This window comes from Dasypus novemcinctus, chromosome 6 (assembly GCF_030445035.2).
Source record: "Dasypus novemcinctus isolate mDasNov1 chromosome 6, mDasNov1.1.hap2, whole genome shotgun sequence".
NCBI lineage: Eukaryota > Metazoa > Chordata > Mammalia > Cingulata > Dasypodidae > Dasypus > Dasypus novemcinctus.
The window spans coordinates 65,149,224-65,293,402 of record NC_080678.1 but is presented as its reverse complement, the minus strand read 5'-3'; positions in this window follow the sequence as shown (position 1 = coordinate 65,293,402).

Below are 144,179 nucleotides of genomic sequence, written 5' to 3'. Positions count from 1 at the left end.
GAAAGGCGATATCACCACTGACCCCACAGAAATAAAGACTATCATAAGAGGATATTTTGAAAAACTATATTCCAACAAAAATGACAATCTAGAGGAAATGGACAAATTCCTAGAAACACATAAACAGCCCATATTGACAAAAGAAGAAATTGATGATCTTAACAAACCAATCACAAGCAGAGAGATAGAATCAGTTATTAAAAATCTCCCAACTAAGAAGAGCCCAGGGCCAGATGGCTTCACAGGTGAATTCTATAAAACATTCCGGAAAGAACTGACACCAATCCTGCTGAAACTATTCCAAACCATCAAAACAGAAAGAACATTACCCAACTCCTTCTATGATGCCAACATTACCCTAGTACCAAAGCCAAACAAAGACATCACAAGAAAGGAAAATTACAGACCAATTTCTCTAATGAACCTAGACGCAAAAATACTTAACAAAATACTTGCTAATCGTATTCAACAACACATTAAACGAATTATACACCACGACCAAGTGGGATTCATCCCAGGTATGCAAGGATGGTTCAACATAAGAAAATCAATCAACGTAATACACCATATAAACAGATTGAAGGAAAAAAATCACATGATTATATCTATTGATGCAGAAAAAGCATTTGACAAAATACAGCACCCTTTCTTGATAAAAACACTCCAAATGATTGGAATACAAGGAAATTTTTTGAACATGATAAAGAGTATATATGAAAAACCTAAAGCCAATATTGTTTACAATGGAGAAATCCTAGACTCCTTCCCTCTAAACTCAGGAACAAGACAAGGATGCCCACTGTCGCCGCTCCTATTTAACATTGTCTTAGAAGTACTTGCTCGAGCACTGAGGCAAGAACCAGAAATAAAAGGCATTCAAATTGGAAAGGAAGAAGTCAAAATTTCATTATTTGCAGATGACATGATCCTATACATAGAAAACCCTGAGAGATCTACAACGAAGATTCTAGAACTCATAAATGAGTTTAGTAAAGTCGCAGGTTATAAGATCAATGCGCAAAAATCAGTAGCATTTCTGTACACCAATAATGAGCAAGATCAGGAGGAAATCAAGAAACAAATACCATTCACAATAGTAAATAAAAAAATCAAATACTTAGGAATAAATTTAACTAAAGAGGTAAAGAACTTATACACTGAGAACTATACAAGATTGTTCAAGGAAATCAAAGAAGACCTAAATAAATGGAAGACTATTCCTTGTTCATGGATAGGAAGACTGAACATTATTAAGATGTCTATCCTACCAAAATTGATCTACACATTCAATGCAATCCCAATAAAAATCAATGCAGCCTTCTTTAAGGAACTAGAAAAACTAACTATGAAATTTATTTGGAAAGGAAAGAGACCCCGAATAGCCAAAGACATACTGAAAAAGAAAAACGAAATTGGAGGAATCACACTACCTGACTTCAAAACATACTATAAAGCTACGGTGGTGAAAACAGCATGGTATTGGCATAAGGAGAGACATATAGACCAATGGAATCGAATTGAAAGCTCTGATATAGAACCTCACATATACAACCACATAATATTCGATAAAGCCACCAAACCCTCTCAACTGGGAGAGAGTGGCCTATTCAACAAATGGTGTCTGGAGAACTGGATAGCCATATGTAGAAGAATGAAAGAGGATTACCATCTCACACCTTATACAAAGATCAACTCAAGATGGATCAAAGACCTAAATATAAGAGCCAAGACCATAAAAACCTTAGAAAGCAGTGTAGGGAAACATCTACAGGACCTTGTAATAGGTAATGGATTTATGAATATCTCACCATGAGAAGCAAAAGAACTAATAGATAAATGGGACTTCCTCAAAATTAAAGCCTTCTGCACCTCAAAGGAGTTTGTCAAGAAAGTAAAAAGGGAGCCCACACAGTGGGAGAAAATATTTGGCAATCATATATCTGATAAGAAACTTATAACTTGCATATATAAAGAACTCCTACATCTTGAAAATAAAAAGATAAACAATCCATTTAAAAAATGGGAAAAAGACTTAAACAGACACTTCTCCGAAGAAGAAATACAAATGGCAAGAAAGCACATGAAAAAATGTTCCAAATCTCTAGCTATCAGGGAAATGCAAATCAAAACCACAATGAGATACCATCTGACACCCATAAGATTGGCAGCTATGAAAAAAACAGAAGAATACAAGTGCTGGAGAGGATGTGAAGGAAGGGGAACACTCATCCACTGCTGGTGGGAATGCAGAAGGATCCAACCATTCTGGAGAACAGTATGGCGGTTTCTCAAAAAACTAGCCATAGATTTGCCATATGACCCAGCAATACCACTGCTGGGAATATACCCAGCAGAACTGAAAACAAGAACACAAACCAATATATGTACACCAATGTTCATAGCAGCATTGTTCACTATTGCCAAAAGTTGGAATCAATCCAAATGCCCATCAACAGACGAGTGGATCAATAAAATGTGGTATATACACACAATGGAATACTACTCGGCTGTAAGAACAAACACACTACAAACACATGTGATAACATGGATGAATCTTGAGAACCTTATGTTGAGTGAAGCAACCCAGACATTGAAGGACAAATACTACATGACCTCAATGATATGAAATAAACAAGCTGCCCTAGATAGCAAGAGACTGAACGATAGGCTTGCAGGAAATCGGAGGGTGGAGGAAGGATATGAGCCGATGTCTGCAGGGGTGGAATTTAAGACGAGATGGTGGTAAGTATGAACACAAAGAAGAGATAAAAGGGGGGCAAGGGGTTGCCTTTGCTTGGGGCTTTGCGGGTTTGAGGGTGGCTGGGGAGGGACGGGTGGGTAACGTTGCCCAAAAGTGGGGGGAGGGAGGGGTAGCATACGAACCAGGAGAGGGTCAGGTGTTGGTGGAGAGTAAAATGCCAAGAAAATCATATCAAAATATAATAAAGAGGGTTACCTGTTTAGAATGCTCGGAGGGGAGGGTCTGATGCAGGACGGGCTCCTGGGGAATGTCTAAATGCTCATTCTGCCAGAGTGGGTGACACCATGGGGTAGAAACCCAAGTAGTGAGAGTGGGGGTGGACCCACATCCTGGGGAGGACTAATGCCATCCAATAGAGGGAACTGTATCCCTCGAGAGAAAGGGTGGCTCCCAGGGCATTGGGGCAGTTGAGCAAGTTAGGTCCTGAACACTATTCCATCTATCTCTGGAAGTGGCTCCTCAGGAAACGGAGGTTGGCTATCACTGAGGGCACCAAGGTGGAAGGGAAAATGGACGTTAAATGTGTGGAACCAAAGTAAATGGGGGGTAAGAGAGGAGTTTCTTGAGAGTACACAAGGATGGATATAAAACATGTAATATTACACCATAACATATAGGAGATGACAGACTGATAATGTAAACCATAATGTAAAACATAGGATAACTAAAAATGTAAAGAACTGTGTATCCTAAAGTATGCACCATAATGTAAACACATATGTCACCTTGTTAGAAAGCTAATGTCTCAGACTCTGTACATCACTTTAAGTAAATATGATATGAATAGGGCGTAAGAGTATCACTGTGGAAGGGAAAAGGTTTTCTGGTGGATGTGTGGGAGTGCTGTATATTATATATATACATTGCTGTGGTCTAGGACTCCTGTGAAGAAAAGCTGAATAATTAGGGGGGGGGGGGGGGAAGAAAAAAATAGGATGTGGAATTTTTTCAAGTCAACATTCTTTATCTAAGTTCTTTATCTAACTTTATCCAAGTTCTTTATCTATCCTTTAAACTCATCGCTATATGCCATTCCCTAGTAAGGGACCATGACATTATATTGGGCTTCAAATTTCAGGGAGTTCTGGATCACAGAGTGTTTCAACAATGGCAATGGAGGGATACTGGTATGGGATACCAATGACAGGTGATATATGACTGACAGGGAGCTGTACAGAACATATGTCCAGGGTGCATGGTAATGTTTGGATATACTCATAGTGGCAACAATTAAAAACCACAGTAGGGGGGGTACTGGGTTCCTGGCCAGTGGTGCTCTGTCGTGGTCCCTAGGGGAGCAGCGACAGTCTCCCAGGTACAGTGGTGGGGACCGGGAGGGAGTGAGGGTTCAACAGTGAGCCCCTGATACTAATGACTATGCTTGTGAGCTGATAAACCCAAAATAATAACAAGGCCTAGAGCAACTTTGTGCCTGGGAATTTCCTTCTGTCAGCCTTCATGTTACTCAAATGTGGCCAGTCTCGAAGCCAAACTCAGCATGTAAATGCAATGCCTTCCCCCCAGCGTGGGACATGACACCCGGGGATGAGCCTCCCTGGCAACGAGGGACCACTATCAACTACCAACTGATGATGCAACTGGAAAATGACCTTATACGGAAGGTTCAATGCGGATCAGCAGAATATCCATGTCTACATAAAATACCATGACTTTAAAATGCTGTTTGACCTAAAGTAAGGGGGAAATGGAAAGGAGAAATGAGTTTATATGGCTACGAGTTTCTAAAAAAGAGTCTGGAGGCTGGCAGAAGGTTTGCCCTCATGCACAACTGAGCAGAGTCAGAGAGACAGATAAAGCAGATACAACCCCCAGATATTGGTTCCTTTGAGGGCTAAAGAGACCCATGGGAGTTATGGTCATGGCCGATGGGGTTAACTACCAGGGCAGATGGCCCCTCTTTGGAAATGGTGTTTATGTGTGATGAATCTGGACTCAGATGGGATCTCCCTTCATAAGACTTTCATGCTAATGTGCTGGAGGTGCAGTTAATGTTGGGGTTTAAGATATATTTAGGGGATTTGAATCTCTGGACTGACAATGTGATAGCCAGATCCTGAGCCTCAACAGACTCCAGCACCTACAATCTGATTTATTGGACTTACCACACTCAGCTAAGATGGAGGTGAAGAAGGACAACCACCACACCATGGAGCCTAGAGTGATTACAACTGAAAATGGGAGGATTGCACCCAGCATCCAGGTGGAATCTGAGCCTCCTCTTGACATAAAGGTGCAATGGACACAACCAATCCAGTGTCCACATAGAAGAGGTGGCATTGGATTGGGAAAAGTGGACATAATGGACAAAGGGTATGGGGAAAGGCAGGAAGAGATGAGAGGTGGAGGCGTCTTCGGGACATGGAGCTGCCCTGGATGGTGCTTCAGAGGTAATCACCGGACATTGTAAATCCTCACAGGGCCTACATGATGGAATAGAGGAGAGTATGGGCCATGATGTGAACCAATGTATATGAGGTGCAGAGGTGCCCAAAGATGTACTTACCAAATCCAATGGATGTGTCATGATGATGGGAACGAGTGTTGTTGGGGGGGGGGAGAGGGGGGGTGGGGGGGTGGGGTTGAATGGGACCTCACATATATATTTTTAATGTAATATTATTACAAAGTCAATAAAAAATAAAAAAATTAAAAAAAAAAAAAAAAGATATGCTTTCATACCCATTAGACTGGCCACTATTAAAAAGTGGGAAAACTGTAGATGTTGGAGAGGTTGTGGAGCGATGTATTCACTTTTGGCGGGAATGTAGAATGGTACAGCCTCTGTGGAGGACTATTTGACAGTTCCTAACCCCTCAATACCATTACTAGTTATACACCCAGAAGAACTGAGAGAGATCAGAGACAGAAACAGACATCTGCACACTGATATTCATAGCAGCATTATTCACAGTTGCCAAAAGGTGGAAACAACCCAGGTGTCAATCCACTAACGATGTATACATATGATGGAATATTATGCAACAGTAAGAAGAAATGAAGTCATGAAGCATATGACAGCCTGGATGAACATGGAGGACATTATGTTGCATGAAACAAGCCATACACAAGAGGACAAATACTGTACAATTGCACTATTATAGACTAAATATATTGTGTAAACTTATGGAGTTAATAATTAGAATATAGGTCACCAGAAAAAAGAGGGTAGAGAATGGAAAGCTAAGGGTTAATCTGTGCAGAATTTGTAAAAAGGTTGTTTGTAAATCTTTGGAAATGAATAGAAATAGTTAAAGTATATCATAGTGTTTGTAACTAGCAGTATTATTTATGGGTATGACACTGAGAAAGTCTAAAGTCATGATATTACTAGAGGAAAGCTAAAAACTAAAACATGATACTGTATAAGATAGTAAAACCTCATGTAAAACACGAATATGGGTGATATGCATAGATAAGACTGTTTTTACAAAATATAAATACAAATATACTAGAGAGAAGGAAAAAGAATAGCAGCTATATAAGGCAGGGAACCATAGAGAGATGGAGAGGTGAATAGTGTTGGTTGTTTTTTGTTTATTATTATTATTATTGGAATAATGAAAGTGTTTTAAGAATGACTGAAGTGATGAATACACAAATATATTACACCAAATGCTATTGATTGAACACTTTGATGTATTTATGATTTATTATATGTATCAATAAAGTTGATTTGTTAAGGAAAAAAAACCCTGAAAATGTTTTTTTCACACATCAAAGTCAGAAGGAAGGGCAAGTTAGCATAATTGGTAGGCAAGATGTACATAAAAATGATATTTGAAACATTAGATTTTAAAAAATAAATATGTTTTTATGATATTAATGCAAAATGATGGTGATAACCTGATGTTTTGTACCACTGAGAAATGGAAACTTTAATGGAACACATTAAAGCACTTTAAAGCTAGTGGATATTACAAGTATGAGGTAACCCAAATGTGAGCGGCTGGTGCACATTCTAGAATGCAGATTATTGTTGATCTTAAGCATTCTCTTGTTTTGGATATAAGAAAGCAGATGTATGTGATATGACTATTGTTCCTAGATAATATCATATTGCTATGGATATTAAGCAGGCTGGCACTCTGCCTGCTGCTGACATAACAGAAAATATCTTGCAGCAGTGAACATCTGCAAATATGCTAACTAGCCTATTCCTCCAATAGTCAAACAATTTGCTGAAATTTTCTCCACTGAGAACCTAACAATCCAGCAGCACAAAATTCTGTCATTGATATCCTTGAAACATTTTACACTTATAAATTTAAAATAAAATTATTATTCCCATTTTAGAATGATCAAGAATGACAAATAGATCCAAAAATATCAAGAAGGCAAAATCACACAGATGGTGGCAGAGCCCAGGATTTACACCTGGGTTGGCCCAAAATCTGTACCTTTAAATGCTAACTATAACAGTAATGAGGCCACTATACCCTGAATGAGATGATAAGGGTCTAAGCAATCAGAAGTCAATAAAGGATTGAAAACAAGTCCATAGCTATTGTTCTCTTTTGATCTGTATTTTTTACACTCCAAATCAACCAGTCAATATAGCTAAACAAAAAAACAAAACTAAACTTGGCATCCAGTAGAATAAATTCTTCAGTTTTTCATCAAGGATTTCTTTCAAACAGACAAAATTATCTGAATTCTATAAGCACTTACAGAATTGCTGAGTACAGCTGAGAACTGAGCCAACATTCAGAAGAATTAGTTTTTAACTAGCAAGTTGACCAATATGGAAGCATTTATATCTTTGCCATAGAAAATGGTTACATTCATTTGGCTACACAGACTAGTACTGTTAACGGAAGTCTGATGTTGGAACGATATTCAACTGAACCTTTAAAGGTAACACTTTAAAGCAATTCAAGCTGTAAAAGTAATTTCTTCTGCTTAATTACTTTTCTAGAACTTTAAGGCACATAGGCATTCTCACTCTAAATACAATTACATGCATTTATCTTCAGCGGTTCTGTTAAAACTCCTTTAAATGTCTTTTCCCAGCATTTTTAGGTGATACTATCTATTTGAATAAATTATGTGTAAGCTCAGAAGCACACACAATTTTTATTTTGACACAAATGTACATACAGATGCCTTTTTTCTTTTTTTTTTTTTTTTTTTTGCCTTTTTGGTCTAATACCCTGGTCTTATACTTGAATTTGTTTACTTAGGTTTGTGTTAAATTTTAGTATTTGTAGAAATGAATAGCTTTTGAAAACCATATCCCTCATGGATATTTCATTTTTCTGTAATTGATTGTCTCAAATACTGCTTTTCCCCCAAATATGACATTTTTACAATTTTCTTTTTGTTTACTTAATTTCAAACTTACATGAAAGTATAAAGATTCCCTTACAAACTAACTGGAATCACCACTTTTAACATTTTTCTTATTTTCTTTATCATATATGCTATTTTATTAAGCACTAAAGAGTTAAGTTGCAGGCATCACACATACACAAACAAATAATACAGTGCACATTTTTAAGAAAACAGACTTTTCCATAAATAACCACAGTACTGCTATAAAATTTTTAAAAAATACACTGATACATGACTCCTTTAAAATTTATGACACCTTCAAATGCAGCAAATTTCCAAATACAGGTCAGGATAACGTGTTGTATCAATTGTCCTAAATTGGAGCTAGCTATTGCTCTGCCTTTCATTGTTTCAGAGTAATTTTGTAGAATGGCTTCAATCTCTATTTGTTGGATAATTTCTCCAGGTTAGACTCAGTTTATGCATTTTAAAAGGAACATTCCAGAATTGAAGCTGTCATTACCAGTATATCTTATCAAGAGGCATGTGGTGTTGGTTTGTTTTCATTACAGTTGATGTGCACTTTAGTCAGTTAAGTGGGAGACCTCCAGCTTTCTCTATTGTGTAGTTACTGTTTTGCCCTTTGTAATTAATAAGTAATTTGTACAGAGATGCTATGTGCCTCTGCAAATATACTATTATATACCAAATTTTAATCCTCTACTATTGATGATCTTCTCTTGAATGAATTATAAAAATGATGGCAAAACAGTAATTTTTAAGTCCATCAATTTCTTTTAGTATTATGAGTTGGCATTCTACTGTAAGGAAGAGCATTCTCTTCTTTTTTAAAATTATTTGTTTAATTTAACTTTAATCAGTATTAATTCATGATTGCAATTTTATCCAATGAGTTATCTACTAGTATCATGATAGATTTTAATACTTATTTTTTATCAGTTTTAGATGATGGGACTACTTCCAGTTTACTCTTTTTTTCTTTTTAAGATTTATTTGTTTATTTATTTCTCTCCCCTCCTGCCCCCAACCCAGTTGTCTGTTCTCTGTGTCTATTTGCTGCATCTTCTTTGTCCGCTTCTGTTGTCGTCAGCGGCATGGGAATCTGTGTTTCTTTTCATTGCATCATCCTGTTGTGTCAGCTCTCCATGTGTGCAGAGCCATTTCTGGGCAGGCTGCACTTTCTTTCGTGCTGGGCGGCTCTCCTTACAGGGTACACTCCTTGTGCGTGGGGCTCCCCTATGTGGAGACACCCCTGCGTGGCATGGCACTCCTTGCGCGCGTCAGCACTGCGCATGGGCCAGCTCCACACGGGTCAAGGAGGCCCGGGGTTTGAACCGCGGACCTCCCATGTGGTAGACGGACGCCCTAACCACTGGGCCAAGTCTGCCGCCCCCAGCTTACTCTTAGTGTTTGTCTGTCATGACCCAATCCACTCCTTTTTTTAAATTGTGGTGCAACAAGATGTTTCAGGCTCATCTCATACTTTCCTTGCCTTGTTCTGGAATTAGATACTTTTCTGTGACTCACTGGTTCATTTTAATGGGAAATTCTTCAAAGATCTGGATGCTAACTGTGCTTTTTTTGACTGTGGTGGTATTGTTCCAAAGGTATCAGAGAGAAGGAAGCTAGGAAAAAATAGTGTATGGAGATAGTTGTAAACATAGATATAAATAGAGTTAAAAGTAGAGCTCTGTGCCTATAAATATACATCTATAGCTGTATATGTTCTATTTATTTTGTTTTATTAATATAGTTAGAACTCCATAGAAATTCAGCACCACAAGGTTTTTCCTTGTCTTTGCTCCTTTTCATGTCTATAACTCCTTTCTCAACCATTAGAAAACTGGCTCCATTTTTTTCTCATAATTATAACTTACTTGCTCTATTTTGAAATATAGAGAAAACAGATTAAGAATTGCTAAACTATACCAAATAAAATTCCAAGTAGAGTTCAGTACTTGTTTATATTCTTTGGTATTTAAACTGAGTGTATATGTTTTAAGCACTGTATTCAAAATTAACATTTAAAAAAATAAAAACAGTAACTGCTGGTCAAATGCAACTTTATCACATTCGATATCACTTTACTAATCGAAGGTGAAACCTGCAAAACACAAATAAATTAATTAAAAAGGGGACTTTTCCAGAAAGAAGAATCTTTTATCCTTCCAATAGCATGCTAACAATGAGGCAGGACACACATGGAAAAGGAGACAAACCTTGTTTTACTGGTGGATAATGTGTCCATTTGAAGTTAAGTGGCTCTAGGGAATTATGTTTGCACAAAAATTAAGGTATGAGTTCACATCATCTGTGGTTCTCATATCTACTTGTGGAGATAAATGAAAATTTTCTGGGTTATGAACTTTGGCATCCATAAATCCTCCTAAAATCCACATTTTTCCTCATTATTTACATCAGGGAAGCTGTAGACACAACTGAGTGCTTGATAGGCCACCTTTTGGGCCCTCCGATGTACTTTACTATGACAAGCTTTTGAAATATCTCTTATTTTCCCATTCCAAACAACAAGTATTGTGATCTAGAGAGTGACCCATAATGGCTTCATCAGTGCCATTGTGTGCTTAGTCTTCTGACAGAAATCCCTGATAGAAAGCAGGTTTGTCTGTTATGCAATATTTCATCCCACATTCTCAGTAACTTGCAGTTTTCATGGTTAGTTATATAAGTGGCATGCTGTGCTTAAGCTAATGTGTTTTCTATCTGAAATGGCACAGCTGCGTTTTTCCTCCTGCATTAAGCACTGAGCAGGTGGTGTTTTCTAATCATTTATGTTCATTCTGTCTGCCATCATGAGTGAGAGATATCATAGATGCACTCAGTGGCTCTTGTAGTTAAATGGTGATGAATAGAACAGTGAGAATCTGCTTTGACCATGGAATTTAAATTGAAAACCATAGCAACAGAAATGTCTGAGGTGGGGCTAGGCCCTGTCCTCTGTCACCTAGAAGGAATGAAACATTGTTTAGCTATCATTTGTCTTGGCTCTGGCTATCATTGAGAAATGATGAATTAGAGCATAGAATCAGTAGTAGAAGTGGGATGATATTTTCTCTGGCTGAAAGAGCAAAGTTTCACAGCAGTAATTTATAAATACTTTATTTTTGTACATCAATTAGAATATAAGGAAGATGCAAATAATGATATTAATATGATACTATTCCATCACCTTGTGTCAGATAATGTGATTAGGGCTTTACACAGTAACACAGATAATAAGCTTTCTCATCTAATCATATCAGCTGAAAGTTGCTTTTTTATTTCCTGTTTCCAATGTCAAGGGCAAATTAGCAAAGTAAGATGATCCAGGTAACTGGCTTGTTCAGAGAGACCAAAGACAACATAATAAGAGGAAGACTTCAATTATGGGCTAGGACAGAAGCAAAAACAAACTGTAGAGGTAGTATGAAAGCTAAAGAATGGACAAATCCATACATGCAAAAGTGATTCAGAAAAGGTGAGGGCATGTGGCATAAGATGGACTAGGGAAAGCATTTTAGGATAAGAACTGTAGGGAGCAAGATAGCTGGGGTCACTGTACAAGGCAAAATTTAACAGACTAAAGAAGTGGGAAATCGGGGAGCAGGGTCAGGTTTCACTTATCTATTCTTTCATTTTTCATTCTTTCTGTAAAAGGCCATGTTTGTAGATGTTGCAAAGTCCTAAATTTACATATACCTATTTGTAACTCTACTGATGCCTTGTATTAAAATAAATTGGGGACGGCGGACTTGGCCCAGTGGTTAGGGCTTCTGTCTATCACATGGGAGGTCTGCGGTTCAAACCCCGGGCCTCCTTGACCTGTGTGGAGCTGGCCCATGCGCAGTGCTGATGCACGCAAGGAGTGCCTTGTCAGCAGGGGTGTCCCCGCGTAGGGAAGCCCCCTCACGCAAGGAGTGTGTCCCATAAGGAGAGCTGCCCAGCGTGAAAGAAAGTGCAGCCTGCCCAGGAATGGTGCCACACACACGGAGAGCTGACACAACAAGATGATGCAACAAAGGAAAACACGGATTCCCCTACCGCTGACAACAACAGGAGCGGACAGAAAAGATGCAGCAAAAAGACACAGAGAACAGGCAACCAGGGTGGGGGGGGTGGGGGGGAAGGAGAGAGAAATAAATAAATAAATCTTTTTAAAAAAATAAATTGGAATGGATTCTGCTAAAGAGAGGTAGCCTCTAAGTTTATATCTTCTGCCTATTTTTTCAGTTCTTACCAGGAATCCACAGAGCTACACTTTTCTGAAGGATCCAGAGTTCAATTATCCAGTTCAATTTTCCTATTTAAATGCCTTTTGCCTTAATCTTCTAGCCACAGGACATAAAAAGGAAAATGTTTAGAGTGGATGCATCTCATACTTCATCATATCAACAATGGGATGGTCAGTTTAAGATTTTGGATGAGAGATGATGTTGTGAAGCATGGTTTTTAAGAGCTAGATTTCAAAGTTAAACTACTGCTTAAGAGTAGAATAATATTAGACAAATCAAGACTCAAGTTTATCATATCTAAAAATGACCTAATATCACCTGCTTTGTGGAATTGTTGTAACGAAAGGAAGGGTTTCCTAGTAGAACTCATGGCATGATGTCTGGATGATGTATATATCTAACACATATTAGGTATTCTTATCTTATTGTTCTGAATGCTAGAGAATTGAAGAACATTTAGTAAATTAAAATATTTTTACAAAGAAAGCCTGAAGTTGTTTGGAAAGTTAAAGTTTTATATTCCAAATTGGCGTTATCATACATTTTTTTCAGTTTAAACCAAAATCAAAATGTAACTGTATATTTTTAGTTTTTTTTGTAAATTATATACTTCTACATTGTACTAATATATTTTGTGTATTGAAAGTAAAAACAAAAAGGATGAGCTACAAATAATTATGATCAAGGACCTATGAATAAAATCATTCTAGAAGTTTCCTTCTGTAAGGCAAATTCACTCCCAAAATGCTTTACTAGATTGAGTCAGCTTAGACTTTTGTTCCCTACCATTCCTGTGGCAGTATTGGTTAAATATTTATTGAACAGAAGCCTTTTAATTCTTGACTTCAGAGAACATAAACACCCTGAGAAGAGAACAGGGACATGTTATTAAGTATGTCTTGCTGAGTTTTCCTTATAAACTTAGCTCAGTTATTTCCAACTTTGAAAACTGCTCCTGACCTCCCTAACTGAACTGTGCTCTTTATATAATAATGGTTTAGTCATTATCATATAACATTTCCATTCATCTACTTCACTTCTAAACAGGAAGTTCCTTGAATGACAGTCGGTTTTCTTTTGTTTCCCACTACCTGGCACAGTGTTTGGTAGATAGTAGGTGGTTTAAAACTATATAATATTAAATATAATATACATGAACACAAAGACACAACCACCATGCTGTCCTGATTTTCAGAGGAAGGTCAAATCTCCCAAATCTTTGAATGTAAAATATCTAATCATTTCAATAACTCTAAATATCTACATTTATGTTTAGGAGGTGGGTACAATGTAAAAACCCTCTAAGGACAGCTAAAATTTCACATTCATTAAATCAACAAGGTAAAGCAGATGACCTTATTTCAGAATAGATTTTACAAGTTACAATTAACATATTCTCTAGAGCTGAACTGATAGATAAGTTATACAGAGTTTTCTATTTGTGAATGTAGGCATTTTACCTTCCAGTGCTTTCATAAATACATTTAATGCAAGATTGACCATGTTAGGGATGAGTCTCAGATTAGGCACACAACATGTTAACAATGGGAATAACACATTAAGGGAATTAGGTATCCACTAGAAAGCCATTCAGCAAGCATCAAGGGAGCAATTTATACAAGAGCAGCTTCTGAAATTCAAATGTTTTCCAGAAACCTGTAGAACATAGGAGACACAATATAAATGATTCGCTAGCCCATTATTTATTTTAATTTCTGACAGGATGTCCATTCATTTGTAGATGTAAGTTGATGGGTGACAAAATAGATATAAAAATGATAAGTAAAAAAAGTTCTTATAGTTCAGAGATCTGTGACTCATAAAAACACCAAATTATTAGGACATACCTCTTTTTATCTTATCTGTAAAATAAAATATATATTTCTCTGTACTTTTCCAAGTTCAGTGTATGTTCACTGTTACCAGATGAAAGCATTTAGAGATGTTAATGAAAAAAAACCCAATTTCCATAGCAATTTTTTGTCAATATAGAAAATATAAACATTGTAATATTAAAGTATTTTACATGAAAAATCAACCAGTTCCCATGATTATTTCTATGCATTTAGCATCTGTAAGAGATGCTTATAAGAGGATGGGATAATATGATGAAATAAATACATCTATTCTTTCAATGACATAAAAACTTCATTGAAAATACAAATCAGGTTACAAATATATACAGCTCAAATGTTGAAGGAACCTGGGTCATATGGGGAGAATTAAGAAATGCTTTCTTGGGAAGGAGATTAACTTAAGACGAATGAGAACATAGCACAGGTTGGAGGAAAGAAGGAGATTGAGAATAAAGTCAACAGCATTCGAAAAGACAGGAAAGCACAATGATTAATTTTGTTTGGAGGTTAACTAGTCTCACTGGCTTGCCTGAGCCCAGGGTGCACTTGAAGGATTAAGATAAAGTGATAACGATGAAATGTACCTGCTGAAGAAGGCTGGACTTCATGCTGTCAGTTTTTAAATGAGTAAAATAACGAACTTTCCTGAGATAATAACAGCTTTTATTGAATACATAATATCCTAATTACGTGTCTGTCATCTCATTTATTCCTCACATCAACTGTATGAGGTAGATGCTATTATTATCTCCATTCTGGAGAAGAAGAAACAGAGTCTAAGAGGATTTGAATAACTTGCCCTGGTTTACACAAATAGTGATATAGGGATCATTCAAACTTGTATAGTCTGGCTCTAGGATCTGTTCTAATAACCATTAAGCCATTCTGCCTCTCAGAAGAGTCATTCCAGTATGTTTGACTTTAAAAGGAATAGGTCATATCCCAATAAAATGAAATCTACTTAAAGCTAAAAGAAAACTATTTTCATGGAGACTCAACCTCAGGCAGGAGGGAAGAAACACCACTCCTAATGTTCCCAAATCGTCACTGCTGAATTTCTCTCCCTTTTGGCATAGTGGTAGAATATTCATTCATACTCAGAGCTAATGAATTGAAAATAAGCCTTCCCCAGTCCAAAGTAAGAATAAATGTAGGATACACAAATGATCTAAAAATTTCCTTCTAAGTAGCATCTATTCCTGTTCCAACATTCAGACATTTGTAAATTAAAGTTCACAGGAATGGTGAAATACTTCTGTAAGAGAAAGCCTGGATATGCTAAAGAATGAGAATAAGAGGTTCAAAGTGGAAGAGTATTCTGGAGGAGACCTTTTGGTTTTCCATGCTCTAAACTGTTGAACAAGTAAGAGCGTCCTGGCGTTTATATGTTTGGGAGATGGAGCACCTAATTGTCACCAATTCAGATCTTTAGATGTTTTATTTCAAAGGGGTGAGTATACTATTCATAAAAGTATGAGAGTCTATTGTGCTAGGTGAGATTTTTTTTTTCATTTAGAACTCTGCTTATTAATTTGGTCTGGTGTACCTGTCAAAATAAGACAAGTCACTTGCTCTAGTCCATTTTCATGGTGTTTTCATCACTTTATTCCTTAACCTCAGTTTTATCATTTAAAAATATTTACATACCAAAGTATGTGTTAGTTTTCTACTGCTGCTGTAACAAATTATCACAAACCCAACATTTTAAAGCTATACAAATTTATTATCTCACTGTCTGTAGGTCAGAGGTCTGAGTGGGTTCCATTGGATCCTCTGCTTAGAGTCTAACAATATAAACCAAGGTGCCAGCAGGCCTGGAGACAGAAAAAGGCAAGTATTAATAGATTTGGAATTTTGGGTGATAGGGCTAAAGCACTATTTGGAAGTAAATAGAGAATTTTACAGGTCAATATTAGAAATGAAGAACAATTAACATCAATAATTTCCCTTTTAAAAAAAGCTGGAAAAACTTTTGAAAATGTATGTCAAAGTAATCAGAAGGAAGAACATAATAAAGGTAAGTTTCTAAAATAAAAATAAAGTTAGCAAAGACATAAGTGATTTCTATTGACTAATCAATAAATGAGGAAATAATACACAATTTACCAGTATCTAGGAATGAAAAGAGGATATCACTAGAGATTACTGAAATAAATTGAACAAATTTGAATCAAAAACTTTCTTTAAAATATATAGTAAAACATACAAGATGAAACAGAAAATCCAAATAGCTCTATGTCTATTAAAACAATTGTATTCTTAATTAAAAATAAATAAAACCTTTCCACCAAGAAGTTCCTGGATCATATAGTTTTACTGGTGAATTTTATAAAATATATTTGGAAGAAATAATACCAAGCATACACAAAATAATTCAGGAGAAAGGGAAGAAAGAAAGCTAGCAAATTCCTGATAGTAAAATCTGACAAATACATTTAGAAAAATATACAGACCAATAGCTCTCATGCTAAAATCCTTAGGGGTAAAAAATATCCTTAACAAAAAGATAACAAATCAAGTCACCATATATAAAATGACAATATCTCAAAAAATGAGTGGGGTTTATCTCAGGCATGCGATGATAGCTTAAAATGTTAGCCAATTAATGAATTTCCCCATTTAACAGGATATGGGGGGAATTATATGACTATTCCAATAGACACAGAGAAGATATTTTTAAAAAATCGCTTCCATTCATGAGAAAAAAAAATTATCAGGAAAGTAGGAATAGAAGGGAATTTCCTCTTTCTGATAAAAAGCATCTTGGCAAAATTTTTATAAGAGAATGAAATTCAGACAAAGAGAGAGAAAGCCACAGAAGCAAGAAGCTGAAAGCAAGGAAACCCAGAAGAGAATAGAGAGACCAGCAGATGCCACCATGTTCCTTGCCATGTGACAGAGGAAACCAGGATTGCTGGGAGCCAGTCTTCAAGAAGAAAACATCATCTGATAATGCCTTGATTTGGACATTCTTTTTTAACTTCAAAATTGTAAACTTCTAAGTTAATAAATTCCCACTGTAAAAGCCAAACCATTTTATGGTATCTGTTTTCAGCAGCTTAGCAAAACACAGACCTAAGCATATACCTAATAAACTTAGAACATGGGCTTCGAAAATCCAAAGACTTTCCAAATTAACAAATAGTTATTTCATAGTAACTTTCTTCAGGACGAATTTGATGAGATAGTGCTAAATAGACCAGTCAGATTCTAAATTAAATCTGTCATAAGAAAACTGTTTTTCCTGGGTTGAAAATTGGAATCAATGATCTAGTTAAATGGCAAAATGATCAGCTAATAACTCTGAACATAGTAAATGAGCTTTTACTTCTCCCAGCATTATTCTGTCCAGCATTTCTATTTTCTATTAAAATAGATAATATAAAGAAAAATAATGAAAAGAATATCAGGCACTTGATAGTCTTTTAAATACCTAAAAAATATGATTTAATTTCTTAACTTAAATATTTATGTTGTGTTCTATTTTTATTTACTAGGTCAGTGATTTCCATTAACGTTCAGTATGATACTACTATTAAATAAATCCCAATACAAAAGGAAATGTTCATCAGCATCTCTCTCATAGGATTATTAATTTAAAATTGAAGTGTTCAATGAGAGTTTTGATCACTTTATTCATAAAAAATTCATCAGTAAAACACTGCCTACCAGTTGTTGGGTACATAAAAGAAGAGAGAAATATTTATTAATTACCAGGAAAATATATATTTGTAAGTCTTTACTAGAAATAAAATTAGAGAAAGGAAAGAAAGAGGAAAAGAAAAATTTACTTCATAGTAATTTTATATCTCTAAATGACCTTAAGGATCAGTTCGTGATTTTATAGAAGATTATTTTAATAGCCTGTAATAGTTTTTCTTTTGCTGCATAATACACTACAATGCATTGAGTGGCTTAAAACAACACCCATTTGTTATCTCAGTTTTGATGGTCAGGAGCCCAGGCAAAGCTTAAACTGTGTCTTTTGCTAAAGTTACCTCAAAGTTACAATCAAGGTATTGGCCAGTGCTGTGGTCTAATCTGAGATTCAGCAGCCTCTTCCGAGCTCCTTCATAATGTTAGCAGAATTTAGAGCCTTGCAGCTATAAGACTGAGACCCTCATTTCCTAGAGGCCAGCATTCTCCATAGGCAGTTCACAAGAAAACCAAACTATTGGTTTTCTTCCTTGAGCACAGAGAATATGGGTAGGTCAGGCCTACCCAAAATAATCTCTTTTTGATTAACCTAGTCAACTGATTAGGAACCTTAATTACATTTGCAAATCCTTTCATGTTTGCAATGTGACCTAATCACAAGTGATATCCATAATATTCACAGGTCCTGGCCATACACAAATGGAGAGGATTATACAGGGATATGCACCAGGGGGTAGGATTGGGACCATTTTAGAATTCTGCCTATTACAAGACTATTTTGTCATATACCAAATGGCAAGTCACCAGTCTTTGACTTTATGTCTTTTGGGGCATATTTGTCATGGAGGACCTTTCATATAAGCAAAGTATCTTGACTTTTGCTGATGTGCTAGTCTCCTGGGCAGATGCAGTCTTCAGATTATATGATACAAATTGTACTGTCTTTGACTTCTACCCTCAAATGCTGTCACTACTTCTTATAGTTCCCTTATTACCTCTCCTGATTTTCATGTCTTACCTTACTCTTGCACTCTTGCCTCTTGCCTACAGGAGCCTCCCTTAGCCTTCTCATCATCTCCTCTCTTAGAGTAAAATTCCAGAGATAAGGAAGTTGCAGATGATAGTTTGTGGTAGGTAGAGTTCATGAGCAACAAAAAAAATTCCCCAAATCTATTCTTTTTTTGCCTGCTTCCACTATATAGCATGGGGAAGCACATATTTATTTTCCCTATGGCTTGAGAAGCTAGAAAGATTCCTGCAATCCAAGTGTATTCAATGAAAATTCAAAGGAAATCTGCTAAAAGACTTTTTGGGAAAGTATCTTCTGTCCTTAATAAGCAGAAATGCTCCTTTCCCTCTAAATCCCACCTCAAACCCCTCTTCTGTCTTTCTGCCCTTGGTTGCAGTTCTGAGACCATAAATTGCTATAAAGAACTTGTGACAGTGGGATGAAAAGCAGGAGGAAACATATCCAACAAATCTAGCAGAGCATGTGAATGGAAAGGGACAAGATACTTTATGATACTGGTGGACAGGCACTCAAGCCAAATGTTTACACAGTCCTTTTAGTTCTAGCATCCAGCCTGGATGAGCAAAAGTTTAGATTCCTCTAACTAAGAATTGGGCACCTAATATGGTCCTTTCAGTTTTTATGTTTTTTCACATTGCACTCTATTTTCTGGAATGTGAGTTACTAAATAAAGTTCGTTCTGTGGATGGGAGATGGCAGTACAGTTCTACGTTTTACTGGGAACCACTCCTTACTTCCATCCTGCAAGCCCTGATTCCCTTGTCTGTTCCACAAAACTGTACTCCTTCTTGTTATGCAAGATTTCTCTCTTGAGGACCTGTCATTTTTCCATTCAGACTGAAATCAGATATGCCAATATAATTCTGACCCTTTAGATTAGAGTTTAAATTCGTTCCATTGGAATCATAGGTCCCAGAGGAATCATGAAATGTGATTATATATCTATTGATTTTCCCAATGACTTATGACAATTAATGAGGCTACTTTCTGATTAGAGTATAAGAATTTATTTTCTGACAATATCAACTAAAGGCAAATGTCAAATTTTCAAAATAATTGCCCCACAAAGATAAGTATTTATAACATTATACTCGAGTTTCCAAGGCAGACATTTAATTGATTAGGAAAATGCAAATCACATCTGCATTATAGGTAGATTGTTTTCTAAAATGAATCCCTGCATTGCCTGAGACTTGAATTAAATATCAAGAAGAAAATATAATACAAATATTTTAAAATATAATAGGTACTCATCAAGTATGCAAATATACATTTATTGGTGTAGATAGGTATTTTTAACTTACTATCTGATCAAAAGTGGAAGAAATTAAATATTAAGAAATAATGAGAAGACTGCCTGGTGATTTTAACTGAAGAGAGAACACAAATCAATTTTGTTATCTGGAAAATGGCAATACCAATAATAGAAAAGGAGCATCACAAAAGGGCATCGTGTTTTCTCATTTCAAGGAAATGGTTATACAGAAATTTATTGGCTCACTGTTTCAGAGGCTTAGAGGGCTTGCTTCCTCTCAGGGTTGGTATCTTTTAGCTGGCCAGCAATCATTGGGTACCTTGCTTTTCCATTACATTGCAATGGATATGGCAGAAGCATCTCTTTTCTTTTTTCTTCCATATTCCATTGACGTCCAGTTTCTGGCTACTCCCTGTAGCTTCTCTCCATGTCCCATTTCCTTTGCTTATAAGAACTTCAGCCATATTGGTTTAAAGGCCACCCTCATTCAGTTTGGGCACATCTGAACTACTAAATATTCAAAAGCCCTCTTTACAAATGAATTTATACCCACAAGACCAGGGATTGGAGCCAGAACATACCTTTTGCCAAGGACATGATTCAATCCCCAACACCAAATATTTATTTGAAAATCTGCACTTACGAATAACTTTTCTCCAAATATTTTCCAAATATCTTTAGACAACCTCTTTGGGTTTATATATAAAATGTTACTTCAGAACTATCATTTTTCTGGGAGAATACATCTTTGAAGTATTTCAGCCTATTTTAAGACTGCATTAAGCTGTGCTTTGGTACTAAAGGAAGGAAAGGGAAGAGAAGAGGAAAGAAAAGGGAAGGAAAAGGAAAGGAAATGGAAAAAAGACAAAAGGAGGGTAAAAGAAAAAACACAAATATGATTATACCATGTGCTGAGCTGGGTGTGGAGGTACTCGGAATGTCATTGATTACACCTGGTAATGTCAAATGAGACTGTTTTGGATGACAGTTTGGCAGTTTCTTCTAAAGTTGAATACAAGTACTATATGATCCAGCCATTCCACTCCAAATTATTTACCCAGAAGAAATGAAAGCAGAAATCTCTAAAAAACTCAAATGATCATAGCAGCTTTATGTGGAATATCCCAAAACTGGAAACAGTCCAATTCCCCATCAACAGTGAATACCTAAACAAACAAATGTATCATATGCATACATTGCAATAATGTTCACCAATGAAAAGTAATGATCTATTGATACAGGCAACAATGTGGATGAATCTCAAAATCACGCTGAGTGAAATAAGTCAGATAAAAAAGAATATATGCCATATGATCCACTTTAAATAAAATATAGAAAATGCAGACTAACTTATAGTGATAGAAATCAGATCAGTGACTGCATGAGAATGGGTAAAAGGGATAGGAAAGAGAGGTTATGATGGGGCATGTAGAAACTTTTGAAGGTGATGAGTATGGTCATTATCTTGATTGTGGTGATGGCTTTACATGTATAGTCTAGTCATGTTGCACATTTTGAATATGAAGAGTTTATAGGTCATTATATTTGTCAGGGTTCTCTGGGGAAACAATCAACAAGAGATATCTTTCAATAATATTCTGTAAGAGTCTATTCTGCAGCTGTAGGGATGCACAAGTCCAGGTTCTGCAGGCAGGCTGCAACCAGGGGCTGCAATGAAAGTCCAGTGAAGGTTCTTGATGAGTTCTGGAAGATGCTGGTTTCCAAAAGATAAGCTGGGAAATTCTCTCTCAATGCTAGAATCATTTCCCCTTTTAAGGGCTTCAATTGATTGGGTTAAGCATCACTCATTGCTGATGGCAATCTCCCTGACTGATGTAATTATAACCAGCTATCTATGATTTACCACTGTAGTAAAGCTCAATTGAGACTCACATCCATAAATGCCCTTGTATTATAGTTAGCCCAGTGCTTGTTTGACCAAACAACTGAGCACAACTACCTGACTGAGCTGACACAATAGTCTAACCATTACAGTCCACCCCTTGTCAACTCAGTAACCATACACATTACCTTAGACCATACTCAGTCTCTAAGTAAAAACAATAACAGACATGCATATATATATATATATATATATATATATATATATATATATATATTTCTGCCTAACATTGTTTAACTCTTCTGCATACAACTGGAAATGCATTAATTCCATATAGAATTGGGTGCAAGTCCTTGGGTAATATTCACTCACAAACTTGTCATCCTCAAACATTTGTAAGCTCCTACCCCACTCCTGGTACCAAATTCTGTATTAGTCAGCCAAAAGGGTGCTGTGTAAAATACCCAAAATTGGTTGGTTTTTATAAAGGGTATTTATTTGGGGTAGGAGCTTACAGATACCAGGCCTTAAGGTATAAATTACTTACTTCACCAAAGTCTATTTTGACGTGTTGGAGCATGATGGCTGCCAATGTCTGCAAGGGTTCAGGCTTCCTGGGTTCCTCCCTTCCAGGGTCTTGCTTCTCTCTCCTCTGTGAGCTTACTTCCTGGGGCTCCAATTTAGGGCTTCAGCATCAAACTCCAACATTAAAACTCCAACATCAAAAACCCTTAATTCTGTCCTTTGCCATGACTTTTATCTGTGAGTCCCCACCCACCAGGGACTCAGCATCCTACTGGCACAAGAGGTTTACATAATTACTTAATCAAGTAAACCTATGAATCCAATATAATCTAATATGCCCAGAGAAAAGATCAGTTTACAAACATAATCCAATATTTCTTTTTGGAATTCATCAATAATATCAAACTACTACAGTCATCATTTATACATCAAAAAGCTGTGAAAACTATATATTAAAGAAAATGAGCCAGTAGAATAGTCTCTTTCATGCAGTTATCCTGAAATTTTTTCTCCAAGCATTGTAGTTAAGCAATATAATATGACTATAGACTATAGCCAAATATAATTCCCTATTCTGCTTTTTTATATACAGTTTCTGTAGCATAATTTGTATGATACCCATTCACATAAGCTGAAGTTTGAAAGTAGCATATTAATTTTCCTATATTAAAATGTTTCCCCTATGTTATATTGCTTTAACTTAATTTTCAAAATAAATTAATTATCACATTTTCTTGAGTTATTTCTCTGGATCAAATTTAATCAACCCAGGGGAGCAGATGTAGCTCATGCAGTTGAGTGCCTGCTTCCTACATGGGAGAGCCTGTGTCTGGTTCCTGGTGCCTCCTAAAAACAGAACAAAAAAACCAACAATAAGCAAACAAATGAACAAACCAACTCAAGGGAGATGACCTGGCTCAGTGGTTGAGTGCCAGCTTCCCACATATGAGGTCCTGGTTCCTCATAAAAACAAAACAAAACAAAAATAATAATAATAAACCTGACAAAAATTTAACCAACCCAAATCATGTTTGAGTGTAATCATTCCCTTATGAAAATCAGATCTAAATATTTGTTATTTGCATTTAAAACAATTATTTTAATAAGGGCTCTTTCATAAGCACTTTGAAAATTAGTTCTCTAAAGATTTCTGTTTACATCAGTTTCTCTCCTGATGTAAACTTTAGATAAAGTTTATTATATAATGGTGTGATTTAAAGAGCAAAATACAAGTGACCCATATACCTTATCATTAAAAATATGCACTTATTTTGCTTTGGCCATAGTAAACACATGCTTAAATCCATAGAAAGGTGGTAAAATAAATATAATTCAATGAATTTACTGAATAAACTAATTGTTTAGCCATTGCTTTGGCTTCCAAATTAACTATTAATATTAAATAGAAATTTGATCATTATTTTAAATGGACAAATGCTTACTCTGAACTTTTCATAAGGTAGTTTTTTTTTTTTTTTTCCCATGCCCATGGGATGTTTCAGTGAACAATTTCAATTTCTATTTCTCTTCAAGAGGAACAGTTCATTTGGTTGGTTGGATCTTGATCTTTTTAAGGCATGTTTTATGAACATACAGAATTTGTGTCTCAATAGCATGGCACTTTTTTCTGGTTCCTCTGACCTATCTACTCTAGTTTATCAGATTATCTTTTGGAGTCTGTCACCAGGAAAGGACCTACTGATGGGGTGGAGGTCCTGTCTTCTTTCTGTGAGTTCCAGCTATTTTGCCTGAAAACAAGAGGTCCAGTCAGTCTCTAATGCAAGTTTTCCTCCAATTCACGGTACAAAAAATCTTGAAGGAAATAGAAGAGTCTTAGGCCGAAAATCTTTAGCAGGGTATGAGAAATCAAGTATAGCTATTAATATGGGCAAGATATGATATACTGGGATTAATAAAAAAGAGAGGGGGAGCTTGTACAATATATTAAAGAGGAAATTAAGCAGTGATCATTATTAAGTAAATATATTTATGATCAGAAGTTATATGGTTCCGCGAAGGCATGCTGAGACAAATTTATAGCTCTAAGTGCTTACTTACATTAAATAAGAAGAAAGATTTCCGATAAAAAGCCTAACTTCAAAACTGGAAGAACTAGCAAACAAAGAGCAAACTAAACCCAAAGTTAGCAGAAGGAAGGACATAACAGTAGAATCAATAAAACCAAAAATTTGTTCTTTGAAAAGATCAGTAAAACCAACAAACTTTTAGTTAGACTGTGCTTAGATCCCAGGTTAGTGAAGGCTCAGAGACAGATCAAGACTCAGACAGGAGTTTAATGGATGACCGGTATGGCAGGGGTCAGAAGTAAGACTTCAGCCCACCCTCCTGGGTTGGAGTCCTGCTTTTCAGCTGAGAGAACTGGGCAGTTTTCAGAAGGGGCTGCTAGATGTGACGCAAAAGTATAGGGGTGGGAAAGTGGGAAAGTTAGCTATTTCAGGGTGGGGCGTGCTGTTCTGGGAATTGCCGGGCAGTAGTGGGAAAGGAATGTTCAGTGGCCTCTTGGGAACCGTCATAAGCAAGGGCTGGAACCCAGAAGGGAACATCTGGTGTTTGAGTATGTTTGAACTCAGTGGGCAAGAGGTTACACTCTAACATTCCCAATTTTGGTTAGAAATATTTTTTTAAAAGTTTGAAAGGGTAATGTGAGGAGAGGGGGCACTGAGATTCTTCTGGCTACTTCCTGCTATTATGGATCCGTGCTGGATTCTGCGGCTGTCTCCCTTTCAGGGTTGAGATATTGTGGCCCCCGGTTCAGGGCTGGTACTGAATTCCCACAGCTACAGGTGGCATTCCTGATGGTTGTTTGGATAAACAGTTATCCATTCAGAAGATGTATGGACCTGCTGATACGCAGAGAATGAGAGTTAAGAGTGGGGTAAGGATGGGAAATAACCATGAGAGCCTCAGTGGATTATGAGTCCATTGTCCTCAGGAGTTTGAGGGGCTTTGGCAGATTTTGGAGGCTCAGTCAGCTAGGTTTTGTTATTTTTTTCCCGCTGCATCTCTATTCCAGATTGGTTGACATAAAACAGCACTCTTCTAAGAATAAGCAGAGTCTGCCTTTTTCTGTGGTTAAGAGGTCTAGGCCTCCTTGATTTTGTAAAGTGACTGCTGCCAGGGAGTCTGCATGATTTTGGACTTGTATAAGGCTTTTGGAAATTTCATCTAGACTCTTCTGGAGATCCTGAGGCAATGTAAGGGACAGAGTTAGTCCTACAGTTCCAGTGCCTATTCCAGTCATTATTCCCAGGGTGGCCAGGACAGGTAGTAGAATGACAGCCAGTTTGGGTCTAATATGTGTCTTGAGTGGGACTGGCAGGCAGTTTCTAGTTCAGTTTGTGGGAAGGCATAGATAGGCAACTGTGCCACAGAGGAAGAAAATTCCCTGCCCATGTAGACAGGTGGAAATATGTATGGAAAACAGGTATTGGAGTGAGTCTTTAGGTTCTTTTTCCCAGACAGAAATGATTCCTGTGAAGGTGGCACCAGCTAGTGGTTGTAGGGTTGTATAGGGATTGGCAGAGGGATTGTGGAAGATAAAGTGTTATAGGGATCTATGCAATATTCTGAGGAAGTATTGGATAATGAGGTAAGTTTAGGGCATTTGGTTTGATCGTCTGTTAGGTTGCCAAGGAAATAAGTCTCTGTGTAGTGCTGGACTTCCCTGACAGAATTGAGATGTTGTTGCATGTGCTTCAGTGGTGAGATGGACAGTTCCTGAAAAATGGGCTGGACTTAAGAATTTTGGAAGATCCTCTTTGGGGGACCCGAGATGCTATAGTCTACTCTTTTTGTTAGCTGGTTTTGTGGTGGGCTAATGGGAAGGGTGGTGTTGCATGGTGTTGGGGATAAAGATCCAACTGGATTGCTTCCCAGTCGTATGAGATAGGTGATACACAGAGGGCCTGGGTGAGAAGGGGAGTGTTGGCTGTCAGGGGTCCCATAATGGGAGTAATGATATGGGGAAATTTAGTGAGGTTTTTTATGTAGGCTGTGTAGAGTTTGGAGGCACGGTCAGCAGCAGCAGTAGGGTAGTTGCCTAAGAGGGTGTTGGCTCTTCTTCAAAGATACTTCCTAACTGTTTGGAGTATGTTAATGAAGTTGGGGTGTTAATCTAGTTTGTTAGAGGAGTAGGGAGTGCCGCATATGCAGAGGAATACAGGGAGAGGCATAATTAGCAGTTTTTGGCTAGAGAGGGGTTGGTATTATTCAGTAGACTGAATGTTAAATTTAGCATTTGGTCAAGGTGTTGAACAATAAGTAGGTTTTGTATAGGGGTAACTTGATTTATGGGGTGGGGAAGTAGGAGCTGTGTGACTATGTAACAGGAAAGTAAGGAGCAGAATGAGAAAAAGTGTTTTGATCATGATAAAGGAGTATTAGCAGGACAAAGGAGAAGAAATCGATTTGAGTAGGGGTTAAGGATATGAGGTTTTCTTGACGCCACAAATATTGAATAAAGCTTAGGAGTTAAAGTATTGTGAAAGACTGTGATGTGGATAAATGTAAGGATATAATTTTAACGACTTTCTGGTGGGGGTTCATCAAGGGGAGGAATTGGGGGGATCTCATCAGGGAGCTTTCCTATTCGTAATTTGAGGTTTGTATGGAGTTCTCAGGTGTACATAGGAGGCTGTGCTTCGTTTACTGGAGCCAATTCTTCTGAGATGGGGTTAAGGCGTGAGGATGGAGTAAGACCAGAGTCTGCTTCTATTGATCTGTGGGCAAGTTTTAACTTGGAAAGGTGAATTCAGGAGGGAAAACTTGGTAGTTTTGCTGCTGTTGGAGTTGTTAGGACAACTAGATATAGGTCTGACCATAAAGGCTGGAGTGGTTTGGGATGGAGGGTTTTTAAATAGACTTAGTCTCTGGGATTTAAATTAGTGGGGAAAGGTCCCAGGATGGTAGAGCATTGTGGGCTGTTTTTAGTAGTAAGTGTCATGTTTGATTTAGGGTATGGAGACAATCTGTTAGTGAGGAGGTGGTGGAGGGTAAGTTTCCCAGTACATTAGGGCATCCGTACATTATTTCAAATGGGCTCAGGAAGTGAGGGTGGCAAGGTATGGAATGGCGCTTTAGGAGGGTAATAAGTAGTAAGTTTATCCAGGTAGCATGATTTTGGACCACAATTTGGTGAGATGGGTTTTGATTAAATCGTTTATTCTTTTTGCCTTGCCAGAAGATTGAGATCTGTAAGGGATGTGTACTTTCCAGGTGATGTTGAGAGAAGTGAAGATACCTTGTATGATTTGGGAGGTGAAAGCAGTGCGGTTGTCTGATTGTATGGAGGTGGGGAGGCCTAATCGGGGGATGATTTCATTGGTTAGCATTTTAACAACTACATTTGCCTTTTCAGAGGTGCTAGGGAAGGCTTCTACCCAGCCCAAAAAGTTGTTTACAAAGACTAGAAAGTATTTGAGCTTCTTGACTGGGGGCATGTGTGTGAAGTTGAATTGTCAGTTTTATCCAGGAATTTGACCTCAGGCTTGGTGTGTTGGGAAAGGTGAAGATGGGAGGTGTTTTTGAGGTGGAGTTTTTTGACAACTAGAGTGGGGGGAGGAGATTGTGGAGAGGTTTTTGAAGAGATCAGGATGGTCCAGGAATTGGGAAAGTAATTGTGTTACTGGTTTGGGGCTAACATAGAAGTGGTTATGAATGGCAGCAAACCTGTTAAGACTTTCCTGTTTTGGTAGAATGCTCTTGTTTTCTATGAACTAACCTTCTTTGAGAGATGAAGTTTCCAGCCTGAGTGAGAGAATTTATTTCTTCTGAGGATTAAGTGGATGGGGATAGAGGCAAGGCTAAGAGTGATGAGGTGGCTTGAGTTCATGTGTAATTTAGCTTCTTTGTTGGCTTTGTTGAGATATGGGTGTGGATGATTTTTGATGCCCTTTGCAATGGAGAATAGCTGCCTGTAGCAGGAGGGATACTGCATGAGGTAGTTTTAGGATGAGATGACTGTTGATGATGGGGGACCCTGTAGTTGTGAGGTATCCTCTCTCTCTCCATATTGGGGCATGTGAGTGGATGATGTGGTAGGCGTATTTTGAGTCTGTGTATATGTTTATGGAGGTGCCTTTTGCTCTGGCTAGGGCCCTTGTTGAGACAATGAGTTTTGCTGGTTGTGAGGTTGTGCAGGGTGGGAGAGCATTTGATTCTATGATATTATTTAGGGTTATGGCTTTTGTTGTTTAATTTATATTGAGGCCAAATAGTGGTAGAGTGAAAAATGAGCTGCTTTGGTTTAGTTTCTCCTCTGGGGTAGAGAGTTTTGAGGTATAGAGGAGACAACCAAGGAGGGTTTTTTTTTTTTTTTTTGGAGGTAATGATTGGGAGCTTCCCATGTTTCATGAGGTCAGGGTGAGTTCAGAGACCTTTTCAGAAAGAGGGTGTAGAAGGAAAGAAGTAAGTGTCCTCAAAATCTTTTGCTTCCTGACCAGTTAAGGGCCAGTGACCAAACCTGGGACTAGGCGTCTCTGGAGCCAGGAGGGTCAGGTAAAGGCGGCAGTTCCCTGATACTATCAGGGTCTCTGGCTAGTGTTAGGATTTCTGGACAGAGGGACAGGATCCTCCAGAGAGGTTCTGAGATTCACCCAAAGACGAATTTCTGTCCATTGTTGGATGGAAAAGCTGCAGTGGCAAGGTGGAGGATCACTACAGATTTGATCTGTCTCAATGAAGCCTCCCAGGTTTTGGCACCAAATGTTAGATCCCAAGTTAATGAGGCTTGGAGACAGATCAAAATTCAGACAGGGGTTTAACAGATCACAGGCATGTTATTCTGGGAACTGCCCAGCCATGGCAGGAAAGGAATTTTCAGCGGCCTTGTGAGGATGATGGTAAGCAAGGGCTGGAACAGGTCTTCTGGTGTTTCAGGCCCCATACTCAGTGGGCAAGAGGTTACATTCTAACAGGCTGACAAAAAAGAGGGGGCATACAAATTACAAAAATCAGGAACTAGAAGTAGGGCATTACTACTGACCTGCTGAAATAAAAGACTATAAGAAAATACTATGGACAACTATATGCCAATAATTTAGATAACATAGATGAAATGGAAAAATTCTTAGAAACACACAAACTACCTACATTGTCTCTCAAGGAGAAATAGAAGGTCTCAACAAACCAATTACAAGTAAAGAGATTCAATTGGTCATCAGAAACCTCCCAACAAAGAAAAGCCCGGGACCAAGTAGATTCACAGGGGAATTCTACCAAACATTCCAAAAAAGGTTAAAACCAATTCTGTTCAAACTCTCCCAAAAAACTCAAGAGGAGGAAACACTCCCTAACTCTTTCTATGAGGCCATCATCACCCCTATACCAAAGCCAGAAAAAGATACTACAAGAAAAGAAAATCACAGAACAATATCTCTTATGAACAGAGATGCAAAAATCCTCGACAAAATAATAGCAAACTGAATCCAACAGCATATTAGAAGAAATATACATAATGATCAAATGGGATTTATCCTTGGTATGCATGTGCAGTTCAACATAAAGAAATCAATTAATGTAATACACCACATTAAGAGAATGAAGGAAGAAAAACATACACACGATCATCTCAATCAAAAGGCATTTGACAAAATTCATCACACTTTCTTGTTAGAACACTTAGAACTCTAGGAATAAAAGGAAGAATTTTCAATATGATGAAAGGAATATGTGAAAAGCCCATGGCTAACATCCTAGTTATTGGTGAAAAACTGAAAGCTTTTCCTCTAAAATCAGAAGCAAGACAAGGATGTCCACTGTCACCATTATTATTCAATATTGTACTGGAAGTTCTTACCAGAGCTGTTAGGGAAGAAAGAGAAATAAAAGACATCCAAATTTGAAAGGAAGAAGTGAAACTTTCCCTATCAGCAGGTGACATATTCCTACATACAGAAAATCCTGAAATATCTACAACAAAACTTCTAGAGCTAATAAATGAATTCAGCAAAGTGGCAGGGTACAAGATCAACACACAAATATCAATGGTGTTTCTATACACAAGCAATGAAGAATTAGAATTAGAAATTTTAAAAAATTCCATTCACAGTAGCTACTAAAAGAATGAACTGTCTAGGAATTAATCTAACCAAGGATGTAAAGGACTTGTACAAAGATAACTACAAATCATTGCTAAAAGTAATTAAAGACTTAAATAAATGGAAGGATATTCTGTGTTCATGGATTGGAAGACTAAATTTGATAAGATGTCAATACTTCACAAAGCAATTTATAGATTCAATGCAATCCTAATCAAAATTCCAAGAACCTTCTTTGCAGAAATGGAAATACCAATCATTAAATTTATATTGAAAGGTAAGGGGCCGTGAATCGCTAAATCCATCTTGAAAAAGAAGAATGCAGTTTTGGAGGGCTCACACTTTCCAATTTTAAAACATATTACAAAGCCACAGAAATCAAAACAGCATGGTACTAGCAAAAGAAACAGACATAAAGACCAATGGAGTAAAATTGAGAACTCCGGTCTCTAACTTTTATGGTCTCAACATTTACGGCCAACTGATTTTGGACAAGGTGGCAAAGACCAACCAATTGGGAAAGAATAGTCTCTTCAACAAATGATGCTGGGAACACTGGATCTTCATGAGCAAACTCCCCCCCCCCCAAAAAAAAAATAAAACCCCAATAAAACAAAATCACCATAATAAAATATCAAATCACAATGAATTAAAGACCTAAATATAAGAAGTAGAACTAGCAAACTCCTAGAAGACCTTGTGTTAGGCAATGGTTTCTTAGACTTTATATACAAAGCACAAGCATAAAAAAGAAAAAATAGATCAGTGGAACCTCATCAAAATCCATGGAACTATACTACACAAACAGTGAATCCTTAATTAAGTCATGGACTTTAATTAACACTACAATTTTAAAAATATGCTATTGTCAGTTATAACAAATGTTCCACACCAAAGCCAAGTGTTGGTGGTAGGGTGTTATATGGCAATCCTCTATTTTATGCACGATTTTTGTCAACCCACAATTTATTTAATTAAATTTTTAAAGTTTTCATTATTGGATATTGGAAGGCTGATGCAATTATACCCAGTAGGTTGCAACTTGTTCTAGATTTCCTTCTTTTCATATCTACCTTTTCTTCCTGAAGGCTCACCTGCTAGGCCCACCACTAGATACTTCACTACAGATCTTCAAATACACAAAAGCAATAGCTACCCAGAAGCAATAACTTCCCATAAACCACTCCAAAACCCCCAACTTTAGGATCCTGCTTCAGTAGCTTGAAGTGCATATCTCTGATTTCCCTGCAAACATCAACTTGGTCACTCAAGTCTGTGGGTTAACACTGGCTAGGGTCTCCTCTGATCCTCTAATTACCTCCTCTGGACTTTAACTTGCCCAACTTCTTCCACAGTTCTTTATGGGTTTTTTGAAACAACAATTATTTATTTTGTTTACAAATCTGAAATTCAGTCAGAGTTTAGTGAGATGACTCATGTCTAGTAGTGTCATTTGAGAAGGCAAATCATATAAATTTGGAACAACTAAAGGAAAATAATTGTGTGGAAAAGACTATGTAAACTGGAATTAAGAATGATTTCATATAGGTGAACACATTTTGAGAAACACACTATTGTGTGCCTGGTAGTATGCTGGTTATATTTATGTCTATCCTCATTTCATACAAATTATTTCAATCTACATATCAATATATTTTTTTAGAGATGAAAATTTTAAGGCTCAAAGAAATTAACTTTTTCAAAGTCCTACAACAAGTCAAGAGAAGAGCTAGAATTCAAATCCAGCCCCATCGGACAGCCTGTACTATGCACCAATATACATGTACATTCTTACATGATCTTTATCACATATTGGTACAATATCAATATATTATGGTCTTTGATCAAAATCTGAAATGTCATTAAGTAGTAACCATTCTCAAAATATATCAATAATGTTCATGGAGTAGAGATCAAGAGAATAAAATTCACTCTCTTTAAAGACTGGATAAATAGAATAAGACAGATCTCAATCCTATATAATTTTATCACTTTGGCTAACGTGCTATTCCAATCTCAGAGATATTTTTTAAATAGTTATATATACTTTTGTGATATAGTATAAATGTTGAATTTGTTTTCAACTACTCATTTTCTGGCTTGTTATATGTAAAGTATTAAGACAAAACCCTGCTTTCCTCTTTTTAAAACCCACATTTTCTTAATTTATGGTTTATTAAAAATTTTCATTCACAGTGAACAGCCAGAAAAGGGAAATGTGTATTGTTGTTGTTGTTTTTAAATACATCATTCATTAATTACAATGGGCTAATTTTCAAGGTTCTGGTGTTTGAGTCAAATAACTACAAGAGGAAGCCAAAATATAAAATCATCTGTAAAGAAAGCTTACTGCAAATGATAGCGAAGAATTTCCTGCCAAATAATTCATTTGGAATTGGAATCTCTGTGGCTTTTCTGCTAGTGTTGGAGTTACAACACTGACAAGGAGGTACTGTCTAACTTTAGCCTTTCTGTTCCATATCTTGGAATCAAATCTACTATGAAACAATGACATTTACAGCAAGGACTGCTAAGATTGGTGGAAAACTCTGTCTACTGCAGGCCAAGATAATTTCACATGATTTGTAATTGAAATTTAACAAAGGAATTTACTGTACAATTATTTTATTTCATTGGTATAAAACAACTATGTTTGTTTTTTTTATACAGCAGAAGTAAGTGTGGAAGTTTTAGGGCAGGTTGAAAACTCTTGTCCTCTTAGTCTAGTATTTCTGACGCCAAGGAAGTCTGGAGGTCCATGAGTTCATAAAACTTGATCCTTAACTTTGACCAGTTCTCCAAATGGCCACAAGGGGGCTCAGGGTGTATGAACCTGTCAGTCTATTCTTTTATCTGTGCCTATGACAAACAATATACAAATTAAAGTTTTGTTAGCTTTTATATTTACATGTATTGCCTCACAGGTGATATTTAGACATATAACAACATTCAGATAATGCTTAATGATTAAGATCATGTGTTCTGGAATAAGGAACTCATTATATAAATTCCTTCCTTTATTCTTGCATCCTCTTTGTGACTTCAAGTTTGTGAAACAAATGCTTTACAAACAAAACCCTAGCCCTAGGTCCATGTTCTATCACATGTGGATCCATATTTAGGTCTCTCGATGCCAAGATATTGGGGAGCACTGTAGCTTCAGTTGGACCTTCTACTCCATTTGATCAAGTCACAATCATGATCTTCACTCCTTGTTCATTTAATTTTTCATATTTTCTAAATTTTTATTCATATTTCGTTTTTTCAATTTATGTAATTTTCAAAGTGAAATATTATTCATTATAATGAAACTATTATCATTAGCCATTAATATTCTACTTATGTATTAAAACAAAGCAAAATGGACAATATTAATCACCATAAAAATTGTAAGACTCAGAATGTTCTGATACTTACTAAAAAATCTTTTGTAATTTGTTAATACAATGTGATTAACTGGTACTTCTTATATATTAATTTCATCTAGTTTTTATTTCAATTATAAATAATAACATTATCAACAAATTTAAAACTAACTCTTAAATGGAAAGGATCCCCTGTCAATGTTCAACACTTGGGATATTTGTATAGACTTTCAGGAAATAAGCCCTATATTTCCTTAAATCATATGTAATAGAACACTGAATTTTAAAAGAGAATAAAAGAGAATAAAGTCTTACATCCTCCATATTTAAATATAAGTTACTTTCACCCTAGTGAAACAACGTTAAAGCACACAACTAAATCTTATATCGATTAAAGAACAAATATTCAGCTTCACATCATGCAGCACTGGTTACTAAAAGTTCTAACTGGGTATAATGTTAGAAATTCCTAAATGGATTAGTTTTCAACACTCTAGAGCTCTCAAATTATATTTGCTCTACTTTAAATATCTCAGAGAATTGCTCTAAAAAAACCCTGTTTTTTACCTTAATTATTTGAAAATATTGTTGCTAATAAGCAATTTTGATCCTGCAGACATTCTCAGAAAAAAGAGTCAAGAAAATTTTTCCACCCTATCTCATGAAATTTGGATATTGTGTGCAATTCAAATGTATACTTTTGTAAATGTAAAATAAAGCCTTTTTATTCTGTCTTCCTCTCTCCCTCCCTTCCTTCAGTACAAATAACTGATAAAAATTCTAAAAATTTTAATGCTTAAAGTTTTATTAAAGTGAAAACTAATTTTGAAAATTAATGAGTTATATTCTAATTTCTGATTCATCTTTATTTTAGATCCTTACATTTGGTAAAGTATTCTCAAAGTGGAATTATACACATATCCATAACATTTATTTCAAAGTGCTTTATGTGTGTTTTCTAAAAATTTCTTTGTGTATGTTTGCTATCTCTCTTGACAGCTGCAATCAGGAGGCCCCCAAATGCATATGCTGGTTCTGCATCTGAAATATGGTTACTTTTTTGTTTGTTTTTCCCCCAGCAGCCCCTCAGCACATCAGCAATATGGTTGCCAGTATTGTTTAACTGATTTTTGAAATTAAATAACACAATTGAAAAGTCTGCAATATAGCCACTGAAACTGAGGTGTGTAAGAGAGTTCATAAAAATGATCTAATCGGAATAAAGTTTATTCTATTCCTTAAATACACTGCTGATATCCCTTTTTTTTTTTGGCTTCTGTAGGCCGTGAGTACACTTATAAGAAGTTTTCTTCTATAATAATAATATATACCAATATTATATTTATAATGATATATATTAACTTTATATAAGTTACTTATAAAGTCCCAGACATTGTCCTACAGTTTCATATATGAATTCACGTACTTCTTATTAAAAAACAAAAAACAAAAAAATACCAGACAGATTTTATTAGACCCATTTAACAGATAGGGACCTGAAGCTAAGAAAGTTTCTGTGTAAATGGCCAAAACCACACACCTAGAAAATGGCAAGTCAAAGACCAGAATCCCAGTTTTTGATACCAAAGAGAAGGGTGGATTATTCTAGGTAGAAAAGGAAGGTGCTAAATAAATTAAAACATTTCAAACAAAAGTGCAAGAACAAATATTATTATCCAAATTAAATTTTTAAAAAAATTACCTTTGCCTTAGTTCCCCTTTCCTCTCCAGCTGTCATTTGAATGAGAGTAGAAAATAGGTCTGCAGCACAGGAAACAAGAGGAGTAAAAGTCATGTTTCCTTGATACTTTAGGCAAGAAAAATTCTATGGATTATAAACCATCATAATGCATTTCCCTTTAACCACATCTGGGATAATTAAAGCACTAATATTTCCATAAATGAGGTGCCCAGGAATGCAGATGCAGATGCCCCAAATATCCATGTGGTTCTTCTAGCCTAGTAGTGTCCACACTGGAGACAGATACCAGTGTTGATGCTGTCCAACTGGAGTACTAGGGGAATTATAGAGGCTACTTATGGTCTTATGGGAACACCAGGCTCTCACTAGATGGATAAGGAGTTCTTGCTATTTCACTGCCCTTCTTACTCAGGGCTTGAATTATCATTCAGGAAGATCTTAATACATTAATACTTCTGCTCCACCATTTTACAGGAATGTTTGTACCTATGAAATTTACCTGGTTCTTCAACCATTCTCGGTATTATGAAGGCTCAGGCTAATCCTGAGGAAAGAAAGCAGAGTCTCTGCTGAGGTTAGCTGAGCATTACCTCTACCTATAGCTATACAAGTTACCAAAGCCCTGCCCATTATTTCTCAGTTCCACCCTCAATTTGGGTATATCTTTTACCTGGGTTGTTCTTATACTGAGCTTGATCCCAATATGGTAACCACATATCTATTTTACTACAGGTGATTCTGTAGAGCTATAAGAAAATTCAGAGTGTAGAATCTTCAATTATTTTACTGTCTTATTTTTGCAACTCTCCTGGGCTACATAAATAATGGTCTTGATTGAGGAGAACATTTTATTTAGCTCTATTAAAACCTTTGACTTTAAATGGTAGAAATCCCCTCAAATTAATTGATATAAAGCTAGTTTGCTGTTTGAAAGTTGATGTCATGGAATCCAAGTATAGGAAATTCAGGTGGATATGAGAATTAGGAAGCAACCATTGGAAATGGAAGGAGCTTTTCCCATTTCTTATATACTAGGGGAGATTTTTTCTCTTACCTCTACTTCATTTATCTTCCCTTTCTCGATCCCTATCTTCTGCTTATAAAGGCCCAGTAATTTTACCAGCCCTGAAACTAAATGGTTTTATGAATACAGCTTATTATTTGCTTCCTTTTTGGGAAATACCCATTTTGTTCTGATCAACTGTGGCAAGTGGTATTAAATCACACAATCCAAAAATATCACAGAGAAGAGGTCCATGAATTGAGTTCTCTTCCAAATTGCCATTAAAATTTTTATACTATAAAATAGCACTGTCCTCTATAGAGGCTTAGGGGGACTATGGAGATTACTTGAGGGCCAATTAGGATGTCAGCTAATACACAGCATTTAAGCTTTGTGACACAGCACTTTAGCCAAATACATTCACCCCTTTTATCTGATTTATAAGTCTTCCTCATAATATTTTATGTGAAAAACAGTGTTGGTATGGAAAATAATATAAATAAAACAAAATAATATTTCTGTTCTAAGGAAAAAGCAGTGATTCTTCCCATTTAAGATGATTCTCTTGTGTAACATGCATAACATTTTGATAGTTTAAAGTGAATTTGAAAATATTTTAATATAAATTTAATTTCAGAATTATAAAATATTAATTACTCAAGAATACAAAAGTTATTTTGCCTGCCACTGAAGTTTCCCTACAGAGACAGACACAAAAACAAATGGAAAATAATTTCCATTTACAGATGGCTAACAAGCAGGGCCATACTTCACTTTCAGTATTATAAAACCACATACGCGAAACAACCAGCAAGATGGCAGTGGAGTAAGGCGCTCCTAGAGTCGGCTCCTGCTACAGGGCAGTTAGTAAACACCCAGAGCTATTTGGAGCTAGCTGAAGCACTTGTTTGAGGGCTCCAAGAGACCAGAAGAGCATCCTGCAATGTCCTTGAAGGAATGGAAGGAGGAGACTGCACATCTGCAGAGAAGACTCATAAGTAGAGCCCTCCACACCATGGAGGCTGGTGCCTATCCTCCACAGGAGACACAAACCACCTTGGGAGCTGTTCCACAGCTGGAATCGAAAGCTCCACTTCCCAAAAACAGGGAAGGATGAGTTAGTTTGGCACCAACTTCAGCTACTGAGGAGTAAATTCAGTGGTCTAAAGTATAATACTGAGAACAGCTAAAGTTTGGGCCTGTTCAAGTCACAAAGAAGACAGAAGCCACCATCTTAATTCTGCGCCTGGCATGAGGGGAAGCACGGTGGACTGAAAATCACAGTGCTGGTAGGGACCGGCTTCTTTCCATCCAGGTCAGATTGTAGTTCTAGCCTAGGCCCCAGCCCCACCTCCAGCAGAGAGGAACCTGCAGGGACCTGCACCTGCCTCTAAGGGAAATTACCAGCCAACCCACAAAGGCCAGTGATTATCCTACTCTGGTGGCACAAGCCATCCCAGGAGCTATTCTGTGGTTAGAATCGGAAACTCCATTTCCCAAAAACAGGGGAGAAGGAGACAGTTGGTTGCCAATTTCAGCTACTGATTGGTAGACTCAGCTGGCTAAGATATAACCCTGGAAACAGCTGAGGTGTGAATCTGCCCAAGACAGAAAGAGGCTGGTGGCTGCCATTTTGGCTCCACCCCCAGCCTGAGGGGAAGTCAAGACCAAAAATCACAGTGACAGTAGGAACCAGTTTCTTTCACCCAGATAGGCCTGCAGCTCTAGACTAGGCTTGAGCCCTGCCTCTGGCTGGTAGGGCCTGCACCAGCCTATCCAGGTAACTGCAGGTATCTTTGGCTGGTGCAGACTGAAAATTGGAAGTCCACCAGGGCAACTGCGGTCATCTTGAGACTTCACTGCTTGGATCGCTGCCCACACCTGCAGCTCCATCCCCATCCCAAGTGGGGAAAAAGGGGAGTGAGGCTTCATCAATCTCTCTGGGCAACTACAGTCTAAGCCTGCATGACTTGGATTATTCCACACAGTTGTGAATCTGTCCCTACCCCTAGCAAAGGAGAAATTTGGGAGAAGCTTCATTGGTCCCAGGCACAATGAAGGCAGCTTGAGCCTCCACAGCTTATAGCACCAATTACAACCTTGGCTCCTACTACCCAACCAGCAAGGAAGAAAGGGCAGGAAGCCCTAAACCAAAGAGTAAAACCACACCCAGAATAAATACTTTAGTAATCCAGATGCCAAGACACCAGAAAAAAAAAAAGATAATTCACACCAAGAAACAACAGTAAGCTATGGCCCAGTTAAAGGAACAAGATAAGCCTCTGGATGACATAAAAGAGTTGAGAAAACTAATCATAGATGTTCAAACAAATCTCCTTAATAAATTCAATGAGATGGCTAAAGAAATTAAAGATATTAAGAAGACACTGGATGAGCGCAAAGAAGAATTTGAAAGCATACTTAGAAAAATAGCAGATCTTATGACAGCTGTGCTGTCAACTTTGGAAAAAGTATCCCAGTTGTACTGTGTTGAGTTGGCATTATACAGAAATTAACTATACTAGTCTAGAAATGTTAAATTTAAATTTTTCCCCTTTTTTACAAGGATAACACAGTGTATTAAATATGTAAAGTCTTATCTACGTGGGTTTGATTACAGAAACTAATAAAATATTCTCTAAATAATGGGGGGAAAAAAACCCCAAGTTTAACTGGATGCAGAAATGTATATACTCCAGTATCAGAGTAGAGAAAAGAAAAATTATTTCTTAACCCATGATTATATTACTCCTTTAAATAACTATTTATGTGTATAATGACTATATAACCACATACATAGTCATATATGTATACATATACACACACTAAAAATCAAGTAAGATTTATTGTAAAACTAATAAGCCCACCAGCAAACACTCTGATAAAAAGATTCAGAAGTGTAATTGGGAGAAATAAATTCAAGAAGCAGAGAAAATTAAGTGAAAACATAGATACCTTGAGCGCAATTTCACTACTGTCTTTTCCCTTTTGCCTTGAGTTATAAAATACTGTTAGTCATTTGGAACAACTACATATGACAACCTAGAGGCAAAACCATGTCTGCATCAGAGAGATTATGTTATTGATATTCCTATTGACCACAGAACCCAGAATAATGCTAGAGAGAAAGAAGTAACTAAATAAATAGTTGCTGAAAAAATGAATAAGTGTTAAAATGTGAAATTTAGTAATTCATATATAGCCCTTGTTGAATATGTTTTATCAAATGATTGAATAAGCTTCAAGAAGTGATTTCACTTTTCTTAATACTGCTTTACGTGGCACACTTAAAATACAAATATAGATAAATTCTAGATAGATGATATATAATAGAAGTAATTAATGTTTTTTATATATATATGTATGAAAAAACCTTTAGTATCATCTTTCAAGTGATTATAATACTTTAGAATGAGTAAGAAATCACATATCTCAGCCATGATATAGTGTTGATATTTAATATTATAGTAAAGAAAATATTTTATATTTAAGTCAGTTATGAAGGCAGTTATGATAACCTTTGTTGGGCAGAAAAATATATAGAAGAAATATTAATGTTAATGCAAACTATATTTAAATACATTAGTTGAAATACATATGTGAAAAATAGGTGGATAGATAGATAAAGATATTTAACATTCCTGCACTGCCCAAAGAAAGCATTAATGGCAAATGAAGGACAATTATAATCAGTGCATTTAAACTTAAAATCATGGGAAATTATTTTGAAACATAGTTTGGAGATCATTATAATTTAAAATAAGAAATAGGTGTGGAATGTAGGAAATGGAAAATACAAATATATAATTTTAAAAAAATCAACATAGTCCTACAACCCATTATAATAAGGGGTGGTAGATATGTCCTTAATATACATCTATATCCCTAATAATTGAGCTTTATGTAAGCACGTGGTCATTCAGAATTAAACTACACAACCCAATCCCGCTAAAGACGATGGGATAACAATAAGATGTAACAAGGTAGTGAATTGTAAAAATTCTTGTTAGTAACTTTAAAATATGGACTCTTACTTCTCCCTGACCTTATCCTGGCTCATAGAATGTAGATATGTTGGATTACCTTCTTGTCGATGCATACAATGGCATAGTTTGAGATTTGGCACAAGGAAATTGAGCAGTCCCTGGTAACCAACGGAACAGAGTCTCCATGGCAGTGCTGAAACATCTTTACAGTTTATTTTCAAACTAGAGAAAGAGATGAACTTTCATTTTGTATAATCAACCTTTTGAATCTCTATTACATGTAACTTAGACTACATAGGAGAAATACTGAATTTCATATCAGAAATGGGCTGATGCATGTATAAAAATATAAAATACATGCCATTGTCTTTGCAATTGACTGGCAGATAGAAAAGCTGGTGAAAGTGTTTTGCCATGGCAAAATTATAGTAAGTTGCAATTATAATACCTTTGAAAGTAGACTGCATGCTAACCAATATTTTAACTATGGGGAAAAAGATCTGTATTAGAAAATATTAGAAATTTGAAATTAGGAAATATCTTTCTTTCAATGATAATGAAAATACAGCATATAAGACTTTAGATTTAGCATAAATTGGGTTTGGAGTAAAATTAGTCTTAAATGCATGTATTTGAAAATAGAAGGAAGAAAATAATAAAAAGCAGAATTTCATAGATTTTTAAAGAATTTAACAAATAGAGAAAATCAACAATACCAAAATTGTTTCTTTGAAAGTAATGATCAAATTGATAAACCAAGACAAACAAAAATAAAATGAGATGGCACACAATATCATTATCAGAAATTAAAAAAGGATATAAATATCAAATATGAAAGCAATGAAAGGATATTATAGAAAACATTACATAAATAAATTTGAACATTTAGTTGAAATGGATAAATTTCTAGAAAAATATATATCGAAAATACAAATTAAAACCACACTGCTACACTACCGCAGCATACCCACTAGCATCATTAAAATTTTAAAAATGCATCACCATGGACTGTGGTTAACAGGACAAATATGAGAATGTTTTCTCCTGAACAGTAACAAATATATTGTACTAATATAGGGTGTTAATAATTGGGTGGGTTGGTGGAAAACATACTAAATATAAGATACAGGCTATAGTTAGTAGCAACAGTTTGACAATACTCTTGCATCGTTTGTAAGAAATTTTTCACAACAATGTAAGGTGGTGGTGGTGGGGAAACATGGGAGCCCTGTATGATGATATGCATGTTTGTTTTGTACATTCACAAACTTTACTATATACTTTTTGTGTATGTATGTTCATTTATGAATGATATACTTCAATAAAATTTCATTTTAAGAAATGAAAATAAAGAAAAATATTTACACCAGAAGACAGCAAAATCAAAATAATTCAATATTTATCTTTAAAAAATTAATTTGCAATTGAAAACTTATCTTGGTTGGAATCTATAAAAGTGGAGTCTGAAAGGGGAATTCCTGTGCAGGTGATTTACTGAAGGAGTATTTTCAGGAGAATTCTGAAATTCAGTAAAGAAAGATGATTTTGGGGAAAGCCAGACAAAGACACGGTTTAAATGGATTCCACAGTGTGATCCCACAGGGTTTTCTATATTGTCATTTGTGCAAAAGAATTTAGCATCGTAGGTAAGGAGGCTGCACTGTTGTTTTCCCATAGATCATTATCAATCTGTCATTGACCATGAGCTTCCATATGGCTGAATAACCTCCTAGGCATCTCTGGGCAGGCACCTTCTATCAGCCAAGGGACTCCTCCAAAGAAAGGTGCAGATAGCCATCAGCAGCCAATACATGCAACGGATGGAAGTTGGGTGCCCTAGCTCAGTAAAGGCTATCTGGATGAAGCAAAAAGAGCAGGCATTTTCACAAACTTCCAATAAATCAGCAACAAAACAAATGGCTATGAGTCTCCAAAAAAGAGTCAGGCAGTCATCAGAGGGCACCAGAGGGTGCCTCAGTAGGGTACCAGAGACAGCCAAATTAGATAGAAACCCAGGTACTGGTTCTCCTGAGAGCTATGGAGACCCATAGGTTCTATGGTCATGGCAGATGTTTCTGGAGTTCTGGGCCATGTCAGTTGGCCCTACTTTGGAATCTGTGTTTCCGAGTGTGATGGAGTTGGACTCAGATATGACCTTTCTACACACGCCTCTTCTGCTTACTTTTACTGGACCTGTGGTTTGGGTTGGGGTACACTCAGGAGACCTGAATCTCTGGACTGGTCATGTGACAGCTGGACCCTGAGCCTCAGCAGACTTGCAATTCCTACCCTCTGGTTTATTGGACTTATCCTGGTCAGTTAATAGGGAGGTGAAGAAGATCAACCACCACACCAGGGAGCCAAGAGTGGCCACAACTGCAAGCAGGAGAATTGCATCCATCATCCAAGTGGAATCTAAGCCCCCTCTTGATGTAGAGGGGGACTGGACTTAACCATCCCAGGGTCCACAGGATGGAGGAATAGAGTACAGATTAGAGTGGACTTACTGGTGTTCTGCTGGGGAACTATTGTGATTAGTAATTGAAGAAATTGTAATATTGATGTGGAGAAAGTGGCCACGGTAGCTGCTGATGGTAGGAAGAGGGAAGAAGAGATATGACGTGGACTCATTTTCAGGATTTGGAGTTGTCCTGGGTGGTGCTGGAGGGACAGATGATGAACATTGTGTGTCCTGCCATGGCCCACTAGGTGGAATGAGGGAGAGTGTAGACTACAATGTAGCCCACTATCCATGTGGTGCAGTAGTACTCCAAAATGTATTCACCAGGTGCAGTGAATGTGCCACGATGATGAAGAGGTTGTTGATGTGGGGGGAGTGGGGTAGGGAGGGTGGGGGTATATGGAGACCTTGTATTTTTTTAATGTAACATTAAAAGAAAATAAAGAAGAAAAAAATAAAATAAAAAACAAAAAACAAATAGAAAATATTTTTAAATTCAACTTACAATTGTGAAAAACAAATACCTAGGAATAAATCTAACAACGTATAGCAAGACTTGTACCCTGAAGATTATACAACATTGTTAGAAAACGTAAAGACATAAAAAAAATGGAGGTATGCTGTATTAATTAAAAGGAAGCTACATATTTTAAAGATGGTAATTCTCTCCAAAATGATCATTAGATAAATTTCAATGCAATTCATAAACTAAGCATTCATGAAAATTAATTTGTAACTAGCTGATTATAAGGTTTATATAACAGTGCAGAGGCTCAAGCCAAACTTGCAATAACAACAGTAACAAAAATAGAAGTGGATAATTTTACTTCCCATATATAAAGACAAAATGCAAAAATATAATAAGATAATGTGGTATTGCAAGGTTAGACAAAGAGTCCAGAAACATATATTCATATACTAATATATACCTGATTTATGACATATGATTCAGCAGTGCATTGGGAGAGGTGAGTTTTTAAAGTGAATACTACTGGTTCAATTGGATATCTATGGGGAAAATATACATTTGACTGTGACCTTTATCCCTTCTAACACACACAAAAGTCCAGTGCAAATGAAATATCACAGTAAATATGAACAATGAAAATAAGTTTATTTTAGAAAATTCTATAGAATATCTGAATATTCTTGGCATAGGGAAAAATTGCTTAAACAGGGCACAAATAGCACTAACCAGAATGGAAAGATTGATGCATTGAATCATCTTAAAATTAATATTTTTTCTTCCAAGTAATCCCAGTAAAAAACCAGCCACAGATAAGGGATATTTATAATACATACGTTCAAAAGAAACCATACCCAGAATATGTAAACAACAGCTACAAATAAGTCTAAAGATAGATGACTCTATTTAATAAGTAAACAAAATCCCTGAATAGGTATTTTTAAAAAATGGATACTCAACCATGTGGCTAAAAACCATGTGAAACTGGGCTCAAACTCATTGGTATCAGTAAACAAAATAATACTACACAATAACCAGAACTATTGTAGTTAAAAAGATAGATTCTACAAAGTATAGTCAGGGATGATAAGTGTCTAGAATTTTCATATGCAGATAGAGTATGTGTAAGTTGGTAAAACCACTTTGGAAAACCATTGACAAGGGTGATTGTGGTGGATTGAAGCTGTATGTACCCTAGCAAAACATGTTCTTTAAATTAATCCATTCCTGTGGGTGTAAACCCACTGAAAGTAGAGCCTTTTGATGAGGTTACTTCAGTTAAGAAGGTATGGTGCACCTCAGTCAGGATTGGTCTTAATCCTGTAGTGGAATCCTTTATAAGTGGAGTGAAATTCAGGCAGACAGAAAGCCACAGAGGGAACAGCCAGAGGCTGTATATCAATGGAATCCAGAAGAGAAGGGAGAGACCTGGAGACATAGCCATGTGCCTTGCCATGTGGCAAAATAAGAACCAAGGATCACCAGCAGCCAGCCCCAGAATGCCAATCTGCGGAGAAAGCTTTGCCTTGAAGATGCCTTAATTCGGACTTTCTTTTAGCCTTAAAACTTTAAGCAAATAAATTTCTCATTGCTTTGCCAACTATTGCATGGTATTTTCTTGAGCAACCTAGGAAACTAAAACAGTGATTGAAGCTGAATTATGAATTTTCCATGTAGAGGATTTGAAAATGATTTATATAGGTATTTTACCATCAAGGAAATGGAGTATAGTGACTTCACAGAAAAGGGGGGGAAAGGAATAACTTTACTTTGGAGAAACCTGACAAACACTACCTCAGCCGGGAGAGCAAGGTTAACATCAAGAATGATAAGTCATGTTAATGGCATGCACCTGTGAAACACTATAACGAAAATGGCACTTTACCTCTATGGTCTACCTCCTCAAACTCATAATCCCAGTCTAACAAGGAGAAAATAATTAGGCAAATCCCAATTGAGGGGCACTCTACAAAGTACCTGATCAGTACTCCATAAAACTGTCAGAATCATCAAAAAAATGGGAAAATCTGAGAGACTGTCACAGCCAAGAGGGGCCTAAGGAGAGAAGACAACCAAATGTAATGTGATGTCCTGGATGGGATCCTGATACAGAAAAAGGAATTATGTAAGATTGAGGAAATCAAAATAAAGTATGGAATTTAGCTAATAACAATGTATCAATATTGGCTCACTATGATGACATGTATACTATACTATTGTTAGGTAATAACAGGAAACTGAGTATGGGATATATGGAAACTACTTTTGCCACAACTTTTCTATAAATCTAAAATTATTATAAAATAAAACACCATTTTTAAAAAACTGAACATAAGCCTACATTGTCACCAGGAATTCCATTCCTGGTTGCATACCCAACAGAAATATGTAGAACTATGCCTCAAACGACATATGCAAGAATGTTCCACCAACACCATTCAAAATAATTCCAAATTGGTAATAAGCCAAAAGCTCATAATTGTGGTGTAGCAGATTGAATTATGTACCCCAACAAAATAATGTTCATAATCTGCATCCCTGTGTTTGTGAATCTGTTGTAAACGGGACTGTTTGAAGATGTTATTTTTAATTAAGGTGTGGCCAACTGAAGCAGAAGGGTCTTACTCTGATAACTGGAGACTTAATAAAGAGAACCCAGAAGTTACAAAAGGGAGAAAAGAGAGGACACCTCCACATGATGGGAAGCAGAAATACAAGCCAAAGAACCCCAAAGATTGCTGACTGTCAGCACTAGAAGGCCACAGATTTTTTGGGAGAAAGCAGGCTTTGCTGGTATCTTGATTTTGAAGTTCTTCAAGCCTTAGAGCCTTGAGCCAATAAATTCTTGCTGTTTAAGTCAACACATTGTGTGGTATTTGTCAAAGAGATTGGCAAATAATCATGCAGTATATTCAGAAAATGTAACAATATACAGCACTGAAAATGAACAAATGCTACAATGCAAGAACATGGATGACTGTTAAACAGGTGATATTGAACAAAATAAGGAAGATGCAAACACACACATATTCTGTATGTTTTCTTTATATAAAGACCAAAAACTGCTAGTGAACTAATCAGCCTCATGACTACCCTGGGGACAATGTCAAGGGAGCAGGAGGGTAAAAGCTGAGATGCTATTAATCCTCTACTTCTTCAATTGTGTTGCAGTTCCTTGGCTGTGATTGCTTTATGAATTACATTAAGTTGCACTCTTATGATTACTGTACTTTTCTGTATGTATGGTATATTTCAAATTATTTTTAAAAAGCAGTTTTAATTTACTTTTCCCTAACAGATAGTGATGTTGAACATCTTTTCATATGCTTATTTGTCACCCATATATCCTCTTCCGTGAACTGGCTCTTGATGTCTTTGTCCATATTCTAAATGGATTGTTTGCACTTTTATTGTTGACTTTTGAGAGTCCTTTATATATTTTCAGTGCTGGTTCTTGCATTTTGTACCTTGTCTTTTTATCCTCTTGATTATGTCCTAAATGATCAAAGATTTTTAATTGTGATAAGGCCAATTTTAAATATTTCCTTCTAGGAATTTTATTTTTGTTATCAGGTATAAGAACAGTTTTTCTAGCCCTAGATCTTAAAGTATTCTATTTTTTCAAAAAAGTATTATAGTTTACACTTTATAATTGTCTGTGACCAATTTTAAGTTAAATTTGTATGATGTATGAGACATTTGCCTATGAATATGCAATTGTTCCAGCACTCCTTGTTGGAAACAGTATATTTCCTCCTCTGAATTGCTTTTGCATCTCTGTCAAAAACCATTATCCATGCGGTGTGGCAGTGCTCCAAAATGTATTCACCAAATGCAATGAATGTTCCGTATAATGAAAGAGGTTGCTGATATGGGAGGAGTAGAGTGAAGGGGGTGGGGTTATATGGGAACCTCTTACATTTTTTAATGTAACATTTAAAAAAAAATAGAGAAAAAAAAAACTACTTGTGTGAGTGTATTCCCTTGATCTATATGTCTGTAAAACACTGATACACATTGTCATGATTCTGTAGCTACATGATAATTTTTGAGATTTGGTAGATTAATTCCTTCCATTTTATTCTTTTAAAAAAATTTGGCTATTCTAGTATTTTTGCCTTCAATATAACTTTATATTATTCTTTTCTGTATCTACAAAACTTCTTGCTGTGATTTTGGTAGGAATTGTGATAAGTCTATATATTAATTTGTGGAGATCTCACATTTTTAATATGTTGCCTTTTACAATCAATGAACTAAGTATGTCTTTCCTTTTAATGAGATCATCTTTTATTTCTCCCATCAGTTTTCTCTCATATCCAATGTACAACTACTGTCTGTGATTTATTTTAGATTTACACCTAAGTATTTTACCACATACCCATCAGCATAGTTAAAATTGAAAAAAATAATAATGACAACATCATATGCTGGTAAGGATGCATAGAAAGAGGATTGCTGGGCCATTGTTAACAGGATTGTGAAATAATGTAGTTACTCCAGAAATTTTTTGGCAGTTTCTTAAAAATAACTAAATATACAAATACCATATAACTTAGAAGTAGGGAATGACTAGAAGTGCCAGACAGACAAATTAATACAGTTGGAAAGTGCATCCACAGCATATGCTATTATATTCCCAGTTGTAGCCCAATAATCAATACCCAGTTTACACTGTGGAAATATTACTTTACAATTATGAAGAAATGAATGAATTTCATATGTCTTAGAGAAAGGCCACTTGTAATTGAACTAAGGAGTAACAATTACATTCTGCAATTATTATTTCATCAGAATGGGAAGGCGGTAAGTATTATTGTGCATTTCAGAAGTGAACAATGAGAAATTGAGAATGAAACTGAATTCAAAAAGCTTGACTATGAAGAGTAGGGAGGGAAATAAGTCATTTTACCCATTTATTTATTTTTTATTATTTTTGGGGGGAAGTTTATGCTGTACCTTTATTTATTTATTACATAAAAACAGTGAGGAAAGGGTTTGTGATAAAAATGTTTTATATGATTTCTGCTTTGTGTTAATTCATACCTTTTATCTAGTGTTAATGTGTTAATTAAATAATAACCTGTACTTTTAAAGCATAAAATTGTCAAGACAAAATAGCATTGCCTGCTACCATGTTTTTTCTGCTTAATGTCCATTCTCTCACTATTATTTAATAAAAAGGTAATGAGGGGACTTAGGGGCACAGAAATTATATAACGAAGTCGCAGCCAACCAGGAGTGTGTCAGTATAAATGTATTTTGTTGAATCTGGCACACCAAGGAGTCTCAAACAATGTCTGATAAAATAAAGGTAGAAAGAATAAATGAAAGTGAGAGAAAAAACAAGAAACAAACTAACCCATCTTTCTTAATATAAAGCCCAGACTTTTTTTTCCCCTATGTCACTCTTTGTATTATGATTTGTCTTCTTATAAGGGAGTTATCCTCCCCAAGTCTTTACTCACATATTTTAAAGTAAATGAAAACAAAAAAAAAAAACTAAACTAAAACAATACTTTTTATAAACTGTTTGCATCCACGATATGATAATATGTAGTATAGATGTTCTAACATTAATTTTTCTTATAAATGATTTCCTTGAGCATCTGTTAATCTGCAGGCTAAATCTCTCACAATAAGCTTCAATTAATACACACAAGACTGATACCCTAATCTTGTGTCCATCCCACAGCTGATGGACCAGAGTCTAGGTTTATAATAGGATAAACAGCTTTGTGAAAAGATAGAAGTTGGGATTACAACAGCTCAGCATTACTCATTAAATATTATAAGGAACATATGGTGCCTCTGATGACTAAAGACAGTAAGATAAGGGATAATCACTTTCATGCTCCTATGTATTATTTTATCCTCTTTCATCTCATATACTTCATAAAGTTACTTTTAGCAGTTTGGAGCTTATAGTCTTAAAATAAATTTTGTATAATTAAAACTAGGTCATTTCATTAAATTCTCATTACTTTCACATTTTCTATATTCATAGAGTCCTTTGAAATGATCTTGGTTCTGTAGACTGCCATCAAATATATTTTGATCAATTTTAAAAATTTCAAAACCATTAATGTTTAGATTCTCTCTTTCCTTTAATAACATTTCTGAGGCTCAGCTTTCAAATATTTTCTTTCTTTAGCATTTTCCAAATGGATGTTGACATCCCAAGTGTGAGCCTACGTTTATCTTGCTGAGCCTTGAATTAAATAAATTAAATGAGAAAAAGAGTCTAAATATCCTCAAATAGCAAAATAAATGGTTAAACACTCAATTTAGAGTGAGGTTAACCATTTGATAAGTATCCATATTTCCATACCCCAGCCATGCTCACGTTTTGTTTTTATTATTTCTCTTTAAAAGTCAGTGGACAAAATATTTAGAAAACATTGCTTCCACGCTGCGACTCACGGAAGAAGTAGCGCGGGTTTCATTGGAATCAGTAACCCTAAACATTCAGGTTCTCCTTCATCAAATCCAGCCATAGATGCTTTTCTTCAGTGATCCAAATGTTTTGATTTCAGCAGATAAACAATCCAATTCTCCTCTCTCCTGATGCACAGTGACTGATTCTCAGGTCCATTTCTTCCAGTTAAATCTTTATGTCACTGCAAATGGGCTGATAGGAAAACTCAGTATTGCAGAACATCATATTAATACTTGTATTTTTCAGTACACAGGGCTGAAAAATATAAACTTTTGCAAGACAGTAGTAAAGCTAAAATCTCTCCCTAGAGTAGAGGATATCCTACTTAGCACCATGACTTTATGTTTTAATGCTTTTTATATGAGAACAAGTTATTGGAGTTCGCCAGTTTCTATAATGTAAAACAAATTATTGCTTAATCTATTACCTTTAAAAGGATAAACAAGTGGGGCCCCACTGTACTTTGAAATACTTCAGGCCAAGTTTCATGTTTGTTACTTTTACTCAATAATATAAATACTAATTGGATATTAATAAATTTACAATTTCCTATGTCCTTGAATTAATGTTTAGTATAGATGTTCTAATATTAATTTTCCTTGTAGCATCAGTTAATCTGCAGGCCAAAGCTCTTACAAACTAAATGGTTATGTAGAACCCTTCATGTTTTCTTTTTTTAAAATTTGCTAGTATCAGTTCTACTACTCCAAGTGATCCTGCAGCCATTTCAGAAGGTGCCTGTTCCTTTATTTCCAAATATCTCCCTATTTTTCTACTGTATTCATGCAGTTGTACATGGTTGCAGGAAGACACAGAATAATACTGATTTGTCTCACTTTAAATTCATGATCACATGTGTTCTCAGTCTAGAAGGCATACTGTTTACCTAGTTCATTCATTCCCCTCCCCCCTTTCTTGGATGACTATCCCAAACTTTCTCCTTTTTCTTTTAAAATCTCAGTAACTTACTTCCTAATTCTCATTTTAACAGATGTACTTGTTTCCTACTTATTGCGAAAATTACAGCCATTAGAAGAAAATATTTACAGACTCTTATCACCATTTCCACCCATATACAACCATCTCTACCTATCAATTCTTCTTTCCTAACTCTTCTCAAAAATAAATATATATATATATATTTAAAATATTACTTCGAATGACAGCCTCGAGCCTTGTGCTACTTACTGACCCCATTGATACCATTCAAGGATATTACTCTAATAATTCTCTATCTTCCCATAACTCATATTTTCTTTTCTATTGAATTATCCCCAGCAGAATAGAAGTATACTTTCATTCCTTCCTTTGAAAATAAAAAGGCCAACTTTCCTCAATCCTATCTTTCCACTAGCTCCCAATCTTTCTTTACTCCCATTTCAGCAAAACACTTATGTCTTAGTATATCTTCACTGTTTTCAATTCTTCTTTTTCTTTTCTCTTAAATCCAAAGCAATTATGTTTCTGCCTTCAAGAATTCACTAACATTGCTTTTTCAAATCCTCCAATGTCCTCTTTGTTGTGCCAAATTGCTTTGAATATGTCACCAATGCTTTTCATAACTTGACCTACCAGAACATTCTAAATTCTCCCTCCATCATGATATTTTATTCTCTTGACTTCAAGTGCTTACAGCTATGCCAGTTAGGCATTTCACAACTAGAAGGGGAAGCTGTTTTCATGTAGTCATTTCATTTTTATGTCCTTATTACATACATTTGACCAGCAGATGGCAGTGAGACACCATTATTTAAGGGAATTATTTTCTGATTCCCCCAAACAAGGACATTTCATTTTAGCTGAAGCAAGAATCATATACCCTCTTGATATTCTACCTCATGGGTCAGTCCATCTCAGTCTGCTTTGATAGGTTCTACTCTTGTCTCCAACCAATTTATGTTTGAGTATTCTGGCACGCAGAATTCAGATCTATTATCTTTGTATTCTATCATGACTTTTAAAACTATATGCTAGAGACTCCCATAATTATCTGATATCCACATATATCCATATATCACTATTCTTACTGATTCTACTATCTTATTAACATACTACGTGGTACCAGCTCCTATCATCCTTCATTTGAATTTATACATTGTCTTCTGATTTCCCTGCTTCCCCTTTTGACCTCTATGTTTATTCTCAACCTGGAACCAGAGAGACTAAGCTACATTATTACCTTCTGTCAAAACCTTTCCTGGATCCCCATCTTACTTAAAATAGAATAGAAAATCCTTATCATGGTCTACTATGTCTTACATTTTCTAACTCCCATTCCATTTCAGACATTGCGAGCTTCCCTTGGAAAGAGGTCAAAGTCCTCACCTTCCTCTTTAAGTAATCTTGAAGCCTTGTGAAAGTAGGAAGTGAAGGTGAAGGCAGAATTTTAAACTGGCAGAATATTAAGGGTGTACCTCAACACAAAGAGCCCTTCAGCAAAGGCTGGAACACTGAATGTTCAAAGCATTACAGAAAATATCTGTCCAGTCATTAGCTAACCACTAGGCTAAATGAGAGGAAACTTAAGGGCCACATACTGAAGGGAATAAACCACAGAACTAGCCCTAGAATATCATTAAACAGCAGCAGCAACAACAAAAGAGCTACAATAGTAAACCCTGGGGAGGGGGACAAGAATAGGACCTGATTTCAAGAGTTGCCATATTGTATTATTTAAAATGTCCATTTTCAACAACAGCAAAAAATGACATGCAAAGAAACCAGAAAGGATAATCCATAATTAGGAAAAAAGACAATGAAAACTATCTCTGACGATAGCTGAATTTACTAGACAAAGATAGACAAAGACTTTAAGCTAGCTAGTATAATTACTTTCAAAGAACTAAAGTAAGTCATGTCTAAAGAATTAAAGGAAAGTTTTGGAATGATGTCTCATCAAACAGATAATAGAGAAAGAAGTTATAAAAAGAGCTAAATATATATTTTGGAATTGAAAAGTATAATAAAGAAATTAAAAACTCACTAGATGGCCTCAACAGAACTTTTGAGTATCAGAAGGAGAACTAGCTAACTTAAATGTAGGTCAATTGAGATTTTCCCGGTCTGAGTAACAGAAAGAAAGAGAATAAAGGGAAATCAACAAATTCTCAGAAAGTTATTAAAACACTCTCAGGTATACCAATCTATGCATAATGGGAGTCACAGAAGGGGATAAGAGAGAAAGAAGGACAGAAAGAATATTTTAAGAAATAATGGTCAAAAATTTCCAATATTTAATGGAGAAAGTGAGAAACAAATCCAGACTGGGAACAAAAACTGGCAATACATATATCTGAAAAAATATTTTTATCTAAATTGTATTTTTAAAATTACTGCAAATCAGTAATTAATAAGACAAAACCACAATGAAAACAAATAAAAGACTCAAAGAGGCACTTAAAGACGAAGATATCCAAACTGACAGGAAAAAGAAAACCATAAGCACGAAAATAAACCAACTAGACACAACAGAATGTGTCTAATTAAAACTTAATAATACTAAGTTTACGTAAGTAGTTGGAACAACTGCTCTCACCATAAGCAGCTGGAAGGTAAAATATTAGAACCACTCTAGAAACTAGACTATTTCTACTAAATTTAAACATACACCTACAATTTTACCCAAGACACTCTCTCCCTCCCTCCCTCCCTCTCTCCCTCTCTCTGTCTCTCTCTTGTGTGTGTATGTGTGTGTGTGTGTGTGTGTGTATATATATATATATATATATATATATATATATAAGTATTATCCCCATAAAATTCTTCTTCAAGAATACTTGTTCATGACAGCAATATGCAGAACAGTCAAAAAAACTCTACACAATCCAAATGCCCATCAGCAAGTTTGTATAAATAAATTGTGGAAATGTCATTGAATGGACTGTTTCTTGGGGGAAAAAAAAGAATGAGAGGAAGAAAGAAAAGAAACTACTAATACATCATACAAAAATATGGAAATTAACATAGTCATTACATTGCCAAAAGGAGTCTGACACAAAGAAGATATATTTTCTGATTGCTTCTGTATGAAGTTCAATAAGAGGTAAATAATCTATAATGATAGAGTAGTTGTTACCTCTGGAGAGAATTAAGTGGAAGATGTCACAAGAACATTTTGGGGCTGATGGACATTTTCTAAATTTTGATCTGGATAGTAGTCCTAGAAGTCAGAAGCTTACACCTGCTTCATCGAGGTGTATACTTAATATCTGTACATTTTTGCAAAAATACACAAATACATATATTTGTGAAGTGCTCTAAGATATTACTTCCAAAGCTATATGGACTTAATATTTTAAATAAATATATGAATTATTTGCTTCACATTTTCCACTGTATTAGGAAACATTTTTAAAAAGATAAAAATGAACTATACATTATCTCTGAATATTTGTTCATTTGGATCTGTTGAGATTGGTGCTAAAAATCCATTTCCTTTCCATTTCAACATTTTTACTACACATTCTCTGAAATATAGTGTGTTCACTTTTGTTCAAAATTTATTCCATTTTAATTTTATTAAGGTCTAAGCTTAAATGCCACTTTGTCATAGTCTTTTTGTTTTCCCCATTTTATTTTCCTTACACATCAGAAAAGCTCTATTTTTCCTTTAACATATTTGTCATGATGATAATTAAATAATTATGTGATATATGTGATTTTATAATTCAGGGCTCTTTTGTTTTTGAAAATGGGAAATGAATAACAATAATTTAAGAATAGAGGGGGAGGTAGATGTGGCTCAAGTGATTGGAGTTCCATCTGTCATATGGGAGGACCCAGGTTTGATTGCTGGGGCCTCCTGGTAAAGGTGTGCCCATGCACAGTGAGCCCCAGAGCAAGGTGATGACACAACCAAAAAGAGAGACAAAGGGGAGAGTCAAGGCAAGATGCAACAGAAACCAGGAAACGAGGTGGCACAAGTGATAGGGAACCTCTCTCCACATTGGAGGTCCACAGGATCGAATTCTGGTGAATTCTAGAGGTGAAAATGAGAAGAGAAGACAAAAAGAGAAATAGACACAGAAGACTACACAGCTAACAGACACAGATATCAAAAACAGCAGGGTGGGGGAGGGGGAAGAAAAAAATAGAGGGACTTCACTGGTTCATTGAATTACGTAATTGGAATGTCAAGAGAGTGGTACTAATTCAAGCAGTCTCTCTCACTCCCTTACTATCTTTCCATCTTTCCATCTTTTAGCTCTATTTTCCTTATTCTTTCCTACAGAAGAAAGATTTCTTTCATAAATTTTGAAGAATTTCCAGTTACAGTGCTCAAAATTCAGAGACTGAATCTCTAGATTACAGCAATTTGATGAGTCAATTCCAAATGGCTTCCACCCCCTTGTGACTTCCTTAAAGGCTTGGATTGCCCAGGCAAATTGTCAGAGTTTGGACTAATGTTCACTTAAACTGTGTGGAATATTGAAGAGAATATTTCCTAAATGAAAAGAAAAATAAATATATATTAAGTTCTGTTATTTGAAAAAGAGGGAAAAAATGTTATATAGGCAAATAAAACAGACATTCCTTACAGGGCAATTTAAGTACCAGGATGTCAAGGCCCATGGCTGTAACTTTTTTCAGCATGTATTGTTTTTTACAGATCAAATACTTAGCATGTGTTTGACAAAGACTTACTGTACAATATTTGCTAAATATTACAGGTGAATCCCACATGTATTTCATCTTATTCATGGTTAAATTGCTTTTCTCACTTTCATTTGTAACTCATTAATTGAGACTTCAGTGACATTTCCTTTTGCATCACACCCAGAGAAGTGCACCTATCTGTTTTTCACCAAAAAAAATAAAAATCAAGACGTATTCAGATTTTCCATCACTGTGCTTCTCAAGGTGTAAATGAGGTTTGCATCTCAGGTATAGAATGCCCTTCTCACATTCGACTTTTGTTCACCTTACCCATGCTTAAGGAATCAGTTAAAAATCTGCACCCTTCATTTAGCCTTTTCCAAATCCCTGACACAGCACCCCCTTCCTTTGCATGCCTATAGCACTTTGTATATGCCCCTGTTTCTATATATCTACTCTAGTGTATGTTATTGCATGCCTCCCAATTTCTCAGAGTAAGTTATTTTTTAACAATTCTTTTCAACCAAGAGTTCTTCACTATCTTCTATGTATCAGGCATTGTACAAAGAAAGAGTAATATATAGGTAGGAGATTTTTCACACAGAAGCTCTTAGGCTACAGGTTACTATAACTGCTATTATATCCTAAGTATATTGCTAGCAATTAGCTTTCATTTCAGGGAGTGAATGTTTTAAAGTCTGCCCAAAATTCTTAACTTCTTTATCAAACTGTTCTATTATATTTATTTCATTTCCTCCTTGAATAATTTTTGGTTTTCCAACAGTTTTTTATTTGATTAGAAGTCATAAAGGAAAGAGATCCCAGCAGCACTTATTCTCTCTGTAGATAAATCATCATTTTGAAAGTAAATAAATCCTTAGACTCATCATGTCACATCAGTGTTATTATTATACCTCTCTAACAAATACTCTCGCTAGAAATTTTTCTCTTCCAAACTGCTTTACACTATGACTGTCAAATTAATATTTAAATTTGGCTAAGGTCATTGCCATTATTCTGCGAAAAAAAAAAAAGTCCAGTCCCTCCTTTCTAGAATGCTGTACCTTTTATTCCCAACTCTTCAAAGGCTAGCTCTTTTCCCACCTATTGTGGGATTTTCCCTTAGAGGTGACACCAACAGGAACTTATTTTTCCTGAGATCCTGTTGCTTGAAGCCTCTCCTAGAAGAACTAGTTTGTACATTGCATATATTTTTCACATATTAAAGTTTTAATTATATATGTTATATATTTTTAACTAGGTCAAATGCATATTGATACCCATATTGTTATGCATTTCTCTCCCAGTATTGGTTGGGTAAAGCACCTTTCAAAAAGATGCACTGAAAAAAAATGATGTACAGAAGAAAAAGTTGGTGCTATCATTAACAAGGACATGAATATCCCAAGAAATATTTAGTATCTTTAAGATTTTAGAACACAGTCCCTGAGCATATGTAATTTCATTTCATCTCCCTTTCTTAGATTTTAGAATGATAAAAATGTGATTTTAATTTTGTACAAAATGATCCATACAAATTTATTATTAGAACAACGAAAAATGAAATTGCAGTCATAGTTCAATAAGCCCTTAAAACAATAAAATTACAAAATAAAGCAAGTTAAGTCATTGGAACTTCAAAATAGAAATAGGGTCTTTTTTAGGCAATTGAAATGAATATTTCATATTAAAGGGGAAGAAAAGACTACAGAGAATCCTTATTTTCACTTTACAATATGTACAATTATTTGAAATTATCTAATTTATTAGAGAGAATAAATATTAAATATTAAATTATTCCTTTAATTCTATTAAGAGGCCATGAGAAATTATATAATAATTCTTATCCTTATTCTTATTCTTATGCTCAAAGAATTAAAAAACAAAAAAAACACTATATGGAAGCAGGTTAGTACTAAGAAACGAGCTGTGGCAGATTTGGATCTGAATCTGGGTTCTACCTTCTATTACATGCACAGTTCTAGGCAAATCATATATTCTCTCTGATCCTTAAATTCCCTCACTTATACTGTAGATACAGCAATATTTATCCCAGAGGATTGTCATGAAAATTATATTAAATAGTATGTGTAAAGTACTTATCATGGTGTCTGACACATACTAATTGCCAGAAAATGAGAGCTATTATTTTCAGATACCTTGCAATTTTAAACCTCCTCCTAACGCTCTTGGTTTTGACGGGAAGATACTTCTCTATTGTTGGATTCATTTTATCAATGCTCGGATTAGGAAAACTGGGTAATTTGAGTAATGCTGAGGGGGTGTTTGAGTTTTGTGAGCATATTTAATCTTGATCATCAAAAGAAGACTATTAAAACACCATTGAAGATGTCATCACATGGTGATGTTAAGACATCCCCTGAAAAAGCCTCCCCAGAGATTTAGCAAATAAAAGAATAAATTCCCCTTGCTCAGAACTCTGGAGGATAGAACAGACTGGAGAGTGACTCCGTAAATGCTTAATAGAAGAAACAGAAAAATCCCAGTTAGAAGAGTTTTGTTTAGAACCACTGGTTAGTTCCTTTTTCCTGCCCCCCTCACTCAGCCCAGCATGGCTTGTGATTCACACAGTGGCAGCATGGCCCAGCTCCCTCCAACTGCAGACAGAGACTGCAGGCCTACTGATAGCAGCCAGTTAGAATGCCATGCAAATCCAGTCAAAGGGACCTAAGCCTGCTGACCTAAGTGAACACAAGTGGCTAGAGTGCCGCATACAAATGGGCCCCCAGGAGGAATAAGAAGAGATACCACCTGTAGCAGTTTGATATAATTGATGAATTCCAAAAAGAACTATTGGATTATGCTGATAATCTGATCTGTACCTGGGCATGATTGAGTTATGATTAGGGCATTGAGTCCCCACCCCTTGGTGGGTGGGAACTCACAGATAAGAGGCACAGGGGAAGAACAGAGTTAAGGACTTTTAATGTTGGAGTTTTGATTTTGGAGTTTGATACTGAAGACTTAAACTGGAACCCTGAGAATTCAGCACACAGAAGAAAGAGAAGCCAGCACCAAGAAGGAAGGAAACTTGAAGCCAGGGTAAGGCAAGCCCCAGTAGGAACCCAGGAAGCCTGAACCCTCACAGATGTCAGCAGCCATCTTGCTCCAACATGTGAAAATAGACTTTGGTGAGGGAAGTAACTTAGGCTTTATGGCCTGATATCTGTAAGTGCCTACCCCAAATAAATACCCTTTATAAAAACCAACCCATTTCTGGTATTTTGCATCAGCACCCCTTTGGCTGATTAATAAAGAAGTTGGTACCAAGAGTGGTGAAGTGCTTTTGCAATTACCAAAATGCTGGAATGGTTTTATAAATGCGTAAGGGGTATTGTTTGGAGGAATTGTGAAATGCTTGATGGAAAAGGTCTAGATTGCTTTCAAGAGACTGTTGATAGCAATATGGATGCTAAAGAGACTTTTTATGATGCCTTAGAAGTAAATGATGAAACTATTATTGGAAACTGGAGGAAAGGCAATCCATGTTTTAAAGTTGCAGAGAACTTAGCAAGATTAACTCCCGGTATTTTATTGAAGGCAGAATTTGAAAATGGTGAGCCTAGGCATTTAGCTGAATAAATTTCCAAAGTAAACCCAGAGAATGTGGCTTGGCTTCTGTTTGCAGCTTATAACAAAATGCTTGACAACAGAGATATGCTTAGGATGAAACTGCTTGACACAAAGAAAACAGAAACTAATTCTGGAAAATTCCAAGCCTCTGGAGATCAAGCTCCCCAATGAAAGTACCCCATTGGAGGACTTAACTAAACTTGGAACTTGTAAATCAGAATTGAAGATGCAGTTATGTCAGAAAGACTTGTGGAATATCTTACTATCTGATGGCTTGGACCCCTGCTTCCTGCATGCTAAATGAACAGTCTTTTTGAGAGAGCTGTATGAACAAAAGCACTGTCAGCCTGGAATAAAAGGGACATGGAAAGGAGAGATTGAAGGTAAAGAGCTTTAAGAGGAAAACCACGGAAGCTGAGATCTGGAATTAAGTCATCACCTTGGGCCAGGAGAGGAACCCCTCCCCCCCACCATGTGTACAGAGAGAGTGAATTTGCCCCAGCAGTTGAAGAGGGTGGATGTTCCCACCCAATATTCTGGGAGAATTTTGTTGCCCCAGGATACAGAGAGAATGGAGCACATTCCCCAAGGATTAGGGCATTTAAGGTCAGCACCCCACACTTCTGAGAGGAGTGGACCTGTCCCACAAAGGTTAAGGAAAGCCAGGTGGTCAGCTTGTTGCTCTGAGAGGATTGAGCCTGTATGCCAAAGGTTAGGAGGACTGTTGTCTACACATCACTGTACTAGGGGGGTTAAGACTCTAACCCAAAGATTGGATAAGGTGTGGCAATCACCCCAACACTCTTGAGGGAGAGGTCTCAAGCTTGGTTGACACCCAAATGCTTGGTGAGGGTGGAACCAAGAAAATGGTCATTGAGTAAGACCAGGGAAAGGGTGGGTCCCTATATGGCACCAAGGAGAAGAAAACATCTTCTTAAGAATGACTCTCAGACTTGAAATCAAATGGAGGATGCCTTCCAGGTTTACTGAACTGTAGAGGACCCCTGACGCATGTTTCCCTCCCAATTTCTCCTTATCGTAATGAAAATGTTTATCATATGTCTGTGCATTTGTGTATTGGAAACAGATAAATTGTTTTGTAAGTTTCAGAAGTCTATAGCAGAAAGGACTTTGCCCCAAGACAAATTATATTTCTTTAAATTGATTATTATATGGCTTAGTACTTGCATTGTAATTGATTTAAGGCTTTTTTGAATATTGTAATGACTTTTTGGAATTCAGAGGGTGGAGTGTAGCAGTTTGATATAATTGATGAATTCCAAAAAGAAATATTGGATTATGCTTGTAATCTGAGCTGTACTTGGGCATGATTGAGTTATGATTAGGGCATTGCATCCCCACCCCTTGGTGGGTGGGACTCACAGATAAAAGGCATGGTGAAGAACAGAGTTGGAGATTTCTGATGTTAGAGTTTGATGCTGAAGGCCTGGGAAGTCAGCACACAGAGGAAAGAGAAGCCAGCACCAGGAAGGAAGGAACCGTGATGCTAGAGTAAAGCAAACCCCAGCAATGTAGGAATCCAGGAAGCCTGAACCCTCACAGACATCAGCAGCCATCTTGCTCCAAATAGACTTTGGTGAGGGAAGTAACTTATGCTTTAGGGCCTGGTATCTGTAAGCTCCTACCCCAAATAAATACCCTTTATAAAAACCAATGAATATCTGGTATTTTGCATCAGCATCCCTTTGGCTGACTAATACACCACCATAGAAAGGCTACTAAGAACTGTTGTGACTGCACTCAATCCAGTTTCAGTCCCTTAAACACCTAAAGGCAAAATGGACTTTTCTGAAGTGTCCCACCTTTCTGGATTAACTCTGTCTGTCTCCCCAAGTTGAGATACCCTAAAGGGAAGAAAATTGGAGGCAGAAGAAAGTCACAGAAAAAGGGGGGGAGTAAACTGAATGCTGTAAGATAGGACAGCTTCCAGAGCTAAAAAGTGTAAGGAAAATGGGGCACACAGTGAGGGAAAGAATTTAACCAAATCATAGGCAACAAGGAGAAAAGTCTGCACAAAGACAACAGAGCAGATCAAGATTCCCAATGAATGAACAAAGATAAGGAAGTTTTCTCCTGGAGGCTAAATAATTGCACAAAAATTTCAATATCAAAAATTGCACTGAATATCCAGGGAAAGGAGCAGATGAAGAATCAGATGCAAAATCTGAATAGGTAAACATGGGCTATTCTAAAGGTCTAGAATAAGTTAGACCAAGCATCAAAGAAGAGCCTTAACAAGAAGTCAATCAACAATAAAACAATAAAACCCTGAGCAAGAGGGAGAAACAGACTTTCAGAGTTAACTCATCAAGATAATGAGATGCCTAGACACCAGCATAAAAATTACAAGCCATATTAAGAAACAAGATGATATGGCTCAGTCAAGGGAACAAATTAAAACTTCAAAGGAGACTCAGAAGTTGGAACAACAAATCCAGGGGTTCTTAGCCAGGGGTCCATGGAAAAATTTCAGGGGGTCTCTAATCTTGAATTGAAAAAAAATCAACTTATTATGTTTAATTTCTCTCACCTTTAACTGAAATCTGCATTTTCTTCACTTATGAATGTATGCAATAAATTACAGTAGTATTCATGGTTTTCACCTAACTAGCAAAGTGGTCCATGGAACAAAAAAGTTTAAGAACCCCTGAACTAATCAAAGATATCCAAACAAATATCCAAATCAATTCAAGGAGAGGAAGGGAAATATATATAAGGAGAAAAAGGATATTAAGAAAACAATATGTGAGCATAAAAAATAATTTGAAAGTATAAAATATATAAAATGAATCATAACAAATTATAGGAATGAAAGGCACAATAGTAGAGATTAAAAATACACTAGAGGCCAATGAACTGGAGAGTAGGTATTGAAATTCTGCTGAAATTCAGGGCTCAACTGTCACATGGATGGATCAAAGATTTAGCTCTCTGGTACATATATTTATCAAGTACAGTGCCAATTATAGGTTCAAATAAAAGAGAAAAGCCAGGAGTAGAGAACCTATAAATGAGTCTAACTCTGTTACACTGGGGAGCACAAATTCCAAAGTAAGGCCCACTGACAGGTTGCCAAATCCCTGAGCTGTATGCCCTGCTTATAGTTTCTGGATGTCTATAGAGCCCTCAGAAACCCTGGTATTTGAGACACTATTTACTCTGGCAATGAGATCCTGCTGAGACATGAGTAAGTGTTAACTTCTGGAATGACCTCCCAAATTAATTTGAATTCTCTTAGCCATAAAAACTCATTTGTATTTAATAATTCCCCCTTTTGATCAAGGTCTTTTTCCAGTTTCATTGCTAGTTGGCACTTGGTAATAATCCCTTGGTGCCAGAAAGGCTCATCCCCAGGAGTCATGTCCTATGTTGGGGAAAGGTAGTACATTTATATGCTCAGTTTGGCATAGTGAGAGGCTACATTTGAGAAACAAGTCTTTCAGAAGGTAACTCTTAGACAATATATAATACTAGGTTAAGTTTAAATTTCACAAGAAAAAGATCATAAGTACAATCATCAACATCAAGGGTCTGGTGTAATGGTCTGTCTTCCTTCACTAGGCACTTCCCTTGTACCTGGGTGACTTTTGCCATCCTATTAAAGAATATAGCAGAACTCCCCTGGATAGGAATTCAATATTCTTTCAGCTATTGTGTGAGTCTCCACACACCAAGACAATGCCCCATGATGACTTGAACATATTCATATGCCTTAGAGGCATGCCCCAGGTGCTCCTTTCCCCAAACTTCTCCCCACCATTGACATCACCCTCCAAAGATCGTTTCCTGTCACAGTTGTGACCCTTCTGTGATCCAAAACTTCTTCAAAAACAAAGCCAACAAAATAACCAAATAAAATAAGTAAGAAAAAGAAATAATAATTTCAAAAGTAGCTAATAAAATACAAATTTTTTAAAAAATTTGAAATACAAAGTTTTTAAAGAAATTTTCTTTAATCACTGTATGATCTGTTGTCTTGCATGTACAGTGACATTTTCTTCTATATATTCTCCAGTGTCTTATTTTGTTCATTTTATCTTCAAGAAGATTTAGGTTACAGACAAGTCACATAGAAAATATAGGGGGTTCCCATATACCCAATGCCCTCCCCCTTTTCCACTCTCCCCAATGATTAATATTTTGCTTGTGGATGGTACATTTGTTACAGTTCATGTACAAATATTGAAACAATACTACTGGCCATGGTAAATGATTCACATTATGATTTATATTTTGGACCATACAATTTTATAGGTTTTGATGAAATTTAATATGGACTCTATCCATTATTGCAAGATCATACAGAATAATTCTAATGCCCTAAATATGCCTTATGTTCCATCTATTCTATTTTTCCCTCCCCTTGGAAACTATGGTAAGCACTAAGTTTTAATTTTTCAAGAATAAGATTCATAGTTACTTGCAATTATATTGAAGGCTTGATATATTGGCTTATTTTCTATTATTAGGCACAAACTATGTTGTCTAGTGATTCTTTTTTCACTAATTGAGAACATAGTAGGACTCCCCAGGATGGGAGTTTAATATTTTCTTGTTTACTGTGTAGATCTGCACCCACTGAGATCACATACTTGAGAACATGAACACTTACATATTCCATACAGGCATGTCCCAGGTGTGCCCTATCCTGCATAAACCCCCACACCTGATGCTAAGAGAATTTTTCTCTCAGCACTGCTTTTGCAACACCCCATAGGTTTGGATACATTTTGTTGTCATTTTCATTCATTTCAAGGTAGTTACTGATTTCTTTTGCAATTTCCTCCTTGATCCACTAATTGTCTGAGTGTGTTGTTTAATTTCCATATCATTCAGCCTAATCTGATTCTCTGCCCCTTACTGTTTTCCAGCTTCATTCCATTGTGGTCAGAGAAATTACTTTGTATAATTTCTATCTTTCTGAATTCATTGAGAGTTGTTCTGTGGCCCAGCATGTGGCCTATTATTGGAGAATGACCCATGTGCTCTAGAGAGGAATGTATATCCCACTATATTTGGGTGTTGTAGCAGTTTGACATAATTGATGAATTCCAAAAAGAAATATTGGACTATGTTTGTAATCTGATCGGTACTTGGGCATGATTGAGTTATGATTAGGGCATTGAGTTCCCACCCAGTCCCCACCCCTTGGTGGGTGGGGACTCACATAAAAGGCATGACAAAGAACAGAGTTGAGGGCTTTTAATGTTGGAGTTTTGATATTGGCATTTGGTGCTGAAGACTTAAGCTGGAGCCCAGAGAAGTCAGTATGCAGAAGAAAAAGAAGCAAGCCCCTGGAAGAAAGGAAACTTGAAGCCAAAAAATGCAAGCCCCAGGAATGCAGGAACCCAGGAAGCCTGAACCCTCACAGACACCAGCAGCCATCTTGCTCCAAATAGACTTTGGTGAGGGAAATAACTTATGCTTTATGCCTGGTATCTGTAAGCTCCTACCTCAAATAAATACTCTTTATAAAAACCAATCAATTTCTGGTATTTTGCATCAGCACCCCTTTGGCTGACTAATACAGGTGTAATATTCAAAATACGTCTATTAGAACTAGGCCATCTAATTCAAGGTTTCTGTTTCTTTTTGATCCTCTCTGGAAATCATTATTACCTAATGGTGATAATGATGTAGTAAAATTCCCACTATAATTGTAGAGGCATCTATTTCTCCATTTAGTTTTTCCAATGTTCAACTCATGTATTTTGAGGCACCCTGAATAGGTTCATAAATGTTTATGATTGTTCATTCTTCTTGATACATTTCCCTATTTATTAATATATAGTGCCCTTCTTTGTCACTTACAATAGTTTTGAATTTAGTGTCTATTTTGTCTGATATTAGTATAGCTACTCCTGCTCTTTTATGGTTATTGTTCACATGTAAAATCATTTTTCAACTATTCACTTGAAACCTCCTTGCATCCTTGGGTCTAAGGTGAGTTTCTTATAGACAGAGCATAGATGGGTCATATTTCCTTATCCATTCTGCCAATCTGTATCTCTTGGTTGGAGAATTTAGTCCATTAACATTCAGTGTTACTACTGTCAAGGTATTACTTATATTAGCCATATTTTCTTTAGGTTTACATATGTCATATATACTTATTTTTAATATATTTTTATTTTTTAAAGATACATAAATCTCACAAAATGTTACATTAAAAAATAAAGTAGGGGAAATGGACTTGGCCCAGTGGTTAGGGTGTCCGTCTACCACATGGGAGGTCCACAGTTCAAACCCTGGGCCTTCTTGACCCGTGTGGAGCTGGCCCATGCACAGTGCTGATGCATGCAATGAGTGCTATGCCACACAAGGGTGTCCCCGCATAGGGGAGCCCCACTCAAGGAGTGTGCCCCTAAAGGAGAGCCTCCCAGCATGAAAGAAATTGCAGCCTGCCTAAGAATGGTGCCGCCTACATGGAGAGCTGACGCAGCAAGATGACACAACAAAAAGAAACACAGATTCCCATGCCACTGACAACAACAGAAGCGGACAAAGAAACAAGACACAGCAAATAGGCACAGAGAACAGACAACCAGGGTTGGAGGGGGAGGGGAGAGAAATAAATAAATAAATAAATAAATCTTTTAAAAATAAAGGAGGTTCCCATATGCCCCACTCTTCATAACCCCACTTTTCTCACATCAACAACTTCTTTCATTAGGGTGGTGCATTCATTACATTTGATCAATACACTTTGGAGCACTGCTACACAACATGGATTATAGTTTACATTGTAGTTTACACTCTCTCCCAGCCCATTCAGTGTGTTATGGCAGAATATATAATGTCCTGAATCTGTCCCTGCAATATCATTCAGGACAACTCCAAGTCCCTAAAATGCCCCCATATCACACCTCCTTTTCCCTCTCCCTGCCTTCAACAACTCCAGTGGCCAATGTCTCCACATTAATGATATAATTTCTTCCATTGCTAGAGTCAATAATTCTATAGTAGAATACCAGTAAGTCCAATCTAGTGCATATTTTATTCCTCTGTCCAGAGAACCCTGGGATGGTGATGTCCATTCCACATCTCAATTGAGAGAGGGCTTCAATCCCACATGGCTGATGGATGGGACACTTGTGCCCACTGCTGTAGACTCTCCCAGTTTCTTGGTGTGGTGGTTGTCCATCCTCACCTCCCTGTCAGCTGACCTGGGTAAGTCCAACGAACTGGAAAGTAGGTTCTGCAACACTGCTGAGGCTCATGGCCCAGCTGGCACATGGACAGCCCGGAGATTCAAGCCTCCTGGGCATACACCAACACCAATGCCAACCACAGGTTCAGCAAAAGTGACAGAAGAGGCATGTGTAGAGAAGTCACATCTGATTTCAACTCCATCACAGGAGTACAAATCCCAAAGTAGGGCCCACTCACAAGGAAATGAACTCTGAAGCCATCTGCCATGACCAGAGGATCTGGGTGTTTTTGTAACCCTCAGGAGCACCACTGCCTGGGGTTGTATCTACTAGGGCTGTCTCTGAGATCCTGTTGATATGTGCATAAGCACAACCCCTATGATGACCTCCTGACTCATTTTGAAGTCTCTTACCCATATGAACTCATTTGCCTTTACCATTTCCCCCTCTTATTCAAGGTCTTTTTCCAGTTACATCACCAGCCAGTGCTTGGTAGTAATCCCTTGGTGTCAAGGACGCTTATCCCCAGGAGTCATGTCCCACACTGGGGGGAAGGTAATGCATTTATATGCTGAGTTTGGCTTAGAGAGTGGCCACATTTGAGCAACATGGAGGCTCTCAGGAGGCAACTCTTGGACACCCTGCAACACTAAGGCAAGTTGGAATTTCAAGCATGACAGGCTCTTAAGCATACTCATCAGTATCAAGGGCCCATCATTGGACCATCCTTCACTAGTTATTGCCCTTGCACTTGGGGGATTGTTGCTGTTCCATTGGGGAATGTGACTCCCCAGGATGGGAACCCAGCCATCAGTTTTCCTGTGAATCTCTACCTACTGTGACAATATCCAGTGAACACCCAAACATATCTATATAACCTATATGCATGCCCTGGTGAACACCCTCCCATGAATCCCCCATCAATGACACACCACACCAATGGTCCTCCCCTGCCATAAATGAACCCCTCTAAGGTCCAAAACTTCTTCAAAAATGAAGCCCAATATATTGCCAAATTAAATTAATAGGAAAATGAAATAGTAATGATAGGTTTAGACATTAGAAATAAAATATGTAATTTAGAAAAACTAAAATAAAGTAAAAAATATTGGTGTATTAAAAAATGAGGGAAACGGACTTTGGCCCAGTGGTTAGGGCGTCCGTCTACCATATGGGAGGTCCGCGGTCCTTGACCCCGGGCCTCCTTGACCCGTGTGGAGCTGGCCATGCGCAGTGCTGATGTGCGCAAGGAGTGCCGTGCCACGCAAGGGTGTCCCCCGCGTGGGGGAGCCCCCCGCGCAAGGAGCGCGCCCGTGAGGAAAGCCACCCAGCGTGAAAAGAAAGAGCAGCCTGCCCAGGAATGGCACTGCCCACACTTCCCGTGCCGCTGACGACAACAGAAGCGGACAAAGAAACAAGACGCAGCAAATAGACACCAAGAACAGACAACCAGGGGAGGGGGGGAATTAAATAAAATAAATAAATCTTTAAAAAAAAAAAAAAAGAAATGCTATTGATTTTTAAAAAAAAAGAAAAATATTATTTAATTTTTTTATATTTTGCCTTTTATCACTGCAATAGCTGTTGTCCTGTATGTACAGTGGCAAAGTGATCTCTTCCATTTCTTCCTCAGTGTCTTACCCTTTTTTTTTCATTATGTATTCAAAGAAGATTTAGGTCACAGTAAAGTCACATACAGAGTATAGGGGACTCCCATTTGCCCAACATCCTCCCTTTTTTTCCCATTCCCCATTAATGATCTTTTTACATGTGGCTGTTACATTTGCTACAACTAATGTACAAATATCAAAACATAGCTACATTATGGTTTACATTTTAGTCCATACACTTGTATAAATTTTTGGTGAAATTTAACATGACTTACATCCTTCACTGCATGATCAGGTAGAACACCTCCATTGCTCCCAATTACTCCATCTTCCATCTATTCTATTCCTTTCTCCCCATCCCTTGGGGCCCGCAGTGACAACCAGCTTCTCTGCTTGAAGGACAAGATTCATAGATACTTGCAACAATGATGAGGGCTTGATACACTAATCTCTCCTCCCCTAATAGTAGCCATCCATGCTCTTGAGAGACACCCTCCACTGTTAGAGAATATTGGGTCTCCCCAGGATGGGGTACAACACCTTCCCACTCATTGTATTAGTCTCAACCCCCTGATGTAATATAATGTGACAAGACGAACACTGACACACACCCTAGAAGTCTGCCCCAGTGAATCCTGTGCCAGATACCCCCATCTAACACCCTGAACCAGTAACCCTTATTATATTGTCAAAAGAGTTTTCTCAACATTAGGGTTTCTATTACATACCCACCAATCCCGATGTTCAACTTTTCTCTCCCAACCCTCCCCTCAATTCCATGGACCATCTCGACCATCCTTCCAACAGTAGCCCCCATACAACCTGCACATCCCAACCCAATAGTATCCCTATACCCCCATCACATTCCTTCACTGCACAACTACTCAATTTCAACTTATCATAGATTTCTCCCATGTGGGTATTGGCTCACAACCTTCCTCTTCCCCCCTATTTCCTGTAATCCTATCTTCCAGACTCTAGCTCTCTGAAATGGCTTGATTTGCTAAATTCATATCAGAGAAGTCATGTCATATTTGTCCTTCAATGCCTGGCTTGCTTCACTCAACAAAATGTCCTCAAGATTCATCCATGTTATCCCATGTGTTAGTACTATATTCCTTCTAACAGCTGAGTAATATCCCATTGTATTATATACCACATTTTGTCTATCCATTCATCTGTGGATGGACATTTGGGTTGATTCCAGCTTTTGGCAAAGGTGAATAATGCTGCTATGAACATGGGTGTGCATACATCAGTCCGTATTCTTGTTTTCAGTTCTGCTGGGTATATACCCAAAAGTGGAATTGCTGGGTCGTATGGAAAGACAATAGCTAGTTTTTTGAGGACCTGCCAAGCTGTCCTCCACAATGGCTGGATCACTCTACATTCCCATGAGCAGTGTATGAGGGTTCCCATTACTCCACACCCCCTCCAAAATTTAAAGTCCTGTTTTTTGTTTTTCTTTTAATATCCACCAGTCTGTGTGTAAGATGGTATCACACTGTAGTTTTGATTTTCATTTCCCTAATAGCTAGTGATGTCGAGCATCTTTTCATATGCTTTTTAGCCATTTGTATTTCTTCTTTGAAGAAGTGTCTGTTCAAACCTTTTTTAAAAATGGATTGTTTGTCTTTTTATTTTCAAAGTATATAATTGCTGTATATATGCTGGATATTAGGCTCCTATCAGATATGTGGTTGCCAAATATTTTCTCCCATTGGGTTGACTGTCTTTTCACTGCCTTGACAAACTCTTCTGAGGTACAGATGCCTACATAGGTGAAATCTACAATAAAGTATAGGTAAGTAATTGTGCAGGGATGGGATAAGACAGGTGCATGGGGATACTATTGTGGGGTGCTTTGCAGGCTTGAGGAAGGCTAGGGTGGAGGATGGGTCAGATGGCCCAAGAAATTGGAGGGAGGGTTGGGGGGAGCAGATGAACATGGGGGATTGTATGTAGTTGAAACTATAATGTTGAAAATACTCTTTAGAAAATATAATAAGAAAGGGTTACTTGTTTAAGGTGCTTAATGAGGGGCATCTGACACAGGGGCAAGCTTCTAGGGACTGTGTGAGTGCTCATCTTGTCATAGTGTGTTATATCATTGGGTGGAGACTCATAAAAATGAGAGGGAAGATGTACCCTCAACCTGGGGAGGCCTGATGTTCTCAAACAGAGGGAAGGTGTCTCTTGAGGTCATTGCGGGTACCAATGGATGAGGACAGTCTAGGGTGTCAAGCCTTCAGCATTGTTCCAAATATCTATGAATTCAGTCCTTCAAGCAGTTAGCTTGGTTGTCCCTGTGGGCCCTGAGGGGAGGGGAAAGAGGAATAGAATAGATGGAAGCAGGGGTAACTGGAGGGCAATGGAAGAGTTCCACAGATTGTGCAATGATGGATATAGGACATGTTAAATGTCACCAAAAATTTAGAAAAGTGTATAGTCTAAAATGTAAAGTATAATGTAAACCTTAATGTAACTGAAAATTTAGAAAAGTGTACAATCTAAAATATAAACCTTAATGTAAACCAAAATGGAACCATGGTTGGTTGCTATGTTTCAATATCAGTACATCAACTGTAGCAAATATAACATGAACATGTTATATGATCATGGTGAGGGGGGAAAAGGTTTGATATTGGATATATGGGAATCCCCTATAATGAATATGTGACTTTACTGAGATCTAAAACTTTTTTGAAGACAAATTTTTTTAAAAAAGGATATAGACACTGAGGAAATAATGGAAGAGATTGCCTTGCAACTGTACATACAGGGCAACATCTATTACAGTGATGAAAGGCAAAATGTCAAAAATAAAGTTTTATGATTTCTTTCATTTTTTAATACCCCATTTATTTTTTACTTTTAGTTTTTCTAAAATAGTATGTATTCTATTTCTAATCTTTAAACCTATCATTACTATTTCATTTTCCTACTGAGTTTGGCAATATATTAGGCTTCATTCTTGAAGAAGTTTTGGATCACAGAGGGGTTCAACTATGACAAGGGAGGAACACTGGTGTGGGGTGTTATTGATGGGGGACACATGATTAGGAGGGAATTCTCTAGGGCATGTCTATAGGGTATATAAAAATACTCAGGTATTCATTGGGTCTTTTCATAGTAGGTAGAGTTACAAATGACAACTGAGGGAATTCTGAGTTCCTAGCCGGTGGAGCTCTGTTACATTCCCCAATGGAACAGCAGCAATCCCCAAGCAAGGGCAAAGACTAGTGAAGAAGGATGATCCAATGATGTGCCCTTGATACTGCTGACTATGAGCCTGTGCCTGAAATTTTAACTAGCCTAGAGCAGCAGGGTGCCTAAGAGTTACCTCCTGAGAGCCTCCATGTTGCTCAAATGTGGCCACTCTTTAAGCCAAACTCAACATGTAAATGCATTATCTTCCCTCCAGCATGGAACATAACTCTGGTGATGAGCCTATCAGGTGCTGAGGGATTACAACCAATCACCTGCTGTAATGCACCAGATGCAAACAGAAAAAGACCTTGAATATAAAGGGGAAATGGTAAAGACAAATGAGTGTATATGGCTAAGAGACTTCAAAATGAGTTAGAAGGTCATGGAGGGCCTGCACTTATGCATGGCTCAACAGGATCCCAGAGAGAGGCAAAGAAAATACAATCTCAGATACTGGTGCTTGTGAGGGCTATGGAGACACACAGGTTCTACAGTCATGGCAGATGGTTCTGGAGTTCAGTGCCTTGTCAGTGGACCCTGCTTAGGAATTTGTGCTCCTGAGTGTGTTGGAGTTGAACTCAGATGTGACCTTTCTACACATGCCTCTTCTGTCACTTTTACTGAAACTGTGGTTGGTTCTGGGGTTGGTGTATATTCAGGAGACTTGAATCTCTGGACTGGCCATGTGCCAGCTGGGCTCTGAGCCTCAACAGAGTTTCAACACTTACTCTCTGGTTTGTTGGACTTACCCAGGTCAGCTAATAGGGAGGTGAAGATGGTCAACCACTACACAAGGGATCTGAGAGTGCATACAACTGCAAGCAGGAGAATCACATCCATCAGCCATGTGGGATCTAACCCCTTCTCGATTTAGAGATGGAGTGGACATCACCATCCCAGGGTCCACAGGATGGAGGAATAAAATATGGATTAGAATGGACTTACTGGTATTCTACTATAGAACTATTGTGCCTCAGTAATGGAAAAAATTGTATCATTGATATGGAGACAGTGGCCGTGGTAGTTGCTGACGGCCGGGAGAGGGAAGAAACGTGATGTGGGGTGTTTTTTGGGACTTGGAGTTGTCTAAATGATATTGCAGGGATAGATGCTGGACATTATATATCCTACCATAGCACACTGAATGGACTAGGGGAGAGTGTAAACTACAGTGTAAACTATAATCCATGTGGTGCAGCAGTGCTCCAAAATGTATTCACCAAATGCAACGAATGTGCCACAATGATGAAAGAAGTTGATGCTGTGGGAGGAATGGGGTGGGGTGGGGTATGAGGTATATGGGAATCTCATATTTTTTAATGTAACATTTTTTGCAATCTGAATCTTTAAAAAAAGACAATTAAAAATTTTTTAAAAATTAAAAAGGTCTTAATTTTGAGGAGGTCCCATTTAAATATTTTTTCTTTCACTGATCATGCTTTGGTTGTAAAGCTCATAAAGCCATTTCCTATTACCAGGTCCTGTAGATCCTTCCCTACACTGTCATCCAAGGTCTTTATGGTCTTGGCTCTTATATTTAGATCTTTGATGCATCTTGAGTTGATTTTTGTAAAGGGTATGAGATGTTGTTCCTCTCTCCTTCTTTCACTTATGGATATCCAATTCTCCAAGCACCATTTGTTGAAGAGGCCATTTTGTTCTAGTTGAGTGGACTTGGTGGCCTTGTCAAATATCAGATGACTGTATATGTGAGGATCTATACCAGAACTCTCAATTCAGTTCCATTGATCAGTATGTTTTTCCTTGTGCCAATACCATACAATTTTAGCCATGATAGCTTTGTAGTATGTTTTAAAGTCAGGAAGTGTGATTCCTCTGATTTCATTTTTCTTTTTCAATAAGTCTTGGCTATTTGGGGCCTCTTTCCCTTCCAGATAAATTTCATAGTTTTTCCAGTGCAGAGAAAAATGCTGTGTTGTTTTTTACTGGGATTGTACTAAATCTGTAGATTAGTTTGGCGGGTAGAATATATATCTTAATGATATTTAGTCTTCCTATCCATGAACAGGGAATATTCTTCCATTTATTTAAGTCTTTGATTTCCTATAACAGTGTTGTGTAGTGTTCTGTGTATACATTTATATCTGCAGTTAAATTTATTCCTAGGTATTTGATTTTTTAATTTACTATTATAAATTTTATTTTTTCCTTGACTATGTCCTCATATTGCTCATTATTGGTGTACAGAAATGCTGATTTTTGCTCACTGATCTTATAACCTGTGACCTTACTGAACTCATTTACATATTCTAGAAACTTTATTGTAGATTTCTTAGGGCTTTCTATGTATAAGATCATGTCATCTGCAAATAGTGAAATTTTGACTTCTTCCTTTCAAATTTGGATGACTTTTATATCTAAATTTCTAAATTAATATCTAAATTTCTAAATTTTGATGCCTTTTATGTCTGTTTCTAACCCTAACCCTTTTATATAGTTTTCTTGCCTCAGTGCTCATGCAAGTACTTATAACATAATGTGAAATAGGAGGGGTGATAGTGAGCATCCATGTCTTGTTTCTGATCTTAGAGGAAAGATTTTAGGATTTCACCATTATATATGATGTTAGCTGTGGGTTTTTCATATATACCCTTTATCATATTCAGAAAGTTTCCTTCCATTCCTACCTTTTGCAGTGTTTTTATCAGAAAAGTGTGCTGTGTTTTGTCAAATGCTTTTACTGCATCTTGATATGATCATGTAATTTTTTCTTTCAATCTCTTTATGTGGTGTATTACACTGATTGATTTTCTTATGATGAACCATTCTTGCATACCAGGGATGAAACCCACTTGGTCATGGTGTATAATTCATTTGATGTGTTGTTGAATATGATTTACAAGTATTTTGTTGAGGATTTTAGCATATAGTTTCAGAGAGATTGGTCTGTAATTTTCCTTTCTTGTGGCATCTTTGTTTGGCTTTGGTATTAGGGTAATGTTGCCATCATAGAATGAGTAAGGCAATGTTCTTTCTACTACAATTTCTTGGAAGAGTTTAAGTAAGATTGGTGTTAGTTATTTCCAGAATGTTTGGTAGAATTCACCTGTGAAGCCATCTGGTCTTGGGCTCTTCTTAGTTGGGAGGTTTTTAATGACTGATTCTATCTCTTTACTTGTGATTGTTCTGTTGAGATCATCAATTTCTTCTTTCATCAATGTAGGCTGCTTATGTGATTCTAGGAATTTGTCCATTCCCTCTAAATTGTCCTTCTTGGCATATACTTTTTCAGAGTATCCTCTTATGACACTGTTTATTTCTGTAGGGTCAGTGGTGATATCCCCTTCCTCATTTCTTATTTTGTGTATTTGCATCTCTCTGTTTTTTTCTCTGTTAGTCTAGCTAAGGGTTGTCAATTTTATTGATCTTCTCAAAGAACTAGCTTTTTGTTTTGTTTATTTTTTCTTGTGCTTATTTTATATTTCATTTAGTTCTGCTCTGATCTTTTTTATTTATTTATTTCTACTTCCTTTGCAGCTAGTTTGTTGTGTTTTTTTTTTTTTACTAATTCCTCCAAATGTGCAATTAGGTCTTTGATATTAGCTTTTTCTTCATTTTTTATAGATGAATTTATGGCTATGAATTTCCCTCTCAGTACAGCTTTTGCCACATCCCATAAGTTTTGATATGCTGTGTTGTCATTTTCATTTGTTTCAAAGTAGTTACTGATTTCTTTTGAGATTTTCTCCCTGACCCATGGTTTACCTAAGAATGTGTTGCTTAACTTCCATATCTTTGCCCCTAACCTGGATTTCTGGCCCTCACAGATATCCAACTTCATTCCATTGTGGTCAGAGAAATTACTTTGTATGATTTCAATCTCTGAATTCATTGAGACTTTCCTTGTGGATTAGAATGTGATCTATCTTGGCCTTTGTGAACTTGAGAAAAATGTATGTCCTGTTGTATTTGGGTGTAGTGTTTTGTATATGTCTATGAAGTCCAGAGCCTCTAATATATTATTGAAAGTCTTTGTTTCTTAATTGATTTTCTGTTGAGATGTTCTGTCTAATGGGGATAATAGTCTATTAAAGTTCCCCAGTATAATTGTAAAGGTATCTATTTCTCCACTTAATTTTTCCAGTGTTTGCCTCATGTATTTTGAGGCACCCTGGCTAGGTGCACAAATGTTTATGATTGTTCTTTCTTCTTGAAAAGTTTCCCCTTTTACTAATATATAGTGTCCTTCTTTGAATATCACAACAGTTTTGCATTTGAAGTCTATTTTATCCAATATTAGTGTTGCTACTCCTGCCCCCTTTTAAGTTATTGTTTACATGTAAGATTGTTTTCCAGCCATTCACTTTCAACCTCCTTGAATCCCTTGGTCTAAGGTGGTTTTCTTGAGGACATGATATAGATGGGTCATAATCTCTTACCAATTCTGCCAATTTGTTACTCTTGACTGGTGAGTTTAATCCATTAACATTCAGTATTATTATTCTCAAGGAATTATTTACTTTAGCCATATTTTCTTTGGGTTTATGTATGTCATATGTTGTTTTTATTTTAGTTTTTCTCTTTTTAGTTGTTCTTACACTCTCCTCCAACTCTCTCCTGTTTTTTTCCTTTCAACCAGCAGAACTCCCTTTAGTATTTCTTGAAGGGCAGGCTTCTTTTTGACATCCTCTCTTGGTTTCTGTTTCTCTGTGAATATTTTGAACCCTCCATCATTTTTGAATGCCAGCTTTGCTGAATAGAGATTTCTAGGCTGGGAAATTTTTCTTTAATACCTTGACTATGTTATACCACTGCCTTCTTGCCTCCATGATTTCAGATAAGACATCAGCACTTAATCTTATTGCTTCCCTTGTATGTGATGTTTCTCTGTTCTCTGGCTTCCTTCAATATTGTTTCTTTGTCTTGAGCATTGAATAATTTGACAGGTATATATCTCGGATTAAGCGTGTGGGGATTTATACTGTTTGGGGTGTGCTGTGCTTCCTGGACATGTACATCCATCTCCCTCAAGAAAGTTGGGAAGTTTTCAGCCATTATTTCCTCCAATACCTGCACTGTCCCCTCTCCCTTTCCTTTCTCTTCTGGGATGCCGATAATGCATATGTTTGTGAATTTTGTATTGTCATTCAAATCCTTAAATCCCTGTGGTTAAAATAGCTTGAATTTAAACATGGGTACCTGGCTTGAAGTTAAAATGTTTCTGTAATGTAGATAAGAAGTGTGGGCTTAGGAACACCAGGACTTAACTAGATGGAACACTGTCTTGTCAGCACAAAAATTGTTTGCATGAGGAGGCATTTGAACTGCGTATAGGTTGTTCCCTATTATTGTAGACATTGCAGCTCTAATAACAAAAAGCCTTGAAAGTACACATGGATAGCTACTGCTTTGTAATTTCTGATAAATACAATGTGGAAACTAGGGTTGGCTCTCTCAGTTCCAGAAGCTGTGAGTCTCCTGGTCCCATCTTTATCTCCTCTCTTGCATCTTTCTTTCTGTCATTTTATTTCTTAAGTTCTGCATCACCTTCCTTTTGAGCCTACCTATTGCTAAGCTGGTCTCAGCAACTGGTGCCTGAACAGGGACTTGAAGGGAAGAAGGTCTGCTTTGAGTGAAACTAAAAATGATGCAATGGCGCAGATCCCTGAGTGGTTTAAGAAGGCCTCCAAAGTCCTCAGCAGGTAAGGACACTTGCGGGTAGTTTTGCAGGGTTACTATGGGAAATGGGGAGAGTTCACCCTTATGTCTGTCTCTTGAAACAGCTCCTTAATGAAGGAGGAGCCAAAGCCAATGAGCCTCATATTTTAGAACTCTTACAGATGATTGAAAAATATAGCTCATAGTTCCCAGCAATAGGAAATTTAGGTTTAGATTAGGAAAGAGTGGGAAAAAAGTTAAAAAATTTACACATACAAAGTGTTCTAGACCCTGTTACTATTTGGCCCACTTGAACTATTATTAAATCTGTTTTGGAATCCTTGCAAACAGAAGATGAGGAAGAGGAGAAGGAGGATAGAGAATGTGAGGCAGTTTCTCCCACTGAATCCTTTGATGCTACTAAATCTAAAGTTGTTTTGCCTTCAGCTCCTTCATTAATTGACTTTAGAAAAGCACTTTCCTTTCTGCCAACACCTTCTCCCCCTCCTATACCCAGAGATGCTCAGCCAAAGTTGTCAGCTTTGCAACAGGGCATATTTCAGGCTAGAACAGAGAAAAATCATGTTGAGCCATTTGTGCAAGGAAAGGTTAATTCACAAATACAATCCCCCCATACAGGTAAAAGTGCTAAATAAGGCCCTTATTAGTGAAATAATGCTTGTGAGAAAACTCTCTGTTAAAGTGTTGACTAAGATAAGGAAAATATTCTGGCAGCAACTGTGCAAACCCTCTGCTGCCTACATGATAATAGGACTGTGGACTAGTGGACGCTGATAGAATTAAGCTGCTGGAAGGGGAGAAAAAGCAATATTGGTGTTCTGTTTTGTTTCCATGCTGATTCTGATTGGGCCTATTTGGCCAAATTAGTACAAAATTTTATCAAGGTGTTAAAAGAAATTTTCAGTTTTGAATCAATGGCTTACTCCTGAACTTCAAGTCTCATTGTAGTCTTAAAGAGTAATAATCTAATCCAAAAAATGTGTGTTAACTGTCTGTCTAAACTGCTAAATAAAAGCTTAACTGCATTTATGCTGCTCAAGTTATCCTAACTGGTTGCTGATTACTAATAAAAGTGTTTCCAAGAACAAGCTTGCATGTTACAGGCAACATGGATTCCAGAAGAAATCTTAAAAGCAGTAAAATCAATATGTGGAATGATGGAGAGCTTAAAAACAGCTATACCAAAAAAGTAAGAATTACGAGTCAAATTGTAAACTTTATGTTTCCGTTGGTGTGTTATAACTGTTTTTGTGTTTGTCTGTTCAATGTCAGTGTATATTTTGATGCCTCCATGTGGCAATATAAATTGATAATTAAAAATTTCTGAAAGAGCTCTATTCAAATGGCCAAAAATTAAATAAGCACTTATATTAATACATAAGTTTATATGTTAATAAGATCTCTACAGAGATAAAAATTGTAAGCCTTGATTAATGAAATAACTATGCCTCTTCATAAAAAAATAATTCTTGCCTAAATTAAAATGAATAGTTTATTTTTCTTCACAGGATAAAATGAAGCATATAAAACTTTTTTTTTTAAAGATCTCTTTCTCTCTTTCTCTCTTTCTCTCTTTCTGTCTTTCTTTCCCCTACCCCCAGTTGTCTGTTCTCTGTGTCTATTTGCTGCATCTTCTTTGTCCGCTTCTGTTGTTGTCAGTGGCATGGAATCTGTTTCTTTTTGTTGCATCATCTTGTTGTGTCAGCTCTCCATGTGTGCAGCACCATTCCTGGGCAGGCTGCACTTTCTTTTGCACTGGGCGGCTCTCCTTACAGGGTGCACTCCTTGTGCGTGGGGCTCCCTTGTATGTGGGGGACACCCCTGTGTGGCAGGGCACTCCTTGTGTGCATCAGCACTGCACATGGGCCAACTCCACACGGGTTGAGGAGGCCTGGGGTTTGAACCACAGACCTCCCATGTGGTAGATGGATGCCCTAACCACTGGGCCAAGTCTGCCACCCCAGTAAAATTTAAATGAATATTTAAAAAGGTAAAAAGTTTGTGGGAGTGCTGACTGAAATTTAATAAGTTTGTTAAAAAAAGTGTATTTTGTCCTAAAATAAGATGTCTAGTTTTCATAAAATCAAAATGAAAATATGCAGGACAAAACTTAAGTGCAATATGGCAAATTGTAGAAGGTATTGTGATAGCATTAAGTAAGGAAATGTGTTCTGTGAAGGTGAAATTTGTCGTAAAATAATTATAGTCTATATAGTTAATAATTATAAGAAATTTGTGGAAGCATTGTTTGAATTAAAGTGTGTTAAATGGCTAATTCCAAGAAGTCATTATTAAACAAAAACTGAATTGATAATAACAAAAAGTAATTTTATAACAGAAAAACTTGTTGGCAGCCAGCCTCTCCTGCCAACTTGTTTCTAAAAGACTGTTTCTAGTATTGCATGCTACTAGGTATTTGAAATAAAGAAAAGTTATATTTGCATACAACCAAACTGAATCATTATTTTAAAAAGTTTGTTAGTGTTAATGGTCATTGTATGTTGTAAGAAGTTTGCCTGAAGACAGTTTCCAAAATTATTTTGATAACTTATGTGTGTAGGGGGGATAGGAGGTGTTTTTATTGTTATGGAAACACAACATAATTTTGTCCTAAGATAAAATGATTGGTTATTAAGAAAGAGTAAAATGTGGGACAAAACCTGAATGAGTACAAAAAGTGCAGAAGGTTTGTGGAAAAGTAATTTTTATGGTTAAAGTTGAGTAAGATTTGCTGCATCTATAAAGTTTTAAAGGTTTTAGTATCAAATAGTATACCAATGAAAAGTTAAAATTTTGTTCTTTCTCTGTTAGTGTGACACAGTTCCTCAAGTCATTAGTCTGTTTTAGTAAAAGTTTATAGAGTTTTTCTCCTGAATAATCACTATACAAAGAAAGTTTGTTTTATCAAAATAACTTCTTATAGTTTAATCTTATCATTTCCTTGTTTTTTCAAGAAGAAACAAGTCTTGTCACTTATAAAGGAACATAATGTTGAAACCTGCTTTCTCAAAATCAGATCCTGAAAAGTATTTTTATTTCAAACTCTTGCAAAAGATTTGTACTTTTACCTTAAAAAAGTAAAGTAATAAAATAGTTCTTTTAATATGTTATAAATTGAATGGAAAGTGTTTAAAAGTGTTATAAAATTTTTAAAAATTCTTTAACCCTCTGTTAATTAAAGTTGTATCAGTAAAAAGTTTATTTGAATACTTAAAGTGTATAAAATTCCTGGAAATTTACCAATGTTTCAGCATAATATTAGACAAAAGTACAATGTTGTTAATCATAGTTGTAATTATTTTTTTAAAATGTATGTGTCACAGAAACAACCTATTATCATAAATTAAAGTAACACCACTGCTCTATGCAGCAGTCCCAAATATTGCTAGTTTGTTGGAAGAAATTGATATCCAATTATGTTGATATCATTTTGTTTTAGAAGTTGCTGAGATTTTCTTTAGTATTTCCTTAGGCAAGTCAAGCCAGCCTGCATTCCCCTACCTGTGGAAAACCCAACAATGAACTTTTACAGTGCTTCCCCAAGGCTGTGTGCATAGTCCAACCACCTTTCATGGCCTGCTGGCAAAGAATCTGGCTGTGTAGAAGAAATCTGTGGCTGAAACTCTACTGATGACATTACATTAACCAGTAATCCTTTTTACAGAATTAAAAGAAACATCAGAGACAATAGTATCTTATTTTAAGGACATAAAATAGGCAAACAATTGGGACAGGCTGTAAGGTCCCTGCTGCTCTATCAAATTCTTAAATGTTATTTGATTGGGTAAGACAAAACTATACCCTCTGCTGTAATTGATAAAGTACAATATTTTCTCAGGTTAATGGAGTTTGTGATATTGTTGGAATACTAAAAATCTTTCATCCCTCACTTAGCTCAAATATTAAAACCATTGTATGTGGTAATTGGGAAAGGTCCTTCATGTGAGTAGGAGGACCTCCAGCAGACTGCTTTAAAAAATAAACAAAAGGGAGGGAGAAGGTGGACATTAACTTAACCTATGAATTGGACATGGCCAGCACAAATATTGGCTTTGGGTGGAGTTTGTGGCAGAGGCAACATTCTAAACAAGTATCCCTTGGGTTTTAGTCACAATTCTGGGAAGGGCCAAAAGCCCAATAAAAAAAGTAATTGGGTGCAGTATACCAAGTCCTGCTGAAAGCGAAAGGCTTAACCCAATAGTGTCTGGTCACTCTGAAGACTGCCATCCCTATCTAGGGGTGGATTGCAAATACTAAAAACAAGACAGAAATGATGGACTGTTATGAATCACCCTCTATGGGGAGAGGTCTGTGGAAGAACATCTGAGATGCCTGCCTGCAGTGACAGGTAACTGTCTGTCATGTCCCTGCCCACTCCTCTAAAATCCCTTTCAGGACTGTTGAGGCAGATGCTTTTGTGATGATCCAGAGTCATACAATTGAGACCTGAGAAGAAGCAAAGTGGCTCCACCAGAAAGGTGGACATCATGAGTACCAAACCTTGTGATGCCTCGCCCAGCAGTTCTGGCTGTCTGTTACTTACTACCAGATTGTGGATATCACCCATGAGTGTCCCTCATGCTCACTCCAGTGACTGTGACATCAGACCCCTCCTGCTCTGGAAGGGATGAAGTATGTTTTCACTGCTACAGACACTGCATCAGGATTCTTAAAACAAGACAGTGACTATATTCTGACTAGAAAATGAATTCTCACAACAATGGACTAAGTTTAAATTCAACACTGAGCTGTGGCCCCAGGTCCAGTGAAGATGCTAAGAGCAGGACCAACAAAGACATTGAAATTATGAGATAAACTTCCAGCTGCCCCACAGCCCCAAATGGGGGAATAACAATAATTTGTTGCTGTCTATGCCTCAAACTATACAAATTGGGGAAAATGAGGTCATTTTTTATTGAGTACTGGCCTATATAGCCTTGCTGGTTGGTAATCTTAAGCCTATGAGAAAAAAAGTCTATTCAGTAAGTATCTGCTAGTTGAAAGTCTTATTGTTTGTTGTTGTATAATCTACTATAGTTATGGATTATGTATAAAATGCTGTTCTAAACATGGAAGAGGATTTACAAACTGCAAATGTGCATTTATGCCTAAAATGTGATTGGAATATGTCTAGTTTTTGTGTGACCCCCTATGTATATAATAGCAGTGATATTCCTTGGAAATCAGTGAAATGTCATCTGTATGGCCATAAAAACAATTTAAGCTTAGATATTTCTCAATTACAAGCCCAAATAACAAGCATTCAACATGTTCATTTGAAATTACTTTCTGCCTCACGAACTATGACAGGAATTGTGGATAGATTAAGATCCCTGAGCCCTATGATATGGATTAAGAGTTGAAGAGCAGGTCTTCTAGGAGGTATATTAATTATCTGTTCCTGTCTGTTTTGTATGTAGTCATTAGATGCCGTATTAGTCAGGGTTCTCTAGGGAAACAGAATCAGCAAGGGATATCCATTGATAGTAAGAGGTTTATCAGAGTCTCTCATGCAGCCATGGGGATGCATAAGGCCAGGTTCTGCAGACAGGCTGGAACCAGGAGCTCCAGTGAAAGCCCAATGAAGATTCTTGAGTTCTGGGAGGAATTGGCTGTCCAAAGATGAGCTGGGAAAATCTCTTTCAATGCTAGAATCACTTCCCCTTTTAAGGGATTCAACTGATTGGGTTAAGCATCACTAACTGCTGATAACAATCTCCTTGATTAATGTAATTATAACCAGCTATCTATGATATAACACTGCAGTAAAGTCAATGGTGAATAAGTCCATAAATGCCCTTGTATTACCATTAGCCCAGTGCTTGCTTGGCCAAACAACTGGGCAAAACTACCTGGCTGAGTTGACACAATAGCCTAACCATCACAGTCCACCCCTTGTCAACTCAGCAACCATGCACATTACCTTAAACCATACTTAGTCTCTAAGTAAAAACAATAACAGATATGCATATGTATGTATTTCTGCCTAACAATGTTCAACTCTCCTACATACAACCAGAAATGCATTAATTCCATACAGGTTAGGGTGCAAGTTCTTAGGTAATATTCACTCTCAAACTTGACATCCTCAAATATTATGATATGAAATGGATGCAGCTTCTTATATAATAAGGAGAAATTTTGGGGAAGAAGACAAAAAAAATTCGTTTTGTATGCATATACTATCATCATAATGAAACAAGGAAGAAAGATTCATGACCATTATAGTCCTTGTTTCTGTAACTGGCCATGTGGTCAAAGTTCATATTTATCACTACCTTCTTCCACTACCCATTCCATGTTCCCATTACCCTCAGCAAGCAATTCAACTGGCTGTGGTTCTTTGCCTGGTGGGGTGATCCAAACTTTCATTCTTGAAGATTCTGGGCCATTGTTAGTCCTGCTTGGATTGGGTTGTTGCAATTTTCCATTGACTTTAATCATAGGTTATGGCAGTACTAGGAGATGCCCTAGAGGATCTCCTGTATTCTAGGTACCCTCATTATGTAGATGCAGTGCTATTTCCCCTTGATAGACAGGATCAGTCACCCCAGTCAGTACAGTAATTTCCTTGAGGAGCCCAAAGTGGCCAGAAGGCAGTTTTAACTTCCAGTTCAGTGGAATCATTGTTATGTTCCCTGGTGACAGCATTTCTCTTTTTGGGACTAAAACCTGTAGACCAGCAGAGTTTGAGGTTGCAGGGACAGGAAGTAAAAATTTTACTAGTGGATCACTAGGGGTGATAGTGAGTGATGCCACTCCCATTTCCACCCCTTCATTTCTGGATCCATGGATCCTAGTTATGAGAGAAACAGCACCATAGAGTGAGTGGATGCTGATTTAAAGCTTACCCATCCTCCTGGAGAACACTGCCCCAGCCCTCCAAAGTATTGCCACCTAGTTGGCACCATAATTGAGTCTTCAAAAGGCCATTCCACCATTCTATTAATCTGGCTGCTTCAGGGTGCTGGGAAACATGGTAAGGCCAGTGAATTCCATAGGCAGGTGCCCATTGCTGCACATCATTTGCTGTGAAATGGGTTCCTTTAATCTGAAGCAATGCTGTGTGGAATGCCATGGCAGTAGATAAGACATTCAGTAAATCCATGGATGGTAGTTTTTGAAGATGTATTGCATACAAGAAATGCAAGCCTATATCCAGAATATGTGTCTATTCCAGTTAAGCCAAATCACTGCTCCTTCCATAATGGGAGTGATCCAATGTATTCAACCTGTCACAGGTAGCAGGCTGATCACCTCAAGGAATGGTGCCATATCAGGCACTGAGTGTGTGTCTCTGCTGCTGGCAGACTGGGCACTCAGCAGTGCCTGTAGCCAAGTCAGCCTTTCATAAAGGGAAGTCTGTGTTGCTGAGCCCATACATAACTTCCATCCCTACCTCCATGGTGACTTTGTTCATGAGCTCACTGGGCAATAACAGGAGTAGCTGGGGAAAGAGGCTGAGCATTAACCGCAGAGTGGATTATCTTATCCACTTGATTAAAATCTTCCTCTGCTGAAGTTACCCTCTGGTGAGGATTTGTGTGGGACACAAAATTTTTCATGTTTTTTTGCCCACTCAAAAAGGTCAATCCACATACCTCTTCCCCAGACCTCTTTGTCACCAATTTTCCAATCATGTTCCTTCCAAGTCCCTGACCATCCAGCCAAACCATTGACAACAGCCTTTGAATCAGTATGCAAATGCATCTCTGGTCATTTCTTCTTCCAAGCAAAATGAAGAACCAGGAGCACTACTCTAAGTTCTGCCTACTGGGAAGCTTGGCCCTCACCACTGTCCTTCAGGGATGTCCCAGAAAGGGGCTAAAGTGCAGCAGCTGTCCAGTTTCAGGTGGTACCTGCATATCATGCAGAAGCATCTGTAAACCAGGCCTATGTTTTCTCATCCTCAGTCAACTGGTTGTAAGGGACTCCCCAAGAGACCAAAGCTGTGGGCTGGGAAAGAGAAGGTAATATGGCAGTGGTGATGACCATGGGCATTTGGGCAACTTCCTCATGTAACTTACTCATGCCTTCAGGACCTGCTTGAGCCCTATCTCATATATACCACTTCCACTTTATTATGTAGTGCTACGGTGCAGCCCAACTTTACGGTTTGGTGGGCCAGACAATACTCAGCTCATGATAGGCAACTTAGGTCTCATGGTAACTTGATGGCCCATGGTTAAGCATTCAGTCTCTAATAAGACCCAGTAGCAGGCAAAAAAACTGTTTCTAAAAAGGGGAGTAGTTATCTGCAGAGAATGGCAGGGCTTTGCTCCAACATCCTAAGGGCCTGCATTGTGATTCTCCTATAGAGGCCTGCCAAAGGCTCCATAGAGCATCTCTATTTGCCACAGAAACTTCCAGCACCATTGGATATGCTGGATCATAAGGCCTAAGTGGTAGTGCAGCTTGCACAGAAGCCTGAATCTAATGCAGAGCCTCTTCTTGTTCTAGTTCCCAATCAAAAGTAGCAGCTTTTCTGGTCACTCAGTAATGGACTTGAGTAGCACACCCAAATGAGGAATGTGTTGTCTCCAAAATCCAAAGAGACTAGCTAAATGTTGTGCCTCTTTTTTAGTGATAGGGGGAGCAAGATGCAACAGCTTATCCTTCACTTTAGAAGGAATATCTCGACATGCCCCACCCTCTGGACACCTAGAAATTTCACTGAGGTAGAAGGACTTTGTATTTTAGTTGGATTTATCTCCCATCCTCTCTCACACAAATGCCTTACTAATAAGTCTAGAGTGTTTGCTACTTCTTGCTCACTAGGTCCTATCAACATGATATCATCAATATAATGGACCAGTGTGATGTCTTGTGGGAGGGAGAGACAATCAAGATCCCTGTGGACAATATTATGACAAAGGGCTGGAGAGTTGATATACTCCTGAGGCAGGAGAGTGAAGGTATACTGCTGGCTTTGCCAGCTGAAAGCAGACTGTTTCTGGTGGTCTTTTCTAGTGGCAATTGAGAAAAAAGCATTTGCCAGATCAAGAGCTGCATAGAAGGTACCAGGGAATGTGCTGATTTGCTCAAGCAATGATACCACATCTGGATCAGCAGCTGCAGTTGGAGTCACCACCTGGTTATGTTTATGATAATCTACTGTCATCCTCTAAGATCCATCTGTTTTCTGTAAAGGCCAAATAGAATTGAATGGGGATGTGATGGGAATCACCACCCCTGCATCTTTCAAATCCTTGATGGTGGCACTAATTTCTGCAGTCCCACCAGGAATAGAGTGTTGCTTTTGGTTTACTATTTTGCTAGGTAGGGGCAGTTTTAGTGACTTCCATTTGGCCTTTACAACCATCATAGCCCTTATTCCACAAGTCAGGGATTCAAAGGGGGATTCTGCCAGTCCCTGAGTATGTCTATTCCAATTATGCATTCTGGAACTGGGGAAATAACCACAGAATGGGTCCAGGGAGGCACTGGACCAACTGTTAGATGTACCTGAGCTAAAACTCCATTAATTAGCTGACCTTCATAAGCCCCTACTCTGACTGGTGGGCCACAGTGATGTTTTGGTCTCCTGGAATGAATGCCATTTCTGAGCCAGTGTCTAATAGTCCCCAAAATGCCTGATCATTTCCTTTCCCCAGTGCACAGTTACTCTGATAAAAGGCCATAGATCTCCTTGGGGAAAGGTGAGAGGAAGATTAACAGTATAAATTTCTGGCAGTTTAACAGGATCCTTCCCCAAGGGGACCTGGCCTCCTCCTCATTCAAGGGGCTCTAGGTCTGTAAACTGTCTCAAATCTGGGAATTGATTAAGGGGCCATGATTCTCTGTGTCTGTAATTTGAGTTAGGGTTTCATTCACTTGACCCAGAACTCTTCCATTTATACAGCTCCTGAAGAAATTTAGTAGACTGCCCATCTATTTCACTGCTAGGAACCCCACAATGTATTCGCCAACACCATAACTCTACATGGCTCAGACTATTTTGAGCGCTTTTTTGAATCTGCCTTTCATTGCAGTAGCCATGCCCACCTTGACTTTGGTGATTAATTGTTGATACATGATATTTACCAGACCAACACCCAACCATCACCATAATGTAAGGATTCTGAGTCCATCACAGCCCTCCCTGCAGTAATATCTGCACTACAGAGAAGAGCCACCACAGATCTCCTCAGGGAAGATGGACTTAGTCTTAAAAATTTATTCCTCACAGTCCTGGTTAAAGGTGCATCCTGCAGACATTCCTGGGGTGGGGGGTGGTTCTCAAATGGTAAATCCATTCTAGCATTCCAATCTCTCTATGCCTTTGAATTCCCTCTTCTACTGTGTACCAGGGCAAATCCGGCATCTCAACCTCAGATATGCTAGGCCATCTTTTGGATCATGTTTCAATCAGCCATACAAACTGCGGTGGCTTGCTCGGTCGGTAGAGGTGGGGTCTGGCTGCGGACGAGGGGTCGGTCCAGCTTAGGATGAGGGGTCGGTCCAGCTTAGGACGAGGGGTCGGTCCCACTTGGGACGAGGGGTCGGTCCCACTTGGGACGAGCGGTCAGTCCGGCAGCAGACGAGGGGTCGGTCTCACAGGGGTTGCGCAGTTTGGCTGACGGGGTCACCTGGCGAAGAGCCGGTGACAAAGGGGTCACCCGGAGAAGCAGGCGATGAACTGGGGACAAGGGAGGCCAGGCCCTTGTCGGGGGCTCTCAGGACTGGAGGGTGCACGGCAGAAGAACTACCGCGGAGACAAGGTAAACATGCAAGTCCACTTTACTGAGGGAGAGGCAACAGTTTTATAGGGGCTGGGGCTGGCTGATTGGTCGAAGCCACCCCCTGTTCTGATTGGTTGCCGGAGAAAGGTCAGTGGGAGGTGCTGGACGGGGGAGGGGAGGTGGTTAGGGATTGGCTGTCGTTGTTGCTGGGGGAAGGGGCAGGGTTTAGGGATTGGTGGCTGCTGTTGCTGGGGTAGAGGGCAGACTTGAGTTTCCTACCCACGCCTGGCTGTTGCTGCTGTCGGGGGGAGGGAAAAGGGCAGACTGGATTTTTCCGCCCTGCCCCTGCGCAGGGAGAAAGAAGAAGGGTGCCGCCCCACAGGCATCGTGTGGCGCCATCCGGGAGGAGGGGCGGCCGCGGAAGCATGGCTGCCGAGAAGGGGAGACCCGAGGGCACTCTGTGCCCATGCCGAGCTCCCTTCAGGGGTGGCGGTGAGTCCGACCAGCCACCCTATTATGGGGGCAGCGGCTTGGCCTGCCGCGGCTGCTCCCCCGCCAGGCCAGCAAACCACACTTCAGCCCGAGGGGTGACTGCAACAAACAAACCATTAGAGCCCTTTCTAACCCCTAGAACTACAGCATTGAATCCAGAATTTCTGCTTAGTGGGCCCATATCAATAAATTCAACCTGATCCAACTTTTTATTCCTTCCACCATTATCCCATACCCTAAGTATTCATTCCCACACATAATCCCCTGATTTCTGTCTATATAAGTTGGAAAACTCATACAATTCTTTCTGAGTATACCTTACTTCCTCATGGGTCAAACTTTGTATTTTACCTTTCAGGGCTTGTTGTGATTTTAGTCTAGTAATTGGCCTGGAAGACAAGAGAGGTGGTGGGGGTGGGTAAGGAGAAGGATTAGAAATGCTTTGCAAGCTACTGACCTTAGATCATTACCTTGAATCTTCTTCTGGTGAGACAGGATTAATTTATTCAGGCAGGGTTTGGAAGGCAGTTTCCTCAGGGCAGACTGGAGGCTTGGCAGTGCATGCTGGAATTTGGCTGGTATGTACCTCAGTGCTGGGAAGGGGTTCAGACTCCCTGGGGAAGGCTGAAGGCTGGACTGGGCAGGCTTTAGTTTGGCTGGTACCCACCTCAGGGCTGAAAGTTGTTTCAGACTCCCTGTAGCAGGCTGGAGGCTGGATGATACAAGGTTGACAAGGTGTGGCCTGGACAAGCAAGGCCATTTCAGGCTTATCTGGGAAAGTTTCAGCAGAATTCAGGGTTCCAATGTCTCCATCAATATCATCATCATCTCATATGTCTCCATCCCAATTCTCTGGATTCCACTCTTTTCCAATCAATGCCTTCACTTTACTGCTGAGACTCTACGTGGTTGAGATTTTAGTTTCCTTTGTAACTCAGCTACTCACAATGAGAGTCTTGGTTTGGTTCTCAGAGATTTCAAACCTGTGGCTACAGGAGACAATTTTTTCTTACAGAGAACACATGGAAACTTTCATGTCACCCATTTGGTGTTTACTTTTCAAATTTGAAACCTTTAACTCACCTCTTTCTTTGATAACAGTATCCAGAGTATCTAGGAGGAGCCATCCAACATCATTATACCATTTGACTCCACAAAACTCTATTAAAGTGTTGAAAACACTCTCACCCAGATCCTTGCTTCTTACAACCATGGAAGTAGGGGAATCCAGTGATGCTATTTTGCATTTCTCGATTGCCAACTCACACCATGGGCTGTTAGCAGCCTCTTCATTATTGGAAAGGGAGTCATTAGTATCCTTGAGTCCAGTAAGATTTAAAAGACAATTGGAAAACTTCCAGAATGACCTCAGACATGCCATAAGTTTAAGACTCTGTTCCCCAAGAACCACTCCCAGTACTAAGCCGTATTAGTCAGGGTTCTCTAGGGACACAGAATCAGCAAGGGATATCCGTTGATAGTAAGAGATTTATCAGAGCCCCTCACACAGTCATGGGGATGCACAAGGCCAGGTTCCACAGGCAGGCTGCAACCAGGAGCTCCAATGAAAGTCCAATGAAGATTCTTGATGAGTTCTGGGAGATGTTGACTGTCCAAAGATGAGCTGGGAAAATCTCTCTCAATGCTGGAATCACTTCCTCTTTTTAAGGGATTCAGCTAATTGGGTTAAGCATCACTCACTGCTGATGGCAATCTCCCTGATGTTGTAATTACAACCTGCTGTCTATGATTCACCACTGCAGTAAATTCAACAGTGACTAAAGTCCATAAATGCCCTTGTATTACACTTAGCCCAGGGCTTGCTTGACCAAACAACTGGGCACAATTATCTGGCCAAGTTGGCACAATATCCTAACCATCACAGATGCACACTACAAACCCTCCAGGGATTAATCCAACAAGAAACCACCTGAGCTGTATTCATTACTTTGCAAAAACAAAAAGGGGGAAATGTGGAAAAATAGCTTGAATTTGAACATGGGAACCTGGCTTGAGGTTAAAATGTTTCCTTAATGCAGATAAGAAGTGTGAGCTTAGGAACACTGGGCTTTGACTAGATGGAACACTGTCTTGTCAGCACAAAAATTGTTTGCATGAGGAAGCATTTGAACTTTGTTTGACCTGTTCTCTATTATTGAAGGATTTGCAGCTCTAATAACAAACAGCCTTGAAAGTAAACATAGTTAGCTACTGCTTTGTAATTTCTAATAAATACAATGTGGAAACTAGGGTCAGCACTCTCAGTACAGAAGTTCTGAGTCCCCTGGTCCAATCTTTATTTCCTCTCTTGTGTCTTTCTTTCTGTCCTTTTATTTCTTAAGTTCTGTGTCACCTTCCCTTTGAGCCAACCTATTGCTAAGCTGGTCTCAGCAAATCCCTGCTGGATTTTTTCTAATCTTTTATCTATCAGTTATACTACCTGTTTGATTTCATATGTATTGTCTTCCACATCACTAACTCTTTCCTCTGCCTGTTCAAATCAGCTGTTATTCACTGAGTGTGTATTTTTGATTTCTTGGATTTTGCCATTCATCACTATCATATCCATTATATTTTTATGTATGTTCATAATTTCTTCAGTATGCTCTCCAAGTGTTTTCTTAATATCCTAAATCTCTCCCTTCAGTCCATTAAGTTGGCCCATGATATTTGTTAGGACAGCTTTGATTAGTTGTTCAATGTTGTGCTTCTCTTCCTGGTTTTTAGTTTGTTCATTGTAATGGGTCATGTCTTCCTGTTTCTTGGTATGGCTTGTAATTTTTTGTTGCTGTCTGGTAATCTTTTTGCCTTGATGGGTTTTATTTAGTTGCTGTTTTTGCAAGTGTATTAAATTTTCTCTTTGACATTTTGTTCTTCTTATTATATTTCTTTGTTGTTGTCTAAGATCCCTTAAAGGAAAAAGGTCAGGACCAGGGAAAGCAAAAAAAGTAAGGAAAGAAAAAGTATAATAGTAATATTGATAGTAAAATTTAGCGGAGGAACCATATAAGGCCAATGAAAATGAATAATTTACTCATGTAAGGAGTGTAGAATTATAGGGCTAGAAAAGTGAAGTACCTAAAATGAAATGGGAAACCTAATATGGAAAATTATATAATATGAATTAATAGGCCAGAGTGATGAGGAGAGAGGGAAAGAGAAAGAAACGGACAAAAAAAAGAAGAGTTAATAAAAGATAGCAAACAGAATAGAAGAGTTAGAAATTAAAAAGTCAGAAAAATTGGGGGCTAAACGAAGAGAAGTGGAATTTAAGAGCAACAACAGAAAGCAGAAGATTGAAAGATGTAGGAAGGAAAAGAGATAGCATCGGTAGCTAAATTCAATGCACAAAGAAAAGAGGAAATCTAGGAAGATGAAACAAAGCAAATAAGAAACAAGCCAGCAGCATCTGTTTTTTTTTAAAGGGGGGCAAATAAAGAGGAAAGAAAGACAAGAAAACAAAACAAAACAAAACAAAACAAAACAGACAAACCCACAAGCAAGCAGTCAACCAAACACTAAGGAAAAACAGCCTTCCCTCTTAAGGCCCTGTGGAGCTTCTCAGGCTACTGGTGTTTATCAATCAATTACCCTGAAGCTTTTTCACTGCAGATTTTGAAGTGGGTTTTAGTGAGTCAACTAAGTGAAATTATAAAACAAAAGTTTCTTTTTTTTTTTTTTTTTAGGGAAAATAAGAGACCCAAAAGAAGCTAATACAAGAATAATGTCTGTGTTTTCCCTGTCCTAATGTATTGGCTAGATATTTAATATCCTGGTGGGTCACTACTCTAAGAGGTGTCAGCATCCAAACTAGGGATCTTGTATATTCAAGGTGGAAACTCCTCCACTAAGCTAAACTTTTTTGGTGGGTTGATAGCTCCTTAGAAATCTATTGAGTCCCTTTCCCTGGGTAGGATTGACTCTGCAATTGGATAAACTGCTTATTAGGAATCTGTCGTTCCCCCTATTGACTCTAATTGCTTTCTCTCTCAGGGCAGCAGGATGCAATAGCCTGCGTGAGGGTTCCCTTTTAAAATTCAAATGGGATCCTGGTGATTTAACTCACTACAGAAAAAAAATGACTCAGCCTTTTTGAGAGCACCCACTTCTAGTAGGGATTCCTAAATATTCTCTTTGAAGCTTATTAAGCACTTTCTACTGACCCCTTCCCTTAGGGGAGTTGCACAAGTCTAGTTAATTGCCTGACTCCATCTTCACCCAGGCCAATTTTCCCTATCCCATGGCAGTTAAGTAAATCAGCCTCCCTCAGCAGATTTGCCTCTCCCCTCTTCCTGGTTTCTCCCTGAGCCAGTATGCTCCTCAAAGCTCATAAAAGAGGGTCTAGACAATCAAACCTATGCAGTGTAGACCCCTCTCCACCCTTCACTAGAATCCTCCCCCTCTCAGAGTATGCCTTCTCTGACGAGGTGTCAGGCAAGAGTTGGGGATCACTGCAGCTTCCTGCCCTGAGGGTGGGGCTTAGCTGTCCCACAGCTCTAGCCTCAAGCACCAGAAACTAATGGTTTTACCTTGAGCAATCAATTTTTTGTCATGCTTTCTCCAGATTGATGTCCCGAAGTCTCCTTCTTTGTGGGTTCCCAAAACAGCTCACTCAGGCAGGATTTTGCCCCCACTCAGCCATTTTTTTGTGAGAGATGGTGAGTGTGCACTTAATCTCACGCTATCTTGCCCCTCTAACCTGTCATATATTACTTTTATTTCTTTTTATCTTTATCATTATTCTTCCTTCCTACTCTCTCCTCCAACCCTCTCAATCTGCAGAACTCCCTTCAATATTTCTTAAAGGTTAGTTTTTTTCTTGACAAAATCTCTTAATTTCTGTTTATTTGTGAATATTTTGAACCTTTGCTGGATACGGAATTCTTGGCTGACAGTTCTTTTTCTTTTAGCATCTTAACTATGTCAAGCCACTGCCTTCTTGCCTCCATAGTTTCAGATGAGAAATCAGCACTTAATCTTATTGAGCTTCCCTTATATGTGATGGATCTCTTTTCTCTTGCTGCTTTCAGTATTCTCTCATTGTTTTGGGCATTGGAAAACTTGACAAGTACATGTCTTTGGGTAGGTCTGTTAGGATTTACACTGTTAGAGATTTGCTGCACTTCCTTGACATGTACATCCCTATCTTTCAAAAGAATTGGAAAATGTTCAGCCTTATTTCTTGCAACACACCTCCTGCCCCCTTTCCCTTCTCTTCTCCTTCTGGGATGCCTATAATGTGTGTTTGTGTATTTCACATTGTCATTCAAATCCATGCATCCATACTGGATTTTTTCTATCTTTTTATCTATCAGTTCTATCAGTCTCATTTCAGATATACTGTCTTTAACATCACTGTTTCATTCCTCTGCCTGTTCAAATATGCCATTATGTTCTTCAGTCATATTTTTTATTTCTTGCATTGTGCCATTCATCACCATCAGATCCATTATCTTTTTATGTATGTTTACAATTTCTTCAGTAAGTTCTCCCAGTGTTTTTTTTAAATATCCTTTATCTCTTCATTTAGTTCATTAAGTTGATTCATGATATTTGTTTAGACATCTTTGATTAGTTGTTCCACAGTCTGCATCTCCTCCTGTTTTTCAGTTTGTTTGTTAGACTGGGTCATCTTTTCCTGTTTCTTAATATGGCTTGCAATTTTTTCTTGGTGCCTAAGCATCTGTTTATCTTGATGGGCTGATTCAGTTGGTTAACTTCTCTTTCTATTCTAGTGTTTGTTATTTTTGTGTGTGCATGGTAAGTTTCCTTTTTGGCACTTTGTTCCTTTTATCCTATATCCTTGAAGTTTTCTGTGTTCCCTTGAAAAAAATATTAGAGCCAGAGAAAAGGAAAGAGAGAAGAAGAGAAAAAGAATAATAGTAATAATAATAAAAATGATCGAAGACGAACTGTACAAGAGCTAGGAAAATTAATAAGCAATATGAGTAAAACATTATTAAAAATACAAAAGAATAAGAATTTAAAAGGTGGAAGAGAAGAAATGAAATAAGAAACACAAATAGAAAAAATAAAAAAGAATTAATTAAAAGCCCAGAAAGGTGAAAAGGAAAAAAAAAGAAGAGAGAGAAAATGAAGATACGAAGACCAATTAAGAGGTGGAATGAAGGAAAAGTAACAAGAGACAGAAGATGGAAAAATGAAGGAACAAAAGACTGAAATCAAACAAAGCATAAAAAGTGTATTTTCTGTGACCATAATGGAATGAAACTGGAAATCAGTAATAGGTAGAGAAGTGGAAAACCCACAAATGTGTGGAATTTAAATAACACACTCTTAAATAATAGATGAGTCAAAGAAGAAGTTAGAAAAAAGTCAGTAAATAACTTGGTAAGCAAAACAATAACACAACATATCAAAGCTTATAGCATGTAGTGAAGGCAGTGATGTGTGTGAGGAAATTTTATAGTTCTAAATGCTTACAAGGACTGCACATGTGTAGGAACTACGAAAAAAAAAACAAAACACAGCAAACTAACCTAAAGCAAACAGTGGAAAGCAATACAGATTGGAACCAAAATAAATGAAATTGAGAATAAAAAAATTGAAGGAATTAACAAAACCAAAAGATGGCTCCTTGAAAAGATGAATAAAAATGACAAAACCTGAGCTAAGCTGACAAAGAAAAAAAGAGAAAAGATGCAAATAAATGAAATCAGAATTGAGAAGAGGGGCATTAAGAGTGAATCCTCAGAAAGAAAAAGTATCAAAAGATGATACTATGAACAACTGTATGCCACATGTTAGAGGTTCCCCCTCACTAGGTGTGCAATAATTAACAAGCTGTAACTCAGTTCCCCCTGCTCTGCATTGTGGAATGACAAGCCTACTCCCTCATAGTCTATGTGTCTGAAAGCATGGCACTTCCCCAAATATTGAACAAAGAAGCCACCTGGAAATGAGAGTAAAGGGAGATAGTTTTACTACCTGCATATAAAAGGGAGATAAAAAGCTTTACTCCCTGCAGATAAAAGGAATACCCACTCCTCCAGCATTCCCAGGAAACCTAATTCCCTAACCTACTACCCTCTAGCCATAAAAGGGAAAATTTTTATCTCTAGGGCTTCCTTTTGGCCCCTGCACCTCATTCAGATCCTCAACTCCCTCCCACTATCAATTCCCTGGCTAGGAATATACTGTAAACATTCAAATCCCCTTTTTTTCCAGAAGTGGGCTGAAGTCTCTCTTCAGACCCCTGCCATGTCAGTGGAGAGAATGAAGTCTATTCTTCAGACCCTTTCCATTGGGAGAGTTTCCCAATAAACGTTCTGCATGCAGTCTCTGTGTCCCAGTGAGTGCCCCCCCTTTTCTCCAACACCAAGAAATCAGACAACTGAGATGAAATGTATAAATGCCTAGAAACACAAGAACAACATACACTGATTCTACAAGAAAAATAAAATCTCAACATTACAATAGAAAAGGGTTCAGTCTTTAAAAACTACCCAAGAAAAAATCTCAGGACCACATAGCTTCACTGATGAATTCTACCAATTATTCCATGAAGATTAATACCAATCCTGCTCAAACTCTTCCAAAAAATTGAGGAGGAGGGAACACCACTGAAGTTATTCTATAAGGCCAACACCAACCTAACATCAAAGCCAGATAAAGATACTATTAGAAAAGAAAATTACAGGCCAACATCTGTAATGAATAAGGCAACAAAAATCTTTGACAAATGCTTGCAAATTGAATTTGCACAAGAATTATGCACCATTAATAACTGCAATTTATCATTGTTATGCAAGTGTTGTTCAACATAAGAACATTAATTAATGTAATACAAGAAATCAAAAAAGAAGGAGGAAACCACATGATTATTTCAGCTGATACACAAAAGACATTTGATAAAATTTAGCATCCTTTCTAGGCAGAAAAAAATTTTCAAAAATAGGAAAAGAATGAAACTTCCTCAATGTATTAAAGGGCATATAAGAAGAACCTACAGGTAATCTCATCCTCCATGATGAAAGACTGAAAACATTCCTTCTAAGATCTAGAATAAGACATGTATGCCCAGTGTCATTCCTGTTATTCAACATAGGACTGGATGTTTTAGCCAGAACAATTGTGATGGTTAGGCTAATGTGTCAACTTGGCCAGGTAAGTGTGCCTCATTGTTTCTTCAAGCAAGCACTGGGTTAATTGTAATATAAGGAAATCTATGCACTTTAGTCACCAATGACTTTGCTGCATAGATAGCTGATTACATCTACATCAACTAGGGAGATTGCTGTCAGCAATGAGTGATGCTTTATCCAATCAGTTGAATGCCTTAAAAGGGGAAGTGATTTCAGCATTCAGAGAGAATTTCCCAGTTTATCTTTGGATAGCCATCATCTCTCAGAAACTCATCAAGGTCCTTCATTGGACTGTTATTGGAATCTCTAGTTGCAGCCTGCCTGCAGAACGTGGACTTGTGAATCACCACAGTCACACTAGAGAATCTGATAAAATCCCTTAGTAATGATAGATATCTCTTGTTGATTCTATTACCCTAGAGAACCCTGAAAATACAGCTTGGTACGGGGAGTGGGTCTTGAGGAACGGAGTCTTAAACATGGGATGTCTGAGGTGGTTCTGGGAGTTTTGCAATTGACTCTCTACTCTAATTGGACTTAAGTGTGCTAAAGACTTCCTTTCCAAAAATGAAGAGGCTGCTAACAGCCCATGGCATGAGTTGACAATAGAGATATGCAAAATATCATTATTGGATTCCCAAGTTCCTCACTGATAAGAAGTAAGGATCTGGGTGAAAGTGTTTTCAACACCTTAACAGAGTTTTGTGGAGTCAAAAAGGTATAATGATGTTGTCTGGCTCCTCATAGATGCTCTGGATCTACAAAAAAAAGAGATGAGTTAAAGCCTTCAAATTTTGAAACTTAAACACAGCATGAATGATGCAAAAGTTTCTATGTGTGGTCTGAAAGAAAATCTTCTCTCCTATAGTCAGAGTCTTGAAATATCTGAGAACCAGACTCAGACTTTCATTGTACAAATAGCTGAGTTACAAAGAAAACTAAAATCTCAACCCCACAGCGTTTCTGCAGTTAATGTGAAGGCATTGATTGGAAAGGAGTGGAACCCAGAGGACTGGGATGGAGATAAATGGGATGATGATAATATTGGTGAGAACATTGGAACCTTAAGTTCTGCTGAGACATTACCAGATAAGCCTGTGATTGCCTGTCCTGTGGAGAAAACTTGTCAAACTATCACCAGCCTCCAGCCTGCCCCAGGGAGTCTGAACCTCTTCCCAGCCCTGAGGTACATACCAGCCAGACTCCAGCATGCACTGCCAAGCCTCCAGTCTGCCCTGAGGAATCTGCCCTCCAACCCCTGCCTGAAGAGATCAATCCTCTCACACCAGAAGAAAATGCAAAGGAATGCCCTGAGGTCAGTAGCTTGCAAGTCATTTCTAACCATTCTCTTTACCTACCCCACCCCTCTTGTCTTCAAAAGCTATTAATAGACTAAAAGCACAGCCAGCCCCAAAGATGAAATATAAGGTGTGACCCATGAGGAAGTGTGTTATACTCAGAAAGAACTGCATGAGTTTTCCAACTTATATAGACAGAAATCAGGGGACTATGGGTAGGAATGGATACTAAGGTTATGAGGTAATGGTGGAAGGAATATAAAGTTTTATCAGGCTGACTTTATTGATATGGGCCCACTAAGCAGAAATTCTGTATTCAGTGCTGTCGCTTGAGGAGTTAAAAAGCGCTCTAATAGTTTGTTTGGGTGGGTGACTGAAACATGGATCAAAATATGGCCTAACATGTCTGAGGCTGAGATGCCCAATTAGCCTGCTATACAGTAGAAGAAGGAATTCAAAGGTTTAGAGAGATTGGAATGCTAGAACGGATTTACCACTTGAGAGCTGCCCACCCACCAGAGGAATGTACAGAGGAACCAGGACTGTGAGGAATAAATTTGTAAGACTAACTCCATTTTCATTGAAAAACTCTGTGATGGCTCTTCTCTTTAGTGCAGATATTACTGTAGGGAGGGCAGTAATGGAATTAGAATCCTTAAACATTAAGGGAATGATTGGATCTCAGTCCAGTAAAGTAGTGGGAGTTAATTGCCAGTGGCAAGGCGGGCATGGCTATGGCATTGAGTCAGATTCAAAGCAGCACTCAAAATAGTCTGAGCTGCATAGAGTTATGGCACTCGCTAATACATCACGGAGTATCTAGAAGTGAAATGGATGGGTAGTCTACTAAATTTTTTCTGGATCTATATAAACAAAAGTGGTGTACATCAAGTGAACAAAACCCTTCCTCAAATTACAGACGCAGAGTATCACCGCCCCATAATCAATTCCCAGACTTGAGACAGTTTACATACCCAGAGCCCCTTGATTGAGGAGGAGGCCAGGACCACTTGGGAAAGGATCCTGTTAAATGCCAAAAATTTATACTCTTAATCTTCCTCCCACATTTCCCCAAGGAGACCTATGGATTTTTACCAGAGTAACTGTGCATTGGGGAAAAGGAAATGATCACACTTTTCAGGGATTATTAGACACTGGCTCAGAAGTGACATTAACTCCAGGAGAGCCAAAATATCACTATAGCCCACTAGTCAGAGTAGGGGTTTAAGGAGGTCAGGTGATTAATGGAGTTTAGCTCAAGTCCAGCTCACAGTTTGTTCAGTGTGACCCCAGCCCCATTCTGTGGTTATTTCCCCAGTTCCAGACAGAATGCATAATTGGAATAGACATACTCAGGAACTGGCAGAATCCCAACATTGGATTCCTGACTTGTGGAGTGAAGTTTATTATGGTTGTAAAGGCCATGTGGAAGCCAGTAGAACTGCCCCTACCTAGCAAAATAGTAAACCAAAAGCAACACTATTCCTGGAGGGATTGCAGAAATTAGTGCCACCATCAAGGATTTGAAGGATGCATGGGTGATGATTCCCACCACATCCCCATTCAACTCTCCTATTTGATCTGTGCAGAAAACAGATGGATCGTCAAGGATGCCAGTAGATTACCGTATACTTAACTAGGTGCTGATTCCAATTGCAGCAGCTGATTCAGATGTGTTATCATTGCTTGAGCAAATCAGCACATTCCCTGGTATCTTCTATGCAGCTGTTTATCTGGTAAATGCTTTTTTTCTCAATTGCCATTAGAAAAGACCACCAGAAAATGTTTTCTTCTCGCTGGCAAGGCCAGCAGCATACCTTCACTGTCCTGCTTCAGGGATATATCAACTTCTCAGCTCTATGTCATAATATTGTCTGCAGGGATCTTGATCATCTCTCCCTCCCACAAGATATCACGCTAGTCCATTACATTGATGATATCATGTTGATAGGACGTAGTGAGCAAGAAGTAGCAAAGATTCTAGACTTAGTGGTAATGCAGTTGCACTCCATAATTAAGTGGAAATGGTATGTATGAGATAGGGCTTGAGCAGGTCCTGGAGGCACAGGTAAGTTACATGAAGAAGTAGCCCAAATGCCCATGGTCACCACCACTGCCATGTTACCTTCCCTTCCCCAGCATATAGCTTTGGCCTCTTGGGGAGTCCCTTACAACCAGTTGACTAAGGATGAGAAAACTCAGGCCTGGTTTACAGATGCTTCTGCATGATATGCAGGTACCACCTGAAACTGGACAGCTGCTGCACTCTAGCCCCTTTCTGGGACATCCCTGAAGGACAGTGGTGAGGGCAAATCCTCCCAGTGGGCAGAACTTTGAATAGTGCACCTGGTGGTTCATTTTGCTGGAAGAAGAAATGACCAGAGGTGCATTTTTACACTGATTCATGGACTGTTGTCAATGGTTTGGTTGGATGGTCAGGGACTTGAAAAGAACATGATTGGGAAATTGGTGACAAAGAGGCCTGGGGAAGAGGTATGTGGAGAAAGCTTTCTGAGTGGGAAAAAAACATGAAAATATTTGCGTCCCACATGAATGCTCACCAGAAGGTGACTTCAGCAGAGGACAGTTTTAATCAAGTGAATAAGATGACCTACTCTGTGACTAATGCTCAGCCTCTTTCACTGGCCTCTCCTGTCTTTGCCCAGTGGGCTCATGAACAAAGTCACCATGGAGGTAGAGATGGAGTTTAGGTATGGATTCAGCAACACAGACTTCCCCTTATGAAAGGCTGACTTGGCTACAGGCACTGCTGAGTGCCCATTCTGCCAGCAGAAGAGACTCATACTCAGCCCCCAATGTGGTCCCATTCCTCAAGGTGACCAGCCTGCTACCTGGTGATGGTTGACTACATTGGATCGCTTCCCCCATGGAAGAGTCAGTGTCAGTGGTTTTTTTAAATTGGAATAGATACACATTCTGGATATAGGTTTGCATTTCCTGCATGTAACGCCTCTTTCAAAACTACCATTCATGGACTTACTGAATGTCTTATCTACCACCAAGGCATTCCTCATAGCATTGCTTCTGATCAAGGAACCCATTTCAGAGCAAATGATTTGCAGGAACGGGCACATGCCCATGGGGTTCACTGCTCTTACCATTTATAATAGTAACCAAAAGAATCAAATATCTAGAACCCAGAATGTAAATGACATATACAGAAAAAACTATAAATCATTGCTAAAAGAAATTTTAAAAGGCCTAACTTTTTTGAAGGACATTCTGTGATCATGGACTGGAAGATTAAATAACATTAAGATGTCGATTCTTCCCAAAATGATTTACAGAATCAGTACAATCTTAATCAAAAACCTCATAGCCTACTTTGCAGAAATGGAAAAGAAAATTATCAAATTTATTTGGAAGGATGAGGGGCCCTGAAAAACCAAAAATATCTTAAAAAATGAGCATGAAGTTGGAGGACTCACATTTCCTGACTTTAAAGCAAATGACAAAGCTACTGTTGTCAAACAGCATGGTCCTGGACATGGATATATTGACCAATGGAATGGAATTAAGAGCTCAGAAATAGATCCTCATGCCTATGGCAAATCGATTTTTGACAAGGCTTTCAAGTGCCCTCAATGAGAAAAGGATAGCTTCTTCAACAAATGGTGTTGGGAGAACTGGATATCCATATGCAAGTGAATGGAAGATGACCCCTATCTCACACCATATACAAAAATTAATTCAAAGTGGATCAAAGACCTAAATAGAAGAGCCAGGATTGTAAAACTTCTAGATAAAATGTAGGGAAGTATCTTCAGGATCTTGTGTTAGGCAGTGATCTCTTAGATTTTACAACCAAAGTACAAAGCAACAACAACAAAATATTAGATAAATGAGATCTCCTCAAAATGATAAACTTTTGTGCAAAGGACTTTGTCACAAAAGTAAAAGACAATCAACTCAATGGTACAAAATATTTGGAAACCACACATCTGATAAGGGTATATATCCAAAATATATAAAGCAATCCTGCAACTCACCAATAAAAAGACAAACAACACAAATAAAAAATTGTTAAAAGACTTTACTAGACATTTCTCCATAAAGGATATACAAATGTCTAAAAAGCACATGAAAAGATGTTCACCATCAGTAGCTATTAGGGAAATGCAAATCCAAACCACAATGAGATCTCATTTCACACCAACTAGAATGGCTACTATTTTAAAAAAAACCACAAAATTTATAAGTGTTGCAGAGAATATGGAGACATGGGAGCACTCATTCATTGCTGGCGGGATTGTAAAATGGTGCAGCCCCTGTGGCAGACAGTTTGGCCTTTCCCCATGGAGCTAAATATAGAATTACCATATGACCCAGCAATTCTGCTACTAGGTACATACCCAGAAGAATTGAAATCTGGGACTGGAACAGATATTTGCAAATAGATGTTCATAGCAGCATTTCTCAGTCACTAAAAGATGGAAGCAACCCATGTTTCCATCAACCAATGAATGGATAAATAAATATAGTATATAAATACTATGGAATATCATTCAACTGTGAAAAGTCTTGATACATATGGCTATATGGATGAACCTTGAGAACATTGTTCTGAGTGAAACAAAAGGACAAATACTCTATGATCTGACTGATATGAATTAATTATACTAAGCAAACTCATAGAGTTAGAATCTAGAATATAGGTTACCAAGGAATAGATTTGGAGCCGATGCTTAATTTGCACAGAATTTCTATTTAGGTTGATTGTAAAGGTTTGGAAGTGGATAGTGGTGATAGCAGCAGATTATTGTAAGTGTAATTACAGGCTCTGAATTATGTTTGTGAATGTGTTTGAAAAGGGAAATTGAGGGTTGCATATGTTGCTAGAATGAAAGAAGGTAAAACATGGGACTGTATAACACAGTGATACCTGTTGTGGATGATGGACTGGGGTTAGTATTACAAGTATAAGAATGTTCTTTCAAGAATTATAACAGGGTGGTGGTCTTGGCCCAGTAGTTGGGGTGTCCGTCTACCACATGGGAGGTCTGTGGTTCAAACCCAGGGCCTCCTTGACCCGTGTGGAGCTGGACCATGCGCAGTGCTGATGCATGCAGGAGTGCTGTGCCACGCAGGGGTGTCCCCCGCTTGGGGAGCCCCGTGTGCAAGATGTGTGCCCTGTAAGTAGAGCTGCCCAGTGCAAAAGAAAGTGCAGCCTGCCCAGGAATGGTGCCGCACACAAGGAGAGATGACGCAGCAAGTTGACACAACAGAAAGAAACACAGATTCCCGTGCCACTGACAACAACAGAAGCAGACAAAGAGGACACAGCAAATAGACAGAGAACAGATAACCGGGGGTGGGTGGGTGGAAGGGGAGATAAATAAATAAATAAATAAATCTTTCAAAAAAAGAAGAATTATAACAAATGTCTGACACTATTATAAGGTGCTAATAATAGGAATAATAGTGTGGCTTATGGGGAAAAACACACGTAATCTGAACTGTGAATTATAGCTCATAATATTTTAATATTCTTTTGTCAATTGAAACAAAGTTATCATACTATTGCTAAGTGACAATAGTGGCAAAAATGAGAAGGAACCACATATATGATTTGTAAACATAAATTGTATATTTGAATAGCTCAATCTATTATAACAATGATGATTAAATCACTGTAATCTTTAGACTGGGGCCTTGTTTCCTGTAGATAGAATTAATTTTTATTTAGATAAGCTAGCTTATGAACTGTAAATTCTTCATTCATTTCCTATGGTAGGCATGTATCCTTTTCCTTAATTATAACAAAATGATTTTTCTCAATTAATTCTACATTACAAGATCATAATTTAATTTGGGCCTAATCTTTATATTTCTATGACCCTTTCTCTTTGGCTCCCTTCCATAAAGGCAGGTTACAGAGTTTCATGAAGTGATAAACACACACCTACACAATGAGTTTCTTATTCTCTTCGACTATAAAAACCTTCATTATTTCCTTCTTGGCTGTCAGGCATCGCATCTTGTACAATAACAATGATGTTTCCCCATACACTTTCCACTGTGAGCTGTAATATTGTCATCTACTTAGGGTAATCATATGGCATCATAAAATATCCTAACAAATTCCTAACAACAACAGTTTCTTAATTTAGTGGGATCTGACCAACAATTTGACTCTTGTGAAAGGGGTTCTGTTGAGTGCATAAAGAATTTCTCATTTTGGGATGCCAAGTTAAAGATATTGTTAATAAAGAATGAAATGTCAGCTAATGAAGTTTATAATGAAATTTGGAACGATCAAGTATTTATACTTTTATAACAATTTGAATTAAATGAATTTAATGATGCTAATATGATTTAAACATATTTATTCTCAGCACGACTTTAAAGTCCTTGCATGATTAGCTTATTTTGCCAAGAAAGTTAGCAGTTATTTTGGAATGTGTATAAGCCATTCATTGTGATTATCATAATTTGGCAAAGGGTTCTGAAAATAACAAAAGCAGGCTGTTTTTAAAACTAAAATGCATCAGTGTAACTATTTACCTAATAAATCTCTTCATTGCTTTCCTTTCTTACCTGTATTAGATGACATATCATACTCAAAAAATAATACTCAATAATTATTATTGTAATTGTTTTTAAAATATTTTTTATTTAGACTATGTACTACTCAAAGACAATTTCTGTACCTTATTCCTCATTGAATCTACAGATGCTTTCATTGTGCCAGAGGCTGCTAGGTACTCTATAAACATTTTCTTACTGAAAACATGACAAAAATGAATGCGTCAACTAGTGATGCATTTGGAAAAAGACCTAGAGCAAAAGGAGGAAATATTAAATACAAATGAGTTTGGGGGGGCTTAATTTTTTGTTTTTAAAGAAGCTTTGGATTACATAAAAAAATATGGGATTCCCATATACCCCACACCCTCCCCCTCCCACACTTTCCTCCATTAACATCTTTCATTATTGTGGTACATTTGTTACAATCGATGAACACACATTGAAACGTTGCTACTAACCATGGACTATAGTTGACATTATAGTTTATACTTTGCACCACACAATTTCATAGGTTTTGACAATGTGTATAATGGTCATTGCAATGTTGTGCAGGACAATTTCAATGTCACCAAATTACCCGATGTTACATCTATTCTTCCCTCTCCCTCCCCTCAGAACCTCTGGTGGCCACTGCCTTTATATCAATGATACAAGTTCTTCCATTGCTAGAATAATCATAAGTCTACTTAAGTCCATAGTTGCATTCCTCCCTTATGTTTGTTTTTATGGCTAAGAGATTTCAAAGTGAGTGAGGAGGTCATTCCAGAGGTTATGTTTATGCACAGCTCAGGTGGAACTCAGTGACTACCACAGTAAACAATGCCTCAGGCAGGGGTGATTCTGAGGGCTCTAGAGACATCTAGACACTATAGGCTGGTCAGACAACCCCCAGAAATAGGCACCCCATTGGTGGGCCTTCCCTTGGAATATATAACCTATTTCCCAGTTTATCAGAGTTAAACTCATTAATAATTTTCCTATACCTGGTTCTGCTGCTCCCTTTTATTTGAACCTATAGAATTAGCACTCTACCCATTACATATATGTCCTGGAAACTTTAATCTTCTTGCTGTTCATATGACAGTTGAGTCCTGAAGCTCTGCTGAGTTGCACCATCACCTACTCTCCACTTCATTGGACTCACCCAGAAAAACTAACAAAAGGATGTTGATGGACAGCGACCTTCTCCCAAACCGGAAAGTATATATAACTGCAAGCAAGACAGTTCTACCCATCTGCCCCATTGGATCTAAGCCCCCTGTCAATTGGAAGCAGAATGGGTATCACCATCTCTAAATCCTCAAGGTAGAGGAATGAACAAACATAAAAGGGAAATGCAACTATGGACTAAAGTAAACATTATTATTCTAGTAATGGAAGAACTCATAACAATGATATAAAGACAGTGGTCATCAGAGGTTCTGAGGGGAGTGAGAGGTTAGAATAAGTGTAACAAGGGGTTTTTTGGGACATCGAATTATTCTGCATGATATTGCAATGATGAACATAAGCCATCATACATTTTTTTCAAAACCTATAAAATTGTGCTGTGCAAAATGTAAGCCATAATGCAAACTATAGACCATGGTTAGTAGCAATGCTTCAATATGTGTTCATCAATTGTAATAAATGTACCATTTATTACTAATAAAAGTTGTTAATGGGGGAAAGTGTGGGTGCAGAGCAGGTGAGGTATATGGGAATATCCTATATTTTTGATGTAACATCTATGGAATCTAAACCTTCTTTAAAAATAAAGAAAAAATAAAGAAATATCATGCCACACACAAAAATAAATAAGTAAAAATGGAGTATAAAATGTCTTACTGATGTTGCCGTCTCTCTTCTCTGCTTTTCCTCACTAATCGTTTTGAATATCATAAAAGACATAATTAGTCATGTTTTGTTAATCAATAATGTAATTTCATTTATAAGAACCAAAGAAAAGGCTAATATAGAAATCAAAATATACCCAGACATTTGTTATGTTCAATTGTTGATAAATTATAAGAAAGTTAAAGGAATATTCTAAGACATAATGGTCTAAACTGATTTGTTTTATGCATAAGTATAAGCTATAGCCTACAAGAGGTTATTTAAGTGCAAAACTGGCAATTATGAAACCTTGGAAGACATGAACAATGTATAACAATTCTGAGTTTTGTGTGTGTGTGATAGGAATGGGACTGGGGCTACATTGTACATTAATAAAATTCACTTGATAATTTCACAACCTATATTTGACTTTTTCATGAAAAGAAATTGAGCAGAACTCAAGGGAATTAGCATTTATTTCAAGTTATGAAACAAGGCAAAGAGAGATGAAGTAGCCTTATGAAGGAAAAAAAGATAGTATAAGAACCTCATCCTATTTCTGATTTTCATTCTGTTACACCATTTATTGTTTGCTATTTAATCATCAAATTCCTCCAGCCAATTCTGTTGTTGAAAAGCATTTTACAAGTTTTTTAGATATAAAATATATAACATAAAGTACATAAAGGAAGTTAATCTTAAGTGTACAGCTCAAAATTTTTTACATATGTATATACCTTTGTAAACTTTGCATATAAAGATATAGAATGATTCACCTCTCAGGAAAGTTTTCTCTTGCCCCTCTCTAATCAACAACATCTGTCTCAGATACCTATTATTCAGATCCATTTAACCATAGATTAGATTTTCCTGCTCTTGAAAATGTTATGATTTGTGAATATGTATAATATATAAAGAACTCCTACAACTCAATGACAAAAAGCAAACAACCCAATAAGAAATGGACAAGGCTTGAACAGACATTTTTCCAAAGCAGATAAACAAATGACCAATAAGCACATGAAAAGATGTTCAGTATCATTAGCCATTAGGGAAATGCAAATCAAAACCACAAGATACCATTTCACACCCACTAAAATGGCTGTTATTTTAAAAAAACAGAAAATAAAAAAGTGGTGGGAAAGATGTGGAGAAATAGGCAATCTCTTATATTGTTGGTGGGAATGTGAAATAATGTAGCTCTCCTGGAAATCAGTTTGGTGACTTCCCAGAAACTTATCTGTAGAATTACTATGTGACTTGGCAAGACCACTTCTAGGTGTATATTCAAACATTTGAAAGCAGGGACTTGAATAGATATTTGCATACAGATAATCATTGCCATGTTATTCACAACTGACAAAAGATGAAAGCAACCCAAATGTCCATCAACTGTTGAATGGATAAACAAAATGCAATAAAAACATATAATGAAATGTTATTCAGCCTTCAAAAGGAATGCATTTCTGATGCATGTGACAAGGATGAACTTTGAATACATCCTGTTGAGTGAATGAAACCTGACACAAAAGGAGAAATATTGTGTGATCTTGCTTATATGAAATAATTAGAATATGAGAATTCAGAGAGTCAAACATAGGTTGTCAGAGGTGGGGGAATGGGTGGGAAATGGGGAATCAATGAAAAGTTTTGATAACAAATGGTAGTGATGGTGGACAATATTGTGAATGCATTAAGTACCAGTGAATTGTCTAACTGAAGGTGGCTAAAATGATAAATTTAAGATTGAATATAGGATATCAGAATAGAATGGTACAATACAGTGAATCCAAAAGTTACCTATGGACTATAGTTAATAAGATTATTATAATAATAATGTTTCATCATTTTCAACAAATGATTTTCATCATTTGTAATAATATTCCATGTGTAAAATATTAATAATAGGGAAAGCTATTAATAATGGGGGCATATGGGAACTCTGTATTTTCTGCATTGATTTTTCGGTAAACCTACAGCTTCTCTAACTAAAAAAAAAATGAGTAAAAAGAAAGTTTAATATTAGATAAAGTAGACTTCAGAGCACAGGAAATAACCAGAGACAGAGCTGGGCATATATGATGAGAGAATGGTCAATCCACTAAGAAAATACAGCAATCTTAAATGTGAGTACACCAAACAGCAAATATGCAAATTACATGAAGCTGATGGAACATTTAATATGATAATTGTAACAATAGTATGAGTGTTAACAACAGTACCAAATTATTGCAAAGAATGAATAGAAGAGAAAGCTGTGTGTCTGAGGAGGGAACATGGGAACTCTGTACATGATTTTTCTATAAACCTACAACTCCTCTAATAAAAAATATCTCATAAAACTGAAAGGAGAAATATACAAATAAACATTTATAGTTGGAGACTTCATCAACCCTCCCTCAACATAGAATTAGAGAGTTGTGAGGATGTGGAAAAATTCAACCATACAATCAACCAACAGGATTTACTTAGCATATACCTAACACTCTACCTGACAAAAGCAGAATATTTATTTTTTTCATATGCCCTCAGAACACATACTAAGATGAACTATATTCTGGGTTAAAAAGAAACTTTCTTATACTAAAAGCAATGAAATCATACAGTGTTTTCTGATAATAGAGACTGTAGCCATTCCTGACTATAAATCAGTGACAGAAAGATGACAGGAAAACCTCAAAACACTCATAAATTAAACAGAACACTTCTAAAAAAAGTCACAGGTCAAAGAGGAAGTCTAAAGGAAATTTTAAAAATCACAGAACTAAATGAAAATGAAAACTTTATATCAAAATTTGTAAGACAAAGCTAAATGAGTACTGAGATGGAAATTTATAACATTAAATGCTACATTAAATAAGAAGAAAATTTCAAATCAATAATCAGCTCCTATTTCAAGATTTGATAAAAAGAAGAGCAAACTAAACCCAAAGTAAGCAGTGAGAGAGATAATAAATGATAAATAATAATAAGGATAATTTAATAATAATAAATATTATAAATAAATAAAACAAATAAAGAGCAGAAATCAATGAAATTGAAAAGAGAAAAAAAATAATGGAGAAAAGCAATATAACAAAGGCTAGTTATTTGAAAACGTGAATAAAATTGCCAAACCTCTAACAAAACTCACAAAAAGGATAGAAGGCACAACTTTCTAATATCAGAAATGAAATAGGGATTATCTGTATAAATATTACAGACATCAGAAGAATAATAAGTGTGTATTGCAAATAATTCTATACATATAAGTAAAGGAACTAAGACGATATGGACCATTTTCTCAAAAATTAACTGTCACAACTCATTAAAAAATAGGAAAAATCTGAAAAACGTATAATCATCAAAAATGAATTTGTAATTAAAAATTCCTTAAAACAAATTTCTAGGCCCAAATGGTTTCACTGAAGATGTTTAAATAATTAGCATATCCCAGAAAATGGAAATGGGCAAAGCATTCCCAGTTCACTTATTTGAGGCCAATATTACCCTGGCACTAAAACCAAAAGACAGTACAAAAAAAAGACAACTAGAAAGCATTATGCCCATGAACATAGATACAAAAACATCTGAACACAAATTTTAGCCAGTTAAGAGAGAGCTGAACTGCCAGGTGTGGAAGGTAGTCAATTAAAACAACAACCAATGCAAGATGGAAATAATAGTGAGGATTTTAATCACTTACTGAGATGGTATAATCAAGAAGTTAACCTGGTGAAAGGAGTGGGCTCCCGCTGTTCCTCTTATTCCCGTGGAGTGTGCTGCTGGTGAGGGTCATATGGATCAGTGCATCAGTGGGGGTCATCTCACTGCTGAGTAAGCCCTGAACAAAAGACTTCTGCAGTTTTATGGATCCAGGGCCTGGAAGAGAGGTCAGAGAGTGGAAAAGTACTGATGACTGAGTCAGAGTAATAAAAAGTCTCTTCAAGGTCTTCCCTTCTGTCCCCTACCCTCCCATAAGGAAGTCTTAGCAGGGGTGCTTGAGGTACATCTATGCCTCTGTTTGGGAATGTAGATAGAGGCAAGAGTGTGACAATCCATGAGGCAACTTAGTCCTTGACTGCAACTCCATTCAGAGACTGCAATGTACTGGCTGAGCATCAATTCTAGTGTGGGCAGGGCGTTTTTCCCCAATGAGACATAACAGGTACCTTTGTAATTGTATATGGCCAGGCCTTAAAGGTCACATGTAGGTTTTTATCCAAGATATTGATGCCTAGGATTGATTCCAGGGATGTCAATTGGTTTATTATTCAAATATCAATAAAAATAATCCAATCAATTTAATATACCATATTAATCAATAAAGAAGAAAATTCATACAATCTTATCAATAGAGGCAGGAAAAGTTTTTGACGTAATTTAACACTTATTTATGATTTTAAAAAACTCAGAAAACTTGAAATAAAGGGAAATTTCCTCAACTTGATTTAAAACATCCACAAAAATGTTACAGTTAACATTATACTTAATTGTAAAAGACTGAATGCTTTCTCCCTAAAATCAGCAATAAGGCAAAGATGTCAGTGCTCAAGAATCTTTTTCAACGAAACTTGTAACTTCTATATTGTGTAATAAAGAAAGAAATATAAGTAAGAAATAGAGAAGGGGAGAAATAAAGCTGTCCCTATTTGCAGATGACATGATTTTTTAAATGTAAAATCTCCCAAGAAATCTTTAAAAAAGAAAAAATATATAAACCTAGAACCGATAAGTGAATTCAGTGAATTTATATGATACAAAATGAACTTATTAAAGAAACAAACATATTTCTATATACTAGCAAAGAACAAATGGCTATCAAAATTAAAATACAATCCCATTTCTAACCATTCAGAAAATGAAATACTTAGATGTATATCTAACAAAACAAGTATAGAATCTGTATGCTGAAATTACATACAGCTGATGAAAGAAATAAATGTTCTAAATAAATGGAGAGGCATACCCTTTTAATGGATTAGAAGATATTACATAGTAAATACCTCAATTCTCCCTTCATATAGGTTTTCTTATTATACCTGTTTAATGTAATTCCCATAAACATCCCAGCAAGGTATTTTGTAGATATAGATATGTTTATCCTGCAATCTTTATGGAAAGGCAAAGGAACAAGAATACATAAAACAATTTTGGAAAAGGACAATCAAATTGGAAGAATCACTCTGTCCATTTTCAAAACTTATTATATAGCTACAGTAATCACGATGTTGTTGTATTAGAGTGTCCATAGAAAATGAAACAGAATAGAAGACCCAGAAGTAGACCCATGAAGACATGTCAAACTGTTTTTGACAAAGGTGCAAGCATATCAATGAAGGAAAAATAAATTTTTCAACATATGGTGCTGAAAAAATATGACATTCAAAGGGAGAAAAAAATTAACCTTGATCTAGGGGTTATGCCTCATATAAAAATTAACTCAAAATGGATCATGAACTTAATGTAAAATGTAAAACGTTAAAACTTCTTTAAAAACATATTTGGGATCTAGGGCTTGACAAAAAGTTCTTAAATTTGACATTAAAAGCATGATTAATAAAAATGAAAAACAGATAAATTGAATTACATCAAAAGCAAAAACTTGTCCTCTGCAAAGGCCCTGATAGAAGGATGAAAGATAAGCTAAACAGTAGGAAAGTATGTTTTCAAACCACATATGTGACAAAGGACTGAGATATATAATGTACACGGGAAATTCAATGGTAAAAACTAAAAAAATCTAATTATATACTGGGCAAAATCCATAAAGAGACATTTCACCAAATAGTATATACAGATGGCAAATAAGCTCATGAAAGGATATTCACCGTCATTAGCTATTAGTGAAATGTAAACCAACACTATTATAATGAATTACCAACACCTATCAGAAAGACTAAAATATAAAACAGTGACAATATCAAATGCTGATGGAGATGTGGAGAAACTGGATCACTCAAACATGGCTATGGGAGAGCAAAATGTATCAGTAATGTTAGAAAACAGTTTGACAGTTTGTCAAAAATATAAATATGCAGCTATGATATGATCCAGCAAATGTACTTCTGGGCATTTATTCTAGAGAAATGAAGACTTAGTTTGACATAAAAAAATCTGTGCATGAATAATTATAGGAACTTTATTAGTAATAACTGAAAACTGGAGAATACCCAGATGTCTTTCAATGAATGGTTGATTAAACAAACTATGGTATATTTTTTTTATCATGGTATGTTATTCAGTAATAAAAAGGAGTAAACAATTGACACATGAACAACCTGGATGTATTGCCAAAGAATTATGCTGAGTTTAAAAAGTCTATCCCTAAAAGTTCTATACTATATAACTCCCATTTATATAGCTTTCTTAAAATGGCAATACAATGTAGAAGTGAGGAACACTGTATTGGTTGCCTTGTGTTAACGTGGAGAATGGGGAGTGCGAGGGAGGGAGCATGGTTTAGAAAGGCTTACATGCAGAATCTTTGTAGTGATGGAAATGTTCTGTATCTTGACTCTATCAATGTCAATATCCTAGTTGTGAAACTGCCCTATAGTTTTTCAAAAGAAACTGGGAAAAAGCATCCATGGGATCTTTTCCTATTATTTGTCACAACTATATATGATTATTTCAATGTAAAAAGTTTAATTAAAAATGAACTAGAAGAATAAAAGCATTAGGCTGATGTGCCAGCTCAGCCAGGTAATTGTGCCCAGTTGTTTGGTCAAGCAAGCACTGGCTAATTGTAATACAAAGACATTTATGCTTTAGTCATCAGTGAGTTTACTGCATAGATGACTGGTTACATCTGCATCAACCAGGGAGGTTGCCATCTGCAATGAGTGATGCTTTATTCAATCAGTTGAATGCCTTAAAAGGGACAGTGATTTTAGCATTCAGAGAGAATTTCCCAACCTGTCTTTGGACAGCTATCGTCTCCCAGAAACTCATAAAGGACTTTCATTGGACTTTGGTCGGAGCCCCTGGTTTGCAGCCTGCCTGTGGAACCTGGACTTGTGCACCCCTACAGTCAGGTGAGAGACTTATAAAATCATATACTATTGACAGATATTGCCTGTTGATTCTGTTTCCATAGAGAACCCTGACTAATACAGTTCTACTCAATATTTTTACAAAAGTGATTCATAAGGGGAGTTATATACTTCACATATTATCACATCCAGAGGCACTGTTCATAATTATCATTGGGTAAAATTATTGTTACTGTGTATTTTCCCAATAAGATCACCACATAACAGTGAGTGAGAGTAATAAATACTATGGTGCCCTGTGAATATGTAGTACCCACCTGTGACAGTTTGAAGCATTTTGTGGATCCTAGAGAAACTTATGTCCTTAGAGCTGATCCATTCCTGTGCATGTAAAACTATTGTAGGTGGGAACTCTTGATTAAATTAACTTCAGTTAAGGGCTTCAAAAAATATGCAGAGACACACAGGAATAAAGCTGTCAGAGACAGAGACAGAGTGGCGGAGAGAGAGAGAGAGAGGTCCTAGAGGCCAGAGGCTGGGAATCAGCCACAGAGGCACAGAAAGAGGCCCCTGAGAAGCTGAAAGAGATGAAGTTCGGAGGCTAGGGGAGAGAGGCATCATATGAATGATAGCCCACAGCTGAGCTCAGAAAGATACCATCTCAGGTGATGCCTTGATTTGGAAACTTTCACGGCCTCAGAACTGTAAACTTTTAATGAAATACCTACTATAAAAGCCAACACATTTCTGGTATATTGCTTTGGCAGCCTTTAGCAAATGAAAACACCAACTAACATTTTTGCATATGTTGTTAATATTCATATTAATCAATTATATCATTAGGGATTGAAAATGATAATGTTATTATTATTTACCTATTTTATCTGGAATTATGTTAAAAGAAGCTGTCACTCATTAACTAGGGTATTGGGGCTCCACTGATATATAGCAGGGAAACTGTTTAATTTTAATTACTAATCTTGAAGATAAATTTTTGGTGCAGTTCATATCTCCAAATGTAATATTTTTTGTTGACTATTATTATGAAATAATGGATTATATATTTCAATGAAAAATTATTAATTGCAGATGTATTTCCATTTTTTTGATGTTCAAATTGCACCACCTTTAGCCAGTTGGACCAATGGGAGGTCTTTCAATGTTCATTTACATGACTTCATTGACCTTTGTTAGAGTCACTGCTTCTGGAACACACAAAATGTCCTAGACTCCTCTAATTTCCTGCTTTGTTCATTAAAGGGGTTAGTTTCATTTAGTGGGGAGCAGTATTTAGAGAACAAAATATAGTGTGAGGTATCCTCAATCTCACTGAGACATCAGTGTTTATAGGTCTTTTAGTAGATGAAGCCAGGAAATATGTAATTTAAAAATAAACAAAAATTAAAGAATATAAGAACACTACTATTTCTAATTCAAATTTAATATGAACAGGACATTTACTTTACTTATTTAATTGTGTCTTTTCCCTTACACCAAAGTCTTGGTTACTAATAATATTAAATAATTACTTAATTTCTTTAACATACAAAATAATAACATGCTTTGAAAATAAATAGCTTGTTTATTATAACTCAGAACTATTAAAGTTTCTAGAAGACTGAAATCAAATGAAGGGATCAGAGTTAAGTGCAGAAGCTTTTTCTGAGTTCCAAGAACTTCAGCCAGTGAAGCTCTACTGTGAACAAGCTGAACATAGCTTAATTATTCTACAGTATTTTGCCAAAGAAAAGGCTTTCAATTTCATGGTAGAACTAGAAAACCTGGAGATCTTGTTTATTATTAAAATTTCCCTTCCTCTGTCAATCACATCTGGTTCTGTGGGACTAAAATGGGTTCTGAAAAGCCAAACTTTTAGCAAGAATCTCAAGTTTTTGTGAAATGTACAGGGTATGGCGATCATTTGATTGATGCTTCTCTGAAAGCTCTCTGACCCTTCTTATGAGGAAAATAATGTACAGTTGTGAAAAGAAATTAGTGTTGGGCAACTATTATGTTAGCATCAGAAATTGTGTTTGGTTTGGGTACTAAGAGTTCTTGAGTTAGCAGTATGCATTAGTCAAAGGCAATGGCAGGGAAATAATGGACAACACAGAAGTTTATCATATTGAACTTTTGAATAAAATCGAACTTTCTAATCACTTAAAATATGTTATATAATGATTAGAATGCATTTTTACCTCTGTTTATTGGTTGGTTTATTTTTCCTCAATTTGTTATAGTAGACTGAACCATTGTGACTACTCTTGCACTAATTTTTAAAAATTCATATATCATGAAAAAAAATCTATATACTTTTTAACAAATACAATAAAACTCTCACACAATTTGATAAAATCCAATAGCATAAAATGATGAAATTTCATAAAATTTTTATAAAATCTGATAAAAATACAGTAGGACAAAATAAGAGGATTCATTATTATAGGATTAAAGAAATAACTGACAGCTTGCATATATAACTAACTGGCCCAGATTTGTGGGGGCCAGTTGCATCATCAAAGTATGTCCTGAGACATATTGCAAAATACCAATGGGTATAATTCTAGATCTTGTTGATGGCTTGGATTTCCAAGAGAATGGCTATGATTTTTCTCTAGGCTTCTAATTAGTTGGGCCCATGGCACTATTCTGGAGAGACTGAGTCAGAAAAACAAGGAAATGTGAAGACTCACCCCAACCTCTGCTTTCAGACCTAGAGTTTGCTTGCCATTGCCTGCTATTTCCCTTCTCTTGTCTCACTTCTTTTGCATATTTCAATCCCACTTCATAAAACCAGACTCCATTTGAGAAAAGGAGTATGGAGAGAAAATAAGGGCCCATGGCTAGTCACGTTATAACTTGTGCATCAAAGAGGTAATGCAAGTTGCAGGGTGTATGTTTGCAAGCTGCCCCTTCCTAACTTGCTTGTGTGAGTTAGCAGGTTGATGTAAGTTAGCAGGTGATTGCCTCAGTCTCTCTTACTAGGTAGAGGTTGTGTGGCTTATTAGGTTTTCTGTCCCTTCCTTCTTACATCCCTATTCTATCCTGCTACACAGAAGGAGTAGCAACTAAGGAGAAAAGGAGAGAATACCTGATGGAGAGAGTCTGGCACAAAAGGAAAATTTTCAAGTTTTTAAGAAGACCAGATTTGAAGTTTCAATATTGCAGTGATGGTTTTCTGCACTGGTATGACTCATTGGGAATGCATTACAAATATATTTATTTATAACTCCCGACCTCTTATTATAAAATATGTTGCTATTGTGTATGTTTCCTTACATCTCAACTTAATATAAAGATGTGTTTTAAATAGTCTCCAGAGTAATGAAAGTATAAAGAATCATCATCCCTTCAGTCAAAGCAGGAAATATTATTCGCTAGGTTTTTATTTTCTCTTTACTTCATTAGCATTTAAAATCATGTAAGAGAATACAGATAAAACAACAACACCCCCAGTATTCTAAATGTCAAATTGACCTCAGTTATTGAAATCTGAAAGCTGTTTTTTATTGCCCTTTTGAAAAGTTTGTGATTGCCACTCAAGGAAGCACTCATGCATATTATCCTGTTAAAGAAATATATGACTCCAACCTATCTGTCCATTACTGTCCAAATTGCTTCACAGTGAAAGGAAGCAGTGAAAGTAACCCAGAGTCCATTCAGCGTATCGACAAATGCATTACAGATAAAACATCTAAAGTATTGACATTTCTCAATTCAGTGGTTGCTTTTCATATGGATTGATTTGTAATTCTTGGTGTCTTTCTTTAGTTCATGTAAATTTCTATAAAAATGGCTATATCCATTTATTTCTGTTATTTTAAAAGATAGCTGAGAATATGCCATGTCATAGACATATTTATCATAGGTAGAAAGCAGACTCTCCTGTTTCATTTCCTAAGTACTGGGATAAGGTACTAGAGACTGAAATCTTGAACCTGTCTTTTCATCCAGCCATTAACTCATGAATATCTAAACATTATTACAATGAACAAAGCCCTTGAACAAAATAGGAGAGTTACATAAAATATGTCATATTTTTGTATGCTTTCAAGCTTTCAATTTTAATGCATATATCGTATCTATTTTAGCCCTAACATAAGCAGTGGGAGGGGTTGGTTTTATTATTATCTTATTAAAGGTGTCCTAAACTATGTAGATATTTCCAAGTGAGTCCAGTGCACTGGTATCGTCTCTCAATTTTGCTCTTTTCTGTCAATATAGCAATGCAAGTAACAAAAGAAACAAGGATTTGGATGTATGACTCTTAGAGTCCTAATTTCTTTCTGATACCACTCAAACTACTGTACTTTCCAGACCATTTACTTACTAGAGTGATATAGTGCTTGAAGATTCCATGTCAAAAGACTTGACATAAAATAAATTAGGAGCTTGTTAAATCCTTTATATGAGGAGATACTCGATATAACTAAAATAGCCTAAAGCAATTCAGTGGAACCACAAGAGAAAATAAAATGCTTTTATATAAACAAAAAGTTGTTAGTTTTTCAGTAGACTATTCAATCTCAAGAGAAATGGAGAGGAAAAATGTTCAGAGTTCTTTACCCTTCAACTTCCAATTTATACCAGTTCTGATTAAGTATCTTCTAGGAGCTCACTTGAAAACTCCTGAAAATTTATGAACTCTTTCATCTTATAATTTAGGTCATGTCAATATTTTCTTTGCAATTTCTCATATATATTTTGACATTATTTCCAGTTACCAACTTTGGTTAGGTATTTGCCACCTCCCCCTTAGACTTTGGCAGTGGCCTATAACTCATCTTCTAGCTATTGTTTGTTCCTATTGTAATCTATTCTGCTTCCAATGTCAGATAAATTTTTCAAAGATATGGCTGTTGAGAATTGAGTCAGAACCCCTGCAAAGAGCATGTTCATGTCCCCAAATCCTGGTCTTGTACGTGTGGACCATTGTAAATAAGTTCCTTTCAAGATGTTATTTCAGGTAAGGTGGCCCAGCTGTGTTAGGTTAGTCTTTAATTTGGATTACTGGAGTCCTTTAGAAGCAGAATGAAAGTCAGAAGCTGGAAGTCAATGGAACCCAGAAGAAAAAAGGAGACGATCCTGTCATGTGACAGAGAAGACAAGGATCAAAAATTACTGGCAGCCAGCCCCAGAACGCAAGCATTGCCTTGCTGATGTCTCAGTTTCGGACTTCTCCTAGCCTCAAATCCATGAGCCAAATTTCCATTGTTCAAGGCAACCCATTGTACTGTATTTGTTTTAGCAGCTGGGAAAATAAAATAATGGCCTTCAGAGAATCACTGCTTTTTCAAAAACTCACCTCAATTACTGAGAAAATAAAATATTTCCCCAAAATTTTCGACAATCTGCCATCAAATTAACTTTCCTCCTTTATTGTCAAATACTCCCTGAAATACCTCCTTTGCCTTGGCAACTTAATCTACTCAAGGCCTCTGGAATAAGTATAATTGTTATGTGCTAATCCAAGAAGACTTACCCTCTTATACATGTGAAGGAAGTTATTCTTCCATAGATAATTAATCCCATAAAGTTCAGATGGGCTCTTTTCCTAACACTGCTTGAGAGATGGTCCTATGACCTTATCTAAGACAGAATATTATATCCCTCAGATCACAAATATCAGTTGAGTGATGAATAGGTGAGTCAAAAAGAATAAAAATTTCCAAAGTTTTAACATATGAATGTTGTGTGTTTATATGTGGGTATGTGTTGATATATGCATATTGCTGTCTTCTTTACTGCTACTCAGGGAGAGAATATCTGAGAATGAGGCCAATGCCCAGAAGGAATTGGAGCCCAGAGATGGAAAAACAGACTGGACTCCTGATGGAGTTATGTCCTTAGATTCAGCAATGCTTTGAGATTCTTAGTTATGGGAGCCAACAAAGTTCTTATTTGCTTAAATTAGTTTAGATTGAGCATTGGTGAATTGTAACCAAAATATTTTAGATTACTATTTCTTCTAAACTTGCTTTGAACAGTAACAGATCTGCTTTTTTAGTCACATTCTTGCCATGGGCTGGAATACACTCTTCCACTTTTCATTCTACCAATCCAAAGGTGAGTTACTCTTACTTGAGTTATCATTGAAGACTTTGATAATGCCTTCTTATTACATTAACTTTTTTTCTGACCATTCCCAACCCACAGAAACATCTGTATCCTTTGAGATACTCTAATTTCTGGAAAAAGAAACTGGGTTGGGAGTGGTTTGGTTAATGGAACAATAATATGTGAGGATTCCAAATTGAAGCTTTAGTTGAAATGTGCATCATGTTAAGAAGGGATGGTTAAAATTGGGTAATCAGGTGATTCAGTTAAGTAGAGACAATTTAAGAAAGTTTGCACTGGATGTCTCTGTTTCCTGCCTATTTTGAGCTGTGAAAAAGTCAAAATACAGTGCACCAGAATTCGCACGAATCACATAAGATCTGAGTATCAATCCTAGTGCAGACAGAAAAGAGAAAGATCTGGATAGAATTTCCCATGATATTTAATATTTTCATAACTTTGTACTATACTTTTCAGTTTTCAAAATACACCAACATCCAATTCCTTAGCTCAATGCAAGCAGTGTAATGTGCTTGTTAAGCCCAAGGATAGGGGTGGCGGTGAAATTCTTGGCATTACTTCCTATTGTTAAACCATCGTGAATAAGAGATTCATGTTTCCAAGTCTTAGATACCTTATTGTACAAATGAGTATTAAAGTATTACTCATGTGCCCTTTACATAGTTTTATGAGGATTAAATGAATAAACATGAAAATAGCTAGCATTATTTAGATGCTCAAAAATATGTGTTTTTATGATTATTCATCTTTTGGAGTTGTAAGCAGGAAATTAGTGAGAAGACATATAGAAAATGCCATTAAAAATGCAGCTACTTTGTAAATGCCAATATTATTATGTACTCTGATTACAGAAAACCAAAGCACAAAAGTATTAATTACATTTGATTCTCTTTACCTAGGAATTCGCTCCTGTTATCTAGTTTAGGGATTCATAAAATTTTCCTTAAGGATTTGTTTATTGAATTTAATCTGGCATTTCTGAAGCTATTTATTATTTATCTTTAGATTTGCAGGTAGCATTAGAATCATTTAAACTAGTTTTCTGATTAGAAAAATAATGAATTCTAGTTTGCTGCAAATGAATCTTGAAAGCTTCAGTGATTACAAATGTTTGACTGTAATTGCTTTTATTTCAGAGGCTATGGTAGGATATTACTGAGAATTACATTTGTTGAGACTCCTTGACAACAAGATAATGATTTATATTGGGCAGGGAGAGTAAATACACAATCCTTGAATATAATTCAAGTTCAGTGTTCTTGGAATTGTAGGAAACTGAAATCTGGAAGAACCTTTAAGAAGCAGTTTAGTACAATATAAACTATAATCCATGCAGTGCAGCAGTGCTCCAAAATGTATTCACCAAATGCAATGAATGTGCCACAATGATGAAAGAGATTGTTGATGTGGGAGGAGTGGGGGGAGTGTATGGGAACCTCACATTTTTTAATGTAATATTTTTAGTGATCTATGTATCTTTTTTTTTAAAAAAAAGGACAATTAAAAATGGCTATAAAATTAAAAAAACATGAAAGAAAGGAGTAGTTTAGAACCCTATTCATTAGTTGACTGACATAAAAGCTATGGTCAAGAGATGCTAGGTGATCTGATGAAGGTAAAAAAAACTACAATATTTTAAATTTTTTCTCTCATACAAAGTGTAGACTCCAAAATCAATTTCCAATGATAATGTTTGTATAGTCTCCATTGTAAATAAATAAGCTAGAAGTTCATGTATTTAATAATTCTCTTAAGAGTTTAATTTCCATTTCCCATAACCTGATTTCTACTGGGCATATTTATAACAGTAGAACTGAGAAGCATGTAGAAACTCTTTAAAGTTCTATCTTACACATTCAGTTTACTTCCTACTCATTCAAATTATAACAATCTTTGTTTCAGTCAATTGGTTAATCTTCCTCAGAGGTTCTGCTACTAGAATAAGTAGCTTCAGTAGTCAGGAAGACAATACAAATGAGTGAAGCAATTGGGGAATCCACTCTTCACAACAAAGTAACCACCAATCAGGATGTAGGTATTTGCCATGGCAACATACAGGCCTGTGATTTTTGAAAAGAAATTATGTTCCAGATTTTCAAGAAACTCTATCATTCAAGTTTTAAATGTGAGCAAGAAATTCAATTACGAAAATAATAATAAGTGTGTATGTATGTATCCCAGGGCAGCTACTTCCCCTGACCTACGTATTAGCCAACGAATTATATGTAAATCATGAGATGTGACCGTGTTTGCATAAGCCATGGAATTAATTAAGTAAATGTCTATTCAACTCTTGAACAAATTTATATTATTCCTATTAATTTAAGTATAATCCTTGAATAAAGTATTTTATGCAAAATCCCATTAATTTAATGAGTTTAATTTTATTGTGTGTTCAAACGTCAACTGTGATATGTGAGTTTTGCATGATAGTGTTAGGATATTAAAGGGTAGCACATTATCATTGGGGAGGGAGGACATCCAGGACTCAGTTGTTGGGAGAGTTATACATGGAGCTATCAAATATGCATAATATGCAAAGAGCACAAGGAAACTTTTGGGGGTGATGGATATGTTCATTTGGTTTAAAGCTTGTTGGTGCCCAGTTCACAGAAGTCAGTTCTATTATGCCCCACTTTCTCCTTATATATGATGAATAAGAGGAACTGAATTATGCCAAATGGCCTCTGGCAAATGGTGGGGTTCAGTCTCATGGAATATTTTACCCAGGTCATGTTAGGAATTTGTAGCTAATCTCCAAAAGGAAGAACATAATCAAGTCTGTTATCATTTCTCTTTACCTTAAAGATTGTTAACTACACAATAGCAAAGCTTAGTTCTTTATTCTCTCTAGAACCCCATACATATTTCTACCTTTCAGCTTCAATGTTTATTAAAATGTAATTTGTAAGATTAAATCTCATTTTAGATTTGTTTATATTTTTAAAATATGCAGTTATTGTTTTGGAGGTGGGAATGTTTTCCTCTTAGCATCGACACTTTTATACCTTCTTTCTAACCTTGCAAATGGTTAATCCCTTCCCTATAGGTGACCCTAGAGTCTCCTTGTGTCAGAATCAAACCATATTCTGGGCTCACACAGAGTCTGTGGCATCCCCATACATACAGATCATGCAGCCTAGCCTTTCCTCTCCATATAAATTCCATTAAAATTGTTACCACTTTCCTGCTCTCCTGTATCTCATCTGGAGATGCTCTTTACAGATCACATCTGGGATCCCTGAGTCTCACTTTGAGAACTTGCTTGTGCCTCAAATTTTACATTTTTCAAACTAAATGTCTCTCTTTTCCCCAAACATGTTCCTCCAGATTTCCTAATTCTTTTAAAGATACTACCCTTATAGCTTTTTGAAGAAATACCATGGTTATTAATAATTATAGCTCTTCTTTTCTAAATTTAATTAGTGTGTGTGTGTGTATATATATATATATATATGTATCTTAAAGTCTACTATCTTCCCTTCCACTTTTTATTGTAGTTGCATTTATTGTATTTCAGAATCTCTTTTACTGCTTGGAATACTCCAATAACCTCTCAACTCTTGAATACCATCCTCCCTAGATCAGAACTACTCTTGAAAACAGATGGCTAAAGGCCAGATTAATCACACTAGGGAAGAGCTCACTAATGTTTCTTTGATAGATTATCTTACTGCTTTTTTGGCCCATTAAAATATATAAAGCATTCAGAACTGTGTACCTGGCCCACAGTCACTGCTACTTAATGTTTACTTTAGAGTATTATTATTACTGATACTTATTTAGTTAAATGGGTTATAAGTATTTTCTCCCAGGTTGTGACTTATCTGTTATATTTTTTCAATGAATAGAAGTTTTATATTTCAATATAGTTAAATATTTCACTTAAAAAATCCTAAATCTTCGTATCCTAATCCCTTATAACATGACACAGCTCTTCACTTTTAAATGCACCTTCATGATTTTCTTCAGAGACCATCTATTACAAGAAATATGGATTAATTTGTAGCATTTTAGCCTATCCCAAATTTCTAAATTCTTTGATAATACTCTTTTCTCCTGCCTTTTAGTATATCCATTTGAATCTCTCTATATTAAAATTCTATTTTTCCTTAAAGACTTAGCTCAACTGAATCCTTATTCTCTGATGGTTTTTCTTTTAAAATAAATCTCCCTGTTTTCTAAAACTCCCACAGAAATCTAAATAACTCATGTATTCACCACATTCTACCCTCGCTTATATTTAATAATAAACAATTATTATCACCTCAACTGATCATTCTTGATGTGTCATATTTTATGTCTTCCTATATGATTTAATTAAGGTTTTGCACATAAATTGTTCAGCAAATAATTTTTGGATAAAATGAAATTGTTAACTAAAGAGACTGTCAGTATTTCAAATGTGTATAGTTCTCTATATTTTCCTTTAGATTTTTATTATTACTAAGTTATAGTAAATTTTTTGTCTCAGCATTTTTTTTCTCACAAAGGATAGTGAAAATATGAAGTCGGCTGAGTTCCCTATTATCTTAGTCTTTTGCTTTTGACTTCTTTCCTCCTTTCCAGTCATTTCTATCAGGGTTTCTTTGTTCAGGGAACTTGTTTTCCAGCTTGTTTCAGTGGATAGCCACGGGTTTACCTCTGACAGGCTTCTTCTAACAGCAAATCCATGTATTTAAAAACACCCACTTTTGTCTGTAGGCAAATATAGCACTCAATTGACTTTTCCTTTAATAATGGAAGGAGAAAAGTGACCCAGGCATTTGACACCAATGAAATATAGGCATATTTGATGCATATTACCCTAGAAATAATTAATTACCTTATCGAAATGTTTGCTTTTTGGTACCTGCTCATTACTCTTTTATTTCACAAGTTGTTTTCTGACTAATATAGTTTATTGCTCTTTCAAAATAGCCAATCAACTCTGACAGCTTAAAAATTTTTCTTCTGTTATATAAAAGAAATAGCAAAATACACATTACTTTTCCCATGTGGCAAGGACCTCTCTCTTTAGACACAAAATAACAAACTTCTGTTTTAATGACAACTGAGCTATCTAAACCACAAACATTTGATATAAAATATTGAACTCATAACAGGCAATCAAAGGCATGGAAATTTCTGTGACAGAATAGTTTTAAAAATCAGATAATAGGTATACACATTAGAATGATAACAACTTATCTCACATATTTACACTAATATATTATTGGCAATCCTTCACCTGACAAGAAAAGGATAGGTAAACCTTGTAAATATAAGTTTGCTATTGATAGAGAAGGCTTTTCAATGAAACCATTTAGTATTAAAGTATGTGTTATGTATTAGAGGGGGGAAAAGGAGAGGGATAACATATCATTCCTGATCATAACACCCTCAAGGAGAGGACATGGTAAAAGAAATATGGGTAGTGAGGTAAAAAAAACAAACAAACTGGGTTTAAATTCCATGTGTGTTGTTAGCTACATTCACAATGTTGTGTTACCATCACCAGTAATCTAAATTTAAAAGGCAACTGTCTATAAAAACTTTTTTGTGTAGTCTAATAAATTGGCATCTATTATCAGTCACTCCTGAGGCAATTTTGCCTATAGCATTTGTTTCCAAATATTTGAAATACCTAGAAAAAACTTGTAATAATACTTAAGACTTCTTCTTTATGCTTCTCAATCCATTCATTGTGTAATATAAAAACTAAATAGCTAATTTGCAAAACATGTAAAATCTAAAAGTACTGTATTTTTTACTAAATTATCTTTCACATTTTAATTGAAAATACAGGTATTGAATTACTTGGGTCAAATGAATTCAGTCAGAGGAAGATGGTAAAGAAGCACTATTTTTAACCCTGAAGTGAAAAGACATGAGAAAACCTTGGGGTAATAGATAGGGATGTAGATCCTGGAGTTGGAGACAAACGGCAGCCAATGAAAGAAGACCAGACTCCACAGCACTTTCTAACTTTGTCCTTTATTCTGCTCCCTCCTGTATGTGGCTCACTGACTTTCTCACCACCACCTTGGAGCCTAACAGCAGCAGTATCCTTATCCTAGTTCATGACATTAAAGACATGAATCCAGGGCAGCACTTGAAATTAGCTGCTACTGGAAGTAGACACAGGGGTCAACAGACTGGCAGGCATTGTGAATGTATTTTCCTCCATTTCCCACCAAACAGTGGTCTATGCAGTTCTAACAGTTGGCTGTGTTCCTTAGTTCCTATTCCCAGTAGGGCAGGATTGCTTAACAGGTGAGGGACAGTTTAAACTGGTGGCAATACCAGCAGTTCCTAGCCTTCACATGCTTTTCCCTCTGCTTTCTTCTGCTTTCTATAATCATATTGAGAAGAACAAGCTAATGCAGAGAATTTCTCCCTTCTCCCCAAGGCCACATTACTAATAGATTACCCTTGAAACTCACCAGTATTTCCTCACTCCTTACCTCACCCAAATGAGAGGGACAGCAGTGCCACCTGAGAATTTGACTGGAGTACCTTGGAATTTGGGGTTAGTATGAGACTCATACTTGAAACATTCTAAAAGCTGGAAGCTGATGGAAGAGCCAGTGGAAGCAGAATAAAGAGAAAAGTCTCACTGGGAAACACTTGTACTTTCAGAGTTTGGTGAGGCGGTTGCATATTTCCCTTTCAAAAGACTCTAGAGGAAGGAAGTCAGGCTTTGTTGATTCTAATAAATATAAGAACAAACAGACTAAAACAAAATAAAAATTTACCAAACAGAACAAGCTGAAGCTGAGAAGTCACGAGATGACTGGAGGAGTAAGTCGTAAGCAGGAGCCCTTGCACAGCCTGAGGAATCTGGAAAAGACTCTGGTAAATGAAAGGGTTTGAACATGGAACAGCAAGAGAAAGCCACACAAAGTAACAATTTCATCAAGCATGTGACTCTCCTCTCCAATCTCACCTCTTCCCACTCCTGACCACCTTGGATGTGCTGGAAGCAGCACAGTGAATGGGAAAACAGGACAGGAAAAGCAGGTAGGGAAACAGTTAAAAAAGAACAGAAAAAGGCACATTTTGTATTTTTCATCCATAGGATCCCCAGACTGAGGTCAAGCTGAGTTAGATGATGAGGGTAAGTTTGATATTAAAGTAGAATACAGTGTTATCTGAATTTTAAACCATTGATGTACAATATGCAAAATGATTTATAAATACAGGGGAAAAGTGCATATATCCTAAGAATGCAGTTTGATGAAATTTCAAAAACTGAAAACACCCATGAGTCGAATACCCAGATCAGAAAATCGGGAAGTAAGACACAACACCTTTACATCTCCTCTCTTCTTAAGTCAAATTTCAAATTTTTTCCCACATATTTTAGTTCTTTATATACTTTTTATACTTTAAACCCCACAGGACTTTTTCAATACACTTTAAATTACTAACCACATATACATCAATTTTGATATTTTTGTTTCATCCTTCATTTCCACGTTTCCATCTGGAAATATTTTTCTTCTGTCTGTAGACCCTATTTTATCCCATCACTTTTTACAAGCTTGAGGGAAATAAATCCCTTCAAATTTTATTTCTCAAAAACTGTCTTCATTTCACCTTTATTTTTGAAGGCTATTTTCACTGAGCATATAATTCTACTTGTCAGCTTTTGTCCTTAAACTTTAAGAAAAATTTTCCATAGTGTTCTGGCATCACTGCTTTTATTGAGAAGTCAGCTATAATTTTTATTGCTGTTCTTTTGAAGGTAATGTGCCTTCTTTCTCTGTCCGCTGTTAAAGTTTTCCTCCTTTTCCTTTATTTTCGGCTTTTTGGTTAAGATATGACTATGTATGCTTTTCTTTGTAATTGTGCTGTTTAGACATTGCTGCTTTTCTTGAATCTGGTTGCTGATATCATGTATCGGTTTTGGGATAATCTCTGTCATATTGCTTCAAATATTACTTCTTTTCCATTATTTCTTCTCTGTATTTCTGGAAATCATATTGTTACAGTATTAGGTTGAGAAATTCTCCATTTGTCTCTTTAAAATGTTGACAGGAATTCTAATATAATTGAATTTATATCATTTAATATTGCCTACTATATTGGAACAACTCCAGAAATGTTTAACATTATGATTGCTATAAACAATATTTTCCAGAAAATAACAGGGTAAAATATAAAATATCCTACTATAAGTAGAAGGCATATAAATACAAAATAAAAATAGAACTAGAAACAGAAACATCAGCATCCTTAATTGTAAGATAATAAGATAATAGCTCTTATCACTATTAACAATGAGGTTCTAGATGTTATAGGACAAGCAATAAGTAAGAAAACAGAGTACAATCATTAGAAAAATAAATTTATATTATTTGTAAATTATACATTAAAACATTTTAAATACACAAGTATGGAAATGCTATAGGAAACCAAATTAGCATTAAAAAAGTATTTCTATGCATAAGGAATATATTAATAGTTTTCCAGATTCTAGAAATAGTAAAAATAGATTGAAATTCTTAATAAACATAGAGCTTTTATAATTAACTATGAAAAATTGGCAAAGAAAGTGAAGAATTTACAAAATGAGGATGGTAAATGAACAAGTGACTCATTAATGAAAAATGGAATACATATTTATATACATATGAAAATTTTATGAATTTGATGTTGGTGAACATATTTTATTATGTTAATAGGTGTGATGAGACCATGATTTGTTACAATCTACCAAAACATGACTTTGCAATGTATGTCAGTATTGAAATATGCCAATCCATTTAACCAGAAATTTCACTTCTAGCATTATTGTAAAGATATAAAGCATATTTTAAAAGTTAGAGGCTTGCAGATGCTCGTTTGCACCATTTTTTATATAATTTAAAAATTTAAAACTATTTCTCACAATATATTTATTAACTAAACAACTAACAAAAAGAATGGCACAATAAACCCACACACACAAAAGCAAATTATTACTAGGGAAATCTTTTAATTTGTGAATTGTTTTTCTTTAAAAACAGAACACAAATATTCACAGCAATTTACAAAATGAGTAAACACGTAAAATGTTTACATAAATTCAAACAAAGACATTTTATTTATGCCCTCTTTTTAATGAGAAACCCAATGTTAATGAAAGTACAGAGAAAAAACACTGTCTCTCAATTTCTAGTGAAAGTGCATAACAATATAAGGAAATAAAATGCATATAAAAGTTTTTACTCAAGCAATGACTTCTAGTTCTAGAAATTTATGCTAAGAAAATAATAATGGATATTTAGTAAGATTCCTTAGTGTGTTTGTCATTATATTTATTACAAAATTTGTATATCCATGAAAAACTGGAAACTACCTAAATGTCTAAATGTTACATGATGACGTAAATAAATTGCAGATATTCATTAAAGGAAATTTGTGATTCTCTGTTCCAATATATTGTGAAAAAGAATACAATGCAGTGCCCCCAAAAAATTTTAAAAAGAAAAGGAAAACAATATTTAAAATGTAGACAGCAGACTAGTTTACTTATTTGTTATACCAAAGTGGGTGGTTTAAAGATAATGCTGATATTTTCAACCTGATGAAATATGGGATAAGACTTTTTCATGTACATTATCTAATTCTTCCCACAGCAATGAAGTTGTTACTAGAATTCTTATTTTGCAGAAAAGGAAGCTGAACCTTAGAAGAGTTAATCAAGTTTTCCAAATTCAGGCAGTAAATAGATGGTTGAACAGAGACTAGAACTCAGCCCTGAATGATTGCAGAATTGCATTCCTAATCATTCTGTGCGTTGCCTAGAAATAGAAAAGAAAAAGGAAGAAGTTTCAGATTTAAAATACATTTGCAAACTTGCCTGGCATTGTGGAAGGCATGAGCAATAACTTATATGCTATAAAACCAGACTCATTACACTCCCACTAACACACAGTTTTCTATATTTTTGTTTGAAGAGATGTGATGTGGGGGCATTTTTGGGACTTGGAGTTGTCCTAAATGATATTGCAGAGACAGTGCTAGACATTATATATCCTGCCATAACCCACTGAGTGTACTGCAGGAGAGTGTAAACTATAATGTAAACTCTAATCCATACGGTGCAGCAGTGCTTCAAAACATATTCACCAAATGCAATGAATGTGCCACAATGATGAAAGAGGTTGTTGATGTGGGAGGAGTGGGATGGGTGGGGTGTGGGGTATATGGGAACCTCTTATATTTTTTAATGTAACATTTTTTTGTGATCTATGTCTCTTAAATAAAAGGAATTAAATTTTTAAAAATTCAGAAAAATAAAGTCCACCGTGAAGTGAGATGAGGCCATGTGACTGAGTTCTGGCCAATGTAATATAAGCAGTAGTTACGTGGTGGTCAAACCTAAGTGTGTCTTCTCCAATCTCTTTCCCAGTCTGCTGGCTGAGTAGAGAGGACTCTTAGTGCTTAGAGGATGATGCTACTACCACAGCTGGAAGGAATCTGGATCCCTGAATGATCAGATCGATGCCGCCTTACCAGTAAAAATGAAAAGAAACATGGATCGTTACAACACTGAAATAATTGCACAAGTCTTGAGGCAACCAATGTACTTGGATATGCAGCAGAATTGATTAATGCATTCTTTCCATTTCATCACCCAGCTTATCAGAAGGATGTGTAATCAAGAGTCATCAGTTAGCAGTGAAGAAGAAATAACTGCTAGTGTGGGGTGGTGCCATTGCCGAGATTCATGAAAGGCATCAGCACTTTTACCACCATTACTTTTGCACCATCAGTTCAAATGCTAATACAGTGAAAAAGGCAGAAAATGTATCTCTACTATTATTAAAGTAGTTTCAATCTTGTGCCCTCTCCAAAGGGTCTTGGGGATGACTGCCAGGGATCCACAGATTGCTTTCAGAATCTTTGCTATAAACTGAAAAGGAATGACAGAAATGTTTTCTAATATTCCTATGGTAGGAGATAAAAGTCACAATAAAAGACAGGTCTTTTAAAAGTATTTTTGAAATAGTTGATTTATATATTAATATCTCTGATATTAACAGTATGAATATTTACATGTCAATATCAATACTTAAAAGGCTTTTTCAAATGGATAAGGAAATGCCAATAGATAATTGCTTGAATCTGGATTAAAAATACAGTGAAGAGTAATTTCAAATCATAAACAAATATATGAAAAGATGTACAAAATCACTGATAATCACAGGAACACACATCAGATTAGTAAAAATTAAGAAGAGCTTTAGCACTTATTCTTATGAAGAATATTCTCATATATTTCTGGCATAAATTGACGAGTGTGTGTTAGTCAGTCAAAGGGGTGCTGATGCAAAATACCAGAAATTGGTTGGTTTTTATAAAGGGTATTTGTTTGGGGTAGGAGCTTACAGATACCAGGCATAAAGCATAAGTTACTTTCCTTACCAAAGTCTATTTTCACGTGTTAGAGCAAGATGGCTGCTGACGGCTGCAAGGGTTTAGACTTCCTTGGTTCCTCTCTGGGTTCAGGGTTCCTCTCTTCCCAGGACTTGCTTCTTCCTGGGCTCAGGGTTCCTTTCCTCCTGGGGCTTGCTTCTCTTTTTCTGTGAGTTTACTCCCCAGGGCTCCAGCTTAAGGCTTCAGCATCAAACTCCAACATCAAAACTCCAAAATAAAAACCCTCCACTCTGTCCTTTGCCATGTCTTTTATCCCTTTGGTGGGTGGGGACTCAATGCCCTAATGATGTGGTCCAACCAAAGCCCTAATCATAACTTAATCATGCCCAGGTACAGACCAGATTACAAACATAATCCAATATCTATTTTTGGAATTCATAACCATATCAAACTGCTACAGTGAGAAACAAATTTGGAAAGCAATCCAGTAATATTTATTAAGGTGTAAGATACAGAACTACAACCCAGCAGTCCCACTCCTGAGACCCAACCATAGTTGGAACAACAACAGCAGCAGCAATAACAAGAGAAATAATAATGATATTACTTCTAGAACAATATCAAATAATTTTTACATAATGGTCACTGTGGGTCAGGCAGTTTAAACATTTTATTTATTTATTCATTCATTCATTTATCTGTCAAGTACTATGGTAGTAATTGTGTATGTAACATTTCTCTAAACATTAAATGCACAACTAATTTAAGCATCACCGGGACTATAAGTTAGATGTTATTTTTTGCTCTCCCTCCCTCAGAGCCTCTGGTGGCCACTGCCTTTATATCAGTGATAAAAGTACTTCTATTGCTAGGTTAACAGTAAGTCTATAGCAGAATAATAGTAAGTCTACTTTAGTCCATTTTTCATTCCCCAATCTTGAGGATTTGGGGATGGTTATATCCACTCTGCCTCTAATTGAGAGGGGGCTTAGATTCCATGGGGCAGGTAAGTGGGACAATCTTGCCTGCAGTTGCAGACTCTCTCTGTTCCTTGGGATGGGCATTGTCCATTATGATCTCCTTGTAATTGTCCTGGGTGATTCCAATGAACTGGAGAGTACGTGCTGCAACTCTGCTGAGACTCAGGGCCCAACTGACACATGGACAGACCAAAGATTTAAGTCTCTTGGACATATATCTATCAATTATAGTACAAACTATAGGTTCAAATGAAAGAAGCAGAAAGACCATGTGTAGGAATACCACAAATGAATCTAGCTCTGTCACACTGGGGAACATAAATTCCAAGGTAAGGCCCACTGTCAGGGAGCCAAACTCCCAAACTGTCTGCCCTGGCTATTGTGTCTGGATGTCACTAGAGCCCTCAGGAGCCCCACTGTTTGAGGCACTATTTACCGTAGCAGTCAGTGAGATCCTGCTGAAACTTGCATAAGCACAACCTCTGAAATGACCTCCCAACTCACTTAGAAATCTCAGCCATAAGAATTCTTTTGTATTTACCATTTACCCCTTATGGTCAAGGTCTTTCTCTAGGTGCATTGCTAGCTGGCACTTGGTAATAATGTCTTGGTGCCAGGGAGGCTCATCCCCAGGAGTCATGCCCCATGCTGGGGAGGGGCGGGAGAAGGTAGTACATTTATATGCTGTGTTTGGCTTAGAGAGAGGCCACATTTGAACAACAAGGAGGCCCTTAGGAGGTAACTCTTAGGCAACATATAATACTAGGCTAAGATTCAATTTCAAACGACAAGGTTCATAAGTATAATCATCAATAGCAGGGGCCCAGAGCAAAGGTTCATCCCCCTTCACTAGGCACTGCCCCTGTACTCAGGGGATTCTTGCTGTCCCATTAGAGAATAAAGCAGAACTCCCCAGGATGGGAATTCAATATTCTTTCTGTTATTGTGTGACTCTCTACCCATAGTGACAATGCCCCATGAATGATTGAGCACATTCATATGCCTTAGAGGCATGCCCCAGATGAACCCCTCCCATTAGGGCTACAAATGCATTGTTGGATCGATATAGAAGTAACATTATATGGAGGGAAATTTTTGACTTTGATTCTATCCTCACTCAAAGTCTTTATGAATTTTTTTCAGGTTTTACCTTTAGGGAGAGAAGTACAATTCCTTGGGGGCTGGAATTGCAATTTTGTTTATGATATAACAATAACATTCCAATATGAACTTGTACTGAATCCAGTAATTCAAATGCTGGTCACATATACTGGCCTGAGACATGGATTTATCTATAGAATAACTTATAATGGGACCATGAGCTTAATTTTACATTTTAGACCTACATGCGTGATCTCATGATATTGCAGGCTAAATATTCCTGGCCCAGTACTTTAATCACACCAGAAGCTATGCAAACATCATTTCTTAACATCTCTCTGGGAACCATTCCTGTACAATTATATTCTCTAGAATTAAATGAAGAGTTCACAATGTCAACAATCCCATATCTAGGGCTTTGAGAGCCTTTATGAACATAGTTCAAAGAAACAAGATTTATATTATAAAAAACAATAATTATACTCATTACCTACATATATGCTTCCTCATATTTAACCTTTCAAACCCTTCCATAACTCCCTCAAGGACTATAAATACAACTACCATGGCTCTCTTTTAACCAAAAAAAGAGTTTTATAAATAACTGTAAAAAGTAATCTCCAGGGAAACAGGCTAGCATTGTTCAAAGTTTAGAAGCTCACTTAGCTATCCAAGACAACACACGTCTGTGATGTGTGAGATAAAATACAGTTAACTAGTTAAAAGAGGGGACAAATGAAAATAGGCATGAAAAAATACTGCCAGGTAGGCACTGTGAAGTTCTTTGCTCTAACAGTGGAGAAAGTTCCTTGATTACACCCTGATCTCCCTATGTCTAAGGAACCCCTTTGTACATAGCTCTCCATCTGAAGTTGGACCTGACTCTGATAGTGGCATTATTCATTGTTATTTATTTTAGTGATTAAAAGAGGGAGATTAGCAGAATCACTTGCTTTATTGATAGTAATTGAAAATTAAATACTTTCTGGGAATCCTCAGCATGTCTAACTTGATAAGTATGCATGCAACTGTCTTTTATGCGTTTGTATGTTATTCTTCATTTAAAAGTCATCACACCCCCAGTAATTATCACTATGCGTGGGCACTCCTTAAATGTTTATAGAATGAAATGGATAAATAAATAAGCATTACACTTAAAAAATAAATAAAATTCATCACTATACTCTTGATTAATTTCCTTATTTTCACCCTTTTCTAGATGGGCATGGGTATGCCATTTCTGCTAAGGTGGTAATGTAGCTCTATTATACATCTCTAATCTGCTTTTCATTAATGGACATTTAGTAGCAAGTTATAAGACAGTTGATAAAATGATGAAATATAAAATATATACATATTAAATATATTTTTAATATGATATAAATAATAGATCAATTTTCTGCTATTTTACTCTGTAATATGTTGTTCTTTTCCTCTATGTTCACTTTCACAGCTTCTCTAATTTCTGTAATTGACATATTTTTCTAAGGACCAGTAGTATTGTGTTTCTCTTTGATTTAATTCCTTCTTTTGCATAATGCAATTGGGAGAGGTCTCACCTTGGTTCTCATCTCAGCTTTTTTCGAAATACAGGCAAACCTGATTTTATCGCACTTCACTTTATTGCACTTTCACAAATACTGCATTTTTTTTAAAAAAATTGAAGGTTTGTGGCAACCCTATGTTGACCAAGTCTGTTGGCCCCATTTTTCCAACAGTGTGCACTCACTGCATGTCTCTGTGTCACATTACATTTTGGTAATTCTTTCAAAAATTCAAACTTTCCAATCCTATTGTATCATTTTGGTGATCTGTGATCAGTTGTTTTTTTCTATTACTACCATAATTGTTTTGTGGCAGCACAGTCTGTGCCCAAATTATGTGGCAAACAATAAATATTGTGTGTGTTTTGACTGCTCCACTGATGGATCCCTGTGTCTCTCTCTTTCTCTCCTTGGGCATCTCTATTCCCTGGACAAAACAATATTGAAATTGTGTCAATTAATAATCCTACAATGGCCTCTATGTGATCAAGTGAAAGGAAGAGTTGCATATCTCTTACTTTAAATAAAAAACTGGAAATGGAGAAATGGTTAAAGTTAGTGAAGAAGGCATGTCAAAAGCAAAGACAAGTGAAGTAGGCCTCTTGCAACAAACATTTAGTCAAGTTATGAATTCAAAGGAAAAGTTCTTTAAGAAAATTAGAAGTGCTATTCCAGGGAACACATGAATAATAAAAAAGTGAAAAGCCTTTTGGCTGATATGGAGAAAGCTTTAGAGGTCTAGATAGAGATCAAACCAGCCACAACATCCCCTTAAACCAAAGCCTAAACAAGAGCAAGTTCCTAACTCTTCCACTCTATGAACACTGAGAGGTAAGGAAGCTGCAGAAGAAAAGTATGAACCTAACAGAGATTGGTTCATGAGGTTTGAAGAAAGAGATCATCTTTATAATGTGAAAGTACAAGGTGAAACAGCATGTGTTAATGTAGAAACTGCAGCAAGTTAACTGGAAGATCTAGGTAAGATAAATGATGAAGGTGGCTGCACTAAAAGAGAGACATATTTTTCAATGTAGATGAAGCAGGATTTTTCTATTGGAAGATGCCATCTAGGAATTTCCTACTCAGAATGGAGAAATCAAGCCTGGCTTCAAAACTTCAAAGGTCAGACTGACTCTTATTAGGGGATAATACAGCTGCTGACTTTAAGTTGAAGCCAAGGCTAATTTCCCTTGTGAAAATCCTAGGTCCTTAAGAATTGTGCTAAATCCACTTTGCCTGTGCTCTGTAACTGAAACAAAGCCTGGATGAAGCACATCTGTTTACAATATGGTTGACTGAATATCTTAATCCTACTGTTGAGACCTCCAACACAGATTAAAAGATTCTTTTCAAAATTTTACTGCTCATTTTCAATGCACGTGGTCATCCAAGAGCTCTGATGGAGATGTAAAATGAGATTAATGTTGTTTTCATGCCTGCTAACAGAACTTCCATTACACAGCCCATGCAGTAAGATGCCATTTCAACTTTCAAGCCTTATTATTTAAGAAATAAATTTCATAAGGCTATAGCTGTCATAATTAGTGATTCCTCTGATGGGTCTGAGCAAAGTAAGTAGAAAATCTTTTGGAAAGCAGCCACCATGCTAGATACTATTAAGTACATTTGTTATTCATGGGAGGAAGTCAAAGTATCAATAGTCACAAGAGTTTGGAAGAAGTTAAGTGTGGCTCGCAAGGATGACTTTGGAGGGATCAAGACTTTAGTGGAGGACATAACTGCAGATGTGGTGGAAACAACAATAGAAGTAGAATTATAAGTGGATCCTGAAGATGTGACTAAATTGCTGCAATCTCATGAAAAAACTAATGAAGAATTGTTTTTTATGGATGAACAAAGAAAGTGGTTTTTTTTTAGATGGAAGCTACTCCTGGTGATGATGCTGTGAACATTGTGTGAATAACAACAAAGGATTTAGAATACTATTTAAACTTAGTAAAGCAGCAGCAGGATTTCAGATGATTGACTCCAGTTTAGAAAGAAGTTCTACTGTGGGTAATATCCATGCTACAGAGAAATGTTTTATGATGGGAAGAGTCATTTAATGTGGCAAACTTCATTTTTTTCATATTTCAAAAATTTCCATTGCCACATCAACATTTGCTCATCACCACCCTGATCCATCAGCAGCCATCAACATCGAGGCAAGGCCCATCATTGGCATACAGGACTACAGATTGTTAAAAACTTAAATGATGGGGATACTGTGGGAACATGTCATTGGATTAGCAGATAAGGCTCAGCATTCTCACAAATAGTGGAGAAAGAGCCTAGCTGCCAGAGGGACCTGCTTTGGTGGTCAGCAGACCAGGAGAGTGTTTCAGAAGTCCCAGGAGGGTGAAGAACAGAGATGCAGAAGCCAAAACAACAAACTGTGACTTACTGAACCTCCAGGCTGACAGGAAGGGCTCCCCTTCTCACCCCACAGAAATTCAGCAGGGCAGTAAAATCCACTGCGCATTGAAGCTAACTGAGAGGGTAGCAGGCATCTTCTTCCCTGCCAGCTGTTACAAGGGAAAAGGGAGGGAGAGTCAGGGGGCTCTTCTTCAGTGAATTTGGCCACCAGAGACGACTTTGAATCCCTGCTCTGGCCATAGAAAAAACAAAGGAATATGAAGAGAGCTACACCTCTGTGGTAACGTGTGCCAACAATAGCCATCTGCTGACTGTTGTGGAAATTACATGGGCAGAAACTCTTAGAGTTCTGTTTACCCCACCTGTGAGAGAAACTCTGTCCCCCACTAGAGAGTCCCTGGCACAGTTTTTGATAACTTAAGCTGGGCACTTCTAAAGACTTAAGATAAGTTGAATCAAATATCAAAGAGCTGTGAAAAAAAAATAATAATAGGCAAGAGAGGAAATTGTCCACTAGAGTGAATTCACCAACATATCAGATGCTTAGACATTAGCAAAAAATTACAAGCCATACTAGGAAACAGGAAGAGATGACCTAGGCAAAGGAACAAACCAAATATCCTGAAGAGATACAGGATTTATGCAATTAATCAATGATAATCAAACAACTCTTCGAAATCAATTTAAAGAATTTAAAGAAAATATGACTAAAGAGATAAAGGATATTAAGAAGACACCAGGTGAGCATAAATAACAATTTGAAAATCTGCAAAGAAAAGTAATAGACCTTATGGCAATGAAAGGCACAATGAATGAGATTAAAAATACTTTAGAAGCACATAAAAGCAGATTTGAAGTGCTTGAAGACAGATTTTGAAGACAGAACATCTGAATTGGAAAAGACAGGAGAACAGAAAGAGAAGAGAATGGAAAAAATGGAGCAGGGTATTAGGGAATTGAATGACAATGCAAAATGCAAAAACTTGTGCATTATCGACATTCCAGAAGGGGAGGAAAATGGAAAAGGAGCAGAAAGAATATTTGAAGAAATAATGACTGAAAACTTCCCTACCCTTATGAAAGACATAAATATCATGTCCAGGAAGGATAATGCACCCTAAACAGAATATACACAAAAGCAAAGCATCACATACAAGGAAAACTCAATAAGATTAAGTGTTGACTTCTCATCAGAAGACACAGAGGAGACAAGAAAGTGGTGTGATATATTTAAGGTATTGAAAGAGAAAAACTGCAAGCCAAGAATTCTGCATCTGGCAAAGCTATCCTTCAAAAATGAAAGGGAGTTCAGAATCTTCACAGACAAACAAAAACTGATAGAATATGTTACCAAAGGACCAGAATCACAAGAGATAATAAAGGGAGTGCTACAACCTGAAAGGAAAAAAAAACAAGGGTTAGAGGCTTGGAGAAGAGTATAAAAATGAAGAATATTAAAAAGGATAAAAAAATAGACTGTTGTATGTTAAGATAACTGAAAGCCAAAGGTCAAAATGGAGGAAATAAGTAATGCCTTTACATTATGACATTGAACATTAATGGCTTGAATTACCCATTAAAAAGACAAAGACTGATAGAGTGGATTAAAAATTATGACCCATCTATATGTTGTCTACAAGAGACTCACCTCAGATGTAAGGACATAACCAGGTTAAAAATGAAAGATTGTATAAAGATATTCCGTGCAGATATTAATAAAAAAAGAGCTGGAGTAGCAATACTAATATCAGACAAAATAAATTTTAAATGCAAAACTGTTATAAGGGATGAAGAAGGTCATTATTTATTAATAAAAGGGTTAATTCAACAAGAAGAAATAACTATTCTAAATATTTATGCACCTAACCTCAGTGCCCCAAGATATATGAGTCACACACTGGCAAAGCTGAAGAGAAAAACAGATGTCTCTACAATAATTGTTGGAAATGTCAATACACCACTCTCAGTATTGGATTGAACATCTGGACAGAGGATAAATTAAAAAAACAAAGAAGTTGAATAATATGATAAATGAACTAGACCTAACAGACATCTATAGAATACTGTACACCAAAAGAGCAGGATATACATTCTTTTCAGGTGCTCATAGATGCTTCTCCAAGATAGACCATAGGTTGGTCACAAAACAACTCTCAATAAACTTATAAAGATTGAAGTTATACAAAACACTTTCTCTGATCATAACTGGATGAAATTGGAAATAAATAATGGACAGAAAAAGAGAAAATTCATAAATATATAGAGATTAAACAACACACTCTTAAACAACCTGTGGATCAAAGAATAAATTGCAAAAAACCTATGGGATACTGCAAAGGCAATACTGAGAGGGAAATTCATTGCTCTCAGTGTTTACATTAAAAATGAAGAAAGAGCTAAAATGAAGATCTAACTACACACCTGGAAGAACAAAGAAGAGCAAACTTATCCCAAAGCAAGCTGGAAAAAAAAATAGTAAAGATTAGAACAGAAATAAGTGAAATTGAGAACAAAAAACAATAGAGAGAATCAACAAAACCTTTGAGATCAAGAAAATTGACAAATCCTTAGATAAACTGACAAAGAAAAAAAGAGAGAAGACACAAATAAATAAAATCAGAAATAAGGGGGGAGCATTACCACTGACCCCATAGAAATAAAAGAGATCAAAATAGGATAGTATGAACAATTGTATGCCAAAAAAACTAGAAAATGTAGATGAGCTGGACAAATTCCTGGAAAAATATGAACCACCTACATTGACCTTAGAAGAATTAGAAGACCTCAACAAACCAATCACAAATGAAGAGACTGAAACAGTCATCAAAAACCTCCCAAAGATGAAAAGCCCAGGACCAGATGGCATCACAGGTGAATTCTACCAATCATTCAAAGATGAACTAATACCAAATCTTGCTCAAGCTCTTCCAAAAAATTGAACAGGAAAGAATGTTACCAAACTCATTCAATGAAGCCAGCATCACCCTAATACCAAAATCAAGTAAAGACACTACGAAAAAAGAAAATTAAATACCAATATCTTTAATGAATATAGATGCAGAAATCCTCAACAAAATACTTGCAAACAGAATCCAAAAGCATATTAAATGAATTATACACCACGATCAAGTGGATTTTATCCCAGGTATGTAAGTGTGTTTCAACACAAGAAAATCAATTAGCATAATAAACCACATTGATAAATTGAAGAAAAAAAATCACATGATCCTCTTGAGTGGTGCAGAAAAAGCATTTGACAAAATACAGCAACCTTGCTTGATAAAAACACGTTGAAAGATAGGAATAGAAGGAAGCTTTCTCGATACTGTAAAGTGTGGGATATAAGGTTAACATGAAAAAATCAATAGTGTTTCTATACACTACTGATGTGGACTCTGAGGAGGAAACCAGAAAAAAAATTACTTGCTTAAGGACAGACAGATTGACCACTGGAACTGAACTGAGACCTCAGAAATTGACCCACATATCTACAGTTAAGTGATTTTTGACAAGGCTGTTAAGCCCACCCAGATGGGCCAGAACAGTTTATTCAACAAATGGTAGTGGGAGAAAAGGATAACCATATCCAAAAGAAAAGAAGAGGACCCCTGTCTCACCCTGTATTAGTCAGCCGAAGGGGTGCTGATGCAAAATACCAGAAATGGGTTGGTTTTTATAACGGGTATTTATTTGGGGTAGGAGCTTACAGATACCAGGCCATAAAGCATAAGTTACTTCCCTTACCAAAGTCTATTTGGAGCAAGAAGGCTGCCGATGCCTGCAAGGGTTCCTATGTTCCTGGGTTTGCTTTACTCTGGCTTTAGGGTTACTTCCTTCCTGGTGTTGGTTTCTCTTTCCTCTGGGTGCTGACTTCCCCAGGTCTTCAGCATCAAACTCTAACATAAGAAATCTTCAACTCTGTCCTTTGCCGTGCCTTTTATCTGTGAGTCCCCACCCACCAAGGGGGGTACCCAGGTACAGATCAGATTACCAGCATAATCCAATATTTCTTTTTGGAATTCATCAATTATATCAAACTGCTACATACACCTTATACTAAAATTAACTCAAAATGGATCAAGGACTTAAATATAAAAACAACAACCATAAAATTCCTGGTCCTAGAAGAAAAAGTAAGAACACATCTTGAAGCTCTTTTGGTAGGTGGTAGTTTCTTAAACCTCAGGCCCAAAATATGAACAACAAAGAAAAAATAGATAAATGGGACCTCCTCGAAATTCAACACTTTTGCACCTCAAAGGTCTTTGTCAAAAAGGTGAAAATACAGCTATCTCAATGGGAGAAAATATTTGGCAATCACATATCTGGTAAGGTTTAATAACTATGATATATAGGGAGATCACACAAATCATCAATGGAAATGCAAATCAAAACTACAATAAAATATCATTTCACACCTATAGACTGACCACTATTAAAAAGTATGAAAACTTTAAATGTTGGAGAGGATGTGGAGAGATAAGAATGCTTATTCACTGTTGGTGGGAATGTAGAATGGTACAGCCATCTGTCGAGGGCTGTTTGGCAGATCCTAACCAAGTTAAATACAGACTTGCCATGGGACCTGTCAATACTACTGCTAGGTATATACCCAGAAAAACTGAGCACGGTGACACAAACAGATATCTGCAGATGTTCATAGTAGCATTATTTATGATAGCCAAAAGGTGGAAACAACTCAGGTATCCATCAACTGATGAATGAATAAACAAATATCAACTGATGAATGGATAAACACACAATGGAATATTATGCAGTGGTAAAAAGAAATGAAGTTGTGAAGCATATGATAACATGGATGAACCTGGAGGACATTATGTTGAGTGAAGCAATCCAGATACAAAAGGAAAAATACAGTATGATTGCACTATTATGAACTAAATATATTACATGCAATAAAAATATATTATGTGAAATATTAATATGGGTAGAATTGCATATATAAGACTATTTTTTCTTGAAGCTGAACAAATGCAAGTTAATACCATGCAATGTTAATATCAGACCAAAAAAGTCCATTATGCTAAGTGAAGAACGTCAGATACAGAGTACTATGTATTATATGATTCCTATGTAAAATTTAAACATAAATCAATTCATAAAGACAAAAGGAGATTAGTTCTTATATACGTCCAAGGAAGGAATGTTAAGGGGTTTGGAGTCTTTCTTTTTGGAGTAATGCAATTGTGTTAAAATATTTGAGATGACGAAAGTACAGCATTGTGATTATACTTAAAGCCATTGATTATGCACTTTGTAGAGAATAGCCAGAAACAGAAGCTATGTACAGTGGGGGAAGCAGAGTGATTGAGAGGTGAGGAGTTTCCTTGTTTGTTTGTCTGTTTTTTTGTTTATTATTTTTGAAATAATGAAAATGTCTAATAATGATTGAAGTGATGAATGTACAACTATATGACTATAGCAAATACCACTGATTATAAAAATAAATTATAAACAGTGCTAACCCTGTTTGAAAAAGAAGAAAACTTAGATTATGGTTGGCATTTATTAGCAATAAATTATTATTAAATTAAGGTATTATGTGTATTGATTTTTAGATATAATGACATTGCACACTTAATAGGCTAGAATATAGTGTACACATTTTATGTACTGGGAAACCAAAAAAAATTTATGACTTGCTTTATTATGATATTCTCTTTATTGTGGTGGTCTGGAACCAAATCTGCAATTTCTCTGAGTTAAACTTGTAAAGTAAATACTATACAAAAGCTCTGAAAATTATTTAAAAGTATTCTGCTTCTTACTTTTTAAAAATCATGAACCAAGTCAAAATTGAAAGGTCAGCAGAATCACGGATTTCAAAAAAAATTCTTTTGAATTGATGGCCAGGCTTTTTTGAAATTTTTTTGGTGATACATAGTTCCACTTAATGACCTTTGGATAATTTATCCAGGGATTTATGACTTCTACTTTTTTTCATTCTAAATTTCACTGTAGTTGATAAGTATTAAGGATCTAGTTCCTTGTCTTTGGAAAGCAGTAATTCTTTCTTGAGTTCACATATCAGGAATAGCAATCTCATCTTGCAAATCACACCTGATCTTTAAACTTCATAAGCTATCTCTTCTACGGAGTTTTCCATTCCTTGATTTCTTGCCATATTGATGATTCACAGAGGATTAAAAAATAGGCTCTAAGTTTTGACTTGAACACTGGCAGAAAGTACTGTTTGATACAATAATTATAATTTCTATATTTTTTTCTTCCTTGCATTTACATTTATCTCCATAACAAAAGCATAAGAAAATTTAAATATTAACAAATAGACCATTTATTTTATTTTAATCTTTCATATTCAGCACAATATTACATACATCATAGATATTTGTGAGTTGGTATTTAGCTATACTAGTTACTGTTTAATCAGGATTAGTAAACTATTTTTGCAAGGCTCACTTGGACTTTAAAATTCATGAATCAAATACTCCCCTCACTGAATTACCTAAGTCCCCACAAAACAATTATTTTCATTTTAAATAATCTTGCTTACTAATCAACAAATGAAATGAAATGAACAAATAAATGAATCCTTGGAGGTACAATGGCATTCTGTATGTTGAAATGCATGACTTCAGATTACTGCTATTGAATTTAAGAAGACAGACTCATGTAATTTGAAGTGACTGGGAAAAATCTTTCTTGAAGATAGCTGAATTGGACCCCGAATAAAAGGAAAACCTTAAAAATGAAGTAATTCACACCATATCCCTACATCTATAAAATTCACCAAGGAGAAATTCCCAGATGGAGCAGAGGAATTTGTAAAAAGTAATTGATGTCTAGACTTTGATTCATGCCTGAACACTGGAGTCTTCTCTTCCTGAGTTAGTCCTTCTTCTTGCTACATATTCTTGAACTGCACTTAAGCCTAAAAATAACTACTTTAAATAGTTCTCTTTCTTGAATATGTATTGAATAATGGTGGACCTTAATAGAAACTTTTTATATAGTTCTATAAAGTTTCCATGGCAAACAATCAGCTAATTTTGAAATCATAATACAGAAGCTCCATCTGGAGAAGGACCTGCTTGTGAAAGAGTTCTGCATCTGGTAAAGCTGTCTTTCAAAAGCAAGGAGGATTTAAGACCTTCCCAGATAAACAAAAGCCAAGGAATTTTGTTATAGTAGACCAGCCCTACAAGAAATCCTAAAGGTGTTTTTGACTGTTGAAAGAAAAAACCTGAATCAACTGAGCCACATGAAGAAGTAATGATCCGCAGCTCAATGATGACAAAGGTACTTTTGTACTGTTGTACTTTTGGTTTTTAACTCCACTTTTTACTTCCTACAGGATCCTAAAGACAAACGCATAAAGTGAAATGATCAATCAATGGTTTTGGACTTAAAATGAATAAATACGTAATTTGTGGCAATAATTACATAAAGGTAGGTGAGGGTAGGGGCGTATAGGAACATAGTTTTTCATGCTATTGAAGTTTTGAACAGTATCAAAGCAAATGAAATATTTATAAATTTAGGATGTCAAACTTAAGCCCCATGGTAACCACAAAGAAAATATAAGAAGAACATGCAAATTCATAGAGACAAAAATAGAGTACAGGGCAGGGGCAAAGGGGAGTTAATGCAAAATGAGTGTTGGGCTTCTGTTTGGGGTGAAGGGAGACGGAAGTTATAGCAATTGTTGGCGGTGAAGGTACTGCAATATTGTGAATGTGATAAATCCCACTAACTGATGTACTTAGGAAGAGTTGCTATGGAGAGATTTATGTTGTATGTATGCTTACACAATTTAAAAAAGAAAAGAGAAAGACACTAAAGTGATAGTGACAGTTTATTGCAATAGATAATAATGGATGGGATCTAGGAACAGAGGAGAAAGGCTCAAAAGGACATTGTTGGGACATAAGGAAAACTTGTAATATAGAATGTAGCTTCATATCAATGTCAAATTTCTTGAACTTGGTAAATGCACTTAAGGTGATTACATAGCGAGTACCCTTGATTGTAGGAAATGAACATGGACGTTTTCTGTGTTTAAGGACTAAAATGAGTGCAATC